The 123,566-nt window shown below is 43.3% G+C and overlaps 4 protein-coding genes and 1 long non-coding RNA gene across 9 annotated transcripts; 2 read left to right on the top strand and 3 right to left on the bottom strand.

Moving 5' to 3' along the window:
- Positions 1–2,380: 2,380 nt before the first annotated feature.
- RAD54B (RAD54 homolog B) lies at positions 2,381–58,416 on the bottom strand. Its single transcript, XM_066624925.1, has 15 exons — positions 58,351–58,416; positions 52,273–52,423; positions 50,894–51,062; positions 23,018–23,203; positions 21,248–21,532; positions 19,711–19,873; positions 18,241–18,466; positions 17,125–17,332; positions 16,516–16,655; positions 15,241–15,531; positions 14,006–14,172; positions 11,691–11,952; positions 5,224–5,290; positions 4,324–4,524; positions 2,381–2,690 (listed from the first exon to the last, which is right to left on the bottom strand). Exons 2-15 carry the CDS (start codon positions 52,408–52,410, stop codon positions 2,479–2,481), a joined length of 2,715 nt encoding a protein of 904 aa, XP_066481022.1. The 5' UTR covers positions 52,411–52,423; positions 58,351–58,416; the 3' UTR covers positions 2,381–2,478.
- On the bottom strand, positions 34,761–41,941 carry FSBP (fibrinogen silencer binding protein). The gene is made up of 2 exons (XM_066624926.1): positions 41,525–41,941; positions 34,761–35,588 (listed from the first exon to the last, which is right to left on the bottom strand). The coding sequence occupies exons 1-2, from the start codon at positions 41,893–41,895 to the stop codon at positions 35,060–35,062; spliced, it is 900 nt and encodes a 299-aa protein (XP_066481023.1). The 5' UTR covers positions 41,896–41,941; the 3' UTR covers positions 34,761–35,059.
- A 124-nt stretch (positions 58,417–58,540) lies between the features above and the next one.
- LOC136649379 (E3 ubiquitin-protein ligase NRDP1-like) lies at positions 58,541–70,468 on the top strand. 2 transcript variants are annotated; one of them, XM_066625965.1, is made up of 6 exons: positions 58,541–58,610; positions 61,857–62,081; positions 65,072–65,211; positions 66,563–66,725; positions 66,868–66,988; positions 69,115–70,468. In XM_066625965.1, the coding sequence occupies exons 2-6, from the start codon at positions 61,876–61,878 to the stop codon at positions 69,307–69,309; spliced, it is 825 nt and encodes a 274-aa protein (XP_066482062.1). In that variant the 5' UTR covers positions 58,541–58,610; positions 61,857–61,875; the 3' UTR covers positions 69,310–70,468. The 2 variants fall into 2 exon arrangements, with proteins under 2 accessions (XP_066482062.1, XP_066482061.1); XM_066625964.1 differs by lacking the exon at positions 58,541–58,610 and adding an exon at positions 58,731–58,809.
- Positions 70,469–76,927: 6,459 nt separating this feature from the next.
- VIRMA (vir like m6A methyltransferase associated) lies at positions 76,928–117,167 on the bottom strand. Of its 4 annotated transcripts, none has more exons than XM_066623764.1 (24): positions 117,090–117,167; positions 110,433–110,548; positions 107,310–107,396; positions 105,487–105,535; positions 104,468–104,636; positions 103,879–104,001; positions 102,867–103,160; positions 99,710–100,859; positions 98,510–99,001; positions 96,437–96,591; positions 94,579–94,661; positions 93,326–93,419; positions 92,445–92,989; positions 90,660–90,895; positions 89,617–89,866; positions 86,602–86,819; positions 86,167–86,299; positions 85,324–85,476; positions 84,072–84,232; positions 81,755–81,851; positions 80,429–80,595; positions 79,715–80,046; positions 78,899–79,042; positions 76,928–77,261 (listed from the first exon to the last, which is right to left on the bottom strand). In XM_066623764.1, the coding sequence occupies exons 1-24, from the start codon at positions 117,150–117,152 to the stop codon at positions 77,104–77,106; spliced, it is 5,469 nt and encodes a 1,822-aa protein (XP_066479861.1). In that variant the 5' UTR covers positions 117,153–117,167; the 3' UTR covers positions 76,928–77,103. The 4 variants fall into 4 exon arrangements, with proteins under 4 accessions (XP_066479861.1, XP_066479862.1, XP_066479863.1 ...); XM_066623765.1 differs by lacking the exon at positions 117,090–117,167 and adding an exon at positions 111,444–111,502; XM_066623766.1 differs by lacking the exon at positions 85,324–85,476.
- LOC136647898 (uncharacterized) lies at positions 87,141–93,528 on the top strand. Its single transcript, XR_010794308.1, has 3 exons — positions 87,141–87,372; positions 91,680–91,834; positions 93,335–93,528. It is a non-coding gene; the product is annotated as an uncharacterized lncRNA (long non-coding RNA).
- Positions 117,168–123,566: the final 6,399 nt, after the last annotated feature.

Raw genomic sequence — 123,566 nt, 5'->3', positions numbered from 1 at the left:
ATGGGTATTCTTTATCAATGAGATGGTTAACCTCTCTGACTGGGGGGGGGGCATTATTGTCATCAGTTGATGATACGGGGCTGTCAGTGGTCATGCTCTCTAACAGGAAGGGCTCCAAATTATGAAGCACATCTTCTACAGCATGGCATACAAAAACAATACTGACAATGCACACTGATTCAAATGTGCACTCACTGGATAGTCAGAGATGAGTGTTATCTGGGCAAACAAATCTCTTTTGCTAGGCAGTGTCACCCATTGCTTCCTATGGGTGATGCTGCTTTTTGCTTGCTGGCAGTGCTGCAGAGATGAACAAATGCTCAAAAGGTATAGGGCTGAGGATCAATGATAGAGTACATGTGCTCCTTCCAGAAAGTCTCAGGTTCAATCCCTGGCATCTCCACATAGGACAGCTTTATCTGAAACCTTACAGAGCTACTGCCAGTCAGTATAGACCGGGGATGGCCAAACGTTCAGTTTTAGGGCTCCTGGACCTTTAACTATTGCGCCTGCTCATTGCTGTCGCTGCCCCAAATGGCTCCAATGGTGATCAGGAGGAGCTGCTTACATGGCACACTATGGCACCTGCTGTGTTTACTGTGCCATCCACCCTCTGGTTATGTTATTGATGGTGGGTTTGAGCTTGGAAACCTTGATACATGGTGAGTATGATGTGTTGTTTGTGTTCGAAACTGGGTTAAAACAATGAGCTATTTTCTGACTTTTGGGAAAAATAGCTTGGTCTGCCAAGCCTAATTCCAAACTGAGACTGTGGCAAGTTCACCTATCGCTTGCCTTAACAGCATGGTCATGACACGCTGAATATTTGATACAAGAAGCCAACAAGGAATATTCAGAGCCAGCAAGCCTTGCTTGTGAGCTCCCAGGCATGTAGCTAGACCATGATGCTGAAAAAAGAATGATAAAACGGATGGATCCTGGTCTGATTCAAAAAAGAGCTATGTTCTTAGAGGTGGCAGATAATAAGGCATAAAGTGGCAACAAAGGCAGAAGTGAAAGGGGAAAAAATATGATTCAGTGTTATGGGTCTCAAATTGAACTAGACAATGCAGCATGTGAATGAAACTTGAACAGTTTGTCTAAAATGAATGAAACCAAACAACATACGGTGATATGTTGCTGCCACCATCAGGTCATTGTGGGGGAAAAGCAAAATTATTTCAACCTTTTGAAAATCTGATCTGGAAAGAAAAAAGCAGAAGTAACCTTAGCTAACCTCTTTTTATACAGGTACTGGCACTGACGGTATAATGTACTAAAGGCTAATTTGATGCATTCATACAGAAATGACTGAAAATGATTGGGCACAATCCTAACCCCTTGTCAGTGCTTTCCAGCACTGACCTAAGGGCAATGCAGCTCTGAGGTAAGGGAACAAACATTCCCTTACTTTGAGGAGGCCTCCGTGAGTGACACCCAAATGCAGGATGCAGCACATGTCCCATTAGCACTACTATGCCAGTGCTGGAAAGCACTGTCATAAGGGGTTAGGATTGCGCCCTAAATTGAACCAATTTAAATGTATATATTCAACAAATACATTCCTATTTCCATCCTGTATATTATTCTATCAGTGGAATAAGGCAGTGTTTCTCAACCAATGCTACTCGTACCACTGCTGGTACTTGAGGTGGTGTCTAGTGGTACACCTGGGACCCTCAAACCCCTGCCACCTGGCAATGAGACTAGCAATGCAATGCAAGAATCAGCAAGCATTAGGAAGCTTGGCTCAGCGGGAAGAGATCCACCGTGCACTTTTCGTGCTCGTAAAAGCCCTGCAGTCTGCCCTGAGCCTCTTGCCCATGTTTGTTGCATTGTGTCTGGCCTCCCAAACAGGAAGTAACGGGCAATGACATAATCACCAATTACTTCCAGAGGTACTTTCAGTAGGTGGACCATGCAAAGTGGTACAGTGGGGGACAAATGTTAAGAAACACTGGTATCAGGGGATTCTTTTCAAACAGAAGGTATTGAAAATAAATTGATGCTAGTTTCAAGTAATGTCTGTCAAAGTCAGTGAATATGTAACAAGTTACTTATACCAAATAATAGAATTTATGGTATATATTCTGGTTACAGTTATGCCACTGGGAATAAGTAAGTATAACTGGATCAAGTTAAGGTTAGACGAACTAGAAAGATATTGGTGGGGACTGGCTCCTTTGTCATACAAAAGACCATTAAATCAACACATAAAAATGAGCAGCAGTGTTACTGAAGCTTTTCTTCAGTGTAGGTACTACCACTGTATGAGAAGTGTGTTTTACCTATCAATATAAGTGAGACCATCCAGGATGTTTTTCCCTCCAATCATAATTTATTTTGATTTTTAAAATATAGTCCTATTATATACTCTTTATAATCCCACAGCAATCATATTACAACATTTTGTTTGAAAAAGATAGAGACTGGTGGGCAAAAGTCCATTTTGACCAATGAGAAACTAACATATTCTGTTTAGGTGGCTTTGGTCATATTGTGGAAAAGGAATGTTATATTTGCTTTTACTCTTCCGAGGAAGGGATCAGGAAGATTCTCATTATCTGGGGAAAAGTGTTTCCATTCCATCAGCTGTGACATGGAGACGGTCTTTTTGGAAACCTTTTTGGATTTCCTGTTGCTTTGGCCAAGCTGACAGTCTTGTTCAACAGAAAGGTTTTCGGCAGGAGCTGAAAGAAAGAATGAGCAACAGCAGGGATGAGGCTGAAGTTCAGTTACAGAGTACCTCTTTTGCATGTAGAAAGTCCCAGGTTCAATTCTGCGGCATCTCTAAGTAGCGCTGGGAAAGGCCCCCATCTGAATCCCTGAAGAGTTGCTTTCAGTGACTGCAGACAATACTGACCTAGGTGAACCAATAGTCTCCTGTTCATATATGTTTAATTGTCAAAGTAAGTATTCTGGACAAAGACCAATATAAAAATTCAGAAGAAGAGAGGCAAGACAATGAAAAAGAATTCCTTCTTTCTCCATCTATGCAGAATTTGTGTAGAATCAAGCACATTTGAGCATGATTCTCTGTTGCACACAGCACAGCCCGCACTTACTCTGGACACTTTATATTTATTATATATACACATATAATTACATATATAAACTATATTAATATTAATAATATTAAGCCATTTCAGTCCAACACTGCATAGACACAAAAGGGATCATATATAAACTATATTAATAATATTAAGCCATTTCAGTCAAACACTGCATAGACGCAAAAGGGATCATATATAAACTATATTAATAATATTAAGCCATTTCAGTCAAACACTGCATAGACGCATAGATCCTGTGGGCTGGGCAGAAATGGGATAATAATTATTAATTATATCATTATGATGATATATGTGTGAACATTTATATTTTAAAGAATCCCTAGGAATCCACATACAGTATTGGATAAAACATGTAACTGGAATTAGTAAGCAACAATCATTATGGGCACACTCCCACTGCATTTAAGCACTTGAAAACTTATTAATTTCACTGGGAGAGTTACACAGTCTTAAATTGCTTAAGGGCCCAATCCTAAACTAGGGCAATGCTGTCGGCCAGTGCACTGCCCTAGCAACAGCTGTTGTGCAAGTGCTGTAAGGCATGCTGCCACTGCTGGTAAGCCTGCAGTGCCGGTGCAGAAGCCAGCGCCAGTTGATGCTGAGCCTCAGAGCCAGGAAGACATGCCATGGGAACTTCGGCCAGTAAGTGTTCCCGCCAGCTGGCAGTGAGGCTTGTAGGAGTGGGGGAAGGCAATGGGAGGGTGGAACTGGGCAAAGGGAGGGCAGATCAAGGGGTAGATCAGGCCCAGTGGCAGAGTCTGCTGCCAAATCCAATGTCCCTTCCTGAAATGCCAACACAGGTGCCTTTGAGTCTGAGCCCGCTAAATAGCAGGCGCAGCTCCGAAAAGACCCACTGCTGACCAGAGAGCTCGACAATGGGTAAGGGAACAACCATTCCCTTACCTCAAGGAGACTCCGGTGGCTGCCCTGGCCCCACTGGACACAGCAGCGACCATTTCAGTGCCAGTGGGCACCACCAGGGCATAGAATTGGGCTGCCCATGTGCCTGGATTGTGCCCTGTGATTATTATAAAAATTAGGTTAAATCATTGTACAAAAGGTATAGTTGAAAGGCCTCATAAAGAGGGAATTTGTTCTTCCATAAGTAAACATGCCCATTAAACTAAATGCAATTTAAATCTACCAATCATCGCTTCTCCAAATGAGACACAAATTTAAAAGTGCCATTACATCTGAATTGCCTATCATGTTTAACAGGATCCAGAAACACAAGAAAAATAAAACTTACCCAGATTATCACCCTTTCCCATACATTTACATTCCAGCAAATCATGGGTAACACAGTTGGAATCTTCATGCAATACAAAGAGATTTCTAAGTTCTTCAACAGAAAAACGGATGTGTTCAGATCCTTTGGAAAAGTCTACAACTGTCCCAGAGAGACCCTGCTTACTGATCTGCCTCTGATAGATTTTCTCTTCTATTGTTCCTGTATCAAAGAAAACACATACACAAGTTCAGTTCTGGAAACACTGATATGAAATGCAACACTAGCCAAAAGACAAAAATACTTTCTGGTTCTCTGCATCGGGGCGACTCAACCATGAGGCCACCTGAAGTGTTGGTGTGGAGTGGCACCCTTAGAGTAGTGGCAAAATGGATGAGTCCTCTGTCCATCTGTTCACTACCCTCTCCACCCAGCCAATCCTCTTCCAATATGCTGTGAACAAGTTGGAAGAGGATCGCATCAGGGACAGCCTCCTTCTCCTGCCAGTGTTGCTGAAGGAAGAAGTGGGGGAGGGAAGGTGCCACAGCTCCAAATCACTTCTCCCTGCCTACTTGGCGCGTACAAACAAGTTGAAACTTTCCCTGTACTTACGAAGATTGTTGCATGCAGCCACCCCTTTTCTGTTTGCCATGACCACCCTGCACCTGTTCATTTCAATCAGATGCATGGACTGAGGAGGTTGCATCGTGCACACTCTGTAAGTAAAGGGACAGGGTGGCAGTCCACCCACTTATTCACCCACTCACATTCCATAAGAGGGGTGGTGTGGGTGCGCATGAGCCAAGGCAGCAATGGGCGGCGGATTCAGATGGAACGCGCCGCCTGTTTGCAATAAATGGCTCCTTGCAAAATTGTTGGTATCAAATTTGAACAGCATTTTACAATCATAATTTGAAAAACCTGTAGTTAGCAGTCTGTAGATATGCACCGTGCGCTTCTGCCCATCTCTCCACACCCTGGCCATTGCCTAAAAGACAGAGAAGTGTTATGTTGCTGTACACTATTTGTCATTTCAATCTGCTCCTTTACTGTTATTTTTAAAATTGTTTTAATGGTTTTTAAGGTTTCTATTTTAATATTTGACTCTGGTGTTCTATCTTTATGTTTCCGTTTGTTGTACACCGCTTTGGGTTTTTAGAAAAGTGATCTAGAAAACAAAGTTAGCCATCTTCCTTGAAAGTCCAATTTACTGGCAGCAAGAAATAAGCTTTGTTAAGTTTTAGAGAGCTCTTACAGTACCATCTATTTTGGAATGACAATGCTTACATATGGATATGCCAAGATGGTAAAAATAATAAACTATATGGTAAGAGAAGGAAGACAAACATGCAAAAAAAAATTACAGAAAACTGGCCTTTATCTATTCCCTGCAGGTCCTCCGAGGTGCTCGCAGCAAAGTCCAGCAGACTGCCAGGAGATGTGCTAACGACTACTGGCTCCAGCTCTGTTCCGAGATTCAGATAGCAGCTGACACGGGCAACATCAAGGGGATGTATGATGGTATCAAGCAGGCCCTAGGTCCAACACAGAAGAAAATTGCCCCTCTGAAGTCTGCAACAGGCGAGGTCATCCAGGATCGGGCGCAGCAGATGGAACGCTGGGTGCAGCACTACTCTGAGCTATATTCCAGAGAAAATGTAGTCACCGAAGAAGCGCTGAACAACATTGAGTGCCTGCCTGTGCTGGAGGAGCTTGACAGTGAACCAACCCTAGAAGAACTTCACGTGGCCCTGGACTCCCTTGCCTTTGGCAAGGCACCTGGAAAAGACAGCATCCCTGCTGAAGTCCTAAAGTGCTGCAAAGAGATCATCATCACTGAGCTGCATGAAATCCTTTGTCTCTGCTGGAGAGAAGGTGGAGTACCTCAAGACATGAGGGATGCAAACATCATCACGCTGTACAAGAACAAAGGTGACAGGGGTGACTGCAACAACTACCGTGGCATCTCTCTCCTTAGCGTTGTAGGAAAGTTGTTTGCCTGAGTTGCACTAAAGAGGCTCCAGGTACTTGCAGAGAGCGTTTATCCAGAATCACAGTGTGGATTCCGAGCCAACAGGTCCACCACTGATATGGTATTCTCCCTTAGACAACTGCAGGAGAAATGCAGGGAACAACGACAGCCACTCTTTATAGCCTTCATAGATCTTACGAAGGCTTTCGACCTGGTCAGCAGGGATGGCCTCTTCAAGATTCTCCCCAAGATTGGATGTCCACCCAGGCTCCTCAGCATCATCAGATCCTTCCACAAGGACATGAAGGGCACTGTTGTCTTTGATGGCTCCACATCACACCCCTTTGACATCCGAAGCGGCATGAAGCAGGGCTGTGTTCTTGCACCAACCTTGTTAGGGATCTTCTTCGCTGTCCTGCTGAAGCAGGCCTTTGGAACTACAACAGAAGGCAACTATCTCCGGACCAGATCAAATGGAAAGCTCTTCAACCTCTCCAGACTGAGAGCAAAGTCCAAAGTCCAGCTGAAATGTCTGCGTGACTTCCTCTTTGCCGACGATGCAGCTATCACTACCCACTCTGCCAAAGATCTCCAGCAGCTCATGGATCGTTTTAGCAAGGCCTGCCAAGATTTTGGACTGACAATCAGCCTGAAGAAAACACAGGTCATGGTTCAGGATGTGGACTTACCTCCCTGCATTACAATCTCTGCGCATGAACTGGAGGTTGTCCATGACTTTGTGTACCTTGGCTCAACGATCTCCGACACTCTTTCTCTCGATACCGAGCTAAACAAACGCATCGGTAAAGCAGCTACCACGTTTTCCAGACTCACAAAGAGAGTCTGGTCCAACAAGAAGCTGACGGAACATACCAAGATCCAGGTCTACAGAGCTTGCGTCCTGAGTACACTTCTGTACTGCAGCGAGTCATGGACTCTTCACTCACAACAGGAGAGGAAACTGAATGCTTTCCACATGCGCTGCCTCCAACGTATTCTCGGCATCACCTGGCAGGACAAAGTTCCAAACAACACAGTCCTGGAACGTGCTGGAATCCCTAGCATGTATGCACTACTGAAACAGAGACGCCTGCGTTGGCTCGGTCATGTCGTGAGAATGGATGATGGCCGGATCCCAAAGGATCTCCTCTATGGAGAACTCGCGCAAGGAAAGCGCCCTACAGGTAGACCACAGCTGCGATACAAGGACATCTGCAAGAGGGATCTGAAGGCCTTAGGAGTGGACCTCAACAAGTGGGAAACCCTGGCCTCTGAGCGGTCCGCTTGGAGGCAGGCTGTGCAACATGGCCTTTCCCAGTTTGAAGAGACACTTGGCCAACAGTCTGAGGCTAAGAGGCAAAGAAGGAAGGCCCATAGCCAGGGAGACAGGCCAGGGACAGACTGCACTTGCTCCCAGTGTGGAAGGGATTGTCACTCCCGAATCGGCCTTTTCAGCCACACTAGACGCTGTTCCAGAACCACCTTTCAGAGCGCGATACCATAGTCTTTCGAGACTGAAGGTTGCCAACTAGTACTAGCTAGCAATTTAAATCATATATATCTTCAGACATATATCTAAAATCATTATAGTGTCAAGATAGAGGAAAGTTTACCTTGAGAAAATAGAAATTGCGAACTTAAATATTGTACATAATGTGTATCAGATGGTAGTATTTTATTTTAATTAAAAGAGAAAATTAATTTCATTTATTCATTCACAGAGAGAGAGAGAGAGAGAGAGAGAGAGAGAACTACCGTATTTTTCGCTCCATAAGACACACCTGACCATAAGACGCACCTAGTTTTTAGAGGAAGAAAACGGGGGGGGGGGGAGTGCATCTTATGGAGTGAAAAATACGGTATCCACGGAAATCATATCATTTTGAACCGGGTGGCGGGAAGGCTGAGGGGTTTTGTTCTCCGCCAGGCGCCTCCCCCCCTCCCGATGGTGAAGCAGCAGAGCCGGGAGCAGGGCATCACCCTGTGGGGCAGCGCCGAGATCGTGGCTGCGTTCTTCCGTGAGTGGATGGGGCGGGGGTCTGAAGAAGTGCCGGGCCAGGCTGGAGCAGGCGGCACTGCTCCCCTCCAGGACGCTGCAACACCCGCGGTGCAGAGGCAGGTCCCGCCCCGGAGAAGCTGCGGTGCCGGCCGTGGGAACGCAGAGGCGGTGGGGAGGCAGGGAGGCAGGACCCGGTCCATGCAGAAGTGCCACAACTGCCTGCCAAGGAGGCTCTCCTGCCCCTGAGAACGCCTGCAGCATTGCAGTATTCGCTCCATAAGACGCACACACTTCCCCCCCACTTTTTTGGGGGGAAAAAGTGCGTCTTATGGAGCGAAAAATACGGTATGTGTTCTTGGGGGCTCAAGCATGCCCAGTGATAATTATGATATCTTTGCATTTTTTTCTTTTTTAATGTTCCCTTGGTTGAAGCCCCCTCAGCTTCAGTTTGCTATTGGGGCTTGCTGTTTGAGAAACAGACGGTCAAAATCCATCCTTGAGTGTGCAAGATTCAGTTACAGTTTTCTGGATCCCAGTCAATATCTGCTGACAACAATTACACTGGTTTACTGCCTTTCCCTGCTGCTGGCACTATTAGTATCCATGTGATTCTACTTGATGTTATCTGCTTAAATCCACTGAAAGCAACCAGGTGTATTAGACAAGTGTCATTGCCAGCATGATCATAGGACACTGAAGTTCCAAAGGTCAAAGAACAAGTAAGGATTCAGCAGGCAACGTTTGTCTATGAAAAGAAGAAGGTAATTCTGGGTACCCAAGAGGGTGCTGGGGTTTGTGTTTCTCAATGAGCAATCCATCCTGCAAACCATGCCACAAATAGCTATTGATGCCTATTAATCATAATGGCTACGTGGAACTTTCATGGTCAGAACCTGCAAGACACTAAATACTAGTTTAATGGTAGCCCTTGCTCATAGCCCTTGCGTTTATCCAGAATCACAGTGCGGATTCCGAGCCAAGAGGTCCACCACTGATATGGTATTCTCCCTTAGACAACTGCAGGAGAAATGCAGGGAACAACGACAGCCACTCTTTATAGCCTTCATAGATCTCACGAAGGCCTTTGACCTGGTAAGCAGGGATGGCCTTTTCAAGATTCTCCCCAAGATTGGATGTCCACCCAGGCTCCTCAGCATCATCAGATCCTTCCACAAGGACATGAAGGGCACTGTTGTCTTCGATGGCTCCACATCAGATCCCTTTGACATCCGAAGCGGCGTGAAGCAGGGCTGTGTTCTTGCACCAACCTTGTTTGGGATTTTCTTCGCTGTTCTGCTGAAGCATGCCTTTGGAACTGCAACAGAAGGCATCTATCTGCGGACCAGATCAGATGGAAAGCTCTTCAACCTCTCCAGACTGAGAGCAAAGTCCAAAGTCCAGCTGAAATGTCTGCGTGACGTCCTCTTTGCCGACGATGCAGCTGTCACTACCCACTCTGCCAAAGATCTCCAGCAGCTCATGGATCATTTTAGCAAGGCCTGCCAAGATTTTGGACTGATGATCAGCCTGAAGAAAACACAGGTCATGGTTCAGGATGTGGACTCACCTCCCTGCATTACAATCTCTGCACATGAACTGGAGGTTGTCCATGACTTTGTATACCTTGGCTCAACGATCTCCGACACTCTTTCTCTCGATACCGAGCTAAACAAACGTATCGGTAAAGCAGCTACCACGTTTTCCAGACTCACAAAGAGAGTCTGGTCCAACAAGAAGCTGACGGAACATACCAAGATCCAGGTCTACAGAGCTTGCGTCCTGAGTACACTTCTGTACTGCAGCGAGTCATAGACTCTTCACTCACAACAGGAGAGGAAACTGAATGCTTTCCACATTCACTGCCTCCGACGCATTCTCGGCATCACCTGGCAGGACAAAGTTCCAAACAACACAGTCCTGGAACGTGCTGGAATCCCTAGCATGTACACACTGCTGAAACAGAGAGGCCTGCGTTGGCTTGGTCATGTCGTGAGAATGGGCGATGGCCGGATCCCAAAGGATCTCCTCTATGGAGAACTCGTGCAAGGAAAGCACCCTACAGGTAGACCACAGCTGAGATACAAGGACATCTGCAAGAGGGATCTGAAGGCCTTAGGAGTGGACCTCAACAAGTGGGAAACCCTGGCCTCTGAGCGGCCCGCTTGGAGGCAGGCTGTGCAGCATGGCCTTTCCCAGTTTGAAGAGATACTTGGCCAACAGTCTGAGGCTAAGAGGCAAAGAAGGGAGGCCCATAGCCAGGGAGACAGACCAGGGACAGACTGCACTTGCTCCCAGTGTGGAAGGGATTGTCACTCCCGAATCGGCCTTTTCAGCCACACTAGACGCTGTTCCAGAAGCACCTTTCAGAGCGCGATACCATAGTCTTTCGAGACTGAAGGTTGCCAAGTTAAGTTGCTCATAGACCTCTCAGAGAGATAGCGGTGAAAAGAATTCTAAAATCAATGGTCTCATCCAAGAGAGAAGGGTTCTCTTTAAGTCCTTAACAAATCACTATTGAAACTGATGGGATTTATGAAAGCAGTTTGTGATATGGTACTGGGGTTTCCATAAAGAAAAAAGAGAGAGAATAAAAAATTACACAGGACTTGCCCAACCCAAAATAATTCTTTGGATTCCAGTCCAAAAAAATTAAAGGCAGGACTAATTTTGCCATATAGAAATCTAACGATACCATATGAGAAGCCTATAATATCTCATGAAATTAACAATGGGAGGGAACAACATAGTTCAAAACATGGTAACTGCAATAAGAATTGGTCATGTTTTAGATTATTAGCTGCCTGCATACACTGGTGTACCTGGAGGGGGGCAAAATGCTAAGTTTCTTCAGGCACCTGGCCACTGGTATAAAGCAGCCCCTTCTCCTCGCCTTCAGAGCCAGTTGCGGCTGCAAAACCAAGCTCCCTCCCTCTGAAGTACAGTTAGTTTAGCATTTTGCCCTCCTCCAGGAATGCCAATGCCTGCATAAATCAGTTATAACTTCATCCTTTCCTGCAACCAGCTTGAATTGGCTATACCCAGTTAAAAAGGGGGGTGGCTCACATGACAATAAAAATAAAATCAGTCACAGAATGACAACACACAAACATATTTAAAAAGTATATAGATCCAGGAAGAAAAACATAAAACAAAACAATTTTTGAGGAGAGAGAACAGATTGGTATAAACTTAAGTCCCAAACACTAAACGGAGCAGAAATGTTTTCAGCTGCCAGATTCATCTTTAGCAAAGTTTTCACATTGCCCAGGGCATAGACCTGCATATAAAATGGCAGCCTCTGATCAGAATGAATCTTTGAACAAAGGCTTTGTATTCTTAAGGGACTTCAGCAACATTTGAACAAACGACTCGCGCTAAAGACATTTTTCAGTCCAGATTTAAAGAATTGCAGCAAACCTGAATGTCAGTAGCTGGATTCCAGTCAATATCATATAGGATTAAACGGGATGCTCCAACAAGGTTCAGGCCGACACCACCAGCCTTTGAGCTCAGCAGAAAAATAAAAAAGGGGCAGAATTTACTATTAAAGCCATCGACAATCTGTTGCCTCTGGGAGACAGGAGTGTTGCCATCAAGCCTTGTATAGGAATATCCATAACGTTTGCACATCTCTTGTAGTATATTCAGTGTCTGGGTGTAATTAGATATCACCACGACTCTATCAATCAAGAAGACAAAGCATTTGTTACTGGCTAATAAAGTTCTTCCATGTTGCCTGACAGTAAACTTCCAAAAATCTAACAATGAATCATCCCACCAGTCTGCATCAAGAGCTTTATAAGAATGTACGACTCGTAGGAAGGCACCTCATACTGAGTCAGATCTTTGGTCCATCTTGCTCAGTATTGCCAGCATGGACTGCCCTCTGGAGTTTCAGGTGGGAATGTCGCCCTGCCCTATATGGAGATGCCAGGGTTTGAACCTGGAATTTTCTGCATGCAGTGCTCCACCCCTGAACTATAACCCCTCCCTTAAGTTTGGAGTTAAAAGAAATCTAAGAACAAACACAGCTGCTGTTACTACTAGTAATATCAGTCGTCGTCATCATCATCATCATCAGGGAGCTGAACCAAATCTGCATCCCAGAAAGCAGTTCAGAGCGGGTTCTACAGTGAACTGGAACCCAAACATCAAATTTCTTGGTTGGCTCAACCTCAATCAGAATTAAAAAGCAGTATCTGTCTCGAAGCAAAACTGGTTCAAACATCAGGAATTCAGGATTCAATAGTACAGTTACATTGTTGTTTGTGCTTTGTGTGCAAAAATGTTTTTTTTTTCAAAAATTAAAAAACAGGTGAGCAATACATTCAGAATCACAAATGAGTTTGACGTTGTTCTGCATGAAATGCATGGTTGAAAGTGGTTGAAAGCATCTGAATCACTTTTCAAAGCCAGAGGCGTTAAAAAAAATACTGATGAACCCAAATTGGAACTGAACTCAAATCTGTCATGCTTCAACTCCCTGATGATTGTGATGATGATTCCAGAGATTCTGTGTGTTCTCACCACTCAATTTAATACCAAAGCGCAATAACCAGTATAGTTTCATACAGATCACTCTTGGGTCACCCTATATTCCATATTCTCTTTAGTAACTTGGGGAGGAATGTAGGTGCATGCTGAAGAACTATGCAGTCAACAGGAAATTAGGAAGCAGCAATATGAACAAGAACCAAAAAGAGATGATGGACAAATCGGACAGGACAGTCCCTGGACAGTCCTCCACAAACAGGACTAGATCAGGGCATCATGGATGCAAGCCTCCAGTATCATGAATCTACCAAGGCAGAAAGAGTAACGGCTACATTTAATTGTGGTGAGGGCTGTTTCTGGGATAGTGAAAAAAGAGAAAAGTCTTTGAATAAATTGGTACTTCTTCTCCATAGCAATGCAATTCCAAAACACAAAAGATGTATGACAAGGTGCCTGGACAATATGATGATGAAGCATGCTTCAAATCAAAGCGTGGAGACTATTTTATAAAATGATGATTCTGCCATTCCTGAATAGATATTTCTAGAAATCATTCCATCTATAAGGCCACACACTGAATAGGCAATGCAGTTCTTATGAATGTACAGTTACAGCATAGAACGAATGATAAACATTATCCCAAGAAACAGCTTGGTGACAGCTGTTAAGAAGCAGAGGTGCTAATAAAATGCAGAAGGTTTTTTCCAGACATTTACTCATGAAAAATAGCTGCAAGCTGCTAAATGCTTTTCAAAGCAAGGCCACACTGAGAAGGGCAGAAAGCTCACTGCAAACACAATTAGGTAGGAAAGAGCATGCAGATAAGTAGAAATGCTGTAAAGCTGTTTTTATGAAACAGTTTTCAAAAGCAGAACATATTAAGAAATACTGCCAGAACTACTGACTTCGTAGTCAGGTAGTGTTGACCGCTACCTTCCTGCAAAAACCTCAGGACAGCATACATGGTGCGTGTGTGTGTGGCTGGAAGGGTGCTTGTGTATGCAAATGAACACGTGTGTCCCCATCTCATTTATCCACACAACAACCTTGTGAAGTTGGTTAGGTGGGGAGAAGGAAAGACTGGTTCATTTAGATATGCTCTATGTGGTGAAGGGGAGGGGCTGATGTAGCTCTTTCTCCATGCAAAGCAAGCACAGGTCACTGGGTTATGCCAGTGGAGGGAAAGTGGCTTAAGCAAGCAAAAAGCAAGTCAAAAGCCATCACGATTTTTTTCCTACCTTTCTGAAGGGCTTTGTTCAGAAATTGCTCCCAGCATCTGTGTCAGCACCTTCAGTTTCCCGGAGTCAGCCTCAGTTGGGGTATACTCTTGAGGAAAAATACTAAGCAAACCCTCAAAGATATTCAGTTTCTCTTCTTCATCACAACTGGGATCACATTCTTTCTCCTATTCAATAAAGGGATTTTGAAATGTGAAACATTTTAGCAAGGGCTGTCCGAAGGATAAAACCAATCCACTCGAAATTAGTGACCCCCCAATGAAGGCTTTAATAAAGATATCACCTGAAGGCCAATCTCACATTACAAGCTCTGAAGTAAAATACAGACGAGTCAGCCATTCTGCAAGGACTGCTGCCAAGAAATGCAGCTGCATGACAGGCAAAAGTCAATAGGTGAGCCTTTTGCTGGCAGAAGATTCAATGATGGTGGAAGTAGCACCTGTTAATTTATGGCTGCAATGCAGCTGATAAAGGCACAGAGCCTCTTGTCCATCTCTGCAAGGGTACTCCTTTCTGACTTTGCAGCTGTACAGTAAATTGCCCCTTGGCAATTACAGAGCTACTGTGCAAACTGGTGTGAGTGACCTCTCCCCTTCTTTTTCACCAATATCCTGCTTAGAGGCACAGCTACAGGGGAGGATGGCATGGTAAGTATTGCAGACGCTGCAATGCACTATGTAAGCAGCCCCTCCCACTTTCCACTGAAGCCATTCTGGGTAGTGACGGCAAAGCACAGAGCACTCTTGCATGTTGCTGTCGATGCCTAGAATGGCTGCGATGGCAAGTGGGAGGGTCAGCTTACACGGCGCGTTGTGGTGTCTACAGTACTTACTGCGCTTTCATTCATTTCTTCACGACATTCATTTCAGACTGCACACCCACACTGGACATATTGCCAGGTGTGAGTCACAAGAGATTTTGCATGATCATGGCCCCCATGCAGTACAAGGCCCAGAAGCTGGATATATATAGTCCAGAAGCTTGATCTGTACTATATCAATCCTCTATCACAGAATCAGTGAGACTACTCACCCAATCAGTGTCCCCTATAAGTGAATGCTTGTCATTCATTCCTCTGGGGAGAGGTCAAGCACTGCACTTGAGGATACTGTAGCAATGAATGCAAATCCTAACATGTATATTTTAAAATAAAAAAATCAATTCTTAAATTACAGATTTTTCTCTCAAAAGGACTGTCTACGAATCTGTGTTTAAGCAAAACAACATATACAAACCTTTATTGCTTTGAAGAGAAGGCAGGGATGGTTGCAAAGTTTTTTCAAAGCTCCAATACATACTAAATGGGGGCTGTTTTCCAGACTGCCTTGTAAGCAAGATTGAACAACCTGAGAGCTCAGCAGTCTTCGATAGAGATCAAGCTGCAATGCTGAAGGACGGCAGAAAAGGATGCTCTCCTTTTTAGGAGGGAGGAATGTGTTTATGATTTCTTGGGTTCTTCTAAGAATAAAGAGTCCAGTCAGGTGGGTGAGCTCTGCTGCCCTTTTGTCTCCTAGTTCAATTTCTTCCTAAGAGAATGAAATGCGCAATCACAGATCACAAACATGATAGCAAGCCAGGGATGGTCAGGGATAGCAAGCTGGCATAGCTATGCACTCAATCAGTGCCCCCTTCGCTTTCTCCTATATGTCACCCTATGGGAAAAAAAATCAAGCACTGTGTCTCAGGACGCTGTTGCACTAAATGTGAATCCTACCATCTGCTCCTGATACCAGGTAGCCCAACCCACATTAACCAGGATCCTGAAAATATGAACATCTATGAGAATATGCAGCTGCCTTATTCTGAATCAGACTACTGGTCCATTTAGGCAAGTATCATCGACTCTGATTGGAAGCAGCACCCCAGGATTCTCAGACAGGAATCAGTCCCAGCTGGAAATGCCAGAGACAGAATCTGGGCCTTTTTGCACGCAAAACATGTGCTCTGCCACAGTTATGACCCCTCCCCACCCATCCTATAGGGGACATCATCTCACTCTATGCAGAGATGCTCTCTCTACTCGCCATCATAATAATGGGCATTTTGCTAGTTTTCGGTATTACTGAGCAGCTGCAGTCACTAAATAGTTAAGACCAAACAAAGGTATTTGCATTTTGAAAATTCCACATTCCTAAAGCTGTTTAAATCAACTTATAGAAAATGAAAGGTGAGCACAAACAGCTCCCCAAGATCTGTATGGTAGCATCCAGATTGACTGCAGTGTTATTCATTTTTCTACTCTGTTCAGTCAGTCCTCAGCATCTGAGGGATTCTGTTCCCACAAGCCCCACGGATGCCAAAAACAGCAGCAAATTAAATCTGCAATTTTGGGGCCATCACCCACTTCCAGGCAGTGGTCTGAGACATGGTTAGGCTGCATGCAGCCTCCCTGGGCCTTAGAAGGCCCCCCTGAAGGCATTAGAAACAAACGTCTGCTTTTCGCACTGTATGCTCCTTAATTTTATGCAGCTAACCACAATTTCTAATTTCGTATTTAACTGATGACATACCGTTGCTGCTGAAGGCTCTCGTGATTTGATAATAGGTTCCTCATATACCTTTTTGTATGCAGACAAAGGTCCAAGTATTCCAGGGTTTACAAACTCTATTAAAGCATAAAATTCCTGTAGATCATTTTGGACTGGAGTACCTTGAAAGACAAATGGAATTTCAACAGATATTTATAATCCAAAAAAGGGGTCCCTTTCTGACTTAGGTTACACATTACTCATCTTTTGTATCACAATGTGAAAGACTCACAAAATCCACATTTCTTCTGAATGACAGGACAAACAGCATTTCCCCAGCAAGAGCTCAGGTCTCACATCTTGCTGGGAGACAAACTCATTATTCAGAAGGCAAACTTTACAAATACAGTAATCCATAATACAAGGTACTCCTTGTGGACCAATTCAAAATTACTTGTTATTAAGTACACAGGGGGACCCTGGTATCTGCGAGAGGTTCTAGAATGGATGTTCCGCAGATGGAGGGATCCCCCAGTATTTTTCAACTTGGAAGAGGTTTTTTAAAAATTCCATTCTTAACTGTAACAAACTTTTATTTTCTCTTAAAACTAGCACACTTCTTGTCAACTGAAGGGTCTATGAAATACTCACCAGTAAGAATAATCCTTCTTTCACAAGATAGGCTGGCAAGGGAAGTAGTGGTCTTAATGGAGATGTTTTTCAAACGATGTCCTTCATCACAGATTACAAGACTGAACTCTGTCTTCTGAATTTGATCCAAAGAGCGCAGAAGCATCTCATAACTAATGATCAGAACTGAATAAAGGGGGGACTTGACAAACTCTTCCACTTTGTGATCCTGCAGTTCATAAGAATTATAAGGCTTTTCAAATTGAGCAAACTGGCAGCTTAAGTAAACTAGTATGTACAAATCTGTGTAGGTACAGTAGGTGTGTGCATTTAACATTCTCTCTCATGGACTTACACATACCGTACTTCAAAAACAAACAATTTGCATCTTCTCCAAGTACAAGCAGCACAAACAAGCCTGTCCCTGTGGGATACTCTTAAGTTCAAATTTTCTGCCAGCCTCTTACACCAACCAATTCACTAGCAGTAAGAGAGGGGTGGGACAATCAATCACTGTAGGACTATGGCAGAAGACGCTATTTCTATGCTGTTGTGCCGCTTCGCCTACCCTTCGCCGAAGGAGTATGTGAAACTAAACTTCTGTGTGTTGGGGGCACAGGGGAATAATCCCTAATCTGCAAAGGCTCCTTGTTACCCATGACCAGAGTGGGGTTTTCATCTTCAGCAAACAAACATGAAACTTGAATTCTGCAATGGTTCCAATATCTTTACTGCCAACACCACTGAACTATCCCAGGGAAAGTAGAACGCAGGTAGGTGTAAAGGGATTACAATAAAGCTATCTAGATTATATTATCCCACATGGCAATGTAGCACAAAGTAATTTTCTAGAAAAAGAAGATGGATAGTTTAAAAAAGAAAGAGAAGGAAAAGAAATGCAAATAAGGAGATGTATACATTCTCAGACCATCCGACAGGCTCTACAAAGGTAAGAACAGAACAGAAGTGTACTCAGACACCATGAAAATTGGCTAAGGCTGCAATCCTATGCAGCCTTACCAGGAAGTAAGCCCTACTGAGCTCAGTGAGACTTACTTCTAAGTAGACATGCTTAGGATTGTGATGTGAGATGGTTTATATGGACAGCAGGTAAACGTGATTCTTTTAGTCTCTGACCTGATCAACTAAGAACACCTTGATTCTTTCATTTCCAAGCCATTTCTGAAACTCTTTTCCCCAGTTTTTCACTAGACTCCCAGGAGTGACTATCAGTGCCTGCTTTATTATTGGCTTGCATCCATATGGTCCCTGGCGTAGGAGAGTCCAAATGAGTGAAATGCACTGCAGAGTTTTTCCCAAACCCATTTCATCGGCAAGAATAGCTCCAAATCTACCACTCACTCTGAAAAGAGATCATTTCATTATTAATACATCTGCACTCCAAATTTAGGAATTCCATATTGTTAAACTATATTAATCCACACTATTAAATCTGATAAGTCTCCTAAGGTTTGTTGAGCTCTGCATTAGTTTTTCAGTTTTTGTCTGCTGGCATGACTGCACACCTTCATTTCTATCATCATAAGCATTTTCTTGGTACATTTCAAGTATTCAGTTTTACTGGAATACCAAAAAGGCCCTCTTAAAATTAATAAGTTATTCCACTGACAATTTCTTCAGTTCGATATATTTGTGAACTACCAGGTCAGGGAAATTGAGATTTCATCTGTATTCACATGATAAATTAACATTATGGGTTAATCCTGAACTAGGAAGGAATCCTTTTCATGGAAGACTTGCGTTCCAATCCAACGCCAGTCTTCCACATGCTGCCCAGGGAACGGCTGTCGCAAAAGTGCCATAAAGGACTTGCAGCAGCCAGGAGGGAGGTGCTGGCACAGAGGCCAGCTCCAATAACACAGGCCAACACACATTTTGCTTCCTTAAACATTTCACCAATTCCTGGGTATATTTGGTGTGCTGATTCCAAAAATGGCATCCGTTTTGCCCTATCACATCTAGTTTTGGAGATATAGTATAGCCTCATTAGTGAATGGTTCAAGTAGCTTCCTCATGAGGAAGCCTACACCATGGCTTCCTCATGAGGAAGCTGCTTGAACCATTCACTAATGAGGCTATACTATATCTCCAAAACTAGATGTGATAGGGCAAAACGGATGCCATTTTTGGAATCAGCACCCCAAATTCATATCAAACCACCATAAAGTTTGGGAAAAACTTTTCTGACCCTCAATTTGTAGGCCTCTGTAATCCTTAAAGAGAGCTACCAGTACAGAAAATATTCCAAGAGCCTAAGGCTGTAATCCTATCCTCACTTATCTGGGAGTAAGCCCCATTGACTATAACTGGGTTTACTTCTGAGCAGACATGCATAGGATTGGGCTCTAAAACTCTTTAAGCTACTACTGCCCAATGTTGCACATAGGCAAAAGGGATCAAATGTGTACACCTGTGGGCTGGGCAGAAATGGGTTAAAATAAAACGTAAGAAAGTAAAAGTTATCATTCTTTAGCTATTGTTCTGCACTGACATGCACTAGTCTAAAACCAATACTTACAAGAGTCCACTTAAATATTTTTTTTAAGTTCACACAATTAAAAGTGTACAGAATGATTATGCTCTTACCTCATTCCCATCACACATTCATAAAGAAATACAAGTCCTTCTCGCTGGTGTGGTCGAAGATGGTTTACAATGTGAGGGTCCACAACAACATCTACAACAGGCAAACCTGACTTATTGAAGATCCTCTGGTGATATGGGTATGGGCGTGGCATAACTAAGCAATCTTCAAATTTCAAAAAGAAATGCAAAGTCATCATTCATTAAGTGAAAGCAGCCAGTTTTCAATGAGAAAAGCTAAAAGGTCATTATTTGTTTGCAAATTTCCAGCAGCGCAGGAAAACTCTGCAATGTTTTTAACTGCCATATTCATGGCCCAATTCTACACTACTGCAGCACCAGCCATCACAGATGTGCCGTAAAGCATATTTGTGATGACTCATGACTAGGGAGCACCAGGGGAAAGGCCTAAATCCAGCCCGACAGCTGCCAGCGCTGGTAAGTGCAGTGCCGAGAGCCACAGGGGCATAGCAGAACAGAGGCGGGGAGGAGTGTTTCGGGGAAGGTGGAAGGGGGGCAATTCAAGTCCAGGAGGGGACCAGGAACAGCAGAAGAGACCTCCGTCATATCCTAATCCCCATCCCAGGCCTGAAAGCCCTTGGGGCTTCTTGGACTTGCACCAGTGATTTAGCTTACACAGCTAGCTCCATTGGGCAGGAGCTCAACATGGGGTGAGGGAACAAATGAGGTAAGGGAGCAGGAGACCTCCAGCCTGCTCAGTTTCAGTGCTGCAGCCCCACTGAGCCAGAACTGAATAAGATTGGGTTATCCGTAATCCAAGGAAGTAACTGACGAGAATCAAAATGGCTTTATCTGAATGGCTTCATCTATAATGTTGATATGAATACCAAACACAGAGAAATAAAAGTTCATAATATAATACAAGGGTTCTGAAATGCTTTCAGAGCTACACTCAGTTTCTTAAGGGTACAGTCCAACCAAACTGTTTCCTTTCCTCCTACAACAAAAAGCTGTACAAAAGCCCTTAAACAAGCCCCATTTGTTTCACTGGGGCCCATGCCTGGCTGATTGTGTTTTTAGATACAAATTGCATTCCAATGAACTACATTACTTTTTAAAATACAGCTTTTTACAGGGGGACAGCAATATCCCACCAAACTGAATACTCTGTTCAGTTAAAGCAACAACATTTAAAGAGCACAGAAAAGATGATCTCATAACACAGGTACAAACACTTCAGGGTATCACAAATGTACGCTGAAGATTTTTAAGGAGCTCTTGATCAAAGACCCAATACACTATCCAAATAGTTTCCCCAACACTTTTAGCTAGTATATCTAGTAATGTCTGTTACTAGTGATATGACTTTTTTCACTGCTTCCTCCCCCCCCCCCCATTTCCTCATATAAATCAAGCATAATTCTGTTTCATTTAAAATGTTCAGCCTCTTATTTGAAATGAAGGGGGCAGGAAGACTGGAGGAAAATTTTTTATTTTTTTATTACCCATTCATTTTCTTTAGAAGAGGTTAAAGCAGAGGTAAAACAGACTAAAGCAGATAAACATTAAAAGCCCTCACTTGGTGCATATGGATCATGACGTGGTTTACAGATCTGGGAACCTTTGAGGAAATTTCCTTTAGTGCTGAGTTTACAGACATTTTTTAAAGGATTACAGAATGGCTTCACAGTAGCTTGTGAGGAATTCCAAGCATCCACTGGAATCTCCACTCCAGACTGAAAACATTTGCCACTTTTGAAGTCCTCTTCCAGAATTCTACCCATCACTGCAATTTCTTTGCCTCCAATCATCAGAGTTTGACCTTCCTCAAGATTTTCCAGATCTTTGGTTTTGTATCCAGTGCCTAAGCAAGATCAGAAACAGTTTGATCCAAGGACAACCATCAATCAAAATATTCCGAGGCAGAGATGGGAGGGGGAAAATACCACCATCAACCCTGCACTTTGGGACTGAGTACAATGAACAATTCAGAATTAATAACATGCAGGAGGAGCTGTAGCTCAAAAAATCTGCCCTACATATAGAAAGACCCAATTTCCGACCCTGGGAGAGCTTGGAAAAACCCATCTGAAAATCTAGAGAGCCTCTCCAGCATTCATTGACAACACTGATGAACCAATGTTTGACTCAGTACAACTCTGCTTCATATGTTCCTATATTTTGTTTCTATTGAGAAAAGGAAGATCAAAGACTAGGGACTGATGGTGTCAAGGTCTTGGATATGGAGGATGAATACTTGCAGCCAGCCTATGGGAGAGATATCAAGACAATAAACATCTAATGCTCATCCTACATCTCTAACCATTCTCCTTTTCTCTCTGGCTCTAAGGACTACTGGAAAGGGTCCTATTCCGATAACATTCACATGAACAAGCTTTCAGACCTGTAGCATGCATCAATCTACTCTTTACAGTCACTTGCTGCGACAATACGAGTTAAAATGTGGTAAGGGTTTTGTTAGATTGAAATAAACACTTCTTCACATAGTTCATTCCTGGAATTTGCTGCCACCAGGCATGACGACGACTAGTTTACCTGATTTTAAAATGGGACTGGACAAATGTAATGGATGAGCAGCCTATCAATGACTACCCGTGACACACTATATAGGAACTTCAGGGTCAGAACTAGTATGCCGCTGAATATCAGTTGCTGGGGAGAGTGGGAGAATTGGCCTCCATCGCCTGTTTGTGGAGTGACCTGGTTGGTCACTACAAGAGACAGGGGCTTGACTTGATGGATCTCCAGCAGGACTCTACTTATATTAAATGTTCTTGTATTCAGGGTCCAAAGTATATGAGACAAGGGAGCAGATGGAGTGCTAAAATGTGTCCTTTGGCAAATGACTGACAAATGCTAAGAGAATGCTCTCTCAGTTAGGGCTGGTCTGCTAATGAGCCCCACATCAACAATGGCAAATTGGCAGAGGTAGCAATTGCCTCCACTGGCTGTCCTACACTTTCCTGGCAGCAACTAAAGTCACCTCCACCATCAGACAGCTCCTCCTCTTCCTCAATAGCTTTGCTGAAGTCAGGAGGCAGGACCAGAACAAGCAAGGAGTGTGCTCTGTAGCCGACCATCTCTCTACTCCTCTCTTGTTGCAGTTCCTGTTCCTGCCCTCGGCTTTTTCCATAGGCAGAGCTGAGAGCGGGGGGAGTCTGGGAGAGGGAAAGGGAGGAAATAGGTGCTGTGTGGTAACAGCAGATTTGCTGCCACTGCTAAGGAATAGATGAAACCTGCAGAGGAGAGGGAGGAAAAATGAAGGGGAGGAGGAAGGGGGAGAAGTGCACTGGATTTGGGAAACTGGCACACTCTACATTTGCTTTACCTCTTCCAATGTCTTTGCCTTCCATGTCCTTCAGTGTCACTGACTTCCCTTTTGCAATTAGAACAGCATCACCTTCCCACTTCTTGTGTTTTTTCTTTGAAGCCTTACACCACACTACAGTGAAGTATTTTGTAAGGTTGCTTGAATCCTCTTGCATCCTGGTCGTTTCGGCGGTATGTGATGGATCTATGAGGATGAAGACAGATACAGCGGAAAAAGAGAGTTCTAGGTACATTCCAGTCCAGCTTTGCAACTGAAATGACAGATGTGCATACTGACAAACTGAATGCTGGCTAAGCCACGAGTCCCTTTCCATCATGTTTCAGGTAGCCTGGCTATCTTAAAAAAAACCAAGAGTATTAAGAACTGCATGAACATTCATGCTGTTATCTTTCACGTTTGTTACCTTTTTAATTAAAACAACTTTTTCTTTTTAAGTACTCAATTGCTTCTGGGATGGCAGGCTTTTTGGGTGACATCATGGGGTCCCAATACTATGCAAAGGTGGCTTCCACTGAAAACTTGAAGTACTGTTTCTTTTCCACAGCTCAAACCTGTAGAGCAATAAGGATGTTTGGAGTGAGGGTGCTTCTAGAGCGGCCCCACTACTCTCCAGATGTTATGTCTATTATCTCCTGCAAGATGATTGAATGCACTGAGCCATCAATGACCGTGTTTTGAACAAACTTTTCAGCCACAGAAACAGGGAATAACATGCCTGCTATTCAGAGATCTGTCGATATCCTTTCATGCAGCCATCATAATTCAGATGCAAAATGGAACAAAGTAGCAGGAAAGGATGACCTGCATGCCAAATAGCAGGTATCTTAAAAACTTCATGGAGAGCACATTTAAGGAAGAGGCAAACAGTTACTGCATTTTCGGATATGAAGGTGTGTAAAGAATGACAGTGAATGGGAGCAAATCAATGATCCCAAAGGTTGCTAAGATGAAATAAAGAATTATAAGGCAAGCATGACAACAGTGTGGACCAACTCCCAGTGGAGTTGATAGTTTATCTTAAAATTGTGGTTTGTTTATTTTGAAGACTACCCTGACTTTTGAAAAAATTATTCCCAAGCTACCGTACAACAGATAACCACAAAGGCAGAAAGGAGGCACAGACATTTTTTAATCGAATAAATGAAAACAACTCAGAAGCAAACAAGAAAACAACCAAACAATTCAGAAATCCTTAATCCAGAGGCTGGAGTGTGTTTCCTTTCAGTTCTGCATCCCCAGGCAATTGGCAATTGGGGCAGAGTTCTTTGTGGCAGAGAGGGGGGAAGCAAGCTCCCAGCAGCTGCTCCTTCCCTAGCCAATAGATGGGGCCAAGCTGGCCTTCCCTGCCATAATCTTCTTCTTGAGAGGAAGCTGGTGCCACCTCCCAGTAGCCTTTAATCACTCTTAAGGCAATCAACTTAAAAGTGCAATCAACATAACATGTACGATGTGGCTCATTTACTTCCCTATAGTACTGTATGCAGTGTCACCTAAGTGGATAAAATCAAATGGTGAACCCAGGAAGCTTCATGGCTTAGTGGAAATTTGAAGCTGGTTCTTTTAGGTCAGTCCAACTCCAGAACCACTACACCAACCTGGTTCTGATGTTAGCATCTGATGTACACAATAAGCTTCTGATGTACACATCTGATATACTCAATGTAGCAGATAGGAAGGATTTATTAATATTTATGAATATTTAATACAGCAAATCCTCACTTTAATAGCCTTCAGAAACAACAAATGTTTATGCTTCATTAAAAACTAGTCAGCTACGTTTTGTGCCTCCACTGACTTCAGTGCATTTGGATTTAACAACTTCAGGCATCAATAGAACCCCTTCCCCCTATTAGTACATTACACCAAGGGTTCACCGTATTAATATTTAATTTTAGCACATTACTGGCCGTTTATTTAACCTCTTTTTGCTTGTTTGGTTTTCTTTTTTCTTGAGAAGCCTGTAGCATTCATTGGTAACTGTGTACAGTACTGTTTCACAAACAACAGTACTGTTCTTTTTCTTTTTTCTTTTTCTTGTTTAATTTTCCAAAGGGCTCAAGAAAAACATAATCATATTCTCTGCAATGAATCTGAAACATAGTTTATGCCAGTACTCCCTATTTACATAACTTAAACATGCCTGCCTGTTTAAAATGTGTGGGATTATCCTAGAAGGAAAAATCAGAAAGATTATTCATATTCGTGAGCATTTTCATGAGTTGTTCAGAAATGATTACTTACAGACAAGCTGAAGATGTTCTTGCAAGGGGGAAGACGTAATCTTTCCAAACCACATTACATAAGCCTGATTTACATACATGTAATCCATTCAATATCTCAAGCAATACAGATATTGAATGATAACAGCAGAAGTTAAATTTAGCAGGGATTGTGCAGAGGCATCATGTGCATCAAAATATACACTATATGCGTTTTGCCTTGGCAATAAGTCTTCCCTATGGACAGGGACCTTATTTCAAATTAAAAGTTAAAAAAATAAGCTTTCCAGAACCAGATAATGCAAATTACACACACATTCAAATGTTACTTGATCTTTTTTTCATTTAAAGCCTGTTAATCACTATGCATCAAAGCAGTGCAAAGATGCCCAAGACACAGTTGCCCACATTGGGCTAAGTTCTAAGTGCAAAATAGTCCAAATGTCTAGGGCAGGGGTCAGCAACCTTAAACATTCAAAGAGCCATTTGGACCCGTTTTCCGGAGAAAATAAAACCTCGGGAGCCACAAAACCCTTTTGACATCTAAAATGAAGATAACACTGCATATATAGTTTTTTTTTTTACCTTTATGCTATGTATAAAAAAACTATAGTGTGTTGCATTTTTGAAATGAATGAACTGCTACAGAGAAAACAATATGTAACATATTTTAATGTTACAAGATCACCATAATCTTAAATTTAGAATTACATATAAAAACGAAACAGCTAAAATAAAATACATTTAAATTAAATACTAATTTATTTTCCCAGGGCCTGCTCTAGCCAATTTGGTGCTATAGGCAAGACTTGGGCTGGTGCCCTCCCTAGCAGAAAATCCTGACCAACAGTAAATAGTCATCTTTGTGTCTTTTCCACAGTAATGTAAAAGAGGCACAATGAAATACAAAATCTAATGACTAGTATTTTTCAATACAATAAAGAGATTTATAGTTATTACTCCCCCTTGTATGTCCCAATTTATAATGCACTCCCCTCTTGTATATGCAACTTTTATAATGTGCTCCCCTCTTACAGGTCCCATTTTTATAATGTAGCCCCTTCTTGTAGGTCCCTTGTAGGTGCTGGGGCACCTTCCTTATGAGGAAAGGCTACGTTTGGGCCTCTTCAGCCTAGAAAAGAGGCGCCTGAGGGGGGGGGGACATGATTGAGACATACAAAATTATGCAGGGGATGGACAGAGTGGATAGAGTGATGCTCTTTACACTCTCACATAACACCAGAACCAGAGGACATCCTCTACCTGTCTACTCAGAAGTCAGTCCCAGTAGTCAATGGGGCTTCCTCCCAGGGAAGTGTGGACAGGAGTGCAGCCTGCGAGCAGCTCCTCTCCCTGTCTACTCAGAAGTCAGCCCCAGTAGAGTCAACAGGGCTTCCTCCCAGGGAAGTGTGGACAGGAGTGCAGCACACCTCGCTCCGTCCTGCCCATTGCCTCAGCAGCGCTGCGTCTCCCGCACTTCTCCGACCAGCCTCGCCTCTTCCGTTCAGCCCCCTGCCCGCTGTGGGGCGAAGGAAGGAAGAGCGCAGGGAAGAGGTGCCCGGCTGCCCCCCCGCACCTGCGGCGCACCTGCTCACAGTGGGGTGTGGAGAGCAGGTCCAGGAGAACGCCGCTGCCCCTGCCTGCCTGCTGAGGAAGGAGCTGCTGTGCGCGGGGGGTGCTTTGCAGGGAAGGAGGGAAGGAGGGAAGGAGCTGCAGCTTTGCAGGGAGAAGCAGCGCCCCGGCCCCGCACTCACCAGCAGCCAGCGCCCGCAGCACATCGCGCCGGAGTGAGGCGCCCTCGGGGCTGGGCTGACTGGGCGGCGGCCAAGGGGAAGGCGCCACGCTTCCAGCCCCCACTGGGGAGCCGCATCAGAGGACTGAAAGAGCCGCATGCGGCTCCAAAAACACAGGTTGCTGACCCAAGGTCTAGGGAAACGATGAATGAGACTCACGAGAGACTGGTCTGGACTGTAGCTCTGGACTGTATCAGATACTTTATTTTCCACTTTTCTCTCTGAGGTGCTGGTGCAGGCTGTGATCCAAAAACTGAAGCTTCAAAAGCTATTTCAAAGTTTAGATCAAAAAAGTATTCAGGCAGCACAAAAGGTTTGGTACAAGTTGGACTTTCCTGCCATAATTGTTGTCTTAGGTATACTCAGCCTTTATTTTCCATATAATCAAGAGCATAGCATCTTTGGAATCAGAACTATCTCCAGTTTGTATAGTATTAGTGTCGCATGGCTAGTAAGTCTTCCTGAAGACTTCTCTACAGCGCTTGGCTCCTGTCCTCCCCTGCCAGTGTGGAATCTCAACTTTCATTTGTTTAACCACGGGACCAGTCTCTTATAAAGAATTCCACCAATACAAAATGACTGGCAGCCTCTGGATCACTGCCACCAGTTGTTCACACTTTTACACAGCAACAAAGGCTCTGTAAAGATGACAGATTTTGAGAGAGTTCAAGGCCACCATGAAAGTCACCAGCGCCCACAATACACATCTATTTTTTGGTTCTTTCTCACTAAGGTATCTGGTTAAACCACCAATTCAATCAGCTGACAGGACTCAGCTCCAGGATCATGAACCGCAACTAGTCCAGACAAAGAGACAGAAGCAAGTTCAAGGGCATTGAAGCTCTGAACTAGGCAAATGCCACAGCCTTTACGATGATATAAAATTCCAAGCCACCAAATTGAGGTAACTAGCTCCAGGCAGCAGTCTGATACATGCACATTATTAGTACAATTGTTGCTTTTGGATAATGCCCATGAATCTATAACATGCTGTTTATGCACTGATAAATCTGGGAACTGACTTTTGTTTTTCAACGCACATCAAGTATTTGTCCACATATCTACATACATAGTCCATCTGGGAGAAAAAACCCACCGGCTTCATCTGTCTTAGACATACACTACCATTCAGTAACATTTTCTTTTTTGTTTTTTAAACGTTTCCTTATGAATGAAATCTATTCAGCCAGAAGTTGCTTGCATTCTAATCTGCAACCTACTCCTATGCATGTCTACTCGGAAGTCAATCCCTTTGTGTTCAATGGGGATTACTCCCAAGTAAATAGGTACAGGATTGCATCATAAGTCAATATTTCATTTGCCCTTTTTTCAACATAAGTGGGTTCCTGTAAGTAACTACACATTTAATATCATAAAGGGTATAATGCTAAAGTATTTAGCAGGAAGAGTGACATTTAAATAGACCGTAACCACTTCTTTGTACTCCCAACTAAGTGATTAATAATTAATTTTCCCCATTCTTTAATTCATGTGAATAAGCAGGGAGGGGATTATCATCAACATTACTTTTGAGAGTATGAATACAAGGTATAACAGTTAAGGGGAAGGTGCAGAGTAAAAAGAGGCAGTCAAAAATACAGCCCTCAATAGCCTAGAATGGGACCTGCAGACCTTAGGGACTCACCGATTCAGAACATCTTCAGGAGCCCTGCTTGATGTACTACCACTTAGTATGATTAGGCAGGCCTGAAAGTAGCAGCCACAGGGCTATGGTACCAGTCTTCCACAGGTTTGCAAGAGTATCTCTCTCTTATGGCTGTCAGAAGTGGTGGTAAGACCTTTCTCTTTAAGAAAGCATTTGTTGGTGGTGGTTGCTAAGAATTATTAGGTGGATTTGAACTCTAATGCGGATGTTTTTCTGTAGCTTTGGGGATGAAGTTTTAAATCAGGGGAAGAGCATGAAAAGCCCCTCAGAGAGTCACTGCTGGTCTGGGTCAGCATACCGCGTTAGACAGACCAATGTTCTGATTCCATATAAGGCAACATCTTTGTTTAATATAACCAGCCTTTTATCGTACTTTATAGATGCTATGAACTGATGTAAAGCTGACATAAGCTCAAGAGATACACAGCGCAAAAATTTTAACTAAGCAAATAAATATTTGCAATTTAAATGGTTTGGGAATTTAAGAGGAAAAATAGGGCTATGCATTTTCTCACCAGGTAACCAGCCTATTAAAGCTATTGATCAAGGCAATGTTGATTTCTGTAAAAAATATTTGTCACTGGTCTATAATGAAAACAAAGCCCTCCTAAACCATTTTACAAGCTTTATTAAAGCCAATTTATTTCAGGGAAGAAAGATCTTAAAAAAGAAAACAGAAATGCAGGTGGAAAAAAAAATGCAAGCAATGCTCCCTGAGTGAAGGTAAGAGGGATAAAGGATAAAAGGGCTAAACCAAACAGGATTACCTGGAAGTAATCTTCCCCCGTCTCTCATTTTACATAGCAATAACCTTTTGCACATATCAGGCCAAGCAGAAATATTATCCAGGAGGAGACCCTCACTGAACAGAAATCAAATTTGAGATTTTCTTAGCAGGAAACTGGTCTAACTGGTCTTGCTCGACAAGTACAAGCTAGCAATGTGCAAACAGACACAAGGGTCATTATGCATTTTATTGCTAAAAGACAGCAATATTCAACAATTTTGTGGCTGAGGTATAGACCAGTCTCATGTTATTTTTCAGTTGCTTTTTGTCCCTCCCTTTCTACAAGGGAGGGAAGGTGGAACAAAGAGCCCTCCCCACCCCGTGTTATCCTCACAACAAGCCTGAGAGGTAACGAAGGATGAGAAGTGACTAGCTCAAGCTCACAAAGTGAGCATAGTGGATAAGAGGAGATCAGAACCTGGATCAGCCTGGTTCAATGCTATACCACTCTGCTGTACCATGTAAAGGACATTTGAGCTGTGTCCTTATGGCTATCAAAAGTGCAGAACCATGATTCAATATAGATCAGGGTGGCAAGCCACATGTGGCTCTTAGACATATAGTGTATGGCTCTCAGCAATTCCAGCAACGGTATTCAGACATACAGTACCTCTGAGCAGAGAGGAGCCATTTAGTCATCATGGGTATATTATAGCAGATTACACAAGGTTAATTACAGTTATATGAAAAGCACACACTCACTCAGACAACTTTCACATTAACACTAAAACTCAGCAGTTGCACACTGATAGGAATGTTGTGTCTTTCCCTATCTTATCACTATTGTCTACTCCCCTAACACAAAAGGTGATGTGCTTAGCATTTGGGTCTAACCTCCAACAAGCTCATTCACATTGTTTTCCTGCCTTAAGGAAGGGGCCTGTAGCTCTGTGGAAGAGTATCTGCTTTTCAGTCCCTTAAGTCTCTAGGTATAGGGCAGAGAAAAACAATTTATGTTTGAAAACTGGGAATCAGTATTGACAATACTGACCTGGATGGACAAATGACTCAGTAGAACGCAGAGTCAACCTGTCAGGCAAACGTGCTGTTCAGTTCGAGATGTACAGATGGCCCCCCATATCTGTAGATCAGGTATCTGAGGTTTTACTTATCTGCAGATCGGGGGGCCTGTAGCTAACTTCCTGCTAGCGTTAGATGTGGTCTTTTCAAGCACTCAGTCTGCCTGCAGTCTGCCTGCATGCTGCAGACTGAATGCTTATAGCAATCTGTAAAAGGAAGAAACTGTATATCTGCAGTTTTTGTATCTGCAGGGGGTCTGGAAGTGATCCTCTGCGGATATGAGGGGGGCCACAAATATATTTATTTTGAAGAGCCTTTCCAGACAATTCACCCCTTAAATAAAAGGGGTGAAAAACGGGAGATGTGAAGTCTCAGGAAAACAAACAAAAAACAGCAATTTTGGGCAGTGGTGGTGTCATTTCCCCCCCTTTTTTCTCTAAAGCAGGGGGGTCCATACTTTTTGGCAGGAGGGCCACCATGCCTCTGACACTGTGTTGGGGGTTGGGAAGAAAGGAATCAATTTACATTTCAAATTTGAACAGATTTACATAAATGAATATATTAGAGATGGAACTTATATGAATAAATAAAGGTCTTGCAATAGCTCAAGGCCTATAAAGGCCTTTCCCTTTGCAGCCACTGCTGCATCACAGATGTGAACAGCAAGCAGTGGAGGGAGCCCTTGTCCCAAGCTCATGTGAGGGGTCGAACGGTTCGCTGCTCTTCACGCTGAGAGCAGTTGCATCAGGCTAGTGGGGGCTCCAGCAAGTCTCCGGAGGGCCAGAGGCTCATTGGAGACTGGGGGCTCCCTGAGGGCCGGATTGGGAGTCCTTGAGGGCCCCGTGGCCCTAAGGCTGGGGTTTGGGCACCCCTGCTCTAAAGCATGAAATGAAACTATATAAAACCTTCCACAAAGTTTTCTCTTTCATAGAGATGAATGAAAGCAGTGTTTTAGAATAATATTGTTACAACCAGTGCACACTGCTGCAAATTTCAGATCCAAATTTCAAAGGCAGCAATGCTAACAATGATAGCACTGCTTCTACATTTGAATGGATTCCTAAACATGGAATGCTCTTAGGATTTGATGTTGGAAAGTACTTTTAAACTTACAGGATACTGAGCTTCTTCAGGGATCAGGTCTGCCAAGTATAGTAGTAATATATCAAAGGATATTGCCTCAGCAACACAGTGGCAAGGCAACAGAGCTCCTGTCTCCCCTTACTTCTTCCTTGCCTCCTATTCTGACATTTCTGCGTCAAGGGCAAAATTGATAAATGTTTGAAAGTGCAAAAGGAGCAAACTAACTTGTGAATTCTTTCAATTCAGGGAGACTTTCTATTTTTTAGAATCCATGAAGTTCAAAGGGAACACTCAGATTCAGAAGCTGTGAATCTATCAGGGTAGAGAAATAAATGGATTATGTGAGTATTTTCAAGGATCTATTATTTACTGGGATGATAACAAAAGGCAGGGGTATCTAGAGAGAGCCCCCAGAGAGAGTAAGGCGTAGGGGTGGGGTTTCCAATGTGGTTCCTGAAAGAGGGTTATAAACATGATGAGTGAAACCAGTTCATGGTGGTCTGGTCATAAGAGACAACATGGGGCTTTGGGTATTAAACAGAAGCTGGATGTTGTTTCAGTTGTCCAAAGTCACAGTGTCCCAGGCAAGTCAAGACAACTCCATGCCATTCCCAAATGGATTTAGGTACTTGACAGGCAGCCCAGCCCTACCCTGCACCAGCCCACAGCATGTGGTGCGCCGTTGATGGAGTGTTTGCTGCATGCTACGGGGGTTGGGGGAGCGACCAGATGTCCTGGGAGATATAGGTAAAAATCTTTTTTACTTACCTCCCCATAGGCTGCTTGGCCTTCAACAAGTATCCTTGGACCCACACCAGCTGCTTAGCTGGTGTAAGTTCAAGGAATCAAAGGGTGTCAGTCTGGGAAAAGGGGGACAGTATATCAGTGTGCACCACTGCAGTCCTTCCCCGTTTCCCACCCAAACTGCTCCTGCTGCTGACATACCTGCTCCAGCATGGGTGTGGCAGTCCACCATGGCTGGCACAGGGCTTTCCTGCTCCTATGCTGTTGTTAGCAAGCCAACCACTGCTTTGCATAGCAAGTGGCTTACCCAACAGTGACTAAAGCCTTATTAACAGTATTTATATACCGCTTTTCAACTAAAAGTTCACAAAGCGGTTTACAGAGATCGGATCATGAGATCCGTCAGCATAACACCACCACAGGACTGGGCTGTAAGTCCATTTCCATGCCAATGGAGAAATTTCCAGGATGGGTGCAACTTTCTGCTCCTGAGCCTTTTGGTCTCAAATTATAAGCCTTAGCCAGAGAAAGACAAAACAGAGGCCTCAACAAAATGGGGCTGTCCTGCCGACAAATGGAAAAGGATATGAATAAGAAAAATACCTACATGTAGATTTAGGATAACTTATTTTGACCAATATTATGATGACATTTGTAGTCTCATCCTACGCATGTTTATTAAAAGCAAATTCCACTGAGTTTAGCAGCAAGTACTGCAGTGTTATGACTATGACTAATACTCAGAAGTTCACGTCTGCTCAAAAGCACAAAAAAGGGCATTCTGCATCTGCGCAAAAGTGCCAACACAGCTGTCCTCAGAGAGTCAGGATACCTACACTTATTGTTGCTTTTTAATTACATTTCATGGATATTTATTTTCTGAACTTTTTGTCTACAAATACTGTATGAGTTTCTTCCATTTCTGCATAATGCTGAAGGCTACACAGTTTCTAAGCCCAGATAACAGTCTTCTGTTTACTACAATATTAATGGTGCCTAATTCAAATCCCCACTCCTATATTTCAAGATGGCTAAGAACTTAGGTACCTTGTAATTCTATGCACAATTGCTTGAGCGTTAAGTCTCATCAAACTCAGTGGAATTTACATCTAAGCAAATGTGCACAGGGTTGGACTTTGGGGTGGCAGCAGATTGTAGCTCCACCTCCAAAACTTGGTATATTTGTAATTATTGTTTGAATAAAATTAAGGCATTTGTGCTTTTAAATTTTATAATCCTACCAAACAGTATAATTTTATTGCTAGGTTACACATAAAAGGCTGGATCCAAAAGAGCCTTGACTGAGTGCAAAGGCACTTCAACTTGTGCCAGGCAGGTCTTACAATTGATAGACCAGGCAGGTCTATCAATTTCCCCCCTCTAGCTGCTGTCCCCTGCACCCCTCCCCATACCATCTTGCAGAATTCCTTAATTTGGGGGGGAGGGAGGAACAGGGGGTTACAGTGCAGAGGACGAGGTAGAAAGTCCCAATGGACAAGCAGAACTCTGCCCATGCTTTGCTAGATCCATCACATTTCATGTTCTTAAAATGGTGCAGTAACTTTAGGTCTGATAAAAAGCAAGTTTTGCATATATCTGAATGCCTCCTAAAATGTCAAGGGGAAAAATATATTTTTCCTGTCTTCAAAAATACGCATGTATAGAAACAGATAAACCATAATCCTTACAATACAGTGCTTATGTAATGGCAGGGTGCTAGTGTGTGCCAGCTCAATGCTCCATCATGCATACAGGATTTCTAGGCATCAATTGTTTGAACTAGTCCCACAACACACCAGCTGACCACCCAAGGCAAGACGGCGATATCCTTTCTTACTATTGGTCTTTAATATCCAGTTGTCCAAATTTGTCTGAACATACCATTTGTGTTCTTGGGTGCCATAGCCAATAGATATCAATAGGTATCTCCCCTCTGAATGCATCTGATTTTTTCTATTTAAAAAAAAAAAAAACTACCATTCCCATGCTAATGGCCAACACAACTTCCTCTGGCCAGGAATTCCAGAAATTAATGATGTGCTAGGAGTTGCATACTGAAATAATGAATGGAAGCAGCTCTCAAAATATAAAGCACTGTCTTTGTCTTACACTCATAGAATAAAAGGAAGGGTAAAGGTCAGAGCTACTAATTCCTATTCTTAGCAGATTTAAAAACAAAAATCTCATGTTATAAAACACAGCAAATGCATATCCCTTCTGTTCGGTTCAACATATTACTGCACTTCATGTGTGTGCACGAGAGATAGAATGCAACAGCAGTCACTACATGTTTTATGAAAGAAACAAAGAAGACATCACTTGGCGTATGTTTATTGACCCACAAATAAATGAATAATTAGGAGGGTAGATAAGAACTGTTGAAGAAAAAAAATAAAAAAGAATAAAATCAGCATCTTTAAAAACAGCTGCATAAATTATAATTTGCTTTCACTAACAGGAATATGATCACAAGATTTCAAAGAGATTTTTAAAAAGAATCTTATTTAAATTTGGTTTTACTTCAAATCAGAAAGGACCAGCAAAAGATGGCTTCAAAATTCTTGAAAGTGTGCATGAAAAGTAAAATGAAAAACATGCACTCGTTCCCCCACCCACCAGAGACTGCAATTTGACCCAAGACCCAAATTAACACTGGAAAACAATCCTGTCTAGAGCAAAAAGAATGCTGAAGGAACCGTGGTTTTATTCAACAGAATTGCTAAATATTCAAAGATTGTTGAATTCAGGAAGATCACGACGTAGTCGGATCGCCTTTAACTTTTCTACTTTAATTTTTGCTCGCAGTAGCTCTTCCTCCAGCTGCTGCCTTCTTTTCAAACCATCCCTCTTTTCCTGGATATAGAGCCCAATTTTCCTCTGATTTTCCAAAATTATGTGATGCTCGTCTTTTAACATTTGCAGCATCTGAGGATCATACCCTCCACATGCCGGCCTAAATCGTTCCCCACTTTCAAGTCTGAAAAATTCGTCTCTTCTGGGGATGGGAGATGGAGAGAGCATTCTTATATCAACTGAAGACAGGGAGGTGGAAGGAGATCTCTCCATCACATGAACCATGTGTTGCTGTTCTCTTTGTTCCAAGCTCTCCTGCGGCTGTAACTCTACAATCAAAGATGGAGGTGGCTTGACATCCTCTTCATCTTGATCTAACTCCAGTGTGATAGCAGCAGGATGGTGCTCCAGTGTTGGCTGTGGTGAACTAGTAGTAGCAACTGTTTCTTTGTCCAGTGTGGTGCTAGAACAGACAGATCACAATTTAAAGTTTTTAAGACACACAATATATTTTCATGTGCCCAATACAAATTCCTTTTCCCAAGGACCTAAAGCATGTTTTATCTCAAAGCAGTTCTTTCCCTGTCCTTACTCTACATGTCCTCCTACTTTTCTTAAGGATAAGAGGCATTCTGTGTGTAAGTATTAACAAACATGTCAACACTTAATGGCTGGGATCCACAAATTTGGGCTTATCTTAGTCTTTTTTTAATCTTCCAAACCCCTTGCTCCTCTCAAGTGCTCCAACACATGCAGAAGATTTGAGGGAGGATCAGTCTCTCAATTCACTCTAGGTTAGGGCATACTCAAATGTAGTAAGAGAAATTCTCCCTCTGCTTAGGAGTGCCTCTCAACCCAGCAAGAGATGACAGGTTGATCCTTTCCTTCAACTTTTGGAACTTGGAGCAGGGCCAGGTTGTTATAATCCTGATTCAGTGGCGTGGATAGGGGTGTGTGGACCGCACCTGGTGATGCACTTGGGGGAGACACACCACTACTGGCCAAAATTTTGTAAATCTTGGTATATTTGAATAATACCATAATGTTATATATCATTCAATGTGTGATTTCATGCAGAACGCAATGAAACAAACCACCCTGAAATATCTATACCCTATCAAAAGTTAACCAGATAACCAGAAACAAAAAACACAATTGTCTTATGTAACAATAAGTGGATTTCCGTAACTCAGTACTGACCAATGAGACTGATTGTTCTGAGAGACAATGAAACGTTATTATGACACAGCAGGGAGACAATAAAATGTTAGTATGAGTTGTGTGAATGTCATCAAGTTGGCTACTGGTTTTCGTTGGTTACTGATTTTTGGGATGACCTGTACGGTATAATATATAGCATAATATATTTTAAAAATAAATTGAATGGGGATGACATAAACCCTAGCGATGCCACTACACTTAGGTTGTACACATATTGTAATCTATTCTGTATGGTCTGGTACGGGAAGAGGTCCATCATGGAGGTGACACAATGAGCTCTTGCACTGCAATCCCTAGTGATGCCTCTGTCCTGATTTAGAATATCATGGCTAATTCTGTTAAAACTACCTCTTCTTCCCAATTCATAATTGTTTAAATGTGTATAAAAAAAAGTTAAGGTACCAGACAATATAAAGCAACTGCAAACAGGTATTCAGACAAAATTTGGTAAACTAGAAATATCATTATTAGGGGCAGCATCCAGTTACTTGCTCCAGAAGAAGGGACTCCTGCTACAGAGGAAGAAAAATACTGGAGAAAAAGATATCCTATCTTAGGACTACTTTAGAATATAATGGGCCAAGGTGAAGACCACCCTGCAGAATTTTAATATAGATGACACCAATACCTTATGAAGTTGCTACCTGATCCCCAAAGTGGCTCTGTTAGCCACAGTAAGTCAATTAAAAAAAATAGCTTAAATTATAAACTGAAAGTTTTTGTATAGCAGAGCAAGACCCATTCCACATCTTCTGAAAAATGAAACAAGACAGTTATAGTATGGTTGGTATTCAGAACCCAATACTAGAAGTGTGCTTTTTTGGTTTTATTTTTTTTGCAGGTTTCATTTTTTTGACAAAAATCAGAAGTGCAGAAAGCAGTGTTGTGTGTCTTTATTCCAAGGACACACTTCTATAAATTATAAACACTTTAAAAGTATTCTAGGTAGGTGATACAGGTGGTATAGTGTCAGCAGATGCAGCCACACACATGTAGAGGACAGGTTTTGAGGAGGCAGATGTCAGGAGTTTTATATTTTTCTTTTTTACAAGACATGCAGGAAGTAGTGTTACGTGTTTTTATTTTGTTATCACTGACAAGACCATCTCTACCCATTAGGCAACTCTGAGTCACATAAAAGGCAGGAGGTCTGGCTCAGTTGGTAGAGCTGCCGCCTTGTATGCCTGAAGATCTGAGGCTGCCAGTTCGAAACAACCGGAAGTACCCAAGAACTGATGAGCTGACCCTCGGTGGCAGAGAGGAGTTGCCTTCAAGTGGAGCATGGGAGGCAAAGGGTCAGAGAGAGGCCAGACCCGGAAGGAATCCAGCTGGAACGAGGAGTTCTATGAAAGACTAGAACTATTCAATTGTAAAAATCCCTACGGGGTTTAGAACAGCCTGCCTATGTAAACCGCCTTGGATGAAGGTCTGAGGAGAAATCTGACGACCAAAGAAAGGCAGTATATAAATATCTGTATAAATATAAATAAAACCATTGTGTTAAATCTAACTAAGCATGCCATGAGACACACAAGAAAACTGGATTCCTTAACTTTGTTTTATTTTGAAACATGGAGTACACTGATTTGGCCAGACTAATTCCAAGGACTAGTTTAATAAGAAAGTTAGAGCCCAATCCTGTGGTCCGCGGCACGGCTCCATGCCACGGACCACAGTCGCAAACGCGCAGAGGTTTTCTTGTAAAAAGAGAGTACAATACTTAGGACATTGTATTCCAGGGATGGATTCAAGCAGGGGTGGCCAACCTTTCAACTTTACAGCCCCTGGACATAAAGTTTAGGTTTAGGATTAGAGATAGGAACAATTCTCAAGTATTCTACTCCGAGGTGCACATCAACTCATCTTGGGGATAGCACCGGTTGATATGCTTTTCAAGAGTGAACACATAAGAACATGTTACACATAAAAACATGTGATGGGGCCCTCAGTACCAGTGTTTTTAAAGAAAATCAGCTTCTCAGCAATGGGAAAAGACATATGTCTCTGTTTCAAATTCCCCTTCTCATTGCATATTTCCCCCAGAGGATTTGTGTTTATAAACATACCTGTTGAATCGGGGGGGGGGCCTAAAATTCATGCGAGGTGACAAACTAGAGTGGGGAATGTGGCAAGGAAAGGGGAAAGTAACTCTCACCTCCTGACACTACTTCTCTACTCAATATCCTAACCCTTTAATAGTCGTTTTTAAAAATGCATTGGGAGCAAAACAATTCTAATGTGCAGCACATCAGGTTTGATTAAAAGGAACTGCATGAATGAAGCAACTCACTGGTTCACGCAGTCCCTGAAAATGGAACCAGAAGTCTTACATTTCCAAAACTGAAGAAACACTGCCAGAAGCAAGACAGGAGGTAGTTGATCTACTTTCCACTTGCTTTTAGCAGGTGGAAAGTGGATCAGTGCACACTGCATAAGAACATAAGCACAGCCCCACTGGATCAGGCCATAGGCCCATCTAGTCCAGCTTCCTGTATCTCACAGCGGCCCACCAAATGCCCCAGGGAGCACACCAGATAACAAGAGACCTCATCCTGGTGCCCTCCCCTGCATCTGGCATTCTGACTTAACCCATTTCTAAAATCAGGAGGTTGCGCATACACATCATGGCTTGTACCCCATAATGGATTTTTCCTCCAGAAACTTGTCCAATCCCCTTTTAAAGGCATCTAGGCTAGACTAGACGTCAGTCTAGTGTGGCTGAAAAGGCCTATTCAGGCCTGCATCTGCATCTGCAGCTGGTGGAAAGAGGTGGCAGTGACGGCAGACTTGGGGTGAAGGGCACCCCAAATCTGCTGCCCCTCCAATCTGCTTCTGATGCAACTCACATCACTTTGCCTAATGGATGAGCCACCCCCAGACACTGGTTACAAACTTAATGCTACCATGTAGAGGTAATCAGTGTCTGGCAAAAAAAAGGGGGGGCATGGCACTAGAATAGTGTTTCTCAAACTGTGGGTTGGGACCCACTAGGTGGGTCATGAGCCAATTTCAGGTTGGTCCCCATTCATTTAAATATTTTATTTTTAATATATTAGACTTGATGCCATCAACCATTAACCATCATTTAGGGTTGCTTTTACCAGTATTTGAATAGGCCCTCAGCTGTACTTGTTGTAAGAGGCAACTAAACAGCCACCGGGTAGATGGGACTCGTCAGCCTGGGAAGGCAGCTCATCTGAGAGAAGGAAAACTCTGACCCCAAACCTCCACTGCCTTGTGGCTACATCCAGTTATGGAAGAGGCTTCAGGAATCAACCTCAAGGCAAAATCCGGAGCTGGAGTCCCTGAGGCAGTTCATGGCTGAACACAGTCACGTTCTGGCAACTCCTGCGATGCTGCTGGAACCAACCGTATTGGCCTCTGCCTTTCCATTGGACCATTTCAGCAACGTGAAGAGGGGGAATTTGCTGCATGGGAAACAGTCTATCCTCCATATCTACTTTACCCAGGCTTTGCACACTGGAGAGGACACTCTGTTCCAGAACACTATTCAGAGCACGATACCATAGTCTTCTGAGACTGAAGGATGCCAACAAGTGTGATGCTACCACGGACTGTGACCGCATTGTAATTTTAATAAGCTACTATGTATATTCTTTTAACAAAGAGAGTCAATGGGACTTACTCCTGGATAAGTGTGGGTAGGATTGCAGTCTAGGATTCTTAAAAAATGTTCCTGCTTGATGATGTCACTTCTGGTCACTTCACATCACTTCTGGTGGGTCTAGCACCTCTAGCACATTAGAGAGAAAGGCTCTACCCCAAGCCAATCGCTAATGCACTATTATTATTTTGAATATATATTGCTTTTTAACCAGTGGTTGAAGTGGAGGAGTCTCCAACCAGAAGAAGTTTGTTCCATACTTCCTTGGCTATGCTGACTAACTCAGCCAGGTTCAATGCTGCAGAAATCTGTCCCCCTCCTCAATAACGTACTGCCACAATATTAAAAATCCATTTCAATTATAATTTATTTACCCTAGCTGATGCAGAATTCTGACTCAAAAAGCCTGCTACCACATGCTGTTATTTTAAGAGCATCAAACATGGTGGGGTTTAGACAAATGTTAGCATTCAATATAGCCAGCGGCGGCACAAATGAGGTACTGACCAGCAAGCACATACATGCCAGCTTCCCCGGAAACTCAGATTAACGTATTTGATTTGCACTGTGAAGGACATGAATTCAGTTGTTTATGACAGGAGCAAGAACAAGGGCTGTTCATGTTCCCCTAATTTTAAAAATATCTACAACCAGGCATAACACAAATCTGATCCGGGAAGCTTTTGAGTAACCCTGAACTAGCGGTATGTTGCAAGCCAGCTGCAGGAAGAGGAGGGGGACATTAGCACAGGCCCTGTGAGAAAGCTTGAAAACAGTCCGCCTGCTCTATGTCTGGCTCAAATCTAGACAGGCTCTGATTTGCTTCAACACTAAAAGGCTATTAGAAAATTAAAAAAAAAAAAAGACTGTGTAATTTCATGCTCCTGTTTGTCTAGACAAACCTCACAATTTACTACACTGCTACCCAGATTCTTATTTACAGTTTAGCTTAAGCATCTCTGTGTTCTGGCCTCAGACAACTTAAATAATTTTTAAACAATAAATTTGCATTGTAAAAGGCACAGTAGGGTCTGAAATAAAATTGCTGAAAGGACTAGATGCAGTTAAAATGCATCCCATACTGGGAGATTAACATAATCCTTGATGGGGCACACTGTACAAAAGAGGTTCTTTGTTCTCCAACTCGGTCTTATGTAGATTTTATCCAAAAGAGGCATCAGCTTCCATATGCAGCCAGATGACTGCAGTACTACCTTAAATGTAGAACAGCCTTTCGGCTTGGTCAGTGTTTGAATGCTATGCCTATTAAAAGGGGAGGGGTAAAAGTTGGAGCTCCTATTTCACTTGGATTCTCTCTTAACCCTCACTTGCCAAGGGTCTGACAATACAATATTTGAAATACAGCTACAAGTATAACATAACAATAAGTCATGACTAAAACAAAAGCACCACAACACTAAAATCAAACAAATCAAACTAGAACCACAACACTTTGACCTAACACTAAGAAATTTACTTAGCTCCAAAAGGAACACTCAAAGACAGGAGGCGCTATAGCTGACATTTAAGTGCAACACAAAAACACAACTCACCATGGCAGGTTGTTCCTCTCTCTCAAACACACACTGGAAATCTGTGGAATCATCTCTACAACTTTCTTAGTTGGTTCAGAGATGTAGCTTTTGTAGTCAGAATGGCTCTCCTTTTGCTGCAGTAGCTCTTGTTTGGCATATTCCTTCAGCCTCTTGTATAGCGTGCGAAGGCCCTGTGCAGTGCGAGGAGGGCGGTCTACTCCAATGGCATTGTAGTTGTCAGCTATGATGTCCCAGCATTTGTTTTTCTCCACTATGACTGAGTGTTTGTTGGTGTGCTCTTCAAGAATTTTAACATATGGCTTGACAAGTTTCAGCAAATCAAGCTTTTCAGACAAGGTAAAATTCGAGGATCTGGCCTTCCCAACCATCGTTCTCTCCAGCTTGAAGAAGCAGTTCCTGAAACCACCACGCAGATCTCAGCTCTGCTCAGCTCTTTTTCACAAACAGAAAAAGATCAGGCTTAACTAGGCTTGCCTCATTTAGGCCCACGCCTACAAGGGAGGGTTTATTAAAATTCCTTCAGCTTAAGCTGACGCAGATTCAGGAAATCTGCTTAAGCCAAGCCTGACCTACATAAGGCTTCAGACTGAGATGAGAAGAAGCAGGCAAAACACACACTTTTGTGTCAAGAGACCCATACATACACAGGATTGAAAACATAAAGGTTTAAAGATTAGCGCATTACCCTGCTAAATATTACCCAATTCACCCTGAGTTAACAAGCTCACGCACATCTCATGAGCTGGCAGAGACTGCAACTGCATGGAGGGTTGAATTTATTCATGTCTAAGAAAGCAACAACTTTTTTATTTTTTATTTTGTGGTCATTTACTGGTTGTTGAGCCGCACTGCCACAGCAAAAGGGAAAAAACCAGGAGGTTTTAGGAGCGGCCGTGTGTAGAGAGATCCCTAACAGAGCCCCTGATCACAGCTCCCTAGCTGCTGTTCTCCCCGGCAGTATTTGCATAATGCTAGTCCTGCTGTCAATCAGGAATTGCATATCGCCTAGCTAGTTAGGTTTCACTCAGGCTCAGGAGCAAAGCTAAGGTTCCCCAGCACTTTGCAGTGTGCACCAGCTTCCCATGCGCACACACTTTTTAAAGAGGCAGTCGCGCAATAGGAGCACATGAACAAAAGAGCAGAAGACATAAAACCAAGTTCTTTTCATCGCCTGCCACTTCTCACAGCCCGGCCCCTCTGCAATCTCCTCGACTTACTGCATCCATTATCGCCGTTCAGCCCAACTGTGACTGAGAAGCATGTCTCTGGAGGCACATAATAAAGGCAACATTCAATCCAGACAGAGTCTAGATGCATTACACAATGTAGGCTTTTTGTAATATCCATCAAGAAACAATCTGCTATTCTGAAAAGAAATCCAGTCATTCTACAAACGGAAAGCACTGACTTCTTAACTAGTATTTGCTCAATCAAACAACACAAACACTCATATATAATATTCCCCCCCCCCCGAAGAAATACAAATTAACGGAGATCTGAAGAATTACATAAGAACATAAGAACAGCCCCACTGGATCAGGCCATAGGCCCATCTAGTCCAGCTTCCTGTATCTCACAGCGGCCCACCAAATGCCCCAGGGAGCACACCAGATAACAAGAGACCTCATCCTGGTGCCCTCCCTTGCATCTGGCATTCTGACATAACCCATTCCTAAAATCAGGAGGTTGCGCATACACATCATGGCTTGTACCCCATAATGGATTTTTCCTCCAGAAACTTGTCCAATCCCCTTTTAAAGGCGTCTAGGCTAGACGCCATCACCACATCCTGTGGCAAGGAGTTCCACAGACCGACCACATGCTGAGTAAAGAAATATTTTCTTTTGTCTGTCCTAATCCGCCCAACACTCAATTTTAGTGGATGTCCCCTGGTTCAGGTATTATGTGAGAGTGTAAAGAGCATCTCCCTATCCACTCTGTCCATCCCCTGCATAATTTTGTATGTCTCAATCATGTCCCCCCTCAGGCGTCTCTTTTCTAGGCTGAAGAGGCCCAAACGCCGTAGCCTTTCCTCATAAGGAAGGTGCCCCAGCCCCGTAATCATCTTAGTCGCTCTCTTTTGCACCTTTTCCATTTCCACTATGTCTTTTTTGAGATGTGGCGACCAGAACTGGACACAATACTCCAGGTGTGGCCTTACCATAGATTTGTACAACGGCATTATAATACTAGCCGTTTTGTTCTCAATACCCTTCCTAATGATCCCAAGCATAGAATTGGCCTTCTTCACTGCCGCCGCACATTGGGTCGACACTTTCATCGACCTGTCCACCACCACCCCAAGATCTCTCTCCTGATCTGTCACAGACAGCTCAGAACCCATCAGCCTATATCTAAAGTTTTGATTTTTTGCCCCAATGTGCATGACTTTACACTTACTGACATTGAAGCGCATCTGCCATTTTGCTGCCCATTCTGCCAGTCTGGAGAGATCCTTCTGGAGCTCCTCACAATCACTTCTGGTCTTCACCACTCGGAAATGTTTGGTGTCGTCTGCAAACTTAGCCACTTCACTGCTCAACCCTGTCTCCAGGTCATTTATGAAGAGGTTGAAAAGCACTGGTCCCAGGACAGATCCTTGGGGCACACCGCTTTTCACCTCTCTCCATTGTGAAAATTGCCCATTGACACCCACTCTCTGCTTCCTGGCCTCCAACCAGTTCTCAATCCACGAGAGGACCTGTCCTCTAATTCCCTGACTGTGGAGTTTTTTCAGTAGTCTTTGGTGAGGGACCGTGTCAAACGCCTTCTGAAAGTCCAGATATATAATGTTCACGGGTTCTCCCGCATCCACATGCCTGTTGACCTTTTCAAAGAATTCTATAAGGTTGGTGAGGCAAGACTTACCCTTACAGAAGCCATGCTGACTCTCCCTCAGCAAGGCCTGTTCGTCTATGTGTTTTGAGATCCTATCTTTGATGAGGCATTCCACCATCTTACCTGGTATGGATGTTAGGCTGACCGGCCTATAGTTTCCCGGGTCCCCCCTCTTTCCCTTTTTAAAAATAGGTGTGACATTTGCTATCCTTCAATCTTCTGGCACCATGGCCGTTTTGAGGGACAAGTTGCATACCTTAGTCAAGAGGTCTGCAACTTCATTCTTCAATTCCTTAATAACTCTTGGGTGGATGCCATCAGGGCCCGGTGACTTATTGATCTTTAATTTATCAATGAGGTCTGAAACATCTTCTCTTTTAACCTCTATCTGACTTAACTCCTCAGTCAGGTGGGGCCGTTCGGGCAGCGGTATCTGCCCGAGGTCTTCTGCAGTGAAGACAGATGCAAAGAACTCATTTAATTTCTCTGCCATCTCTAAGTCTCCTTTTATCTCCCCTTTCCCTCCCTCACCATCCAGAGGGCCAACCGCTTCTCTGGCGGGTTTCCTGCTTCTAACATATTTGAAGAAGCTTTTATTATTCCCCTTAATGTTGCTGGCCATGCGTTCCTCATAGTCTCGCTTGGCCTCCAGTATCACCTTCTTACATTTCTTTTGCCACAGTTTATGTTCCTTTTTATTCTCCTCATTAGGGCAAGACTTCCATTTACGGAAGGAAGCTTCCTTGCCCTTCACAGCCTCTCTAACTTGGCTGGTTAGCCATGCGGGCAACCTCCTGGATTTAGTGGAACCCTTCTTTCTTTGCGTTATACACCTTTGCGTTATACACCTCTGGGCCTCTATTACTGTTGTTTTAAGCAGCCTCCATTCACTCTGGAGAGATTGGACTCTTTTTACCCTCCCTTTCAACCTCCTTCTAACCAGCCTCCTCATTTGAGGGAAGTCCGCCCGTCGGAAGTCAAGGGTTTTTGTTAGAGATTTGCCTGGTATTCTTCCCCCAACGTGCACGTCAAAACGGATCGCAGCATGATCACTGTTCCCCAATGGCTCAGTAACGTTTACATCTCTAACCAGGTCCTGTGTACCACACAATATTAAATCCAGAGTCACCTGTCCTCTGGTGGGCTCCGTGACTAGCTGAATTAAGCCACAGTCATTTAGCACGTCAAGAAATCCGGTTTCCTTATCGTGACCAGAACACAAATTGACCCAGTCAATATGAGGATAATTGAAGTCCCCCATGATTACAACCCTGTCCCTCCTTGTCACCTCCCTGATCTGTTTCCTCATTTCAAGGTCTCCATCCGATTTCTGGTCTGGAGGACGATAGCACGCCCCCAATATTACATCGCTGCACAAGCCTGGTAATTTAACCCACAGAGATTATATGGTTCAAATTGTTGGATTTGGTCATGGGAGACCCAGCCCATGAAAATTACTATGTCAAAGCACTAAGGTTCAGCACTAAGGTTCAGCCTAGCCTACCTCACATAGCTGTTGTGATCATAAAAGCATGAGATAAAGAATACATCATAATTTGTCTTGAATCTGTAAAAAATAGCTGCTTGGATTTTCTTTTTCCTGCCCGAACAGAAATTATTTAAGTCTTTTCTGCCCAATGTTGCATATATGTAACACGGACCAAATGTGTACACCTGTGGGACAGGCAAAAATGGATTAAACCAAGAAAGCAGAGATACAAACCTAAAGAATGATTTCCCTGTGGAAAAAAATAGTACTTTATAAAGTATATTTAGAATACTATAGCTTATACCACAGTTTGAGACTCTCTGATTAAAGATCAATCCAATTACTTCTGTAGCACTGTGGTGAACAGGACCCCTTCACCCTAAATGGGGAGCTCCTTTGTATGTAACATGGCACTAGCTTGCCATAGTTGATGCAGCCTGTCATCATGACCTCTGTAACCTGAACATCCATAAGAAATGTGTATTGTCACACACATAAACAGGTATTGATGCACCAGTATGGCTAACACCTAGCCACGTGAACATCAGACCAGGAGGAAAATATCAATACCCCACTGACCGTGGCTGACGGAAGGTTCAGGGGTCTGGACTGGAGTATCCTGATAGTGGAACAACCAACAGGAAAGGTAGGATCTCGGTTCTCCTGAACCCCTGCACAGAGGACGACTGAACACTAACAGAGTTAACCGTACAATGCTGTCATACTCCTCCAGACCAAGAATGTAAACAAGGGAACTGCAACTAAGTATATTAATCTAGCTAGGAAAAAGTCTAAGGTTATACAAACTGGGATGCTCCAATCAGACAAAATTGCTGTGCATTGCAAGTCCTGCAGCATTTTAAATTTAATTTCAATTGTTCAATGGCTTGAGACTGGGTGTAGCACACATCCTGCCATGTCTTTTGTTCCTCAGGAACCTCTCTGATTAGGGAACAACCAAGCTTCTGCATACTCCTAGAAGGACGCACTCAATCAAATCCAGGAAACCTGGGCCGCAAACCCAAAGGGAAGCTCCAAACTCCTTGTCTATCTAGAAATGTTTTTGTTTCCTTTGTGAGAAGTCCTATAACTGTTCTGCTCTGGAGGCAGAACTGAGCCACTCCTAAACCCTCTGGGATTGTCCATATTGCATTTTTTGGGAGCGTCTTTCTCTATAAGCCTCCTCCATTTTTGGTGGAGCTTTCTTCCCTGCTGGAAGCTTCTACATTTTTGTTGGGCAACGCTGTTCTGCAGTCAGGAACCCTCTTTCTCTGGTAGCTATACTCGTCCTCATAGGAGCTACCTTTCTAGCTCAAGTGAGTAGTTTTTTTGGTGCATTTTTCTTTCCTGGAATGAGGAATCGTGCAGCCCTGCCCTTGTTGCTTAGACAGGACTTAGTACTCAAAAACCTGCCCAAGAGAATAAGGATGTGAATAAGCACTGTTGGCAACAGAGCCTAAATTACTTCAAAGGATTGTTCTGAGAATATAAAAGGGCAGAAACACCATGTACAGTGCCCTGAGCTCTTTGGAAGAAGGGAAGAATAAAAGTGTTGTGGTAATAAATACAATGGAATGTGTGTACATGAACAATAAACAATGTATTCAAGTAAACAGAATATTCCACTTTTATTCATTTTCTTTCTCTCTTATATAGAGGGACGCATTACAGATGAGGCCATTACAACACAGTTCAGGTGTAGCAAGAGTTACGTGCCCACAAGAGATGCCTGCTGATGGAGGTTTGTGGAATGTTAGATATGTGCAAATACTTCAGAGAAGCATATCTAATTAAGTATACACTTATCAGATCTGAATGCAAAAAGAATTTTCATACAGAATACTGTTTATCAATTGCAGAGACAATACTGAGATGGATCAAGGGTTTGACTCCAGGCAACTTCTTGGTGGTCAAAGAGAGTGAGCATCAGCACCCAATACCTGGAATGTTCTCCCTACTTAAGCTTGTCTGCTGCTAAATGTGAAGTCAGTCTGGTACCAAGTAGAAACCTTTTTATTTGCCCAGCACTGCCAGCATCTTATCATAGCTAGTTTTAACCAATTTTTCATTATTGATTCTGCTGGATTTTATTCATTCTGGTCTGCTGACTTCTGCTGCTTAACACTGAGTTTCCCTGTATCTAGTGCTATTTTTATCATGTTATGTGGGCTGTCCTGGGAGGTGGGTTGTTTTTTTGTGTGCATTTGTTTGTTTTAAGATGGCGAGTTGCATACAAGTATTTTAAATAACTATTGCCATGATGTGATACAATTGAGGAAACATCACTGCTGAGTCCAATCTGCTGCTAGATAAAAAAGATGGACCTGAATTGTGTGCCCAAATGCAATACCATGAAATTCTGGGACCAATGAGCAGAGCTCATTGAAGCTTTGCTCTTTAACAGATCCCCTCCAGTTTAGAAATGTAATGGAAATGTGGAATCTCATACACTTAATTCACACATAGCCTTGTGGATGCAACAGGCACTTCCTTTTAGCAACGTGGCAAAGGTCAGAATTTTAAAAAAGAGTTTTTAAAAAATTTAAAATATCCCATGTTCTGAAAACAAAAGATGCAGCTACTTTGCTGATCTACTCTTCACTGGTCAGTGCCTGGGTGGGAGACTACCTGGAACCCACTGTAGACTGCCTTAAGTTCCACCATGAGATAAGGATGGGATATAAATAAATAACACAGGCCTACAAAATTGAGGGTCAGAAAAGTTTTTCCCAAACTTTATGGTGGTTTGATATGAATTTGGGGTGCTGATTCCAAAAATGGCATCCGTTTTGCCCTATCACGTCTAGTTTTGGAGATATAGTATAGCCTCTTTAGTGAATGGCTCAAGCAGCTTCCTCATGAGGAAGCCATGGTGTAATGTTTAAGAAAGCAAAATGTGTGTTGGCCTGTGTAATTGGTCTTTCTGCTACTCTTAAGAGAGTATGTCTAGTTTTGTCCTATCTTGTATTTCTAATACATGAGCAGCAGAGAAGGGCATTTCAGAACCACCTTTCAGAGCGCGATACCATAGTCTTTCGAGACTGAAGGTTGCCAACAACGATTTTTGCATCACTGCTAGATATCTTGGTTGCATGGCTACCTAAAGGCAAATGGTCTTCTAGGAGTATGGAGATGGAAATTTGAATATACCTATGCAGTGATTTAAAATTTACATCTGGAGCAGTGTTTCTCAAACTGTGGGTCATTAGCCAATTTCAGATGGGTCCCCATTCATTTCAATATTTTATTTTTAATATATTAGACTTGATGCTACCATAGTATGTGACTGCATTTGGGGAAATGTTACAAACCTGTACTTTTAACAAGCTACTAAGTATATTCTTTTAACAAAGATAGCCAAAGGGACTTACTCCTGGGTAAGTGTGGGTAGGATTGTTAAAAGTTTTCCTGCTTGATGATGTCACTTCCGATCATGACATCACTTCCAGTGGGTCTTGACAGATTCACATTCTAAAAAGTGGGTCCCAGTGCTAAAAGTGTGAGAACCACTGGGGCATGTTCTTGCAGCATTACGTTTATGTGAAACCATATCCAGGGCTTTGCATACACAACCAAATGCTGATATAACCAAATATCTTCTGCATTATTTGATCATGTAAAGGTTACAATGAACATCCAAAATTTGGTGAATATCATCATTCACCACAAACTTTGCAACACACAGTCCTGTTTCTCGCAACTGCCATGAACAAGATCAGTTAACAGAAATACCTTACACTACCAGTCAAGACAAAATCCTCTCTGCCTACCAAAACGTGTAACATACAAAACTCATCGTAATAATTCTATACTCAAAACACAAATTAAAAGCTACCTGAAGTGGATGTTAAAAAGGATTAAATAAGTTTAGCAAGCAGTTTCATAATACCTCTTATACTGGGTCCTGGGCATTGTTCAAAGTTACTACCAGAGTCATCTCCCTGACTAAGGGATAGTTCTTTATTGTAACTAGAAATTCTTTATCATGACCTGAATACACATTTACCCTGCCAATGCAGGGTTGATGGCATTAGCCATTATTAAAATGTATACTCTTTTGATTGTCTCCTTGATATTTTTTTTCCCTCATCTCAAGAGCACTCTAAGAGTTTTGGACAAGAGAGTCAATAAATTACCTTTGACCTGGTATTTCTATCCACTGTGATTTTTTGATTAAGTCTCTTCCTCTTGAATTTTCTAGTTTAATGGATTCTAAGTCCTCTCTAACATTAGAGTAACACCTGCCCCAAAATACCATTTCCTACAGATTTTATATACTAGGCCCTCATCAACTATTTATTTTAAATACATCTATATGCCACCATTTGTCCCAAGCTGGCTTACATAATTATAAAATATAGTCATAGATCACTATTTCACCAGTTTCTGCATGCTGAATATCTATGTACCAAGCACTTCATCGTAGCTTGGAAGCTTCCAGCATTGGCATATAAATACTATATTTCAGTGATTCTCAAACTATGCATCTGAGTGCTTTGCAAGACTGACAGGGCAGATTAGGCTATGTGCATCAAGGGTTATTTGCTATGGGGGGGGCACTGCTGCCCAATCACCATTATAGCCACACCCTTTGGTATTTATAAATCAGGCAGCAGCCTCTAGGGCTTCTAAAAAGTTTAAGAACCACTGTTATCTTTTAGAACCTTGTTCAAAATGATGTTTTTGTATGTAATTGGCAGCCCAATCCTATTCCCAATTTCCTGGAAGTAAGCCCCATTGACTCTGATGGGACTTAGTTCTGAGTAGAAGTGCATAGGATTGGGCTCTTATTCTACAGTTCTTCAGCCTTTTAAAATAGCTATCCCTTGTTTCTATCCCTTGTTAGCCATTGCTAAGTTTTACCCTATTTGTACTGTACTCTGAGTCCCTGAAACATTCACACCGTTGTCTCCGAGTCATCCTTAACTGGAAATTCTCCAGCTCCTGGTGCCTTTCCCCCCAAATTCAGTTTAAGAATTGTTCTAGTTCATATTAAATAAATCCTTCAGGATATACCTTTCAAATGTGTGCTCTCTTACCTGTTATATACATTGATTTTGCTCCATTTTCCAAATGCCAGTTCTCTCCATTATTTTTGCTAGAGGATAATTCTCCTCTCTCACATTTCACAGTCATTGTAGAATTGAAACTTTGAGGTCTAGAACAAACATCCACAGCCACTGAGCCTTTCTGTTGGTGTTCATTCACCTACAAAAAATATTATGGATTATTCATGGTTTTTCATGCAACCATAGCACAGTAAAACATATAGCTTTTTTGCTCTAATTAGGGAAATAGAAACCTATAGAGAATAACAGATGCCTGAAAAAGTCATGGCTGTATGTTGCATAAGACAGCACTGGAGAGGGAGTAAGCCTCACTTATGGGTAACTGGAGACAGACTTGAGAAGACTAGCCTGAAGCATGCTCTCTCTACAATTTCCAGATCAGTAAAGGCTTATAAATGTTCCCTCAACCTGCCATTCTAAGCAAAAAGACACTCAAAGCTTTGGGGATACCTGTCAAAGCACTTCAAGGACCAGGCAAAGAATGCAGGTGGAGCTTACCCTGCCCCTCATTAAAAAGCACTGAAACACAGACAGGGACAGTAAAGTTATTTAGCAAGCATAATGAGCAAAGAACATATCTATCTTCCAATCATTCCAAATGCAAGTCCCATCAACCAAGATGGGGATCTCAGGAACCCATAAGGAACAGAATATTGTCATGGAGAAGTCACTCAGACAGTAAAATGGGAAATACCTATAAAGAGCTTATTTTGCAAGATGAGAGAATAAGATCCACTGCCCAGTCGTAGGGAATTTTATACATATTTATAAAATTAACATCCACTGAACTTGGTGGCATTTGCTTCCAGGTAAGCCTGCATAGGCTCAAACCGTATTGGGCATATACCTTTACAAGTATTACACAATTAAAAAATAATAGCAGCAGCTTCAGGTCATGCTTAAAATATCAATACCTACCTAGCTATCTTATTCGAGCTAACTGAGACGTCTCAACAGCCTTGAAACCAATCTGGGATATCTCTAATCATACAAACAATTAATAAATTTATTCTTTATTAATCGCACTTCAAAACTGCAGAAGTGGAATTTATATGATTGAATGCTACTCCCTCCGTTTACATTGACCAGTGGATCTTACTCCCAAGCCTTGAGCTGCAATCCTGTACATATTTACCTGGGAGTAAGGCCCATTGAAAGCAGGACTTACTTTTGAGTAGACACATCCGGGATTGTGCTGTTAGAAAACTAGATGTCAGGCACAACCTTCTACAACAGCCTCTTTCTGAGATCCCCAAGGATTCCATGAATTCCTGACATTTGTGCTGGAACTATATAAGGCATCATTTACCAATGACCCTATACGTGTTCTTTTCCTTGTGTAATATTACCTCAGCTACTTTAAGTTCTAGGTCTGAGTGATCTGATTCTTTCTTCAAAGACACAGTATTCATTTTTCCTGGTGGTATAAACCTTGGCTTTTTAGCTGAATTCCCCAGCAATTGACTTGGAGCTGCTGATCGCCTCATTTTTCAGTTGTATCTGAAAAGCAATAAGTAAGAAGTTTGTAACAAAAGCTCAGTGAACGGACAGCTAGAACCTCTTCAGTGGATCTGCAGAACACAATTCAGGATGCACCTCACCTCAAAACACTGAGAAAAGATCAGGCTACTCACAGCCGGCCCAAGACCTCCTGACACCTGAAGTGACATGTCAAAAGCTTTCCCCCTTACCCAATGATGTGTCAATCTCTGTTCCTCCCACTCTCCACATTTCCCTTTCTTCTCTCTTCCTTTTCCAATCCACGGACTGGAAGCAGAAGATGGAGAAATTGAGGCAAGCAGGAGATGAGCCCCCCACCAACTGACATCTGAGGCTACTGCTTCAGTTGGCCCCATGGAGGGGCCAGCCCTGAGGGTACCTAGGCAGTACAATTCAACCTCCCCCTTTGCATTAATTTCTACAACACAGTTAATGAAAGGGAATAAAGGAAAACAAATATAAGCAAGTCAGTGGAAAAATAAGCAAACAATTATTCCAACAGAACATTCATAGCTGCCTTATCGTGAGTTATTGGTCCAGTACTGTCTATGCTGACCAGCAATGACTCCAGGGCTTCAGAGAAAGGTCATTCCCTGCCCTACCCAGAGATGCCAAGGGATCACCCTGGGGCTTGCTGCATGCATACATTTCTGTAGCTGGTCCATAGCTTTCCCGAAGCTGACATAAGGAGACAAAACACCAAGCCACTTTTACTGAAGTTGGAAGAGAAAAGGTGACAAAATGGCTACACAATTTTTTAAAAACATGTTTCATTTCAGGTTAAGTGACACTATCAGGGGTAGACTCTAAGGCTGCAATCTTTCCCATGCTTACATGTGAACAGAGCCCACTGTATTTACATAATCTACTGTTGCGTAAACATGCCCATGTTTGCACTGCATGCATCTCAAGTCACTGCATCTTTGGGATGTGCTTGCATTGCCAGTGACTTTGTAAAGAAGGGAATAGCTTGTAGGAAGAGTTTACCCTCAATGTCATTTATCCATTATTGGTCATTTAACCTTCTCCGTCAATGGGCAAGCACTGGCATCACTTGCCAGACTCTGCAACTTCAATAATAGTTCACTAGAATACAGTATACAGAAGAGTGCTGAAATAACTAGACAATGTATTTCTGTGTATTTCTTGAAAAAGCAGTAGGTGGAGCTATTGCTTTGTTAAACCCTTACCTAGATTAAGGAGTGAGAAAAGACTGGTAAAGTTGGGGGGATCTCTACACTCTCTGAACAAACACCCTGTGAACAACACAGCCATGGATGCAGGAAGATGCCCCTGGATGTGTATCTCAGTGCCAGACCCTACTCTAATTTCTTGCACTTTACAAACAGCAAAGGAAAATAGATTAGGACATAACCAATGGGACAACACCAAATTTAATTATGTTGTTAACTGATTTTATTGAAACATACTACTTTGTGCGAGCTTGTATTATACAAACAATTCAATTTTCATGGGAACAACATGAATCTTTTTCGTAACCGCCATATATTGAAGATGGGGTTTCCACCCCTCTTCCACAGCCTTCTGCCCTCTTTTGGTTTAGACCAGGGGTGCCCAAACCCCGGCCCTGGGGTCACTTGCGACCCTCGAGGACTCCCAGTGCGGCCCTCAGGGACACCGCAGTCTCCAATGAGCCTCTGGCCCTCTGGAAATTTGCTGGAGCCCCCACTGGCCTGACGCAACTACTCTCAGCGTGAGGGCGACTGTTTGACCTCTTGGGTCAGCTGTGGGATGTGGGCTCCCTCCACTGCTGGCTGTTTCACGTCTGTGATACAGTAGTGGCAGCAGGCCAGCCTTGCTTTGTGCAACGTCTTTTATAGGCCTTGAGCTATTGCATAACCTTCATTCGTTCATATCAGTTCCACCTCTAGTACAATAATTTATGTAAACTTATGTAAATTTATTCAAATTTAAAATGTAAATTATTCCCCCCCCCCACAGGCCCCTGACACAGAGAGATGATGTGACCCTCCTGCCAAAAATTGTGGACACCCCTGGTTTAAACTGTACAGCAAGAATTTTTAAAGCAGGGGAGCTCGTGATGGACAGGTAGCTTTCTGACATATAACATGTGGCTCTCGGAAATATGTTGGCTGAGGTCCTTCTTGTGTCACAATTAATAGAAAAGGAAAATAAAAATTTTTCAAGCTTTATAATTGGGCAGGAGGTCTGGTCCAGAGGGTAGAGCCTCCATTTGCCTGAAGATTAACATCCACAAGGTCGCCAGTTCGAGGCCACCGGCACCGTGCGACCTTGAAGCAGCTGGCAAGCTGCAGCTGAGCTGTTCCATCTGCTCGGAGCGTGGGAGGATGGAGGCCAGAATGTTAAACCAGATCGGAGTGCAACACCTTGAATGTGGTGGTTCTTGAAAGAAAGAACCTTCTTTCAATTTGTAAAAATCCCTGCGTGGATTTAATAAGCCTGCCTATGTAAACCGCCTTGAATAAAGTCTTGAATAAAGACCAAGAAAGGCGGTAAATAAATACTGTATATTATTATTATAATTGTTGACCAAGTACAAACTGAGAGTCCATTGGATTAAAACAGGGGTGCCCAAACCCCGGCCCTGGGGCCACTTGCAGCCCTCAAGGCCTCTCTATGCAGCTCTCAGGGAGCCCCTAGTCTCCTATGAGCCTCTGGCCCTCTGGAGATTTTTTGGAGCCCACACTGTCCCGACGCAACTGCTCTCTGCGTGAGGGCAACTGTTTGGCCTCTCGAGTGAGCTGTGAGATGAGGGCTCCTTCCACTGCTTGTTGTTTCACGTCTGTGATGCAGTAGCAGCAGCAACGGAAAGGCCAGCCTTGCTTTGTGCAAGGCCTAATATAGGGCTTGAGCTATTGCAAGACCTTCATTCATTCATATAAGTTCTTCTTTAATATATTCATTTGTGTAAATTTATTCAGATTTGAAATGTAAATTAATTCGGTCCACACAGTGTCAGAGAGATGATGTGGCCCTCATGCCAAAAACTTTGGACACCCCTGGATTAAAACATTAATTTAAAGTTCGTGTGAGTAAATATATTTAAGAATTTTAATGCTTCTTAAATATCGCAGCTGTCAAACATCTTGTGGTTCTCAAATACCTGACGTTTATGGCTCTTACATTGAGCAAGTTTGGCCACCTCTGTACTATAGGTACAGAGCAGGTGGTCTTGGGTCAAAGAGTTTAACTATGAGCCTCAGATCCTGGAACGCATTTGCATCTTGGAATTCCGGTCCAGCAACCCAATCCTGTGAAAACTGCTCGCCCTTCACTTTCTGATACAAGGAAATACCATATAAGTGAGCAAAGCCATTCCAATTTGGTGACTATACAGCAGATGATGATGATAATGATAATAATACTGGTATTTATATACCACCTTTCTGGTCATCGGATTACTCCTCTGACTTTATTCAAGGCGGTTCACATAGGCAGGCTGTATGCCAGCGTTTCTCAATGTTTGTTCCCTGCCATACCACTTTGCACGGTCCAGCTATTGGAAGTACCACCAGAGTAGTTGGCAACCTTCAGTCTCGAAAGACTATGGTATCGCGCTCTGAAAGGTGCTTCTGGAACAGCGTCTAGTGTGGCTGAAAAGGCCGATTTGGGAGTGACAATCCCTTCCACACTGGGAGCAAGTGCAGTCTGTCCCTGGCCTGTCTCCCTGGCTATGGGCCTTCCTTCTTTGCCTCTTAGCCTCAGACTGTTGGCCAAGTGTCTCTTCAAACTGGGAAAGGCCATGTTGCACAGCCTGCCTCCAAGCGGGCCGCTCAGAGGCCAGGGTTTCCCACTTGTTGAGGTCCACTCCTAAGGCCTTCAGATCCCTCTTGCAGATGTCCTTGTATCGCAGCTGTGGTCTACCTGTAGGGCGCTTTCCTTGCACGAGTTCTCCATAGAGGAGATCCTTTGGGATCCGGCCATCATCCATTCTCACAACATGACCGAGCCAACGCAGGCGTCTCTGTTTCAGTAGTGCATACATGCTAGGGATTCCAGCACGTTCCAGGACTGTGTTGTTTGAAACTCTGTCCTGCCAGGTGATGCCGAGAATACGTCGGAGGCAGCGCATGTGGAAAGCATTCAGTTTCCTCTCCTGTTGTGAGTGAAGAGTCCATGACTCGCTGCAGTACAGAAGTGTACTCAGGACGCAAGCTCTGTAGACCTGGATCTTGGTATGTTCCGTCAGCTTCTTGTTGGACCAGACTCTCTTTGTGAGTCTGGAAAACGTGGTAGCTGCTTTACTGATGCGTTTGTTTAGCTCGGTATCGAGAGAAAGAGTGTCGGAGATCGTTGAGCCAAGGTACACAAAGTCATGGACAACCTCCAGTTCATGTGCAGAGATTGTGATGCAGGGAGGTAAGTCCACATCCTGAACCATGACCTGTGTTTTCTTCAGGCTGATTGTCAGTCCAAAATCTTGGCAGGCCTTGCTAAAACGATCCATGAGCTGCTGGAGAGCTTTGGCAGAGTGGGTAGTGATAGCTGCATCGTCGGCAAAGAGGAAGTCACGTAGACATTTCAGCTGGACTTTGGACTTTGCTCTCAGTCTGGAGAGGTTGAAGAGCTTTCCATCTGATCTGGTCCGGAGATAGATGCCCTCTGTTGTAGTTCCAAAGGCCTGCTTCAGCAGGACAGCGAAGAAGATCCCAAACAAGGTTGGTGCAAGAACACAGCCCTGTTTCACGCCGCTTCGGATGTCAAAGGGGTGTGATGTGGAGCCATCAAAGACAACAGTGCCCTTCATGTCCTTGTGGAAGGATCTGATGATGCTGAGGAGCCTGGGTGGACATCCAATCTTGGGGAGAATCTTGAAGAGGCCATCCCTACTGACCAGGTCGAAAGCCTTCGTGAGATCTATGAAGGCTATAAAGAGTGGCTGTCGTTGTTCCCTGCATTTCTCCTGCAGTTGTCTAAGGGAGAATACCATATCAGTCGTGGACCTGTTGGCTCAGAATCCACACTGTGATTCTGGATAAACGCTCTCTGCAAGTACCTGGAGCCTCTTTAGTGCAACTCGGGCAAACAACTTTCCTACAACGCTAAGGAGAGAGATGCCACGGTAGTTGTTGCAGTCACCCCTGTCGCCTTTGTTCTTGTACAGCGTGATGATGTTTGCATCCCTCATGTCTTGAGGTACTCCACCTTCTCTCCAGCAGAGACAAAGGATTTCATGCAGCTCAGTGATGATGATCTCTTTGCAGCACTAATAATGGGATGCCTGATGCAATGCAACTAATACCAGTAAGGGGCTCAGGGTGGACTGGAGGGGGCTTTTTGTATCCGAAAAGCACACACTGGAGCTCTGCCTGCTGAGCCGAGCCTCCTACTGCAGCCTGTCATGATTCATTGCTGGTTTTGCAACCAGGTGATGGGTGTCAGGGGAAACTGTGAGTACACTGGACACCAGGGATGTGTGGTGGGTGGGGAGGCAGGTGAGGCAGTGCCTCCCCACTGGAGTCCTTTGAAAAGCACTGCCGCCATGCTTGAGCACCTCATATGGTGGCGGCACCCACAGCACGTCCCTGCTGGACACCACCTCAAGTACCACTGGTGGTACGTGTACCACTGGGTGAGAGACTCTGCTGCATGCAGTTAGCCCCTGCCTGGCTACTAGAGCTTCTGGCTGCACTCTTAGAACTTACAGGAAGAACCAGCTCAGGCTCCTGAGCATGCCTTTCATGCACAGAGGAAGTGGCTTTCTAGGGTCTGCACACCATGCCTCTGAGCATGTGCAGAGTGCTTTTCCTCCCTGAAGGGAAACAGCCTTGGAAGGCAAACCACCCCAAGATAGCACAGTCAGCTTAGAAACAGCATCCTCTTCATCACAGACCAAGAGGAAGGGGCGCCTGTGCTGCCCCCGCATCACAGCCAGACCCGACCCGACCCTGCCCCTGCCCAGCCTCAGCACACAACCCACTCACACGTCAGTTCAATCGTCCCGCCACAGAGACGTTCCCTCTCTCTTCCATTCAGGCGCACGCTCGACAGCACATGCGCACTCAACCACCGCCTCCACGTTTGCCCCTCCTTTTCCCTGCCCTCCTCCCTTCTACGCATACGCCTCTCACTCTTTCGCCACCCTCAACATGGCCGGCCTCCGGGGACGTGGAACGTTCTGCGCCGCATAGCCGCAAAGCAAACCGTCGCAAAACACCTTTGCGCGCGCTTCTCCGTTGTCAAGGTTACCCGTTCGAAGCTGCCGTTACGGCGCTACTTGGAAACCGTTCAGAAGAGAGGGGGCGGGAGAGGGATGCCATTAAACGGGCTGCGTGAGTAGAGAGAGGCGGGGCTGGCTGGCTGGCTTCAGTGGGTGAAGCAACCACAGCAGCGCTGGGCGGCCTGGCAAGCGGACCGAGGGGGGCGCGCTCCTGAAGGAAGGGGTGAGGGGAAGACGGGCCTGGGGGGCAGAGGGTGTGGGGGGGCCTCTTACTAGTGTTGGCATGTTATATCTGGTCTCCCAACCCAGAAGTAGCTGGTGATGATGACATAGTTCGTGATGATGTCATAGCTGGTGATGATGACGTAGCTGATGGTGATGTCATAGTTCGTGATGATGTCATAGCCAGTTACTTCTGGTGCAGAGTATCAGGCCAGAGCATTCTGGTCAACACTGTGCTGTCAGCAAAGTGTAATGAGTGTCACTGTGCTCTAAGAAGCCTGTGCATTGGGTCCTGTGCTTGGGTTGATTTAGGTCTCAGACCCCAGTCTCCTTTATTGCAATACAGCTTTTACTCCCAACCCTCCTACTCTGACTAGATGTGATGGATTTGGCTTGCAGTGCACCTGGGAAACAAAATCTACGGTTTACCTTTTGCTCCCCTGAACCCTTTGGTTTAGTAAGTCACTCCCATAGGAGTTCTGTGGCGCTTTAAAGAACAGCAGGTTTAAGGCGGCACAAACTTTTGTGGATTAGACCTCATTCAGAGGCAGGCAGTGTCTTTAGGTGGCAGATTAAAAGAGAGAAATGATGAGGCTGTCAGCAACAAGCTATGCATAAAAATGCCCCTCTGGCATTTCACCATCTTGACCCTGCTGTGATGTGTGTAATTTCCATCAGGTCCAGCACAACCATGAGGCCAGCCGAAGCAGTTGCCTCAGGCAGGAGATTAATTGGGGGGGGGGTCTGCCTCCTTCTACCCATTTGCTTTAATGGCTCCCTCTTCCTTCTCCATCTATGAGGATTGGTTAAGGAAGAGCAGGGTGGAGCAAAAGAGGAAGTGTGGAGGAGAGTGGTGGGCTGGCATGTTGGAGACACTCTGTTTTTAATATTTGCAGTACCCTGGCTCCCAAGTTGTGTACATCTGAGTTGTGGAGCAATACTTTAAGCTATGTATGTTCTGACTTCATTACAGGCCTCTGAAACTGAACCAGTACATATATAGGGGACTTGGTGCCCAATCCTATCCAATTTTGCGGTGCTGCTGCAGCTGTGCCAATGGGGCATGCACTGCATCTTGTGATAGGGCAGCAGTCACAGAGACCAAGGTATGGGAACATTTGGGAACAGCCCTTAACTTGAGGCTGCTGCACCGGTGCTGGAAAATTGGATAGGATTGGGCCCTTAGTGTAATGGAAACAGCATGAATAACAATTATACCATGATAGCAATAAATCCCTTGAGTCCTATTCATTTTATCTCATGGGAGTGTTTCTGGGTTTAAAATTCTATTATATTAAAGCTTCTATTAAAGCTTGACAAACATGTTAAAATATGGAATTAAAATTGCTTCAAAGGGCAACAGCAACATGTTCACCGACAATTCTTTTAGTTTAAATGTGCAGACATAAATCTAGAATAATGGCAGCTACCATTTTTTCTCTCCATCGTACAAATACTCTTTGGAACATCTGAAATTTTAATACGTCTGAGGGCACAATCCTAACCCCTTATGTCAGTGCTTTCCAGCACTGACATAAGGGCTTTCCAGCACTGACACAAGGGCAATGTAGCTCTGAGGTAAGGGAACAAACATTCCCTTACTTTGAGGAGGGCTCTGTGAGTGACACCCAACTGCAGGATGCAGCACATGTCCCATTGGCACCGCTATGCCAGTGCTGGAAAGCACCGACATAAGGGGTTAGGTTTGCGCCCTAAGGGAACATCATCACTTTACACTATAGATGTTAAAAATTTTCAACAGTTCATTAGGTGAGCTAAATGTGTATAATGTTGATGTCTTAACCTATTTGTGCCCTGCCCACAGGTGTACACATTTGATCCCTGTTGCATATGTGCAGTATTGGGCAGAAATGGAAACTTACTGCAAGTCTCCAGCTGACATCTTTTTTTAAAAGACCCTAATGTAGAATAAGAGAGGATTAAAATTGATTTGATCACATTTTTGTAATGGTGCTATTATTCTGCTTAGTCAAGTAAAAATGAGAGAAGATATGTACTTCTCCATTCTTATTTGCATGTTATACCAGATTAGGTTAAGATAAGATGGTTGCTTTGCTTCTGCATCTCTTGGTTTTATTTATACTCAGCTATACTCAGCTATTCAGCTATATATGAATTTTATTTATACTCAGCTATGCATTTCTGATTCTGCAGTTATGCCAGATACTTGTCACAGGGTGCTTTTAGCTTAATTGGGTTCAGACTTGAGAAGGAAGGGTAGGGACAGGATGCAGGAAAAGGACCAGTGAGAGATCAGTTGAATCAGTGAGAGATCAGATCAGTTGAATCAAAAAAAGTGTGAGAAAGCTGGAAGGTGGAACACAAACACTCAGAGATCATGGTGTGAACAGCTCCACCTTAGCTGCTGCTGCTGCTTCTTCTTTTTTTACTTTTGCAGCTGCAAAAGCTTTGACATAATGGAAATAGGCAAAGCAGGCCTGCTGGAGAAAGATGTTGTTCCCTCTCTCTGGCAGGGACACTCTGTCCCCTTTCCTTTCTCAACTTCTGACCTCTTCTACCCTCAAGAACTCATTTCAGATGCCACAGCCTACTGTGTTTCCTTCCTTCAGCAACTGCACTTCTATACAATGTTTCCCACAGCTATTTGGGCCTTTTCCTGCTCATCTTTCCCAGATAGTACCCATCTCTATAGACCTTGGCATAGAGCCAAACTGAACTTTCTTTCCATACAGAAGATACATTGTTGAATGTTACTAATAATATATTGTTTGCCAAGACACTGTTGCTGACATACATTTTTTCGTATATTCTCTGATATTTGAGCAGCTGTAGCTGATGGCTGGAAGAGGTAAGCATGCAATAGAGAGTTCAGGACTTATTTTGTACGTATAAAATATTCCTTTGATTTTCTCAGAAACAGCCTTTGACCCACATGGAAGCTACACAAGCTAGTCTGATCCCTCTGCATTATTTACAGACCTTTAGGTGCCTTGTCTTTTGAAGTAATGAGAGAAGCAACTGTGGTTCTTTATCAGTTATTAATTCTGTGTTTTGTTACTATACTAGGCTCAAGGCCTGAGAGAAAATGGGTTATGATATTGAGCGCTTTGTTGGCTATGTTAACGAAGGACTCTTATGCTGTATCTGCCGAGATGTTCTAGAGGATCCCCTGCAGGCTCCTTGTGAACATGCTTTCTGTACTTCTTGCATACGTGGATGGCTTGTACATCACAGTAACTGCCCAGAAGACCGTCAACCACTTGATCTTTCAATTCTCAGACCGCTTTACAGGTATTTAATAAGCACTGGGTGTAGAATGTTGCAGCCAAGATACTGTTGAAGGCTTTTCATGGGAAATGTATTACTCTCATTTTGTTTGGTCCACATTTGATTCCCATTTGTTTCCAGGCACAATTTAAGGTACTAGTTATCACTGTTTAGAGCAGGGGTGCTCACACTTTTTTGGCTCGAGAGCTACTTTGAAACCCAGCAAGGCCCGGAGATCTACCAGGGGGGAAGGAAGCGTCTGACAGACACCCCCTTCAATGTATGGAGCCCCTGCTGGAGTCTAGTCAGTTTCGTCAGTTTTGTTGCTGCATGCCTGAAGAGCAGCTAAAGTGCCAGTTTCAGTGTCAGTTTAGTGTCAGCTAAATATGTCAATTTCATCTAGTCACTAGAGGAAACTGACATATTAACAGTTTGGAGAGACAGGGCTCCGCGATCTACCTATTGAGCACCCCTGGTTTAGAGCCTTAAATGGCTTAAGTTCAGGGTATCTTAAGAATGTCCTGCTCCCATATAATTCTGTCCTCCCATTTAGATCTTCTGGAGAGACTGTGTTCCAAACACCCACACTATCTTGTTTGGTTGGTGATAATGATAACATGGCACAAGTCCTTCTCTGAAGTGGTGCCAGGCTCTGGAACTTCCTCCCCTGGGGAGTTTGAGCTGCTCCATCCCTCCTGACCTTTAGAATCTAAAGTTTAGATCAATGGTGAAAACTCTGGTTGTGCTTTGTGCTCCACTTGACTGAAGGAAGGGACAAACTTCTGGATTGGGTGTTTTGTATAATAACAAATCAGTAACACAAAACAATAAGTGTCATTTACCACAGACACCCACAGATAAGTCGATCTCACAGATAAATTGAGGGCAGGTTTTGAGCCAAAAATCATAGAATTTTCTGTGACTCTTGGATAAGTTGTGGGTTAAACTTAGGGGGGGTGCCCGACTATAATTTTGTCTGATTTTACCCAAGGCCAGATCCTGAAAAATAACCGTATAGTCTCTTATTAAAAATTTAGTAAAAGATCCTAAGATAAATTTTATTCATTAATTTAATTCTGGTTTCACAATCTGGTAAGCACTGTCAGAGTAAATACACTGCAGACAACAAACCAATAGAACTATTAATCAAATACTTCTTTAAGGTGGCTGGTGTGTTAAACCAGTCTCTACATATAACATACAACACATAACTGGGAGTGTGCACATTGGAGAGACAAGCAACAAGGAATGACTGTGAGGAAGTGCAGCTGTTCACAGTTGAAACCCTATTTACTCAGAAATAGACCTATTGCTTTCCAAGCGTGTTATTCTTAAGTAATGATGCACTGAATGGTAGCCTGGGACTTTGTTTCATATGGAAATGAGGATTGCATCCTATGTTTTAAATACCATACCCCTAAACCTGCGGTTTTCAAACTCTCCAGGAGTTTGGAAACCACAGTAAGTCCTTACAGGGAATGAGAGAGAGGCAGCAGGGGCAGGGGGAAGGCAGCACAAAGGGGGCTGCAGGGACTGGGATGCACTCACCTGTCCCTGCAGGAGCCTTCCCAGGGTGCAGGGAGCCCTGCGCGAGCATCTGCAGGGCTCCTCAGGCTTCTAAAAGTGAAAGTGAAGCGATTGTGCTCCGCTTCCGGTTTTGCAGAGATGGAGTGCATTTGCTCCACTTTCATTTTTGAAGACAGGAGTTAAAGGTGCTTATGGGAGTTTTAGGCTTTGTGAGGAATACAGTGCTGCACTTTCATAGTAGTAACCATCATACAGACTACAATTCCCATAAGTACCTTCTCTTCCTTTTTGGAGAAGAAGCTAAAATGGCTGCCTCTGATTATCATAATTTCTAGTAAAAATTATCCTTTTTCTTCCACCTCTGTGTCCTGCTTCTCAGCCCAGTCCCACCCCTTCCCACTTCACCAGAGAGCTGCTAAACTTCCCATAAGCTTCCCAAAGGCTCCTGCTATACTTACTGTGTGTACCCGTGTATAAGTCAACCCAAGTTTTCAGGGCCAATTTTTAGGCATAAATTTTTTGACGTATAGGCGAATGGCGATAAGCTGCTTTGGGGACCATGTTGCTGAACATTGATATTAAAATGCAAAAATACTTCTGTGTAGCAATTTTCCACTGTCACTAGTCTCAATCCTGCACTGACAACTGTATTCATACAATGGTGGAGAGGGGGGATCCATTTAACTAACAATATTTTCAGTAGTCTCATACAAATTAATGGGATATTGAAATGGACTTGTACGAATGACAAACCAAGACTTGGTCAGTTTCACCCTGAATGGGAAATACCTTGAAGGACAGGCACAATAAAGGGCAGCCCTATCCAAACCGCCACTTGAGCCAGTGCAGGTCTCCATGTGCTGGCTCAGACTCTCACAAATGTGCCATAAGGCATGTTTGCACCAATTCGAGAGGCCATGCCATCTCAGCCAGCACAGGAAATTTTGCACTGGGTGGCGCAAGGGGTAGGAAAGGGTGGCGGGCGGGTGGAATAGAAGTGGGGAGGGCGCTTTTTTGGGCAGGGAGAGGGCAGAATGGGGTGAAGATCGGGCTTGGGAGGGGTGGTAGGATCAGCAGCAGCAGTGCATGCTGTATCCTGACTCTGCAACTAGCTGAGCATTACACTGGGGTTTTGAGATTTTTGCCAGCTAATAGCAGGGTAGCTCTGAGAAGCCCCATAGGGCAGGCTGGAATGTAACATGATGAAAGGTGAAATATATCCCCTTATCCTGAGGTGACCTCCAGCCTGCTCTGAACCTGCGTTGGATAACCTCCAGTCATTGTGGCCTAGCTGTACTGTGCAGATTAGGATTCTGCTGTGAATTTCACTAAATTTCCCTTCTCTGTTGATACCACTAGTGAGATTTCATTCTTCTGGATATTATCTTGGTTATTCTCCGCTGAATATATTTTATGAGGAACAAAGATCTTATGAATTTAAACCATTTTACATTAGTGAAATAAAAAGAATTAACTTCCTTATCCAGATATATGAAGAATGATCATAACCGACTCCAGCTTTGCTGTAGAAACAGAGAGCGTGGCTGTGAAATGGTGTGTTCACTGGAATCCATAGACCGACATGAACCCGAGTGCGAATATAGCCTAGTTGCCTGTTCCAATGCTGGTAGGCTGAATCTAGAATGTGCATTTTATTACTAAGCAAATCTATTACTAGATTAATATCTTGTAAACAAAACAATAATGGAGAAAATAACTACAGGTGTGTGCCACAATGATGGGGATATGTTCTCCTATCCCTGTTGTTATATGATTAGGTCATTAAGTGAACATTCAGTTCAGTCTATTGCCTTTGTTGTGTAAACAGACACTCCTTGTCAGACACTAGTTGGCTGCACAGGCTCCTGGAGATATATTGCATCTTCTTTGCATTAAGAGTCTCTCTGTTGTGTAAACAGACACTCTGCTACAGGCTATGGGAGACGTGATTGCCTCATTAACAGCATCTTTGTTTTGCTTTGTCCATCATCATATATGCGGTCTGTTGTTAAGTGAACGGTTGTTAAGTGGTGCACATCTGTATTTTCTCCTCAAATCAATCCCATATTTTTAGAATCTGGATCAGAGTTTCAAGAATTGGTGATACTAACTCTTCATTTCTATTTCTCTGTGGAAGACTAGTCCAGTCTATTTCTACCTATTACAAACTCCAGATGAATCAAAGTATAGATTCACTTAAGGGTTGACACTAATGTTTGGAGAACGTTGTTGGAAAGTAGGTGCAATACTGCCTGTGGGACACTGGGGGCAGTGTATTGCCCAGGAGGCAGATTATTCTGTGCTACCTGTCTCAGACATTTACTCTTGTCCCCTTTGACCTATCATGATGGGTCCCTGGCTTCCTTCCCCCCCTCCTCTTTCTCTTTATGCTCTCCCATTGTGCAAGCAGCTCTTCCCATCAACTGTGATCAGCTGCACGGAGTCTGCCATGCCATGAGGTTTCACACACTCATGCAAAGGGAATAGCTGTAGGATTCCCTTTAATGGCCAACAGAGATTCACATGCTTGTTAAGTCTTTTCTGCCCAACGTTGTATATACACAACAGAGATCAAATGTGTACACTTGTGAGCTGGGCAGAAATGGGTTAACTGTAAGTAAAGTACTTTTCCTTAAAATCCTTCTACTGCCTCTGCTCCTGTTTTATTGTTAGCAGCAAACAAGCAGGATTTGGTGGGGACTAATCACAAAAAGCATCTTCTACTGCATGATTCTCTTTAATTTACACCCATAGATCCCTTTGTCTAACAAACTGAAGAAGAGATCATGATCCATATGCTATCCTTTGAGTTCTTGCACCTGGTCCAAACTGGGAAATACTAATCTAGGTGCTTGGATTATAGTGCATAAAATACAGGAATCCTGTTGTTCATTAGCATCTAAGAATATCATTGAAAATTAAAAAAATTGATATAGGAAAAGATAAAATAATCTAATCCTCTAATCTTTTGCTTTCAGGCTGCCCAGTTCAGGTTGAACGGTGTAACTTAGACAGTCACCTGGCAGCATGTGAATATCGGAGCCATGACTGCCCCAATGGTTGTGGGTATGCCATTCTCAGCGATGAAGATACACAACATAACTGTGTGGCAGAGCTGAGAACGGAACTAGAACTGCTCAGGTTAAGCAAGTTTTTATTTTTCCTTTGACCACAAATATAAATATACTTGAAGTAATGTCAAAATGGCCATTAGGGATGGCTTATTAGGTATTTCAAGTTACGGATAAATCTGCTGGGCTTAATAAAGAAAAATACTCTTTAGGTCAGAGATGATCTACAGAATGGAAGAGGCAAAGCATGAGATGGAATCTCGATTAGATTCTCAAAGAAGACATATGGTGCAAAAAGAGAGTCTCTTGCAACATGAGATTGAAGAACTAAAGGTAAATAAAATATATAATATTAGCTCCCCTAAACTGTTGCTTTTAGTGAATTGATGTTGTTCAACTTGTTGCATGTTGATGCTGTGAATGCTCCATTTTCAGACACATTCAGAAAAAAGGCACCTGAGGGGGGCATGACTGTGACATAAAATTATGCATGGGGTGGATGGAGTGGATAAAGAGAAGTTCTTTTCCCTCTTGCACAGCACCAGAACCAGGGGGCATCCACTAAAATTGAATGGCGGGAGAGTTAGAACAGACGAAAGAAAGTATTCCTTTACTTTCGAATACTCCGTGAAAGTCCTTGCCACAGGATGTGGTGATGGCACCTGGCCTAGATGCCTTTAAAAGGAATTGGATAGATTTATGGAGGAAGAGTCCATCACAGGTTACAAAGTTTGATGACTATATGCAGCCTCTGGGTTTTAGAGTCAGCCTATCTCTGAATGTCAGATGCAAGGGAGTGGCAATCGGGTACAGGTATCCTGTTGTCTGCTTGCTCCCTGAGGCATCTGATGGGTCACTATGAGTTATAGGAAGTTGGACTATATGGGTTCTTGGCCTGATCCAGCGGGGCTCTTCTTACGTGTAAGGCGAGGGCTGTGTGTATTGTTTAGGGAAGCTAGAGCAGTCTAACTTGCTTTCTGCAACTAAAGACTGATCCAGTAGCTGTCCAAATTGCTAGGCTGCCTTCTTGCCACTGAAAAATGTGTTCATCTCTGTTGAAGAATCACATTGCCAGTTGCCATTCCTACTCTTCCCATTTTCCTTCACACATTTCCCACATGCAGACCCTGAAGCCCAACCTGGCCATTAAGATTGCTTTCACTACCTATTAGATGTGCTTTTATCCATCTTTTAAAGGTGTTGGTGTAATGTGGTGATGACTAGTGTGTCAGGCTCTTGTCTGGAAAGACTCGGGTTCAAAAATCTCTACCTAGTCATGAAGCTCACAGCATGACCTTGAGCCATTTGCCATTTTTCAGCCAAACCAGTCTCACAAGGTGGTTGTGAGAATAAAAGGAAAGTCATGTGACCAGAATTTATTGAAGAGCAAGATACAACTGCAACAGAAAACTATGAACTTCTTCAATCCTCCTGTCACAAACTTAGGGGGGTTTGGGTGCTCAGAGTTCTTGGTTCTCGAACCCTAAAGCCCTCAAGTCCCCTCTGTTTAGTAGGACTGCCACCACCCTGTATGTGCTAGTGCCTCAGTCCAGGGACACTGAGACCCTCTAGGCTTAACTCTATCCCTTGCAGGCACTGAGCGCTTTCTCCAATTGAAGCTTCAGTCCTCGAGTTACTAGACCTCAATGAGTACTTGGTAGCTTGCTGAACGGCTAGGCAGGATTCTGAACCTTTGTCCCCAACAGACAATGAAACAACTTGATAAAAGAGCTTTTAGTTTATTAAGTACATAAGGTTACATAAGGCAGCAAGTGCTAGAGGCATAAACATCTAGGAAACATATCAGCAATAAAATAATAAAACTAGCTGGCTATCTCTATTAATCTCTAACTCTCACCTGGGTCAGCTTCTATTGTAGATCTTTTAGCTCCAGGCTACCTGTGAGGCCAGATGCCCATGTTGGACAATGGGGCTCCCCGCGTGCAGGATGTTGCACCCAAAAACTCTGCCCAAGAAGAACCAGACACACCCTTTGGGGCACTCATTATTATACTTCTTATCCTAATAGTACTGAGGTGACTTCATACTTATTTAGACTGTCCAATCAGAAACTTTTGTGGACAGAACCTTCTCGGAGTGGGTCTGGTTGCTAGCCCTCCTAGTTCTTACCCCTCCCAACTGGGGATCCATAGCTGCATTCCTTCCGCTTGATCAGGCGCCCCTCAGTCTACAGAGGTGTTAAACATTCCAATGGGTTGTAATTCTTGTTGTCTGTCCTTTCTGGCCAGCAAAGGAGAGACAACAATCTTTTTGTTTGTTTACTCACATTCTTGCAGCTGGGAACTGCTAGCCATTTCTCTGTTACTGACTTAGTTTGGTTCAGGCTTCACATGCTAACCTAGGCCTAAACTGTACATATTCATGACACCTCCCTAACTCAGAAAGGCAATAAAAGTACAGTGTTTTCATATAAAATTCTTTTTAAAAATGCTTTTCAGAGCCAAATGTCTCGAATGATGTCTAATATACGTACCCTGATGGCATCTGAAAGGCAGCATCGGCAAGAGCTGGAACAGGCAGAGCTTGAAAAGAGGGAATTACTGGAGTTAATGAAGGGCCTCCAGAAAGATTGTCAGCTGACTAGGGATGGAAGCAAGAAAGCAACAAATGTTCGACCTCTGACACGTCTCTAGACACACCACTGGCAGATGCTTTGGGAGGCTTTGCTGTGGCACACGCACTGCTGCCCTTTTGCCACAGCAAAAGGTGTGAGGTGAGCAAGTAGTGTAAGGCATGCAAGCACTTACAACCCATAGGAGCCGTGTGAAGCACGCAAGCACTCACAAGCCATTCGCGGGAGCCCGTGTGTTGAGTGCTTGTGCACCTCACACGGCAGCAGTGCTTCTCAAAGGTCTGGGGGGGGAATTCTGCCTTGCCTGCCTGCCTCCCCAGCTGCCGCTCATCCCTACCTCAGAAGGCCAGGTGCAAGCACCAGGATGCGGGTCTCCTGTGACCCGTGTGCTCTCTGAGGCATGTGGTAAGCCACTGTGAGGTCCAGAAGCTGTAGCAGATGGGTGCTAGGCCTGGTCTCAGAAGTGCTCTTGAGCAGAAGGAGCTCTGGGCCAGGATCCCCAGTGGGGACTGAGTGGGTGGGCAGGAGAGAGAGCAGCCAGGCTCATAAAGGAGGCACGCCCTCACTTCCAGCTCCCGGAACTTTGAAACGTGGACCCAGGTGCTAAATAGTGGTTTTGGGGATGCAAGTCAGATGCAAAACATTGGGTCAAGAGGTAGAGTTCTTTACCAGTTGTATCCCATGAGCCACAGACTGGGGTGTCCTGCAACTATTAAAAAAAAAGTATTTCTACATATCAGTAACTTCTAACACAATAACTAACTGGCAGAGTTGCACAAATATGTGGTCAAAGTCAACCAGTAAACGCTCATATTTTTGGAGACGAGGAATGCTGAGGCAAGAGACAAAGGGCCCAATTCTATCCAACTTTCCAGTGCCGGTGCTGCAGCAGCAATGCAGCCCCAAGGTAAGGGAATAAATATTCCCTTTCCTGGAGGAGGCCTCCATGGCTGCCCCCCCATCCCAGGATGCAGCGCATGCCCCACTGGCATGGCTGCAGCAGTGCTAGAAAGTTGGATATGATTTGGCCCAAAGAATGCAATCCTAAATTGCACTTAAGCTGGTACAAGTCCTTTGCACTGACTTCCAGGTGTCACGAATGTGCCGTAAAGCATGTTTGTGCCACTGCAGGAGTTGGGGAGGCTGGCTCAAGGACACATGCCAGCCTCCAGCCCTGGCAAAGGTAAGTTTGCACCACTGGCAGGCCACCAGCACAGTGATTTGGGGAGGGCGGGGTGTGGGCATTTTGTGGGCATTCCAAAGCAGGAGGGGGTTGGACTGGTGGGCAGGCCAGCCCCACGAGGGGGATGAGACTGACCTCTGACGCTTAGGCTGATTCCTAATCCCCCTCCCAAGCAGCCTGGCCTTATTCCAGGCTGCTCTGATCTGCTCCAGCGATTTAGCTAGCACAAATCCGAGTAGCCCTATTGAAGTGATTGAGGCATTACTCAGGGTAAGGGGTAATTCAAAATGTGTGTTAAAAATGGCTAAGGGCACAATCCTAACCAGGTCTACTCAGAAGTAAGTCCTATTTTGTTCAGTGTGGCTTACTCTCAGGAAAGTGTGGTTAGAATTGCAGCCTAACTGTTTGTAGGTCCACCTCCAACCCACTGCTGGATACAGTTGGGGCTAGCCTGTTCCAGCACAGGTTAGGACCGAGCTGAAAAGCTATTGGTACAAGGCCAGTTAAAGCAGAGAATTTTCTTAACTCACCATTTTAATCTACTGAAAGTCAATCCCTTGTTTGTGTACTTCAAATTATCCAGAACTCTACCAGTAGGTCCTGATCTACCTTCTGTCTAGGAGTAAAAGTTATGTTTAAAGCAACTCCTAGATAACATGTACAGGTCCAACCTTATACACGGATTTGACTCAAAACGAATGGCCACTGCAAATGAAATAATGTGCTGATCCCTGGAGAAGGGGAAAAATGCATCTCTTTAAAATCACAGTTTTAAAAAATGCTTTTCTTACTGTTGTAGAGATAGTCATTACAAGTATAACCTAACTATCCACAGATTTTTCTATCTCAACTCAATGAGGATGGCACTTTAAATTAAAGGAAAACAGTCGTTTAACAATAGCCTTGATAATGCAAGAGAGGGCAGCGGGCTGACAATCCATCAATCATTCTCTCCCCAGGCAGCTTCAAGACCCTTCCCCCTGAGTATATGAAAGAAAATCACTTTGCATTGGTGAAGGGAAGGGTCACAGGCTCAGAGTGAAGCCTTTCTAAGGTGTGAAGCTTTTCTAAGTGCCTGGAAAGAGACTTATTGATGGATTGTCTTCTTAATGACTGTATCTTACATCACAGCAAGGCTATTTTTAAATTGCCTAGCAAAGGGGTGTAGTTTTTTAAATGAATTTGCTTTAGTGTGATTTTTGCCATCCAGGTGAATCGTGGGAACAGAACCCTTGCAATTAATGAGACTCAATCTGTACATTATCTGCTGAGCTCCGGGTCAAGTCTAGAAGCTACCTCTGTGGGCTTCAGAATGGCTTATTCAGCAAAAAAAAAAATGCTACTGCCTGTTTCCCAAGGGAAACTGAAAGCGATATTTCTGTTCCTTTTAAGACATTCTGAGGCACAGGGAGGGCTTCCCTGGACCTCGGAATGCCTTAAAATGCATGAAAATGTCACTTTCGGTTTCCCTTGGGAAACTGGAAGTTTTTGGGGGGCAAAATGGCCATTCTGAAGTCTGCAGGGGCAGCTGCATGCAGTGGGCAGTCCACCCACAGGTTTGGGGGGGCCTGCAGATGAAGGAATCCATGGGCCCTGAATCTGCAATAAATTCTGACAGATTGTATATAGGGCACATTCTGCCAGTACTGGTTCTTGTGAAAACTCATTTGTTGAACTGGGCACATACATGGGACACCTTTTCTGACAGCGCTTGTGTAAACACTGCCTGAAGCTGCCTTTCAGGTTTAACATTGTCAAGAAGCAATATTAAGAGTTCAAAATGTGTATTAAAAATGACTGACTGTACTTTATCCACATCTTAAATGTCTTTCCATTATATTCAAACAGGAATTTTCTTCTGTCAAGGTACACATTCATAGTTAAGAAAACAAAGTTATGTATCCCCTAGTTTTAATGTGTATGAATTTGCAAAAAAAAAAAAAAAAAAAAAAATCAGTTATGAGTATCCTAGACTGTGGCTAGTTCTCAGATCCAGGTAATGGAAAAAATAGGAATTTCTTACCTGAGAATTCCAGTTCTGGGAAAGGAAGGATGGCTTGCCAGCCTAGTGTGGCTCCTCCACCACACCAGCTTTTTCCTGACCTTGGGAAGGATGGAGGTCTTGGAGTGGATGTTGCCCTCTATCTCTTGCTGGAAGTGCAGGAGGAATCTCTGGAGCGCCTGGCATGCAAGCGTGCCCATGGTATGATGTCCTGGCAAGACACCATCATGCCCAGCAGCCTGGCTAGTGCCAACATGTCCTGCTGCTGTGCCGCAAGTAGCGCCTCCAGAAGTTGCCACATCTTCTCACGTCTCTCCGGGGACAGAGAGACTGTGGCCTTGGTAGTGTCCAGGATCAGGCCCAGGTTGTAGGCAGCTCTTGTCTTTGTTGATCACGAACAACAACAACAACTAGGTATTTATATACCGCCTTTCTGGTCATCGGATTACTCCTCTGACTTTATTCAAGGCGGTTTATATAGGCAGGCGTTTCTAAATCCCTCAAGGGGATTTTTACAATCATAGCGGTTCTCTCTTTCAAGAACCAACAACATTTCAGAATGGATCTTCCTGATTTGGTCTCACTTCTGGCCTCCAGTTCTCCCATGCAGGCTGACAAGCAGCTCCATCTCTCACATGGAGGGCAGCCAAGACACTTCTTGCTCACACCAAGAGCAGGTAGAATCACTCAGCCCAGTTGTCAGCTGCTTCAAGGTCTCACCATTCTCAGCCGTTCAGGGAGCTGCCAGTGTCCTCGAACTGGCAACCTTCTGATGTTATCTTTGGGCTAACGGAGGCTCTACCCTCTAGACCAGACCTCCTGTCCTGACGAACCCCGCTTTCTCGACTATATCCACTGTGATCCGGATGTCCCTCAGGGCACGTACCTTGGAGGGGGCCCAGAAAAGGATGTTGTCCAGAAAAGGGTACAGGGAAATCCCCTGGAGGCATAAGTGGGCCACGAGGGCCACTAGGAGTTTCGTGAACATGCGTTGGGCTGTGGTCAGGCCAAAAGCTAGAACACGGAACTGCAGATGGTATGATCCATAGCAGAAGTGCAGGAAATGGCGATGGACCAGTCATATAGGAATATGCATATAAGCTTCGGAAAGGTCCACAGAGCACAGCGTGTCCCCCTTCTCCAGCACTGCCACTATGGACCTCCAGGTCTCCATCTTGAACCGGAGCTTCTGTAGAAACTGGTTCAGCCACTTGAGGATTGATCTCGTGCTGCCGTTCTTCTTTGGGATCTCGCTACTGCTCCGCTGCCGGTTAGGGGGGAGTGGCAACCGATGGGCACCTCGCCACTCTGGTGAGCCTCCTGCAGGGCACAGTGCTGCTGGGGCCCACAGCTTGCTCCACTGCTGGGCTGCCGTGGCTGGAGGCCCTCCTGTGCGGGGGAGGACCCAAGATGGTGCCCTCCACGTGGCCTCAGCGTGCCCGCTGACTGCCCTGCCAGGGATTGCTACTGTGGGCATGGGTCCACTGCTGGCTCTGCATGGTAGCTGGGGTTGTAAGCCTCCCACGCTGCCTTAACCTGCCTCTCCCGCACACTTGCAGTGGTGGGGGAGGCAGCGCTGTGTCCTGCCAGCAGGTGGGCTCTGGCTGCTTCTCAGAGCCTGGGCAGAAGGCAGGGGGAAACTTACCCCCCCCCCCCGCTCCACAGAAAGAAAAGAAAAAAGGAAAAAAGGCTTGATGTCGTGCCAGAGCATGACAGAGGTCCATCCTTGTTCCTGGAAAGTAGGACCGAAACTGGGGACAGGAAGGGATGCCCCCAACGTGGGAGGAGCATCCGTTCATTGAGATTCTGATCCTACCTTCCAGGAGGGGCATCCCAGCAGTAGGAATGCCAGCCCTTCCTTCCCAGAGAAAGCTACCTCAATTGTTGTGTGTCAGTTTGAACTTCAAAAGCATTTGGGCCTAACGCTCAGCATATGCTTGAAAAATACTTTAACGAAGTCAAATTTTCATCTGAATGTGTGAAATTAAAGGTAAGAAATTATGTGTAAGTGGTATAACATTAGCTCAGATCTTAAAGAATGGATTTTAATTCTAATATGTGGACAAAATACTGTAACCTGCTTTGGGAACCTCCTGATTCGGGGGGGGGGGGCAGAATTGAGATATACACATTTTAGAGTGCAGATTGATGTGTGAGCCAAAGATGTCTATGCACTTACCTGCAAGTATGTTCCTTAAACTCAGTGGGGCTGCATCTGAGTAGACATGTCTTGCCAATGGAGATTTATACTGTAGCAGTTGTAATACATCTCAGAGCTGTGCTTATTTTTTTTTTTCAAATAAAATCCTGCAACTAGGGTCTAGAAAAGCCCTTGTATGCCCACAACCTTATAAAATATTCAGTTTGCACTGAATTTTTTAGAAGATCAACCCAGAATATTCTTTTTATTGTTTTAAGTGCCTGAGTCTCAGAATTGCAGTCTTCCAAAAGAACTATTTTCTTGTGCGCCTATCTTCTTCCTAAGCCTAGATAATTTGCAGTTAGCTTTTAAAAAAAGACCAATGCTGTGACCATAAGGCACCACCTGCCTTATGAGGAGGAAAAGGAAGGTTTTTTAAATCATTGTGTTGCTTTTTAAATTGATGTGAGCTGCTTTGAGAGCCCCCTTGGAAGAGGTTGAAGCCTACATCATACTACTTGCCTCTCCCCTCTAAGCTATGGGGAGGCAGTCTCTTTGGCAAAGATTTGCATGGAATCTGCTCTCATAAGGAGCTTACTAGCATTCCTACTATTCTAAAGCCAGCTAACCTTATTTTTATGTGTTGAACCTATTCACTTAGTAAGGCTGAATTTCTATGCATAGTTTCCTGGGACTAAGCCACAGTGAAATTTACTTACAAAGAAACATTAAAGGATTGTACTGTGACACCTTGTGATGGAAAAACAATACATAAGTAGCCCTTGGCCTGTTCTTCCAACCTCAGGAATTGATAAATGCTAAAACTGTTTGTGTAAAGAATTAATTTTTATAGATGTTCAATTTCTAGAAACCATTCCAATTTGTATAAAGTAAGCTAATAAACCTACTATAACATTTCCTCCTCTGTGTGTGGGTGTGTACTGGGGAAGTTTTCAAAATGATCCATGTTTTGAGTCGAGAACATGATCTGCTCCCACTGTGATCAGAGAAAGGAACATGGGATATCAAATTAAAGCACAGACAATTTATCCCAAAGCAATACAATCAAGAAAACAAATCTGAGGTAAATATAGGCCATGCTCCTGTAGCCCCTGCTAATGGCCAAAATAGCTCTGGCTTCAGTATATGAAGAGATCTCCCTAGCTAAGTTGCTGAATCATTATGAAATAAACGGCTCAATTTTCAAGGTATCCAGCACTTAAAGGGCTATATGTGTAGTTTGTAGGAAAGGGTACAACAGAAAAAGGAATTAGCTGGACTACAACAGTATTGGACAGCTATTAAATGAGTGGTATAAGTAGTATATATGAGTTGTTTGTACACAGACATTATACACGTCACAAATTTATGAAGATCTCCAAGGTCAGCTCAACATCAGGAAGAGTTCTCATGCTTCTCCAGTAGACCTCAGGTTGGAGACTCTTCACTGCTTTCACAAGAGCAAAACATATTTGTGAACTCTTGGAGAAAGTAGGCAAAGAGGTACTGAGTGAATCTCATAATCAGGCACCAAGGCCATAGCTGAGGCGGCTTTGGATAATAGTCTATATCATATTACTCAGGTACATAAGGGGAAGCAGATCATTTCAGAGCTTTCAATTATGTGCACAAGCTCTGAAATTATGTGCACAATCAAATTGCATTTATTTGAAGAATTTAACTTAGGATAAATATGAAGAACAGTCTTTTGCATTGTTTAAAAATAACTAAATCTGGTCAGCACCAAATCTTATCTGACGAGAATTTTATGCCTCTTGTGTCCTCATATGGAAAGTTTCTGAAGAAACTTGGTAGAAAGGAACAACTGTTTTGCGCAACCTGAGTAAAAAAGGTTTATGGTGCTAACAGGACTGTATCTGATCCAAATATAATAGTCAAGCAGGCTCATAAGGATGAGACCATAATGATTGCAAGCTTACTTTGATGGACGGGATTTTAATAAATTAATACCACATCTAAGGACTACAATCTCTTCTGAAAGTTAACACTTGTATTTTACATCCTGCCTAAAATTCATGATAGGATTTTGTTTTTTTTGCAACAAGGTTACTGCCACCTGTAGTGACTCTGCATACAGAAGCTGCAGCTTTGTAGGAGTGTCCTTCCACCCTGCCATCCAAGCATTAAAGGGTTACTGTCTCCTTTACCTCTAAGAGAGAAATGAACTCCAACCTCACTGGCACAGCTTTTTGATAAACACAGTATAGCACTGGTGCACTATAGTGGCCACACACAGATCTACCACCACTTGTCCCAGATAAAGGACACATTGCCAAACTATTAAAGCACTACCTGGCACACTACCACATTGTGCCAGAAAATATAGGCAACTGTACACAAAAAAAAAGTTTTATTGAAATCTCAAGTCTTGTATCAAACAAAATTGGATTCTTCCAAAAAAATATTCTTTTACTGCCCCCAGTTACCAATAAGTATAACATTGGCCCTCAAGCACTTAAGCATTTTGTTGTCATCTTGAAATGTTCACAATCAGGATGTTCTAAAAAGTCTATCGAGTAAAGGAACGGACGTGACGCCCTCTTCCACTGCCTCCACTAACGAACTTTCCTCTTGAGCCACCACTACCACCACTGTTTGCACTTGCCCAAGAGGGCCCGATTCCACCACGACCTCTGGAAGCACGGTCACGAGGGCTTGGCCGGTAGCCTTAAATGAAAGAAGACATTAGCAGTATCAGCAGAGCAATGGTTCATATCACAATCTAAAAGGTTAGATTATATGCATTCTAACCACCAAACAAGCCCCTTGTAAGAACCCCCACATGACAGTGGTAATATACTGTAGAGCAGCTCACCATATCGATAGTCCCCACTGCACAGATAATGCCAGTATTTCTCAATGTTTGTCTCCTGCTGTACCATTTTGCTTGGTCTACCTACTGGAAGTATCACCAGTTACTTCTGGATTGGGAGGCCAGACACAATGCAACAAACACTGGTTAAGAGGTTCAGGGCAATGGGAGGGCTTTTTTGAGCACAACAAGGACATGCTGGAGCTGTGCCCACCAAACCCGAGCCTCCTATTGCTGCTTGTCATGTTGCACTGTTGGTCTCACTGCTATGTGGTGGGGGCCTCAACTACCACCAGACACCACCTCAAGTACCACAGGTTAAGAAACACTGATCTATGCTGTAACTAACCCAAAAATGTGCTCTGCACTATTCAGGGGAAAACTGATTAGAGGTCTGGAATCCTAAGCACACTTAAGTGAAAGCAGGCTGCACTGTAATTAAAACGTGCTGCCAAGTAAAGTCAATTGTTCATCAGGCTGCAAACCCAGTCATTTTGCTGAAGAACAGGTAATCTTGGAATTGTCAAATTCAACAGCAAAACCACTCCATTATACATAAGGTCCCCAACTTACAGGCGTTTGAATTATGAACATCTAGCTTAAGCAACTGGTTTGACTGGGGCCCTGAAGCAGCTGTAGCAGTAAGGACATGGGCAAAAACAAAGGAAGCTGCTTAGATACAACCAGAGCAGCTTAATAACTTTGAAAGTAGCAACTCTTTGATGTGGCAACAGGAAAAACAACTCCTAAATAACATTGGATAACACTGAAAATCTGGAGAATGGAGAAAAAGGATGAAGTCAGCATGATCACAGCTGATTGGGCACAAAGAGAACTGAGACACTGCTAGGTGCAGGGGAGCATTAACACTAGGAGAAAAAGTGGATCCTGAACGGAGCTGACTTACTACAATGGAAGATCAAAACACAACCAACTTTTACCACATCAAGAAGGAGGGAGGAATCCGCTGCCATTAGCTGAAACTGCTGATACTGGGGACCTCCCCTCCCACACTCTGGAGGTAAGATAGGGGCAGCTCCCCTCACCTCTGGAAGGTCTTCTGAATCCTGCAGAGGCCAAACACATCAACCCATAACCTCTGCAGGTCTCAGAATGTCCATTTAGGTAAAAAAAAAATCACTTCTGGTTTTGCAAAAAAAGAAGTGACATTTTTCAGCCTAAACGGCCATTATAAAACCCACAAAGGCCACAGGTGGACACACACAACCTCTCCGGGGCTCAGAAGACCTTCTGGAAGCAAGGGAAGCACAGCTCCCCTCACTTCTAGAGGATGCACAAGTGGCCCCCCCTTGTGCATCCTCCCCCACATCTGCGGATAAGTGAATCCACGAATATGGGAACCTCCCTGTACTCTCTTTAAAAAGCAAACAAAAGGAAAACCTTAGACTAAGGTGGACTGCAATAAGCTGATCACTGCTTCAAACTGATTGTACATACATTTTCAACATTCTATTTTAAAAAAATCACATACCTGCAGAGCTTAATGGCCTCAGTGGTGGAAGTGGCCCCCTGTTAAAATTGCTTTGGCCACCCCTGCTTTCATTGTAGGTGCCTCGTGGAGAACTCTGTGCACTCCAGCTTGACCCTCTAACTCCTTCGCGACGGCTGTAATTTCCTAAAGGCAAAGCACAACTGCTAAACAACCTGTGTATTGCTTATATCAAATTTGTCAAAAATTTAGATTCACATCTGACTTAAAGAATCTCTATATCTACTTAAATGTCAGAAGGTGGCACTAGATTGTAGCCAAGCAGATAAGATTGTTACACTGTGAGTGGGGAGTCCCAAGTTCAAGTTCTGCATATACCATGAGCTCACACTGGTCCAGTGGTTATGATCATCTGAACCGAGCCACTGTACGGACTTGAGCAAGTCATTCTTTCTAATCCTAAATTCTCAATCTGTAAAACAGGAATAATTTTGGAAGGAGGAAACCAAAGAATGTAAAACACTCTAATGAAGCATCTTGATTTGCAATGATATCAGAGTATTAACAACCACAGTACAGTGGACCACCACTTTACGCCCTGCTGGAGCAGGCCAAGGACCCATCTAGTCCAGCTTCCTGTATCTCACAGTGGCCCACCTGGCACCTCAGGGAGCACTCAAGACTACAAGACACCTGTGTCTGTTGCCACTCCCTTGCAATGTCCTACAGACCCCCATTTTACTATGCACCGTATTATGCACTGAGCTTCACTTTAAGGCACATCCTGTATAACAGAACCTCAACCCAGTTTCCCAAAAGGACACTGCCCTAAGTCCATTCAATCCAAGCAGAACATACCTTTTGAAGCAGGTGGTGTGAAGAACCTAGCCTGGCTGTGGAAGGCTCCTCGCCCTCCTCGGTTCCCTGAAAACCCACCACGTGAAGAGATTTTCTGTGAAACTTTGGGTGGTCTTTTGGGAGGTGGTATCTCATCTGGTGGAACCACTTCCTTGCTTTCTGCAGCCACAAAGTCATCCACGTGCATCGAAGGGGGTCTGCTGGTATTCTGCTTCCTCTGCCGAAAGATATCATGGGGACGGATGCCCTGGCCAAATGCTCCCCTGCCTCTTCCTCTAGGAGGGGGCACAATATGGGCTCTCTTGGCAGGTTCAATGTATTCTGACTTGCCACTGTTAATGAGCCAAGAGACTGACGTGAGCATTTAATTAACGCAAATCATTTTGTCTACGAGAACGCAAAAACTCCTTTTCATGTATACAAACAATGGGAGCCATTAAAAATTCTTCACAGCAAATCAACTAACAAGGTTTGCAGACTTCTTCCTGTCTTTTCCACGCTTATGTCCACAGCCTTATCTGACTGTTTGTGTTCACTGATCAAACAAGCTGCAGGTTACTAAGCAGCAATAATGCAATTTCTACAATACAGCATTCCCATCATGTACTGCTGCAGTCTACAGCACCTACCAAATCTCAATGCTAAGCCTAAAAGGAATTCAACGTGCTTAATTCTATCTGGACAACAGGACACACACACAAAATCATGAATTACCTGGAAGTTATAAATGTCTCATGCTTATGCTTGCCAAGTTTAAAGCCTTTGGTAGTTTTTGTTCGTCCGGGAGAGGAAGGTTCTGACAAAAATGACCTCTCCAGTTCAGCCTGCAGGTCAAAGTCACTGCATCCTTTTTCTGACAGTTCAATTAAGTCAACTTTTACCTGCAAACATGAGACAATCATTTTTATCATTCCATCATCAAAATGTTGGTATTTCAGTATTATTAGAGCAGGAAACACTATACTATAGAGCAGAAGAGGGAAGAACCAAATTAAATGAAGTACCTAGTGGAGAGAATACAGACCAGACCTTTAAGCCTCTTGAAGTTGCACCCCCTATTATATTTTTATCTGTAAATACCAAATGCACAAATACAAAATGTATATTTGTAAACAGTTAGCCATGCTATGGCTTTCTGCTGTACACACATATGGACAAACGCAATGACCACCACAAGGCAGGAAGTAGGATTCAGTGATTCCATTAAATGAACTAGAAGATAATGAGCTAAAGATATGAAGAGCCACAGAAGTGGCAGTGTTACAGCGCAAGGTATGTTGGAGCCTACCATTCAGGTCTCCCCTGAATCAGAATTCTACCACAGATCATTTACCAAAAACACAGTTGCAATTGCTGTTCTACAGAAAAAAAAAAAACATTAAAAGATAAATCAGCCATCCTGACTGAAAACTACTTTTTTGATTAAAAAAATTTAAGGTGAACAGGGAAATGTCATTTTCTCTACTATATAGCAATGTTGTGGTTGGCTGTGAGACACCGAGGACCAACACACACACACACAGCCATGAAGGGCATTAAGTGGCCTTAGGTAAGTCATCATCTGCTGACTTTAATATGTCACAGGGTTCTCATGAATTTATATGGAAATGTAACAAACTGAAAGGGCTTATAAAGCAGCTTAACAGGAAAGTTGGTTAACTTTAAATATCCGTTCAAAGTACGAAGGGCTTGTGTTCCTCAAACAGCACCATCCTGCCATGAAGCAAACTACTTCTGAAACGGGAGTTTTTGAAAATATTGCATGAGCCACCATGGTGGTCAGCTATCCCAAGGAAAAAGTCAATGAAGCCAGTGGACATGGTCCAAGTTTTTGGGCATGCTTAGACTTCCTATTTGTATCCAACCCTCAAACTATAACTTGTGCTGATATATGGAGACTGACTTATTTTAGCCTTCTAATTTCTTATGGTAACAGAACTCATTGCTCTTACGAGTCTGTGGCTCTCAACAAATGCTGCTGACAAGTACGCAATGCATGTTCAGTATTTTTTGCTGGAGTGTTAAATTCAAACCCTTTACCATGTCAAGGTCAGTTTCAATTTCTTCAGCCTGGAATGGTGAGAACCACATAGACTTTAGTTGGTCATCCATAACATCTGCCAAGACATACATAGTCCTGAAACATAAAATGCATTTTTGATTAGCGGTCAGTGTTTGCTCTCATCCTGCTCCTGCATGGAATACGTTTCCCCTCTTATATTAATCAAGCTGCTCTCCTTCACCAAAGTGCATCTTAAGTGAAGTGTTTCCTGAAGGACTATAGCATTACCATATATATACCTCCATTGCAAACAAGGAATATATCCCACCTTCACAACTACTTCATCAAACCCTGCTCTTTCCTGTCATGTCCAAGAAAGACTGATAACCTCCTGGACAGAGGCCATCACGTCTCTATTCTGTACAGTGTCTGGCACACTAGGTATTTTAAAGCAAAACGTCTCATATACCATCAAGGTCACTGTCTGGTATTTATGGCAGTAGGCTCCAAATAAGTTGCAAATAGCAGGCAATGTCAGAAACTATTTTGTAGAAGTCAGAAGCAAAAAGAGAGAAATATACATTGGGTCACTGCTCTGTCCCAGATGATCAAATAATGATTGAATATCTACTTGGCCCAACCCTTTACAAAGGAGGAAAGCTCTGATGAGCCATTTGGCAACAGTGACAAAAAGACTGAAGAAATGAACAGGCACACCAAGCATATTTGGGCAATCTGAATACATTCAAGTCATCAAGACCAAATGGCATTCATCACCACCTGATTCTGAAGGAATTAGGCAATTCAGAGAACTGCAACCTGAGAAAAGGAGTGATGGTGAGATTGGACTATAGGACTGAGTAATTTCTGTGGTAAAGTACAGAACCCTTAAAACTAAAAGCATGAATTTACCACAGATACTCGCCTATAAGTCAATCTCACAGAGAAGTCAAGGGCAGGTTTTGGGCCAAAAATCATGCAATTTTCTATGAGCCTCGGAGAAGTCGGAGTTAAACTTGGGGGAGGTGTCTGACTATAGTTTTGTCTGATTTTACCAGAGGCCAGATCCTGAAAAATAACCTACCAGTAATTGTTACCTAAGAACTGTACAGTCTCCATTAAATATATAGTAAAAGATTCTAAGATACACTTTTTAATAAAAGATCATAAGATACAAGTTTATTAACTTTTTTAATTCTGGTCTTCACAACCTTTTTGTAAACACTATCAGAGTAAGTGCACTGTAAACAGAATACCAGTAGAATCATTAATCAAATCCTTCTTTAAGGTGCCTGATATGTTAAGCCAGAGGCTCTACATATAACATACAACACAGAACTAGGAGTATGCAGTTCAATTCACAGAAGAGAGACAAGTAACAAGGAGTGAGCATGAACAAGTGCAGCTACACATACTTGCAACTCTATTTTCTCAGAAGTAGACCCCATTGCTTTCCATGGGTGTTTCCAACACAATATTATATTAAACCAGTAAAGGAGGGATGGGAGAGACCGCAGAGTGTGGTGAGAGAAATGCCCCATTTAAGGCAGCCTGTGGAAAGTTTGCCTCTTAATTCCTCGCCCCAGAGGCAACCCACAGCCCTCCTTCCCACAGCCTATTTGCACCTGGAGGCCAAAGAAAAAGTACTTCATTCACCTCCTTGTTTTTTAAGCTGCTCGGACCCAGAAGTGAGGAGAGGGTGAGAGAGCTTAGCTGCAAGTCTTGACACAGGGAGGAGGAGCTTGCTCTAGAGCAGGGGTGTCAATAAGGCCTGGGGGCCAGATGCAGCTCCTGAAAGCTTTTTATCCAGCCCAAAGGGTCTCAGCTGCTGAGCAGTGCTGAGGTGTTAACATTGAAACAGCGGCCCACATAAAATTGAGCTTTCCTATATCTGGACATGTGATCAAGATTTACATATTTTCTCTTCTGTCATTTGCAGTTAATGAACTTCTACATGAGAGCAAGGTGTTGATTTCTGGCCATCAGCTGCTTAATGATGTCACTTTCTGCTTGATGACATCATTCCCAGCCCTCAGCAGGCGTCCTGAATGCTAACTTCGGCCCTCTGTATGAAACAACTTTGACACCCCTGCTCTAGAGGGTTTGCCTAGAGAGTAATTGCCCTCTAATTATCTCTGCATTGTCCTCTTGCTTCTCCCGCTTGAACTGCCCTGACTGAGCAGACCTCAGAGATAAGGCGAGGAGATTATTTAAGCTTGATTTATTAGCAGAAATTTCTCGCCCTATCGGAGAGTATCTATGGTAAATCTGGTCCCACAGGAAATAATTCATGCAGCTAATATTTTCACACATATTAGTTCTCTCATGTAGACAAATGCACATTTTGCACTTCACCTGTTATTAAAAAGATTCTGGAGAGATTCTGGTGCAGGAAGAACTGGTTCCATATCCTGATCACCCAAAGGACAAGGATCGCTGGCAGATTCCAACATCTGCCGAAGTCCAACAACATTGTCCAACAAAGATTCCAGACTGTCATCCTCTTTAGAACGCTCCTGTGTAAGAAACACTCCAGTCACTCGCTCTGCTTAAAGAGAATGAAATACGCTTGCCACCCAACACAAAAGCAGCAGAACATTAGCAAGTCCTTCAATATGTGTTTTAAGTTTCCATCCTTAGGAGCATGCAGGGAAGGAAGGTTGCAGTTGTTAAGTTCCCTGCTACCTCTTTGGAATAGCAGCACTATGTGCCTACTGAAATTCTGCTTGGCAGGGGCCAGTGCCCCCCCCCCAAAAGTCTCCACAGGGCACAGACGGCTGCAGAATTCAGATGAAATGTGCAAAAATTGCGCATGTCCCCCTCACGCAAACGGAAGCACCTCTTTTTTGCAGAAGAAATACTTAGGATTCAAGATTAAATCTGCACAATCATGGATATATGGTCCACTAAAGGCCAAATCCTATCCAACTTTCCAGCGCTGAAGCAGCCATACCAAAGAGGTGTGCCCTGCATCCTGCGGTGGGGGGTGCAGTCACAGAGGCCTCTTCAAGGTAAGGGAACAAATGTTCCCTTGCATCAGCACAGGAAAGTTGGAAAGGATTGGGCCCTTAGATTCCTAGTTACACATGATTATTTGGTGACAGAAACTATCATCAGGATGTGGCACCTTCCCAATCTGCAACCATGTGTTGGTAATCATTTAAGCATCTGAGGAAATTATGAGACTCCGATAGATCAAGGTTATAAAAATATAAGGACTGTCTTGTATTTAGCAGGGGACAGCAATTGTTCTTTTCCATCCCAGGACAGAATCCAGTTCCAGTGGCCAATGTTGGATTCTCCTTTGTGTTTCTTTCACATTGAAAACCACTTTGGGATAAGAAATCTTCTCGTTTCTTTTCTGAGTAAACTGTTTTGAGAACTTTTTGGGTTGAAAAGCATATTAATATTCCATATAATAAAAAATCATGTGCATCCTTCTGCTAAGGAGAAACTGATCCAAAGAGAGTCATTTTATATTTCTCTCATTAGCATTACTGAGCAATTACTAACTTCAGTAATTACTAACTTCAGTATTAATTCAGTAATACTCAGTGATAAAGCTAAAGAATTTAGGAATGAGATGTAATTTTAATAATCAAGTCACCAAAACTAGTTTCTCCAGTTCAAGAAGCAAGTTTTCAGGAGTTTCTTCTTTATTCTGCAATTGATATTTTAATTCTGCAGTAGTAAGACCCAATGTTCTGGTGGAGTGGGCTCCATCTACTTCCGCAAGACTTCCGTCATCTCCACAACACCCCTGTGGCACATTAAAAAGGTAGATTATGCAAAAAAGCTTTGCTAGGCTTACCAGAAACCAAACCATAATATGGTAACATAATATTACCTTATGCAACCTGAACTGCACATTTTCAGAGCTGTCAGAAAACCTTTCTATGACAAACACAGCTCTTGAAATCTCTCCAAAGCCAGGATGAGGAATTCTATGATGATGGTAACAAGTTTTCTAGGACATAATTCTTTTTCCAACCTTTTATAGGCTAAGTGCCTGTTCTACCCCTTAAAATAATTGGCTTGCATGGATGCTTCATTTAGTAACTGAACAAGTCAATATGAAGCAGCTTTCCCCCTCAATACCCACATGACAAGAGGGCCTTGGAATAAACACAAGAAAAAGGCAGTAATTTTTTAGATTGGTAACCTTACACGTGAAGGTCTTTTCACCTTTTGACTATGTCAGTCTTTGGGGGGGGACTCCTCATAGCAATTCTCAACTCAGAAATTAAACAAAAGGATAATCAAACAGACATCTGAGCTATGCTTGACTTTTTTAGTTAAGTAGCCATAATTTTTGTTGGCAAATAAAAGGATACAGCAGCTATACTATTTAAATACAAATGCAGCTGCCTATGTCAAGGGTGGTTTATCCGGGCTAGAAAGAAACCTAAGACAAAAGTGCCAGAAAAATACTCCACCTATATTTACTTACCAGCGTGTCAGAATTTAGTATCTGTCTCATGAAATCCAGAAAAGCAGAAGCAAGTTCTCCGGTGTCTTTACTAAAGCTGCCCACTACTCGCTTCAACACCGTCTGCAGAGCACCACAGTGTTTCCTCAGAGAGCTGTTTTTGTTTCAGAGAGAAAGGTTTTTAATCACATAATCCTGTTGGCTTTTCCTTTTTCTTTTTTTTTAACGAACATATGAAAACAATTTGACGAAGGGCACTGAGGATCCTACATGTGCCAGAGCCAGAAAAATGTGCTCGTAGTACCTACAAAAGGCACCTTTCCTTATTATACCGTTTGTTATGGAATTTGACTTCCATTAAATGTAATCCTCTCCTTTGCAAGTGCCACCGAAATGAATGCAAGTTGCACAAACACATATACATACATTTGGTGGGGAGGGGGGGGAAATGGATACCTCTTCAAGTGATAGAATCCATAATCATGCTCTGTAAGGAACATCATTGTCCTGATACAAGTAAGCAAGCAGCTGTAACTACTGTCAGCATTAGCAAGTGTTTCCATCAGGCAGTCACAGATGGAAGCCAAAAGTTCTTTGCTTGGTAACGAATTGGAAAGCTGCTCCAGCTCAGAGAGAGTGCTCTCTGAGGAACTTGGCAAGATCAGTGCAATGTCCTAAAAAAGAAAAGATACCATGGCATTGTTATCAGCATACATACAGCCATGGCAACACAGTAATACATCCCATAACACTGCTTCTTTTAACACTCATTTGTTACATTGCTCTTCATTCCAGCATGACTGATACCTGTTCTAGCCAATTGAAGAGGTGCATTCTGGGAAGCATAGAGGCCAATCAGTGCCAGATTCCTGCCTTAATTTTAATGGTGACTTTCTTCTACAGCACTGTTTCACACAGTGCTCAATTTTCTGGAATGCTTTATGAGAGGTATTACTGCACAGGTTATGGCTGGGACTCCAAAGAGATACTTCACGGCTTGTGCTAGCCCAGTGGATTGTTTACAATGCTTTTTCTTGTTCAAACAGCACCTCCCCATTTCTATATCACAAACTACTTTTGAGACTCCCCTCATTTTGAATATTTTTTTTCCATGCCTCATGGGGAACTGAGGTTCACAAAGCTAAAGCTGTCTTGGGCACATAGAACTAGCTGCCCAATTCTTTACATCCTCACCAGTGGAAAATTTACTTTCAAGAGTAACCGTAGGTAAGTACGCAAAAATTTTTTATGGTACACTAGCAGTTAGGCCATATATAAATACCAATTAAACTGGACATTTCAGCATGAAACCTCAAATGCATAAACTAGATTAGGTTCCAGATTTCTCTATCTGGATTCCTGTAATACACTATTCTTGCCACCCACCAGACTGAGAAACCCTGCCTCTGAACTCCTAAGAGGCGGAGGGACAGCAATGACACAAATGCTGAGGTATTCAATCTGTGTGTCCTGCCTCCCTAGGGAGGCATGGCTAGCCAACAGGGGCGTCATGAGGCATCTGGGGAGAGAGGTGGCCATAGCTGCGCTGCTCAGCTCAGCTGCACATGCTGCCTGCTGACTTGCTGCTTTTCTGCAGCTGTGAACGAGGTGGGTGGGGCAGCATGAGGTGGGGAGGGCGTGTGAAACATGGTGGGGGGAGGTGGGAGAGAAGGCTGGCTGGGCAGCTGTAGAGGTGCTGCATTTCATCAGCACAGGGCGAGCTCCTGGCAGGCTTCAAACTGGGAGGCAAGCCTGACCTAGAGAGATCAGCGCAGAGCTTTCCTCTGCTTGGGAAGGAGGGAGCCAGGGATGTCCAGATGTCCCAGCCTGAATTCCTCTATCTTGCCTGGGGGGAATAGGGGTGGCATCTGCATGTTGGGGTGTATGTGTGTGAGCATGCCCCCATCTACTTTGTAATTTTGCTCAGTGTGGCTGCAATCCTTTCCACACTTTCCTGGGAGTAAGCCCCATTGACTAAATTGGGACTTCCTTCTGAGTAGACCTACATAGATGGGGTCTGTGTCAGGTTAACCAAGGATCCTCACCTTTCTCTTTTTCCTTCCCCTTCAAAAAGAAAAAAAAACACACTCTTGATGGCTTTGTCTCCAAAAATTGATTAAAAAATAAAAATACCCATTCCTTTTCAGCCACCCCCCTTTTTCCTCCTGCCTCCTTTTGGGGCGGGGGGATGGACAACTCTGTTGGCTCCTATTGTAAGACAAAAGGCACAATCCTAGCTAGGTCTACTAAGTAGTAAGTCCTATTGTGTTCAATGGGACTTATTCCCAGGAAAGTGAGGTTAGAATTGCAGCCAAACAGTCTCTGGGTCTCAGTTTGCATCAATTTGCAATTAGCAGATACACACAAAACAGTCTTCCCCTCCCACAGCAAATTCATCACTTCCCCCCTCCCTTTCCAAAACCCTCCAGGTGTGCTGCTAACAAACTCAGGGCACAATCCTAACCAGGTATACCCAGAAGTAAGTCCTATTTTGTTCATAGGGGCTTACTCTTAGGTAAGTGTGGTTAGGACTGCAGCCTCAGAGTGCTGGCAGCTTTTTTTTGTTTCTAGTGTATAGTTATAACAACACCTTCATCCCAGTTTGGGGGTAACTGAGGTGAGGTGTTGTAATGGGGAACCGTGGCCAATGGCTATAAGGATCAGGGGAGGCGCAAGCTGGAAAAGTTTGAGAACCACTGCACAAATGGAATGATTGTGCTGCAGCCACAGTCACAGCGTTTTTTTTTATACTTACCCCTGTCTGCAGCAGCCTCCAAGAGGTGCAAGGAATCCCATGGAGCCCTCTGCTTGGCTCCCCGTGCCTCAAAATATTAAAAAAAAAAAATGATTGCAACCCACTACCAGGTTGCAATCATGGAAGTGGGTTGCAGTGACATTTTTTAAATGTTTTCAGATGTGGCGGGTCCCGCAAAGGGCTCCATGAGACTCCCCGCTCCCCGCAGAGTCTGCTGCGGACAGGATTAAGTACAAAAAAGCCTTTGTGACCTTGGCAGTGGCGCAATCATTCCGACTGTGACTGCGTCATCACCATGCCCCGCATTCACAAAGACTTACCAGGGTTCTCAGACTTCCTGAAAGTCTGAGAACAGCTGCACTGCTAATTTGCCCGTGTTCTGATTCAGGTCCATAACTGAGACAGTAAGCTGAGAAAATAGCCCAGTCAAGGGATAATTGGTAAGACTAAGCTCATGAGAGCTTTTCCAAAGAAAAGCCTGTCCATGGAACAAAAAAGAACCCAGAATTGCTGTCTGTGTATTGCCATATTGGTTGTATTACCAAGATATAGTCAATACAATTCTGAAGTTCACTACCTGGGAGAGGGAGAAAAGCTCTATCCCATCATTTCCTACACATGCATAACTACACACTTAATAGATCTATGTGCAAGCATACAACAACATGCACAAGCAAAAAAACAAAAAATGCAGGTTTTTTAGATTGTTTAAATACCTGATCACAGAGAGACTGCAAAATAGAAGCTAAATATTCAGCACACTGCTGTTGAATTACATCTCCTGAAGCTCGCATTAACGACAAAAGCTCTTGGAAAACTTCAGCGTACTTTTCATCGCCTTTAGCAGTTCCACTAATAAGGTGCAAGATAGCCAATTTACAAGCTTTGTGGGAAGCCAAGGTGTCCAGTAAAGCAAGTAGGCGGGTCGTCTGGCCAGTGTACTGCTTCTCCTTATCTTCTGGGTTGCTGAAATGACACCAATACTCTTATTAAGATGACACCCAAATACACTGAACACAAGCTTGTTGTGAAGTCATGGAATCATAGAAGTAGAATCATAAAATTGAAAGGGACCTACAAGATCCCTTTCTAAATGTTCACAGACAGACCGCTTAATTATTTGCTCCAGCACCTTCCCAAGTAGTAACATCAAATTAGTAGCTGCCCAGGCCTTCTTTTTTCCTTTTTGTAAAAACAGGAATCAAATTTGTTCATCTCTAGTCTCTTGGCACTTCTCCAGCTCTCCAGGAATTCTCAAAATTATAGACAGAGGCTCCAAGCATTTTATTTATTTACAGTATTTCTACACCACCTTTCTCCCCGAACTCAAAGATGCAGCTCATCTGAACTCACAGGTGCTGGGTGCGTCTGCAAGATGTGATTCCCAAACTGCAACTTTGCAACTGCCATACAAGCGTTCATACAGAAGTGGACTGAAAGAGCTCTTGTTGCAACTATGTCACTTTTTCCACAAAACACCCATCCAAGTAAATGAAATTAAACCTACACTAAAAATTAAGGTAACAATTACAAGGTAGAGATTCCCTCTAACAGTGATATGCTTGACATTCTAAGAGGTATTCTTATTCATTTTTTAATATTGATAACCTACTTCTTCTATCAAAGAAACTTCAAGGCATCTTACACAGAAAATTTAACACAAAAACAAAACTAAAAAACCCTAAAAGCATTTCAGGCACAGGACAACAGGATCAATTTGGCTGTCTCTTAAAGAACCTTTGGACAAATAAAAGCATACCTTTGCAGATCTTCAACTAGCAGATCCAAAACAGTCCTCATAATCAGGAGAGCTGTTGGTGAGGCCAAATCACACAACTGAACACAGATGCGCCTTAACATGTGCTGAATAGGCTGACAAGTTGAGCCAGAGAACGACCGTACTATTTCTTGCAGCAATTTGGCTTGAACATGAAGGTGCATGCTCCACAGTTTCCTGGTGTTGAGAGCCACGGATATGTCATGTGGTTCAATAACCTATCAGGAAAGTGAAAAAACTGAAAGCTCCAATATAAATACTCTGTTCAAAGAAAATAATCTCTTATGTTATGTTTACAGGATGCCCCCTGGCGATTTTTCACAATCAGGAATGTTCTTATGAGAAATGTAAACACGCCAACATATGCAGCATGTTCCTTATCTGTGACTATTAAAGGAAACCAGGAAAATCTGTCTATCATCAGGGTGTTAAATGAGTCTTGGTTTAATATAATGGTGCAGATTCTGTAATCTTCCAAAATAAAAATTTCACAGTGAGTTGAAAACAGGACTAATCAACCCCCTATTCCAGGGACATCAGAAAAGGAAAGCAAGCAGAGCCTGAACCAAAACAGACTAATGGGACAACATGAATCGGTTTCACTCCTAGTTGCCTGATCAGAACGTTCATCACCTCCAAGAACCTTTTCCTGAAACATGAGCACTTTACAACCATGCATGAACAACCTCAAAATGCCTGACAAACTAACGCCACCACAGAGCATAATATATAAATTCAGATTCAGGTCATAATTCAAAAATCCAGCCCCCTGACTGTGCAGGTAAGTGAAGGAAGTAACCTAGGAGCTGGCCACTTCACTCTGATACCTAATTATGAAGAGGCCCTGTTCCCACAGTTCCTCCCATCTGCAAAAAAAACACACACACAAAAAACAAACCAAAAAAACCACACACACACAGTTTTGAGGGCAGAAATGTGCAGGGTCTTTGAGTATGTGAGTTGGCAAAGAATACCCACCTCATACATAATTTCTCCCACCAGGCTTCAGAGATGGGAACTGCTCTGTATGGAGGAATTCACAGTGTATGAACTGAGCTCTACCAAAATCCCAAATGACAAGATAGCCAGAGACAAATTTCAGAAAGAATGTGATCCTGTCTAAACAAGTTCAACCAGTAAACACCATAAACCAGAAGGTAATCACATGGGGAGGGGGCCATAGTTCTGTGTTACAGCATGTATGTGGCATACAGAAGCCCTCAGGTTCAATTCCTGGCTTCTCCAGCTTAAAGAAAAGGGAAAGTCCTTTCTCCAGGAATCTAGACAGCCAGTTAGAGAAAATAAAGCTGGATCTAGATGGACTAATGGTCTGTCTCCTAGTACAAGGTGACTTCATATGCTCATGAGTCTGCTCGTGGGTTAATTAGCAAGTCACAAATGTTAGAATGAAAAAATTAAATGTCACAGTGATTGAAAGATACCAGAAAATGATGAAGAATGGTGTTTCCACATATATTATTATTTATTAAATTTGTAACCCACCTTTCTCCCCAGAGGGCACCCAAGTCAGTGAACAACAATTAAAATACATAAAAACTATACAATACAATAAAACTATAAAATAGTGAATAAAAACAAAATGAATATAAAAAGCAAATCTTACATGCAGAATATACCAAACTGGTTGAACCACTGCACACCTCCTTGTTTAAGTTCTTGTCTACTCACCCTTTGCACCTCAGTCTTTTAAAAAAGGCAATTCATTAGTTATTTTGAAAAACAACTGTTTAAAAAGAGTCAACATACCTGAGTTGTTTGCATGGGCAGTGGAAGAGGTAACAATTCAGAAAGTAGTATAAGACCAGAGAAAAATCCTTCAGGAATTCTCAGAACAGATGTGAGAACCTCTTTGAGCATTAGAGACCAAGTATTATTGGCCAGAGTTTCTTCTGAGATTGTTAGTTTTTCATTAACACCCTGGGTAAAAGTCAGCAAAACATCCACAATATCATTCTGGATTTTTTGTTCATCACTGTCTAAACGTCCCGAGAGGGGAATAGAACACAAAAGCATGTGTAAAGAAATAAGTGCTGAAGGAACACGCATGTCTTTGAACTCAAAGGACCCTCCCCGGAGCAGTTCAGTTAACATGGTTTTCAGGAGAGTGAGAGTGCATCTGGCCATGGAGATCGTAGTGACTCTATGAAGGGTGGTTCCCATGTTAACGTGAAGCCTCCAGGGCTGTATAAGGATGCTATTTAGCTTTTGCAGAACTCGAATAAAAGTGTCCATTCCTTCAGAAGAGAAGAGCTGAATAACTGCAAGGTTCCATTTAAGATCTTTCTGCTGACCTTTACAAGGAGGAAAAAAAAAAACACATTATTTGAATTTTGTCTTGTTACAGCATTATTAAGAAACTTGAGACCTGGTGTAACAAAGTGCATTGATAAGACCACTTTCTGCTGATGGATGAGTATATATAGTGTGATGCATACAGACCTTTTCACTAGGTAAAATACCCTTCCATTCCAGTTGATGGAATTGCAGTATAACTTCAATATTAACACGCTTAGTAACCAACAAATGATGGTCCAAACAACATCAACATATTTAAATGTCACTGTAATAGATGTAATTAAAGCCAGATAAATTTTAACGGCTGAGAAGTTAAAATAATTGTATCATACCTTCAACAGGTGGTGGTGGACATGCAATGTGGCACAGAACACGAAGTGCAGTAGGAAGACCAACTCCTTCCTGGGTCATCAAGCTATCAATATTCTTTAAAAAAAATTCTTTTTATTAGGCAAGAGTATTCAATAAAAACATTCTTACTATAGATTAGCCTGTTTTGCTCCTGCACAACACAGATGGGCTTTGTTGCACAGTTTGCATAATCTTTTTTTTACTAGAATCCCCATACTCTGCTGGTTGGCAACCTTCAGTCTCAAAAGACTATGGTATAAGCCTACAGCACCCGGTATTCCCAGGCGGTCTTCCATCCAAGTACTAACCAGGCCTGACCCTGCTTAGCTTCCGAGATCAGATGAGATCGGGCATGTGCTGATATAATTTAAATTTATAGCACAAAAGTGCACACAGCATTTATTAAAAAGCTAGAATATAACTAATCTATGTTAAGTAATCCTGACCATGCACTCATTGCTTAACGACAGATCAGGTCAACGTCCATAAAATCCAATAGCTTCAGCAAGAATCCCAGCAATCACTTGGTATTGGCTAGCAGGTCACCAACAAACATTTACCCCTTGCCTATCTCTGCTGTACAACACATCCAAATCAGGTATTCCAAAAAGATTTAAAACTATTATGCTATGACACTGTTTTAAAAAATACAATTTGTTTTAAAGATGTACTATTTAAAAAAAATTAACCTTCAAAATGTGCTGTTTGAAATAAATATAAGCTACAAATATAAGGTTGACTCCAAAGATGAATTTCACAAATGGAATGACACTTCTGTTTGCACATGGCACATCACATTTTCACTGCTTTCCCTCTCCTTTTGCAGCCCCTGCGCCTTATCTCACACTGTTCTGAAAAGGTCCCTGACCCAGAAGAGTGGCTTTTTGGCAGCCACAGGGAAAGTAGGCACAGGGAAAGGAGAAGCCCACTGCACAAGCAGAGCTCCTCTCATGATTCTCTGAATCCAATTCATACACTTCTGATTTTGTAAACATTGTTATATTAACTGCATAGTTGAATATCCAATATCTTCAAAATACTTATAATAAAATATTTCTAAATAATGAATACACTGCAGCCTTTATGTTAATTTTACAGTCAATTAATTTTACAGTTAATTTACTACAGTCAAATGAGCAGACTGTTCATCTATATACATTATGAACAGTAAACCACTGAAACAACAATAGACTACTATTTCAATATAATACTGATGCTGAACATTTTTACTAACCTGTTTAATATATTCAATGAGATTTGGGATACAATTAATTTCAAACCGAAGGGTTTTCAAAGGCTCGAGCCATTTTCCAAGCTCTGAAAATAAACAAGGCAATCTGATGAATGCAAGTCTTTACAGCAGCTGTTTCTGTAAAACTGTACAGGATATTTAAAATTAGTAAGCAGTAAGCATTTGTGCAGAAGGCCTTTGGTATAAATTGGTTTAGCTTTCAGAACATGTTTCAATTGCTTTAATTCAAACAATGTATAAACAATGCATACTTATGAGCCAAATGTTAATGCAGTTTAGTCTGAAGTTATCCTTTATCAGGCTACAGATCTCCTCCACAACAAAAGAATCATGGCACCTAGAATGCTACTGAAGCACCTACCTCAGGGAATGCATAAACAAAACTCTCTGAAAAGGGCATTCCTTTCCATCAATATAATCAAAGATAGCAGCACATTTCTCCCCTAAATCATCATCTTCAAACAACTGAAAAATATATCAGGGTCTGACTTGGGCTATGCATGCTTACTTAGTTACATAAAGTTCATAAAGGATTAAAAAGTATAGGTTCCTACTGGATTCATCTTAATGTTTTTCTTAAAAAGAAGCTACTGTAGACATGCTCAGTAGGGATTTTTTTGCCTTGTTTCTTTGAAGAGGTGTGTTCCCCCCCCCCCCGCATGCCATATTACAAGCTGCTTTTGAACATCTCTCAGTTTCAAAAGCAGACTTTTATGAGATTCAGTGAATGTTCCAGGGTCTGTGTTTCCTTGGAGCATGCCTATACAAGGATAACTTTCCACAAAGAAAGGAGAGTAGGGCGAACTGGAGCAGTGAGGAACTGTTTAAGGCTTCTGCTCTAAACTAATCTTTCTTAGGAATGCAAACCTTTGCACTCTTGGGGTTTTGCATATATCCCAAATACTGAAATCACAAAGTCCAAAGCTCCCTTGGTGTACAGAACTAGTTACAAAAGGCTGTGGAACGCAATCTAAATTTTGAAATTCATCAGGAATAGAGTGCCCAGTTGAATTTTTATTTTGCTTTCCTCAGCCATTCCTTACAGCAGTCCAATTCATCTGGAAGGGTCATACTCAGAGATTTTCCCCTGCCCATACGGAGAGCAGAGGAATTTTCCCCTGCCCATACGGAGAGCAGAGATCAGCCAGTACTTCAGTCTTTGAGTAGTAGTTTAACAACTTGAAGCTTTAAACAAAAAGTTGTTTCCGACAGAGGTCAGTCTCCAAAGGGAAACTTTAGAGGTCACAAAAAGATTGGGTATATTCAGTAGGATTAATTTTTTAAACATTTTTCCCCTCTTTTAACAACAGATCCCTGTGCAATATCATGAACTATTGATGACAAACCCTTTAATCCACTGGATTATACAAAATCCACTGTGGCAGAGATAGGAGAAGAGGGCTGGTGTTTGAAAAACACAAGCCCAAAACTCCCTTGGATTCATGGAACTAACTATAAAGTTGTGTGGATTCCAGTTATTATATTTTAAAGTTGTACAGATGCATGAGGAAATGCCCGAATGGAAGGGGCGAGGAATTTTAAAAATCACAGAGGTCTGACATCTGCTTCCTTAGAGGCTTTCAAAGACGGAACACATTCTGCACTGATTCTCATCGGTGAGGAGTGACAACACAAACTAGGGAGCTTTCTAGATTGCAAAAACCTCTTTAATAACAGGGAGAAAACCACACAGCCTTTCAAAGAAATCTCATTAACTGTATAAAGAAATCTCATTACACATATCAAAAACCAGGTGGTCAGAAGATCCTAATTACAGACACCAAACTGGTTTATTTATGAACCATTTGAACAACTGCTCCAGTAATGGTACATACTGTACCTTGCAATTTGGTGTTATTTTCATCAGCCTTACAAAGCTTCAATAGGGGCGCTGAGTACTGCTCAAGCATTTGGACATCACTAGAAGACTGAACCACCAGCAGAACAAGTATGCAGGCATAATTGTAGGCAACTGACTTCTTTGACTTGGAATCACTGAAACAGAGATTTTGTTTTCCTTAAAACTACTACATGTTTCACATTTGCTTCAATTTACAGAACAACATTCAGATTTCAATGTACATAAGGACCTGAACAGAGAACAATTATCTCATACTACAATAAGTGGGGAAATACCATTTATTTATCTATGAAAATAGCTTTGTGAACTTTCACAGTTGAAAAGTGGTATATGAATAATAAGTACTATCAATTCATTAACTTATATAGTAAATTCTCCTTTATAAAACTAAACTTTTATTTTAAAATCGTTAACATTTTCACAACTCAAAGATAAAAGTGGGTCATCCTGGCCAGTATCAAGTAGTATCAGTATCAAGTAACTCAGATGATGGAAAAGAATACTTGCTTGAATCATAACCTTCAGCAGAGAACAACTCCATCACTGAAAGCTCCTTCAGCTCAAAGAACCACTGTACTCACGAAATGAGTCCTTCCACAAGCAGAAGACACCTTTGTGACAGTGCAATGCTCCTCTTAAAGTAGCTTCCAACAAAATTGCTCTCTGCTGAAGGTCAAGGACACAACCCAGAGCTTGCAAGTCCTGCCACAGGCAAACATGCACGACTTAACCACAACTTACAGCTGTTTATACCAATAGGCTTTGAGAAGTTTCTCTTTAATTGTCAATTTCATTTATTTTATTATTTGTTTTTAATATTTACTAGCTGCCTTTCAGCCAAAGCAATCAGATGAGTCTACCAAAAAAAAAAACATTCAAAGTATGAACAACAATAAAAATAGATAACACACAAAAAAGCTGGGCAAAAGTTAAAAACTCCAAGCCAAAAACTACATACTCTAAGGGCCCGAGCCTATCCAACTTTCCAGCACTGATGCAGCTGTGCCAACTGGATGTGCACTGCATCCTGCTGTGGAAGGGCAGTCATGAAGGTCTCTTCAAGGCAATGGAATATTTGTTACCTTACCTTGGGGTGGATTGAGGGTGCAACAGTACTGGAAAGTCGGATTGGATTGGGCTCCAAAAGAACAGAGCAAATAATGTTTTCATCTGGCACTGAAAATAACAAAAAAATGGAGCCTGGCAACTTTGCTGGGGAGGCAATTTGAAAGCAGGGCATCACAACCAAAAAGGCCCTATCTTCAGTCATTGCCCACCTCCGCAGGCTGAGAGACTTGAAGCAAAGCCTCAGGCAATGAACTTAGAATGGCAATATGTACTCTCCTGGAATAATCATGTATCTGAAACAATGAGCAGGTTTCAAATCTGCTCATCTAAATATCCTAATTTGCTTAACCATATACACCTTATGGAAACTGCCCAACATTAAAACCTAGAGGAGAATAAATATCTCTAAAGCAATAACATCTTCTAAAAATTAAATGGCAGGCATACAAAGCAAGACTTAGCATAAATTAGAACTCTTTACTTTCAAACTTTAAAAAAAAAAGTTCCACTTGAATTTCAGCAGCAATGTCTGGGTCACTCTTTCAGCCACAAGTGGGCTTTCCATAAAAAAAGCAAATCAAACAAGTAAGTGGGGGGGATCTACTGCAGGCACAGTGAGCTAAGAGATCAACTCAAGATGTTCTGATAATGTGAAAACATAAGGAAGCATCTCCAGCATTTGCTCAAGCATCTCCTGGACTTCCTTTCTGCCCAGGAGCCACATCACCTTGTACCAACTGAGAGGAAGAGGTCAACACATTATCTGATGGCCCAGATAAATAGGCAGAATAAATGAGTTTCTGGTACCCCACAAATAGAAAAAACTGGCTCACTGTGTTAAAGGAGCAAAAAAGAAGAAAAGGGAGAGAGGAGGGTTAGAAATCAGATTTTTCATCATATTTACCACCATATCCCAAAGTTTTAAAACCCTCATCAACCTGCTAAAGTTTAAATTAAATCTAAAGTAGAAAAAATTATAGTTACCCTAATGCCTCTTTGGAATAGAACTCCATTAAATTAATGAGACTCTGGAGGTTCTTTTCAAGGCTGAAAACATGGGCTACAGCAGATCTTCCTACAGGGTTAAAAGTGATCAAGTAAAGATTGTGAAGCGTCCCCAAGAGATCCGAATGGTCTGTTTCCTCAGTGGCTGTGCATCGCTGGAAGTGGCAGAACAGTTCTGAAATACACTGAAGCGTCTGTGTTGAATGAAGAAGCCACAAGGGGAAAGCTTCGTCACTTGCTCCATCAGTCTGGAGACCTTCTTCTTGATCAGGATCAGAAAACTGGCAAAAGGCTCGAACCAGCAGGTTTGTAGCTTCATACTCAGAGAGAAAAAAAAGGAGACCTTTCTGTGACTGTGCCAAGAACTTCAGTATATCCCTGACAGACTGAAGCACACCAGGGTGCACATTTGTGATTGGATTTGATAATAACAATGTGATAGATTCCAGGAAATGATGGTTATGAAGGTACCTGGAGAAATGCAAAATTTCGGTTAGGAACATATTGGCAAAATTCTTCTATATTTTGTGGTTGTTAGTCTACATCAGTAACTTACTACTGTGATTCTGAACAGAGAACCAAATCCCCTCTAATGGACACATAACCTGATCAGTTGCAGCAAAGCATTAATGATGACAAGAAATTCAAACTACACCTTTAAACTTAAATTTAACTAGTAATAGTTGCTATGATGATTTTCTATTTATAAAAAAGGCAAAAACACACACACACACAACCTTGTTCTACATGTTAAGAATAGCTGCTTCTCCCTCCACTCAGTCATAAAAGATGTCTACTGGTTTAGTACAGTTTATTCATTTATACTCCACCTTTGTACACAGACGTGCACTCTCTAGAGTTTACCACAATTAAGAATTTTGTGAGCTGGACTACCAACCTTAGAAAACTGACCCCAATTACCCACAAACACAAAATGGTCACCAGAAGGTATCACTGTCTGCTACTATGAAATATTTCTTTAAAATTGCTACATAAGCAAAGAGTATTACAGATGTAATGAAGACTGCAACTGCAACAGGCACGGAAGTGAGGGATTTTCAAGAAGTGCAAATGGAGTAAGAGAGCCTTTTAATGTAAATTGTAAGCGAATATGTTAACAACTGGGGGAGAAACAAATTGGTAACAAACTTCGGTATCAATACAACTGAAGCCACTTACCTGAACAGCACTGGGAAAGGGTCATCCCTTTCTGGGGGTCCTGTAATACGTGCTGTGGTTGGGAATGATTTCACAGGGGGTTGGATCATTGTATGAGGAGCAGTCTCCATCAAATGCAAAATCTCATCCAAAAGATTAATGAGTTTCTCGATTTCTCCTTCACTCATACTGGAGGACTCCAAGAGGTTGTCTATATCCATGGGGGTCTCTACATCATTTTCATAGTCTTGGTTGCCTCTCTCAAGTCCACTCTCTGTATCTTGGTCAGTCTCAGAGTGATTAGAAAGAGGTGGAGGATTTTCCGCTAACTGGTCAGCAAACTTTTTGACCTCTGACAAGATCTCATAGAAGTGGCATTTCTGTAGAATTGCAGAGCCTGCAGTGACTACCCTTACAGTCTGGTCCAAGAGGATAAGCTCCAGTAGCCTCTGATAGCCACTTTTCTCATGAGTCTCTAATCCACTCCTCAGAAAAAGCTCCATTCCTTCAGTCATGCTAATAACACTATCCAGAGCTTTGAAGGCATTGAGTTTAAGAGAAGAGGAGACATGATCTGCAAATAGCAGCTCAAATAAGGAATTAACTACTCCTGCTTGCAAAAGCCCTGATATTCCCTGAGTCCCAGATTCTGACAATGAAGAGACTAGTTTTGTCCCAGCTTTAAGCTGACGGACATTCAAAGCAATGGGCTGTCTCAGAGCTACCTGCAGGTTTAAAGATTGCATTGTCCAGTCAACCAACTGGCTTATATAATCCTGATTTGCATCCTTTATCTGCAAATAGCTCAGTCCTTTGACTATTAAACTTGGAATTTCCTCTAACGCAGTGACCCACTTTGCACCTCTCTCCTCCTGATACAGTTCCAGGAGTTCAGTCAATTTAGCAGATATCTCAGCTGCCCCAGAATTCTCCTTGTCTGGATCTTGCTCTCTCATCTTGGTGACTTCCGTCTCAAAATTAGTCTTGTAGGGGCAACTAAAGTACAGAAGTGGCCCAAGCTCCCGATCAAAAGGGTCATAAGTCACAGGTGGCACTCTGGCTAGATCTTCAGCAGTGTATTCAATATCAAAGCTTGGATACTTGAATGTCTCACGTTCCAAGTCAGCAATCCCATCTTCATCACTTGAAATCTGCTCATAGCCATCATCCCCTGCAAAAAAGTGACCTTGTTAGATGCATTCAGCCATAGCCACCCCAGGTAAGCAACCAATATGCATTACTGCTTGGTAAAAAAACAAACCCCAAAACATCTCCACATTTGCTTGTAGATATGGATTCCCAAATAGTGATTCCATTTTTAAATGTTTGCAGGAGTTTTTGCCAACAATCAGCAAAATGTCTCCTGACAAGACCTTCAACCAATATCAGAACCATGCAAAAGCACCACATGACTACTCTGTCTGAGGTTCTCCCCACCAGTGATTCCAACCCTTTGTTCTAGTGATTTTACTTCAGTCCAAAACAGTCACAATTTCTTCGAGGTTACATTCCTGTGCACACTTACCGAGGAATAAGCCCCCAGTGAGACTTCCTTCCAAATAAATATGGTCAGAACTGGCTTCAAATATAAATGACTCATAAGTAAGCCTCAGTGTGTCTTACTCCCAGGAAAGGTTACACAGAATTGCAGGAAAGGATTGCAGACGGGCAGTCCAATCCTGAGCTGCCCGGAGCACCCAGGCTCGGCGGCACCAAAAAGGGCTGCTGCTGAATCCTGTGCCTCTCGTGCTACCGCGAGAGGCTCCTCAGGAGAAAGGATGTTCATCCCCTTCCTCCGAGTAAGGCAAGCAGCCCCGCAATGGGGCTACTCACTTTACGTAAGGAAAAGGCACTCGTGTAGGGCGCGTAGCCCTCCACAAGCGCCCTGGATCCTGTGAAGCTCAGCTCCGCTGATCCTCCCCAGCACTCCTCCCACCCGCCCCTCGGCACGTCTCCTCCCCCCCGCTGGCCTCCCCCCTCCCTGGAACACCTCCTCCACGCTTCCGTTCACGCCCCCACCTCCCGTTCCGCTGCTCTGTGGTCCGGGAGACCACCGAGCCACGGAACCTGGGCAACCACCCCGCGCTAGCCCAGCACCAGCCAGCACTGGGCTCTTAGTTATCTATTCACAACATGTGTCCTGGGTAGCCTTGGTGCTGTTTGTCATTTGCTTAGAGAAGCTTTTGGTTCTGCTTTAAGAGTTACAAGAATGTTATTGTGCTTTAGTTTAATAGTAGAAAAAACATTCAATCTCTAAAGGTTATTTTTTTAAAAAATTATAGAATTTTTAAGTGGTGCAGCTCTGGGGAACTGAATACATGATGTATCTAGAAAAGTGGAAGCAGAAATCCATGCAAGCAGTGGAAAGTTCATGTCGTCGTCCCTCCAGTTGCAAACCACTTGCACAAAAAAAGACCACATTTTAGGATTATGGAACCTTTCAGAATAATGTAGAAAATTGCTTGAAGGGCCACAGCAGGAGCTGGGAATCTGTTGAAATCAGGGAAGGGGCTCATGCAGGTTAATGATGTCATAAACACTAACTTGCAGAAGCATATTCTATATAGCACTCAATATGGAATAAGGAAAGAATCTTGCCTAGCAAGAAAAAATTGCAGATTAAGTGAAAAAATGAGATAGCCAACAGAAGCACCACTTTGAAGAATGCTTTCTGACACTTCCATAACAAATGCATACCAACTATAAATTTATGGCATCAAAAAAATCTTATTGGTTGGAAGAATGCTAATCCCATATACATTATTTCCTCACTTCTCATCCAAAGTTGTTTGCAGCTTCTCTCTTGCAAAAATGAACAGCTCAATCTCATTTTTCACAAAAGAAGAGTTCATAACATTTAAAAAGCTTGCATCTTTTCTCTATTCCAACTTAAATGCCTCTTAAAAGTTATCGCATTAAATTCTACAGCTCCAAAGCCAGTTCACCCATGCATGCACAGGACTCTAACTGTAGCACTGAATGATGATGACTTACATGTGTGAATCAGTTAAGCCACACAAATAGTACCTTTACATTCACCAATGTGAACTCAGAACAATGTTTTTCAATAGAGACAGTTCATACATGGGGTTCAGAGTCAAATGCAGAGTAATCAAGTGATGAGTATGATGTATGTGCATGCTAAAATCAGTACTTTCTATGCTAATATTTTGTCTACCTTCGCCTTCCTCCTCTTCATCACCTTCTTCTTCTTCCTCCTCCTCCTCTTCATCCTCCTCTTCCTCATCCTCTGGAATACTCTCTACTGTTTGACCATCATCATCCTCTTCATCCTCCTCTTCTTCTTCAACATCTACCCCTTCTTCATCATCCTCTGCTTCCTCTGGCTGGTCTTCTTCCACATCTCCTTCATCAGAATATGGGCCTTCTTGGTGAACAGAGGTCCGATCAGGAGAAATAGGTTCAAAGTAATCTTCTCTGTGATCAACATCATCATCCTTTTCACCAACCACTGAACACAATATAATTAAAAACAAGGCAATGTATTAAAAATTTACGGCAAAAGTTGGTATGTTTTTAAACAGAAGAACTAGAAAGCAGTTTAAAATAAAAGCAGCAGATGCTACATGTCCTCTAGGGACTGAAGCCTGTCTCTTTTTGTACCTTAAATTTTTAAACACATACATAATCCACACTCAGCCTTTGTTGCTTTGGTTCTGCAGTCCTAAGGCAGGCAAAGTTCTTTTCTCAGCAGGCTGGTTTGCCAATTCTTCCCTAAAGAGAAGCTCTGGGGATGCATCCTGGCACATCTCTATTACAACTGTAACTTCCCAGTGGCAATTCAGCGGTGGATGCAAAAATACCACTCATGAAGAACTGGACCGTGACTTCTGGGACGTGGAAGAAACTTAACATATAATGACTGAAGTGACCCAACACTTGAAATTAATTTATCCAAGGAACCGAGAACAGCTTTTAGTCTCACAACCTCTTGTAAGCTAGGACAGACCTTCAATATCATCAGAGTAGTCTCACTTTTAATCCCACCCTGCTTTCAATTATTTTTCAGTATTTTCCCTAAAGCTACCAAAAAAGCACTGCACATAAGGGATTTTGACATCAGCAGTGAAAATTGACAATTCTCCTAACTCTAGAAAGACCCCAAAGTGTTTCCCTTATTTTCCATATACAAAGCGTACACACAATTTTTGAAAAGCAGAAAGAGGTACCTGAAACAGGCATTGGCTCATCTTCATCATCATCAGGAGGAGGAGGACCTGGTGGAGTCCTTGGTCCTCTGGGCTGTGGTCGTGGAGGACTGCCATTGAATTGGTCCTCTTTTTCTCCATCAGCTGTAAAATAAAAATTGCATAGAAAACGGGTTTTTTTCTAATTAAAAAAAAGTTTGTCACAACTCAGAAAAGACACAAAGGTCCAAACTATCTTCACATTTCCCCTCAGTTTACAAAGCAGTTTGGAGGCAAACGCAAGAGCTGCTGAAAGCTAAACTGCTCCAGTGCATGCATTATAGCTTCCTCTTTTAGCAACTCTTTCATCAAACTCTCAAAAATACATTAAAACATCTGGGAATATTAAAGTACAGTAGTGCGGGGCTCAGCTGGGAAATTACTGAAAGAAAATTATTCAGAAAAGCTCTGATTCACATACAGATATGGACAAGCTTACAGATCACAGCCAGAAACATCAGCTAGAAGTAGTAGTGAAAGACCCATTTGCAAACTGATAATTTAACTTTTGCAGTTAATGATCATCAAAAGAAAAATGTTGTTTTAATTTAATTAGTTTATAAGTCCTCACCAAGTTTTGGAGTTCTTTTTAAAGCCGTTTGCTGCTGAGGAGGTGGCGGAGGTGGCGGCGGAGGTGGTGGAGAATCCCTATCATGACTTACTACTCTGTCAACAGAGCCATATATTGCCAGTGTCAAGCAGTTGTACCAGCCTCTTAGAACTAATCCATCAGTATTAACCTAGTTTTTAAAAGACAGAATAAAGCATTTCTCAAAATACCGACTTGTTACTACTTATACTAGTTGCTCAATAAATCTCTAATAAAGTGAGACTGAAACTTTAGCAATAGTGTTGAGAGCCTTAACTTTTATTTGAAAAGCTTATAGCACTGAAGGTCCCTGACTTTCATAAAAATTCTGTTCTGGACAACCTTGTGCAAGCTGAGTTTTACATAAGTTAGAATAATTGCTTCTTCCTCTACTCACTGATCTTTGAACATAGCAAGGCAATGCAATACCTTCCAACATCCATCAACCATAGCAACTCCTTCCAATGGGAAGCAGAAAGGCAAAAGTACTCAGAAAGCAGCAGACAAGTGAAGGATGTGCCAGTGCAGCTTCTGACTCTCCTCACCCTCCCTCAGTTGTTGATGCCATCAGCAAACCTGCCATCAGCAAACCTTACATAGCCTTAAATAGCCTTAAATTTACATAGCCTTAAATAGCCTTAAATTTACATAAGTCAAAGCTTTTATAACTTGGGGATCCCCTGTACTCAGTGGTAGGTACGTGCCTAAAAACATAACCTCTGTTTTCGATCTAGATTTCTTCCTGAAAACTAAATGCCATATACAACTGACAGGCATGTTCAGGACTGCCAGCTGGAGCTCCACAGAAGGTTCTGAAACTTTACTGAAAAAGGTGTGGCTCTCTATTACTTATGCATCTTGCTGCTGACTCCATCCACGTTAATCTGAAACTATAGAGCAGTGGTTTAATGCTCACCTATAGCATTTTATAGCACTGAGAACAGTTAAAAGATGTGGCATTATACTTAACTTCCACATCAGAATTTACAAACAGTAATTACCTTTGCATTGGGCCTAAAAATAATTGAAGAGTTCTCATCATATTCCAGGCTGTTAAACAAAAGAGAAAATGTGTTAAATGTCCAGCAAGCCTTTATGCAAAGTACTTAAAGAAACTAAATATGAACTGGCATCTTGAGCCAGTTGGTACCTCACAATGGGACTTTCTTCCAAGCACTATTTCTTCCAAGCATTAAGCTAAAGAATACAGTTTTGAAAACAGCACTTTTTACTTTGTAGACTGCTTTCACTATAAGCACATGGAAACAGACTCCATGTATTGATCCCCACTGCTGAGCACATGCAGTAGCTGTGCTGCTACAGCTGAAGTGTGCTCCATTCATGGCAACTGAAGCAGTATCAGATTACTTTCCAGACCCCACCTTGCTCCTTTGCTTGGAGCTATCCCAGACTTCCACAGCCTTGCAAGGCCATGATGCAAAGGTCAAGATGCCATGCAAAGGATCTAGAGAAGATTCTTATCTATTCCAGCAATGTAGCATAACTGCACTTCATTCCCCTGGCATGTGTGGTTGGGCTGGAAATCAGACTGAGGACTAATCTAGAAGGAACTGTACTAAGGCAGCAGGCTTACATTACAGAGTCATAAAACATTATTGTTAAGTCCTAACAGGGATCTACAACATCTCCCAAACAGAGGAACAAATATACATACCTTGACAGCAGCCCAAAGGACAGTGCTGATGGAAAGCAAAGGAGCAACAATCCAGAATTTGCCAAGTTTACTACCAGCAGAAGTAGCCAAACCACACAATTATGCCCAACGCTCAAAGTTTGTCAAACACGCAAGCTTGATGCAAGCTGATTGCTGGGGATCTCTTAATTGTGTTTAAAAGATTGAGAACAGGCCACAGAGTCAACCTCTTTCAGAGTTACTTTGCCCACTAGCCTTAGCCCTGGTTAAATATTATTCGCCATGGCTAACACTATCAAGGGTTCTGTCTTAACCAGGACTTGAAACCAGATTTAAAGCTAGTTGGCAAAACCTTGTTAAGAGAGAACATTTTAGAATTCACCACAATTAGTGCCACTACCAATTTAACAGTTAACTGTTGTTAAGACCACTGGGAGAGAAGTGCAAAAGGACACAGCCTCCTCTCATATCTCTCAGAGGCAGATCCCTAACATTACCTCTGCAAAGACTGCATCTACCTTCTACCAAGTTAGACTATTGGTCCATCCACAGCAAGTATTGTTTGACAGAGACTCTCCAGAGTTTCAGACAGGTCTTTCCCAATTCTACCTGGAGATGCCAGTGACTGAACCTGAGACCTTCTGCATGCAAAGTATCTGCTCTACGTACAACACATATCTCCTGCACCAATCTGTAATTCCTTGAAGAACTAAAATAAACACAGTCCCATACAATCTTGTATGTCTCTAGAAAATAAAGTTATTTATCATTAGTCTATGTTTCTCAGATCTTACCAAAGATATATCAATCTTTCCTGAAAATATTATGACCAGGAGGGAGAAATACACCTATATAAAGTGGCCTAAAGGACTGCACTCATTCTGTTGCATATGCTGCGACCTACAAAAGAAGTAATTTAGCTTATATTCAGCACCTACAGTGCAACAACACAGGAGTCTTAGATTTTGGCACAGCGGTAGCGGAGAGGAAACAATGGAACCGATGGCTTGCAGCATAAGGGTTACTCCTTGACACACAGTCCTTTCAAACAGAAAATCAGAGCTACATCCAAGGGAGGCACTGACAAGTCAATTCTCTATAGATTGCACACTCTACAGCTTTAGAGTTAACAAAATCTAGTGCTTATGATGTAATTTTATGAGTGCTTACCTTCCCAGTCTGTCAAATACAGGGGCACTTGGCTTGCTGACATTGTTGAAGAACAGGTCTAACTGAAATGTGTGAGGGGATGTTTCCCTGGGAAAAGAGCCAAAAGGAAAACATGAATTATTTTACAGAAGCCTGATGAACAGGACAGTCGAGGCCTGAAATACCGATTATCATATAGTTAACAATCTGCAAGAAGATAGCTACCATCTCAAAAAAATGAGTTCAACTTTAAAATCATAACAGCACCACTACTTTTTTAAACAGTCTTCTAACTGTTAAAGTTCCCAGTTTTGTCAAGTTCTTTGATACCTAATTAATAGTAGCATTTTAAACACATAAATACACACTATCACAGAATCAAAATACACTTATAAATATTTCTATTCAAGTTGATTCAGCCTTCCAGTATTCAATAAAAAGACACCATAACATTTACAAATTTGTTTTTGTTTTCATTCCATAAATCTGTCATTTCTGTTAGAAGGACATCTAGGAAACATGCCAGACAGTGATTTTAGAAATTTTACTTTTAATTTTAGGAATTTTACTAGCTTCCAGACACACACACCCTGCAGATATAGGTTGAGACTAATTATTCGCGTGGGTTCCTTTCCAAACACTCATGTGGATGGCAAAAAACGCACTATAGCAAATCAATTTAAAAACCACGTTTCTTTGCTCCAGTGATTTAAAAACAGCCTTGATGACCTTTGTGATGCAAGATAAGAGATGTAAGAGATAAGATGTAAGATAAGACAATCCATCAGTGCTTCACTCAGCCCCTCCTTTCGGCAATGCAAAACGATCACCTTTCTTTCACTGCTCAGGGACAAGGGAGGGGTCCTCTGGAGAGAGCAGGATTGATGGATTGTCAGCCAGCTGCCCTCTCTCACTCTCATTAAGGAGGATATTGTTAAAGGTCTGTTCCGTTTTTTAAACTGATTTTAAAGGGGTGCATTTTCCTCTTCTCCAGGGATCAGCACATTCCTTCTCATTTGCAGGGGCATTCGTGTTGAGTCAAATCCCTGTATAAAAAGTCCATATATAAATATGCTGGACCTGTACTAAAACTTGTGGATAATTGAATCAGCAGGTGGGGTCCATCTCCCACATCCAGGAGGTAGTCTCCTCCTCACCCCAGCACTGTCTTTTCTAGTGGCTGTCTGCTGGTGTTCTTTTGCATCCTTTTAGATTGTGAGCCCTTTTGGGACGGGGAGCCTTTAGTTGTTTGTTTGATTTTCTCTGTAAACCGCTTTGTGAACTTTCCTTTGAAAAGCAGTATATAAATACTGTTGTTATTGTTATTGTTATTGTTATTGTTATTGTTATTGTTATTGTTATTGTTAATAATAATAATAATAATAATAATAATAATAATAATAATAATAATAATAATAATAATAATAATAATAATAATAATAATAATAGTCTGACCCCTGAACCTCATAAAGGGGGAGGGATGGATGAGAACAGCATGCATTTTGTTCCACTACTTGCAGAGTCACCAATTCATTGTTGTTAGGCACCTCTACAGCTAACGGGCAAAGACACTGCAATGGCACGTAAATCTAGCAAGGGAAAGTCAAGTAGCTTGTACTCAGATTTTATTTCATTTGCCTCTAATTTTAAGACCACCCTTTTCCTAATTTCAAGGGCCTATTTGCTTTAAACATTTAATCTTTGCCTAATTTCTCTTTTTAATAAACTTTTTACTTTTGAAACCTCACCCTGCTGCTTCAACCAGATCAGAGAGCAGAAAGCTACTGCCCCTCATGCTCACTTATGACCAACACTACAAGGTTGTGCACACAGCTGGCCTGATCATAAAGCAAGCAGTGCAGCTTGAATCAAGCAACAGATCTGAGGAAGCAGTAAATAGAGAAGGGGTGCCTTGCACCCCACCTGTCTCCAATCCGCTGCTGACAGAGCCGCTCCAAAGAATGAAACACAGCAAACCGACCCCTTGCCTCTTTATCCTACCCCTTCACACAGGCTTGAAGAGTCCCAACACACTTTGAGTTTCCTACTTTGTTTAAAGGGTCCATGTAGAGGAAGGAGCAAGATAAGAAGTGTGGTTTTTTTTGGAGAACAGAATTTGCACACTGCTTCAGATAGGGCTCAGACTGGGCTTGGTTGTGCATATTAGTGCAAAGGAGTTGGGATTACCCAAGTAGACTGGCTCCCCAACCACTTCTTTGCAACCACTTCTCTACTCCACTGCAGGATGCAGTACCTACGTTGCTGGCAATGCTGCATCAGCAGTGGAAGATTGGATAGGTTTGGGCCCTGTGTGTGTCAGGATGCTTTGCCTGTCATCCTTGCCCTAGAAAGTATCTGAGGATGTGTGGGTCAGAGACAAGGCTATGTGCTTTGCTTTTCCCCCAATCCTGGACAGCAGGCTGCAATTCGTCCCCTCCCCATCACCAGATGGGGTATAAATGAATTAAATAAAGTGACAAAACAACCAGAATTCCTCTCATGGACTTATTGCATGGTTCTGGGTTAGTCACTCTCTCTCAGACTCAGCTCCCCACTGTACGATGTAAGTAATAGCTGAACCTGCAATAGCATGACAAAGCACTCTCAAAGTCAGCAGGGCTGTATAAATAAGTAGCAATGGATAATTTAACCCAGCCATTTTCAACCACTGTGCCGTGGCACACTAGTGTGTGGCGAATGGTCCACAGGTGTTCCACAGGAATTTGGGAAAAGGCCGTTTATTAGTAGGGCCAATGGGGATTGTGAGCCCCTTACTGGCAGCATGGTGTGCCTTGTCAATTGTAAAAAACCTGATGGTGTGCCTTGACCATTTTAGTGCCTTGTCAGTGCGCTCTGAGATGAAAAAGGTTGAAAATCACTGGTCTAGCCATTTTCAACCACTGTGCTGTGGCACACTGGCGTGCCATGGATGGTCTGCAGGTGTGCCACAGGAGTTTGGGAAAGGATCAGCCAGTACGGTCACTGGGGAACGTGAGCCCCTGCTATCAGTGCGGTGTGCCTTGTCAACTGTAAAAAAACTGATGGTGTGCCTTGTCAGTGTGCCTGACAATTTTAGTGCCCTGTCAGTGTGCCATGAGATGAAAAAGATTGAAAATCACTGGGATAGTCTCTTTTAGCACTTACCCATAAGCCCTGTTTTCTGGCAAATTGGAGTGAGCTCTTACTCCTGGAGGGATGACCCGTACTTCATTGATGTAAACCACACATGGAAAGCGCACCACATCTACATTGGTACTTTGCTTAAAAAAAAAAAAAAAAAGGAAACAACTCATGGAGGTTAACACATATCTTAATTTTGCTTTACAAGAGCTGAAATGACTTTGTAAGGGAAAATTATATTATGCTTAGCCTAGAAACTGTATAAGACTAGCAATGATAAGATAGTCACCTCTGCCATTTTTCCTGTTAAATACAGGAATTTGCATTGAGCAGGGCCATGAAAAAAAGACACATAAATATTGAAAAAGACATGTCAGTTGAGTCCTAGATAACAGTATTATAGCTGCTGCAGCAAAAAGGAATGGCTAAGGGGGACAGACCCTACACCTAGAGACCAGAAGAGCCACATTCTGTTGACAAGAATAAGACGAGCAGAGGCAAGTCATCTGTGAAGACAGGCAGCTGGAAAATAAGAAAGACCAGGAGGAAAACTGGCTAATGAACAGAGACAATAGTGTACGTCACTGCCACTGCGCACATAAGAAATTGCAGCACCAAAGCTCTATTTATAAGCACCTAAAAGAGAACAGTTCAACTGCTTAGTATAACGTCACACTACTTAGGTGGAGTTACAGGTAGGCCCCCATCATAAGTCCTTATTGGGTCTCTTGCCAGACCCTCTCCTTTTTTAATCTCCAACATTTTTTAAAAAACTGGCTATTCACAAATATATAAACAAAATTTAATTTACATCTTTAGCAGAGAAGCAAAATGAAGCAGTAGCTCAATTTCATAGTAACTTTTGATAGAGTTCCCATTGAGAGAATAAAGTTCAGAGATGCCAATTAAAGGGTTCAGTCATAAAATACAATTACTGCAACAGTGTTACAAGGTGCTAACAAGTGGCATTTCATAGCCAAGATCCAAAGAGCTGCTTTGTGCATGCTGAATAGGATTTTTTTTTTTTACTTTTACCTTTGAAAAGACTGGAATAGGCAATCTACAGGCCATATCTAGCCCATCACAGAAAATCATCTGGCCCACAGTCTCACAAAGATATATCCACCCAGTCTACAGTGGACCTAAAAAAGAATTCAAGTTTGTAATTCTCTCTGTAAGGCTACACTCTAAGCACATCAAGGGCAGAAGCTTCCTTCAGCATCATTCTCTGTTTGGGTATGTGCCACTCCATGCTGTGCCCATCTCTTTTTTCTTAGTTCTATGGCCTAATAGGGAGATTTGCACATTTGTACTGAACATTCATTTGCACTTACTATTGATGAACCTGATGCAGAGGAAGACTGCCAGTCCCTGTAATAGAGTTTCCCAATGTCTTATCAAACACTGTGTTTAAAACTCCTCAGTTTCAAAACAGATGTTTGCCAAGAGGCAAGTAGAACTCCTGTTCAAGAAACTGAAGCCCAACACGTTCCTGGCAAATGAAACCAGTTGTACAACTCCTTGGATCCAAGACATTATCAGTTAGGCTAATATATAATGTTTCGATAGCTTCATTTTAAGAATACATATTATATTTAGAGAAAATTCAAAATGCAACAATAAATTTGGTAAGAGATTTGAAGCATGGAAAATTTGAAGAAAGGTTCAAGGGAATAGGCAGGTTTAGAGCGAAATCCTAACCTTCAGTTAGGTCACCACAAGTCCCCTGTGCTGGCATACAAGTGTCATGAATATGCAGAAAAAGCACATTTGTGATGACTCAGGAGTCAGGTAGGCCAGGAGATAGGATGTGATGTCTGCAGTGCCCCCTTTAAGAGTTAAGGCCTGGGGTTTCAGCAAAGGATGTGCTGCACAGCTGCAGCCACTAGAGGCAATGAGGTCCCTAGGGATATAAGGCGCACCTGAGGCAGGAAGAGGGTGTGGGTTGTAGTAGAGAGAGAGTAGAGGCAGACAGGCAAACCTACTGGACTGGTGGCTTATGACTCTGCCTTGTGGACTGACTGACCCACAACTCTGCTAACCAACTAATGACTTACTGGACTTTTGGACTGATTATCTGGCTCACTGACTAATGGACTACTTGAACAGACTTTGGAGTGCAGGAGAGCTGAGATGTGCTGCTATACCTGGAAGGACTGTTGCCTTAAGAACTGGAAGGAGGGATCCCTGCAGTTTAAACAGGCAAGCTACCCTGGTGGTGGAGTCTAGCAGTACTGGGGCCATTGTTGGGGAGCGAAATGGGAGCTAATTAGCTTAGAGGGGACACAAGTCCTCTGAGTGAGCCTTGGATTGGGAATCTGGCAGAACAGGACTCCCTTTACTCAACAGAGCAAAATCTTACAGCTAAATACTGAAGGACCAGATAATGTTAGTCCCCTGCCATAACACTTTGCATGGTTAACCTATTGGAAGTACCACCAGACAAAACTGGCAATGATACGATTGCAAGTTACTCCTTGATCAGGAAACCAGATGCAACACAACAAATATTGGTAAGAGGCACAGGACAGATGGGAGGGCTTTTCTGAGCATGCAAAAAGTGCATGCTGCAGTCCTGCCCACCAAGTCGAGCCTCCTACCACTGCTTGTCACATCACATTGCTGGTCCTGCTACCTAGCAGCAGGGGTCTGGGGGTCCCATGACACCACCTCAAGTACCACCAGTGGTACAAGTAACACTGGTTGAGAAACTAGATTTAAGTTATTGTTGCTATTGATAACTAAGAGTGCAATCCTATGCATGTCAACTCAGAAAAGCCACACCCTGTTCAATGAGGCTTACAGCTGGGAAAGCATATTATCCTTGCTCTAGCAAACTTGTACCACAGAATCATGCAAGTACAACTAAAAATACACACAACCACAGTACAACACTTCAAACTCTTTTTCAAAGAACCAATATCCTTTGGTATGATTATACTGGAAGGAATGTAAGAATTGTTTGCTTTGAAGATCTATTGTTTTAACAAAGTATCTTTCATCTGGTCTTCACAAATCTGAGCACACACTAACTCATCTAGTGAATGCTTCACTATAAAGCATGTATGTACATGTGGTAACCAGTGGAACTCTTCATATGTTCCCAGACAGTGGTGTGCTGATGTATCTTAATGGCTAAAGGTCAAAGGGCATACTAGAGTATAAACAATCAGAGCATTCAACCCATCATGCTTACATGATTCAGTGCACTTTGGATTTATCAAATCCAAAGAAAGTGCATAACCCAAGACAGGGGTCATTTGGCTTAAAAAGCCACTCCACTCTACAGAAAACAGACTGAGATGCTTAAATATAGCAGGAATGTAAGAGATTATAGTACTGTATCACAGTAATGTACACAGTTTATATAGTCTTCAACAGAACTCTACTGATATAATTTTCCAGCACTGATGCAGCCATGCCAACAGGATGTGCACTGCATCACAGTGCAGTCATAGGGGGTCTCCTGAAGGTAAGGGAACACTTGTTCCCTTACCATGGAACTGCATTACAACTCCACCAATGCTGGAAATTTGAATAGGAATGGGCCCTAAGTCATCAAATTGTGCTATTGGTTGCTGCAGCAGCACAAACACTGACACCATCATTGCAGAGTTCAATCCAACCCACCTGCATTACAATAAACAGTAGGTCTGAAAAGGCACAAATGATGTCTCACAAAGGAGCCTAGAGAGAACCCAATCCCTTTCTACCAGTCACTGGAAGCCAATCCTAACCAACTTTCCAACACAGATGCAGCCATGCCAACGGGTCATGTGCTGCATTCTGTGGTGCAGGGTCAGTCACAGAGACCTTCTCAAGGTAAGGGAACATTGGTTCCCTTACTCCAGGGCTACATCAGCTCCAGAAATTTGGTTAGAATTGGGCAGTGAGGGCCCAACCCTATCCAACTTTCCAGTGCCAGTGCAACTGCAATACAGCCCTGAGCTCCCTTACCTTGCGGTAGCCTCTGTAACTATCCTCCCAATATACAATGTAGCTCAAGCCCCACTGGTAGGGCTATACCAGAGTTGGAAATTTGAACAGGATTGGATCCTGAATCACATAACCACCCCTACATTGCATACTTGGGCTACTGATGTATTGGCGCAACCAAAGACAAAAGATATCACTATGTGATTAGTGTAAGTGTAAAGGCACTAGCTGTATCACAGTTGTTTACCACTTGGCACAGGACTGATTGCACAAGTTTTATTCAAACTCCTAGTGTAGGAGGAGAGAAGGGCACTGGAGAAAAAGTCAGTAGCTTCAAGAATGTGTGTAAAATGCTCTAAACCAGTGGTTCTCAAACTTTTTCGCACCAGGACCGACTTTTTAAAATGACAGTCTGTCAGGTTCCACCGAAAGTGTCTAGAACCTGGAAGTGCCACCATGGCTGGAAGTAACATCATTAAGCAGGAAAATTTTTAACACACACCCCCCCATACAACAAGATCAATTTTTGTTAAACAGATCAGTAATTAAGTAAAGAACCCTCCTAATACTCCCAAGCAGTTATTGATTTTTTTAAAAAAATTCCCCAATATTTCAAAGACTACAATCCTATCCACACCTACGCAGGAGTAAGCTCCATTGACTATCATTGTTAAAAGCATATACATTGTAGCCTGTAACATTCTGTACAAATCTGTAACATTTCCTCAAATGCAGTCACATTCCGTGGTAGCATCAAGTCTAATATATTTTTAAAAAAATACACATTGAAACAAAAGGGGACCCACCTAATGGGTTCCAACTCAAAGTCTAAGGAACAAAGCTCTAAACCCATGCAAAAGAGCAAGCCATAAATAAAAAATGCCACACACCCACACCAGCATATAGACAATGTAACATCTCAGGTTACCCTGAGAGTAATTAACACCATCTGATGGCTTCATGAGTTCTTCACCTCATTATTAACACCCACTTGTCAGCCACCCCATCATCATTTCTCTCACGTTGATATCAAATGTGCTTTAACACACAAATGGTTCAACAGATGTACACGGCTACATACCAGTACTTAAGGACACTGCTATAACATGATAGTGGATTCACTATCCAGATGGATAAAGGAAGCAGGGATTTTCCCACTTCTTCAATGCATAATCATGGATTATAACGTGGATTCCAGTCCACTGATGATAGCGATCTAGCATGGGAACATGCTCTTTTGAAAAAGGTGCAGAAGAGAGCGACTAAGATTATTACTGGGCTGGGGCACCACCCTTATGAGGAAAAGCTACAGCGCTTGGGGCTCTTCAGTTTAGAAAAAAGGCACCCGAGGGGAGACATGATTGAGACCTACAAAATTATACAGGGAATGGATAGAGAGATATTCTTTTTCCCTCTCACACAACACCAGAACCAGGGGACATCTACTAAAATTGAATGTTGGGAGAGTTAGAACAGAAAAAAGAAAATATTTCTTTAACCAGCATGCAATAAGTCTGTGCAACTCTTTGCCACAGGATGTGGTGATGGCATCTGGCCTTTAAATGCCTTTATAAGGGGATTAGGCAGATTTCTGGAGGCAACATCCATCACAGGATACAAGCCATGATGCGTCTGTGCAACCTCCTGTTTTTAGAAGTGGGCTACCTCAGAATGCCAGAGGCGAGGGAGGGCACCAGGATGCAGGTCTCCTGTGGTCTTGTGTGCTCCCTGAGGAATTTGGTGGGCCACTGTGAGATCAGGAAGCTGGACTACAAGACTTTGGCCTGATCCAGTGGGACTCCTCTTATGTTGTTAACTATGCCAAATTAACTAACAATGAATGCCTAGCATCGGCTGTGAGTGGGGGGAAATTGCTAGCATTAGTGTGCAGGGCACCTACACCCTTTAACTGAGAACTTACTAACCTGACTTTTGAATGAACTAATTCAGCCATTTTCAACCACTGTGCCATGGCACACTAGTGTGCCGTGAGTGGTCCACAGGTATGCCACAGGAATTTGGGGGAAGGTCATTTATTAATACAGCCAATGGGAGATGTGAGCCCCCACTGACAGCATGGTGTGCCTTGTCAATTGTCAAAAACCTGGTGGTGCACCTTGACCATTTTAGTGCCTTGTCAGTGTGCTGAGAGATGAAAAAGGTTGAAAATCACTGAACTAATTTGACTAAGGCTGCCATCCTATCCGCATTTACCTGGGAATAAGCAGTATATAAATAAAATAATAATAATAATAATAATAATAATAATAATAATAATGGGACTGACTTTTGAGTAGACATGGATAGGATTTGGGCTGTCAGGCTGCAATTCTATCCACACTTACCTGGGAGTAAGCCCAGCTGACTACAAGAGGACTTACTTCTGAGCAGACATACATAGGATGGGACTGTCAGGCTGCAGTCTTCACCACACTTAGGTGGGAGTTAGGCCCATCGACTACAACAGGACCTCTGAGGAGACATGCAAAGATGGGGCTCTGAGGCCGCGATCCCATCCACACTTACCTGGGAGTAAGCCCACTGACCATAACGGGCCTTACTTCTGAGGAGACACGCATACGATGGAGCTCTACATCAGTCAAGCAGCGCCCAGGCTCTTCTCCTGCGGGGGCTGCAGCCCCACCCTGGAGTCTGGCTCCTGCCCACTGAGCAACCCCCGCCCGGGAACAGGGAGGCCAGCAGGGCGCCCTGAGGAGGAGGGCAGGCGCCCGCGCGCCCTCTTACCTCCGCGCTCTGGTGCTTGAAAGTGTCCAGGAACAGCAGCTCCGTGCTGGCGTCCGCCGCCATCTTGCCTCGGCGGAAGCGCCTTCCTGAAGGGCGAGCACTGCCGGTGCAGCGGGGGGGGGTCTGGTCGGAGGAGGAGGCGGGCGCCTTGTGGTCCTCCCGCTCAGAGGAGCAGACAGAGCGCCTATGCCTTGAAACGGGGCATATGGGCTACACTCCTGTCCACACAGGGACTCCTGTCCACAGGGGATGGACAGAGTGGATAGGGAGATGCTCTTTACACTCTCACATAATACCAGAACCAGGGGACATCCACTAAAATTGAGTGTTGGGCGGGTTAGGACAGACAAAAGAAAATATTTCTTTACTCAGCGCGTGGTCGGTCTGTGGAACTCCTTGCCACAGGATGTGGTGTTGGCGTCTAGCCTAGACGCCTTTAAAAGGAGATTGGACGAGTTTCTGGAGGAAAAATCCATTATGGGGTACAAGCCATGATGTGTATGCGCAACCTCCTGATTTTAGGAATGGGTTAAGTCAGAATGCCAGATGTAGGGGAGAGCACCAGGATGAGGTCTCTTGTTATCTGGTGTGCTCCCTGGGGCATTTGGTGGGCCGCTGTGAGATACAGGAAGCTGGACTAGATGGGCCTATGGCCTGATCCAGTGGGGCTGTTCTTATGTTCTTATGTTCACACTTTCCTGGGAGTAAGCCCCATGGACTCGAATGGGACTTACTCCTGAGCAGACAGGCATAGGATGGGGCTCTGAGGCTGCAGTCCTGTCCACATTTTCCTGGGAGTAAGCCCCACTGAGCACAATAGGACTTGCTTCTGAGTAGACATGCCTAGGATTGTGCCCTTGGGCAGGTGCAGCTCAGCAGGGAAGGGTTTGAAAAGCTGCACCTGCCACCATTTCCGCTGCTATGCAGTGGTTAAAGGCAAAGGCACTCTGTCCCCGTTCGCATCTGGTCACCCTAAAAATTAAGGGAGCTGTTGTGCGGGGAGGGGGGAGTATCTAATTTATTAATTTATTATTCGGTGGAACTTCTTGCCACTGGATGTTGTGAGATGGCATCTGGCCTTAAAAGGGGATGGACAGAATTATGCATTATGAATGAAAAAGCCATTATAAACAGCCAACTGGGTGACTTGATACAAAGTGGGAGACAGACTGCCTAGAAGACGGAGTTCTGGCAGGTGTAGCTCAACAGGGAAGGGTTTGAAAAGCTGCATCTGCCAACGTTCCCTCTTCTACACCATGGTTCCAGGTCTAGACACTCTGTCCCCCTTTGTATCTGGTAACTTTAAATGTGGGGGGGGGAGGGGGGAGACATTAGGACTGTAGCCTTAGGCATGATTTATAAGTACATATTAAAAAGCTTCACTGATAAAAAGTGGGGTGTAAAGTAGGTATTATTGAAATGAAATCAGTGAGACTTGTAGCTAGCTCAATGTGTTGGCATCCTTCAGTCTCGAAAGACTATGGTGTCACGCTCTGAATGGTGGTTCTGGAACAGAGTTTGGGGGAGGGTCATTTATTAGTAGGGCCATAGGGGGATGTGAGCCCCCCACCTGCAGCATGATGTGCCTTGTCAATTACAAAAAAAAAAAAACCTTGACAATTTTAGCCCTTGTCAGTGTGCCATGAAAAAGGCTGGAAATCCCTAGCATAGAGCAGGCGGCCTGCTGTGCAGTGGCATAGCTGGAGGGGGTGCAAATCATTAGTCTTGCAGGGAGCCTCACCCAGCGTGCAAGGGGCCCCCCTCCCCTTCGGAGCCATGGGGTGGTGGGTAAAACAGGCATTCGTCTGGAATGGCTCCGAAGATGGGGAGGAGAGGCTCTTTGCATGCTGTGGTGAGGCTCCCTGAAAGACTTGGTGCTTTGCCCCCTCTAGCTACGCCACGGCACAGCAGACATCGCATTTACTTCTGTTTTGCAATGTTTATGTTGTTTTTTTTGGTGGCAGGGGCGGGGGAAGCAAAAGCTTTCAGTGCACAGCCCCTGGCCTAGGGTGACACCTCCTCTGGCTACGCCACCCCCTCTGCTAGAGCTTTGCACCCCCTCGAGCTCTGCCACTGCTGCTGTGCAGTGTTTAGGATCAGTTTGACTTTATGGGGTTGGGCCACTGTGATCTGGGATACCTTTGGCTGAAACCCTCCTTGCAAATATTGCAGCTGTTTTCAGCTGTGCCACAAGGCAGACTTAGGTGTGCCACGGGGCCAAAGGAGATGGGCAGCAGCCACAGGTGAGGGGGAGAAGCAGCTGCTTTGACCCTCACTCGGCGGGCGGGTGAGAGGAGCAACCTCTGCTGCTTTGCATCTCCTGCTGCTGAGCAAGAGGAAGGCTGCAAATGAGCGGATCCTCATTTACCTGGGAGTAAGCCATTGAATATTACTTCTTACTTCTGAGTAAGTAATATTACTTACTTACTTCCCCTGGGGGCTGGGGATAAGAATAGGCCCTCGGTTTGGCTGTACTTGTAGTAAGAGGCGACTAAACAGCCACCGGGTAGATGGGACTCGTTAGCCTGGGAAGGCAGCTTATCTGAGAGAAGGAAAACTCTGATCCCAAACCTCCACTGCCTTGTGGCTACATCCAGTTATGGAAAAGGCTTCAGGAGTCAACCTCGAGGCAAAATCCAGAGCCGGAGTCCCTGAGGCAGTTCATGGCTGAACACAGTCACGTTCTGGCAACTCCTGCGATGCCACTGGAACCAACCGTATTGGCCTCTGCCTTTCCATTGGACCATTTCAGCGACGTGGAGAGGGGGGATTTGCTGCATGGGTAACAGCCTATCCTCCATACCTACTTTACCCAGGCTTCGCGCACTGGAGAGGACACTCTGTTCCAGAACCACCATTCAGAGCGTGACACCATAGTCTTCCAAGACTGAAGGATGCCAACAATAAAAAAACTTCTGAGTAGACACACCTAGGATTGGGTATCAAGTCCCCCCTGGACCTGATTGGGCAGCTTGAGAGCCCAGAGGAGGTCTGCAGAGTGAGGGAGGGAGGCAGGAGCAGGCAGGTCAGACGGGAGCGCGTCTGCTGAGACCACCAGCCCAAGAACTGGCTGGCCTGGCAAAGGGTCCATGAAAGTCCCTTTTCCTGTCACAGTTGCCTGCAACTGCCCTGTCTTGTCTTTCGCCTTTCAGAGGAAGGGCTTTGGGCCACTATCCTTTCCACACTTACCTGGGAGTAAGACTCATTAACTATTATGGGGCTTACTGGTAGGTAGTCTGCTGAGGCCGCCAGCCCAAGAACTAGCTGGCTAAAAGGGCCTGGTGCCCCAGTTGCCTGCAACTCCCCAAAGCAACCCTCCTTGCCTTGTCTTTTGCCTTTTAGGGGAAGGGCATTGGGCCACAGTTCTATCCACACTTACCTGGGAGTAAGCCCCATTGACTATAGTGGGGCTTACTTCTAAGTAGACATGCCTAGAATCCGGCTTTTTGTCTAACTCTTTTTTCTTAAATACAGGAGCAGGCAATTGGCACTTCTCCCCACCCCACTCTCTCCCACACGCACATCCCCCCATCTCATAATCACAGTTAGCACCTCTCTTACTATCCCTCCCTTCACTCCTCCATATCTTTCCAAGGTCCAGAATCACCTTCCTCACATTCTCCCCCCCCCCACTCCAGCTGAATCCTGCACTTCTTTCAATCATTGCCCCTCACCCCACATCTCTTTCACTATGTGCTCAGTCTGACCTCTCTTTGCCAGCACTTTCTGGCATTACACTTTAATAACAACCTTTTTCCTCCTTTCCAGAATCACATATACTCCAATCTTCATACTCTCCAAACTTCTTGTGAGTCTTTGGCTGCAATCCTAACCACACTTTCCTGAGAGTAAGCCCCATTGAACAAAATAGGGCTTACTTCTGAGTAGACCTGGTTAGGATTGTGCCCTTTGTCATGTGATGATTTAATTGTATTAATTAAAAATTAGTGTAGTTTTTAATGTAAATTGATATAAAAAGTATTAATGTAAATTAATGTAGTAATTTAATGTAAGAAGAAAACTGGAAGTGTGCCTTGACAATTTTAGTGCCTTGTCGTTGTGCAGAGAGCTGAAAAAGGTTGAAAATGGCTGCTGTATTGGCCCTCACTGCAGCGGCACCAGGCCAGAAGTCTTGATCCCCAGCAAACTGTCCCACCGCGAGCAGTTCCTCCAGCCGCACTAGTGGCGGCTTCCTGCGCAGGCTCAGAAGTTTCATTGAAGAAGAAGACCTTTGGCAGCGAAGGGCAGCTGGCGTGTAGCCACTGGGGCTGGTGCCTGCTGCGCAGCCCCACCCGATGCCCGTCTACTCAGAAGCAAATCCCACTGCATTTCAGTTTCACTCCCAGGAAGCCTCGCTGTCTTCACGGTGGGGACCGACGGCCACGTGTTGATACGATTGCAGCCTTCAGCCGGCCAACTCCCAGTTTTGGCGGTGGCGGTTTCTCTCTCTCCAAAACCTGGTCGTCCGGCCCAACAGGACTGGCAGCTGCCTGCCTGGGCGCTCCTTCCTTGCGGCAGCTGCTCGCTCGGTTCTGTGCACCCTCTTGCAACGGCTACTGCCGCCTTCGTAGCTGGTGCAAAGGGACAGGGTGGATGGAGCTGATAAAGGCTGCAATCCTATCCACACTTACCTGGGAGTAAGCCCCACTGAGTATAATGGGGCTTACTTCTGAGCAGGCATGTATAGGCTGGCCAGCTGCCCGCCTGGCAGCCCAATCCACACTTTCCTGGGAGTAAGCCCCATTGAGTATAATGGGGCTTCTGAGCAGAGCTGCATAGGACTGAGCAGAAAGGCTACAGTCCTAACCACACTTTCCCAGGAGTAAGCCCCATTGACCACAATGGGCTTTACATCTAAGTAGACGTGCATAGGCTTGTGCCCAAAGTGAATGAATGAACACTTCTCTAACCACTGGAAATCTCTCCCAGCTCAAACTGCGCCTCGCCCCCTTTCATGTTCTCTGGATTTTTTCTCCCCACCCCACCCCCGACGGCCTCTGGGCTTCTGCCCACAAGTCTCCGATCCCTCCTTCTCAGCGTCAGAGGAGGGATGTTGCCCAGTCAAGCGCCTTCCCCACTCACCCCTCACCGTTGGCACTTCCATTCCTCTGCGGTCTGATCCTCTGCGTGTTTACTCAGGAGTCAACTACCGTGTGCTCAATGGGAGTTTCCTCCTCAATGCACTGGGCTGGGGTGGGCAGCTTTGTGGCTGGGTCCTGTTGAGGTTAATGGGACTTGCAGATAAGATGTGCATAAGAGCCCATTTATATACCCATAAAATTTATGTTTTAGGACCTGAAACATGTACATCGGGTTACACCTGAGCCTACGCATTACTCAAAAGTAAAGCCCACTAAGCTCAGAGGTGCAGTCTTGCTCCCTGTGCAGACTAAGGCTGCACACTTTCCCGAGAGTAAGCTCCACCGAAGACAATGGAACTTACCTCTGAGTAGACAAGCATGGGCTTGTGCTCTAAATTACAATCAGGCGTGCATTACAGATGTATGCGTCTGCTCAGATTGTATGTCTTTTTGCATTCAGTGGGACTTACTCCCAGGTAAATGTGTGTGTTGGAGGGCAGCCTAGGATCACCCTGCACAACAGCAGCTCCAGTTTTGGAAGGCTTCCAAATGGCTCACTCCTCCATGCTTCAAGAAGCGCATGCATGTGTTATGCATGCCACCTGGGAAGCCACCATCCGTGGCAACTCACAAGGCAGTGGATTTGGAAGGGTTCTCTTTCATAACTGCTGATACAGTGACAGGAGGCTTGTCTATTGTTGCAACCTGCTCCCTGCCTCCTCCTCATGTCCCATGTATTGGGTCATAAAGGAAGTGTGGAGGGGACAGCAGCCCTATCCTTTGTTTTTCACAAATGATCCATTGTATTAAATGCTTAAGATCACACTGCACTTTCGAAGACAATATTTAACTTCTTCAGGCAACAGCACTAAGAGCACTATCCTTTACTTTACATATTTACTAGTAAATCACATTATGTTCAATGAAGATTAGTCTCAGAAGTATTGTAGCCTAAGGCTACAATCCTATGCTCACTTTCCTGGGAGGAGGTTCCATTGAAAACAGTGGAAATTACTTCTGAGTAGACCTGCATAGGCTTGGGCTCTAAAGCTGTAAAACTGGGCTTATGAAATCAATGAGGCTTTGATCCAAGCAAACACCACTTGTACAGTGTTGGGCTGCCACCAGTTTCTGAAACTGTCAGTTTCTGCCACCCTGCTTCTCTGTCTTTCTGCAATTACAGTTGATCTTCTGTAATCATTCTTTATGTAGTGTTGTAAACTTTTTATCATCAGGCTAGAAAGACCCAGGTTCAAATATGCACAGTTAGCCATCACACTTACTGGGTGACCTTGGCCACTCCATCTCAACCTAACCAACCTCACAAGGTTGTTGTGAGGATAACTGAGTTGGTATGATGTGTATTTAGTTATTATGATATTAACTGCTGCAAGGA

This window comes from Tiliqua scincoides, chromosome 4 (assembly GCF_035046505.1).
Source record: "Tiliqua scincoides isolate rTilSci1 chromosome 4, rTilSci1.hap2, whole genome shotgun sequence".
In the NCBI taxonomy this organism is placed as follows: Eukaryota; Metazoa; Chordata; class Lepidosauria; order Squamata; family Scincidae; genus Tiliqua; species Tiliqua scincoides.
Note: the sequence above shows the minus strand (reverse complement) of the source record. Positions and strands in the feature narration are given on the sequence as shown.

Coding starts and splice junctions, on each gene's coding strand:
- FSBP (XM_066624926.1), bottom strand. CDS start 41,895: ATGGTTGGGAAGGCCAGATCCTCGAATTTTACCTTGTCTGAAAAGCTT. Junction 35,589..41,524: donor GAGAGGAACAACCTGCCATG/GTGAGTTGTGTT, acceptor TGTCTGTTCTAG/CACCACACTGGACAAAGAAA.
- RAD54B (XM_066624925.1), bottom strand. CDS start 52,410: ATGAGGCGATCAGCAGCTCCAAGTCAATTGCTGGGGAATTCAGCTAAA. Junction 11,953..14,005: donor GAACAAAGCCCTTCAGAAAG/GTAGGAAAAAAA, acceptor CTTGATTGATAG/AGTCGTGGTGATATCTAATT. Junction 2,691..4,323: donor GGGAAAGGGTGATAATCTGG/GTAAGTTTTATT, acceptor TCTTTCTTTCAG/CTCCTGCCGAAAACCTTTCT.
- LOC136649379 (XM_066625965.1), top strand. CDS start 61,876: ATGGGTTATGATATTGAGCGCTTTGTTGGCTATGTTAACGAAGGACTC. Junction 65,212..66,562: donor AGTTGCCTGTTCCAATGCTG/GTAGGCTGAATC, acceptor TTTTGCTTTCAG/GCTGCCCAGTTCAGGTTGAA. Junction 66,726..66,867: donor ACGGAACTAGAACTGCTCAG/GTTAAGCAAGTT, acceptor AATACTCTTTAG/GTCAGAGATGATCTACAGAA.
- VIRMA (XM_066623764.1), bottom strand. CDS start 117,152: ATGGCGGCGGACGCCAGCACGGAGCTGCTGTTCCTGGACACTTTCAAG. Junction 103,161..103,878: donor TGAGCCAATGCCTGTTTCAG/GTACCTCTTTCT, acceptor TATTGTGTTCAG/TGGTTGGTGAAAAGGATGAT. Junction 96,592..98,509: donor TATTCCAAAGAGGCATTAGG/GTAACTATAATT, acceptor TCTCTGTTTCAG/TGATTCCAAGTCAAAGAAGT.